This window comes from Lygodium microphyllum, chromosome 1 (assembly GCF_053477565.2).
Source record: "Lygodium microphyllum isolate KBCC chromosome 1, Lygodium_microphyllum_v1.1.10, whole genome shotgun sequence".
NCBI classification, from domain to species: Eukaryota; Viridiplantae; Streptophyta; class Polypodiopsida; order Schizaeales; family Lygodiaceae; genus Lygodium; species Lygodium microphyllum.
In genome coordinates this window covers 63,159,160-63,303,338 of record NC_141135.1, presented here as the reverse complement: position 1 = coordinate 63,303,338, position 144,179 = coordinate 63,159,160, and the positions used below count along the sequence as shown (strand labels likewise).

Sequence of the window (144,179 nt, the reverse complement as noted above, 5' to 3'; positions counted from 1 at the left end):
GCCACCTGAGCTATTCCTCGACAGTACATTCTTAGTAGCCCATCAAGAGATGTCCTAGGAAGCGTAGTCCAGAATTTTGATAAAACCCTTGGAGTATGCTTACTAGGCTCGCTTGAGTCAGGAAATCTATTACTAGTGACTAATTAATATTAGTAGATTTCTGGTCAAATCTATTACTAGTGACTAATTAATATTAGTAGATTCTAAAGTGATGTGAGTTAGCCTTTTTGTTTTCTAATGATCCATCAAGTGCGATTTTTATTTCCTCTTAGGAAAGCTCTTGGCTTATTGAGACCACCCAACCATGGGTTTGGATCTGTCGGGGCTCCATCCTCACACTTCCCTTGAGAGAGTAGTTTTAGTTATTTATTTACCTATCACTTTAGGTTCAACATATACAATTAACTTCCTTGAATGATCTCCTAATACAAATTTGTTACACGCCTTTAATTTACGACACAAAAACAAAGTAAAGCAATTCCTTCTTAATAGTTCATTTCAAAAAAATGACTTTTACAATATCTTCTGTTTGAAGTGTTATTCTCTCCAAGTTTCTGTTCCCCAACTAGTATTGAAATCCCCAGAACACAGTCTAGAAATCAAAGGGTAGTTTGGCAGTTTGTAAGAGCTTAAGGAGTTTATGACCAGAGGCCCCTAGTATCCTCACCTCCTTCTCTTGTCGACTAGAGTTCCCTATGACATGACCTTTTGCATTGTGATTTGTCTAAACTCACTAACGCAAAAAAAAAAGAAAAATAAAAACCCCTTGGAGTAGGTTTTATTCACGTTGGCCTTGGGAAAGTCTAGTGTCATCAAGAACATTGACTCAATCAGCTAATTGTGTTCACCAGAATACTGCCTCAGTCAGTGATCTTTACTCAGTCATCCATCTTTTAGTCTGATGATTTTAGGAAAGATCAGTACCTAGCTTATTACAATCACAAACATCTTATTTCCAATGCATTATACATAAACTCTTAACAAGTTTATTTCCATGACAAATCTTTTCTTTCCAAAAATAGTAACATCGAGGTAATTTAGCATAAGTGGCAAAATAACTATATGTGACAAAATAACTTCGATACAAATTAGCCTAAGTGGCAAAATAACTTCGAGACAAATCAGCATAAGAGGCAATACCTTCTAATAGTCTTCCTAGATTCCCTCTTCCTTGGGGATTAGTTTGGATTGAATTTAAGCAAGCATTTCATACTTGAGGATAACTCCCTTGGAGTTTTGTGGGTCTTTGCCTATAATAAAAGAAAATCTTAATTAGTTTAATTACAAACAATATCAATTGGTGATTGCATCTCAAGGTCTCTTATATACCGAGAGGATTAGCATTTGTGATTCGGAGATTTCATTTGATCAATACAAAAATAAGAAATATTAAATCTTTTAGGGACAGAATACCTTCCTTGTACTCGCATAGATTTATCTTGTACATATCCAAGTTAACCCTTGGAATTTGCAGTTAAGAATTTCTCAAAGAAATTATATGCATGAATCGAATAAAATCTTATTTTTCGCATGTAGCTTCTGTTGCCTATTCATGGGATAAAGGCTTGCTAGTTGCATTTATTTAAGAAAATTAGTATGTGAAGATTCGTGAGACAGGTGCTTGGTTGATTTATTCACGGCTTTGTTTGTAATCCATGTACTCGCCATTTCATTTGTAGTAATTGTGTCCATAACGTTATTGGCAGATCCTACATCTGCGACCTTCATAGCTTTCTTCTTTGGGGCCATGGTCTTTATTGCGAGATGGCAAAAAATGGGAATTTGGCGAAGGAGCTTCGGGGTAATTAGATTGAAAAAATTTTGATTGACAAGGGGGGAAAGCGATCACCAAAGATTTCGAGAAATCAAGAAGTCTTCATTCCATAGGAAGGAATAGGATAGAAAGAAGTGGAAGAATTGAAATTTAGAGCTCGTGGAATATCCTCCTTGTCTTCTTGATGAGAAGTTCCTGTGCTTGCGCTTCTGTTGCGTCACTCCCTCTTGTTCTATACTCCTAAGAAGAGTCTCTCCCCTCTTGCTTGGACTACTCTCAATGACTCCCCATGCCCTTATTTATAGCTAAATTATAGAGGAAGGGTTGTGGCTAAGAATAAGAGTTCTTTACGGAGGGGATATTGGCAAAATCAACAATTTGATGCTTAGATCACAAATCTGATGGTTCTATTGGATGTGAAAGGGGGATAAAACCCTAAGATAATTGATTAGAAATCTTCTAGATCAGTCCTTAATCTTTTCCCTGTTCTTCGAAGCGTTGTTTATTGCCTGTAAACTGCGATCGTGACATGCGTGAATTCGCTAATCTTTTTTTTTTGCATTAAATCTCCAAAATTGGCTGAAAAAAACCAGTTACTTAAAAAAAACACGACATCATGTTCTAGAAATTTTCATATATTTTTAGGATATTTACAATAAATAATATCTAAAATATCTAAAATATGATAGCCTTGTTCAAAAATCTAATATTTTTGGACTATCCATACTATACACATTGACACTAATGACTAATGTGGCTCATAACTCTCATTCATGTGGTAACTTCCATGATGGGTGGCTACATTGCTTGTCAATCCAAAAAATATTGTGTTACAGTCCTCGGGTCTTTTTGCTCGAGATTGTATTTATTTAATGATTTTAAAGCCCATTTTCTGAGAAGTTGGAAAATTTTTACATTAATGTTAGGATATCACATCCTCTTCCCCTTAGAGGAATCGAGATGTCCTCATCTTGAATGAAATTGGGGATATTGGTTACATAGCGATCCATGATCAATCTAAGTGGCATCCTCTTCAGGGTAGTCTTTCCATTCGACGATATATTCTCTAAGGGTATTGCTTCTTAGAGTCTTTTCTTGCATGTCTAGTATCTTTTCTAGTTGAAGTTCGAGGACTCCCTAACTTAGCATTACAATTTGTTGGTTATTAAGTACATGTTTTGGGTTAGGGACATATGCTTTCAATAGACTGACATGAAATACATTATGTACTTTCAAGTTGTTAGGAAGTTGCAGCTTGTAGGCATTTGGCCCTATACACTTTAGCACCTTATATGGCCCACAATACCTTGGACTTAGCTTCTTGAATTCCCCCAAAGATAAGGAACTTTTCTTTGGGTAAACTCGTAGAAAAACCATGTCACCTTCTTTGAAGATGTGTTCTTGCCTTTTTTGATCAGCATATGCCTTCTGTCGATCCTTGGCGGCTTGAATATATTGTCTTATAGCATTCACTTGTTGATCCATTTCTTCTAGCATTTTCCTAGATGCTTCTACCCGTAGGGTAGGATTTGAAAAAATTAATGGGGTAAGACAATCTTGCCCATATAGTGCTTGAAAAGGGGTCATTTGAATACTTTGATGGTATGATGCATTGTGGGCAAATTCAACTAAGGGTAGGTATTGGATCCACCATTTGGGTTCCCTATTACAATAAGCCCTCAGTATGTTCTCAATAACTTGGATGACCCGCTCTGTTTGACCATCGGTTTGGGGATGGTAAGCATTATCGAAGAAGAGCTGGTTTCCTAGAGCTTGAAATAAACTCTTCCAAAAGTTTGAGGTGAAGAGAGAATTGTGGTCGCTAATGATTCTTTGGGGTAATCCATGTAACCTAAAAATTTCCTTAATGAAAAGCCTGCTGGCGATATCAGAAGCTTTATAATTGGGTTTTATAGGAATAAGGTGTGCAACTTTTACTCCATATCAATGACTATCATTATGGAGTTATATCCTCCTTGTACCGGGGGTAATCCAACTATGAAGTTCATGTTGATATACTCCCATTTCATTTGAGGGATATCAAGTGGCTGGAAATTTCTTGGCATCTTGATACACTTGGCCTTAATTTGTTGGTAGTTTAGGCATTCAGTGACATACTTGAGTATATTACCCTTGAGTCTTTCCCAATAGAAGATTTTTGAGACTGTATTAAGAGTCTTAGCATAATCAGGATGGCTTGAAAATGGGGAATCATGAGCTTCCCAGAGTATTTTCGTTTTGAGTTCCTGACTTGCAGGAATACATAGTCTTGTCCTTAATAGGCAAGCTCCTCGTTTATGGAAAAATCTTGATATTTAGTCTTAAGTTTTGGATTTGAATCCTTGACAGAAATTTCTCATAACAAGTTCTGATAGCTTGGATCCTTCTTCGCCTCTTCTTTAGCCATTTCTACGAGAGGTTTCTGGGCATTGAAATCATTGTGGCAAGAGTTCCAACTCTAGAGGGTTCTTTTAGGATTAGAGCATTAAGGAATGATTTACGGCTTAGGGCATCTGCAATCACATTCTCCTTGCCTGGTCTATACTTGATTTCAAAGTCAAATTCTTAGAAGGTCTCAATCCATCAGCATTGTCTCATATTGAGATCTGATTGAGTAAAAATCCACTTTAGGCTCTTATGATCAGTGACTAGAGAAAACCTATTACCAAGCAGGTAATGTCTCCATAGTTTAAAGGCATGAATTAAAACAAGTAATTCTAGATCATATGTGGCATAGTTTCTTTCATGGATCTCTAATTTTCTTGAAGCATAGGTATTGGATGTCCTTCTTGCATAAGCAGACATCCCAAAGCAAGAGAGCTTGCATCGATTATAACTTCAAATTCTTTGCTGAGGTCAGGTAGCCTTAGGATAGGGGCAATTACTAAACTCTGCTTAAGCTTCTCAAAGCTAGATTGTTTGGCAGACATCCATGTAATGGAGACATGATTTTTGAGAAGGTTGGTGAGAATTTTGGCAATTGAGGCATAGTCTTTAATGAAGACTCTATACCAACCCGTTAGCCCCATAAAGCTTCACACTTCTTTGATAGTTGTTGGGGGTAGCTAGTCTTGTACATCTTGGACCTTGGCAGGATCCACTGAAATGCTATATGTTGATACTATCAATCTGCTTCTTGAAGAAATCACATTTCTTCTTTTTAGCATATAGTTTGTGGGCTCTCATTGTTTCAAGAACTGTTCGTAGTTGTGGTTCATGGTCTTCTTCATTCGTGGAATATGTTAAGATATCATCAAAGAAGACGAGAACAAAGTCATCAAGGTAGGGTTGGAAAATGTCTTGCGTCAACCTGAAGGTGGCAGGAGAATTTGTTAACTCAAACGATATCACAATAAACTCATAACGACCGTACCTTGTGTTAAAAACAATTTTAGGGATATTTTCCTCCCTAACTCTTATTTGATAATATCCTAATCTGAGATCGATCTTTGAAAATAACTTTTCTCCTTGGAGTCAGTCAAGCAACTCATCTATCCTGAGAATTGGATATTTGTTTTTCATTGTCACTTGGTTAAATCCATGGTAATCGATACAAAGGCGCAATGTTTTGTCTTTTATTTTCTAAAATAAAACCGGGGCTCCCCATGGTGAATTACTTGGCCAAATGTATCCCTAGTCTAATAGTTGCTTGAGTTTTTCTTTCAACTCAATGGCTTTAGGAATTCACATTCAGTAAGGTCATTGGGTGACGGGGGCAGTGCCTGGAATGAGTTGAATTTCATGATCTACTTCCCTTACGGGTTGGAGCTCTATCAGGTCTTTTGGAAAAACATCAGCACATTCTTTTAGCCAAGATGGTTAATCCTTGGCTTCACTATCCTACTCAGCCTTATTGAGTTTAATTAGATAGACGGGTAATTTGTTCTTCAATCCCTTTACTATTCGGGAGGCTTTAGCCAAACCTTAGGGTTTCCTACTTCTCTCTGAGTTGTTCTCCCTTTGAGTTCTGGAATGTAATTTGGCCCTTTTCACAATGGATATGGGCATTATTTAGAATTAGCCAATCCATTCCTAGAAAACACTCATACGCCCCGAGGTTCATAATTCAGAAGTTCATTTTGGAAGAATTACCACCCAAGCTAAATTCTACCCTGCTAGTTTGTTGTGTTGATAGAACTTCTTTGCCATTTACTAATTCCACAAGCATTCTAGGTGCAAGAATAGTGCTTATGCCTAGCCTTTTTGCACATTTTGGTGCTACGAAAGAGTGGGTACTTTCACAGTCAATTAAAATTTGAAAGGGTTTACATTGATAATCTATCGGTGTTTGAATTACTGAGAATTGATGATTTGGACCCTTCTTATTGAGAGTGGTGTGTACTCTGTCTCTTTCCATATCGGATTCCATTGTGGGGTCTTTATCATTACTATCCTCCTTTAGGTTTATTCCAGCAACCTTTCCCCTGTCATCTTGGCTTTGCTTGCGAAACTGACCTTGGCCAAGCTTCAGGCATTGTTTCTTGAAATGTCTTGGTTTGTTGCAATAGAAACACCTTGGAGTCTCATTGCTCCTTCCTGTGGGTATAAATCTTCCCACTGCATTTGATTTGGCCTTCTTCTTATTGTTTCGTTGGTACTGTCCTTGGGATCTTGTTGCATAACATTGGCAGTTGCCCTTATTCCGATTATTTCCATTTCAAATATTTGATCTAATATCTGCATCATCTAGTTTCTCCAGCTAAAGCTAGAGGAGTGCATTGCTGACATAAACATAACTTGGAAAATCAAGAATCGTTCCCAAGGTTTGTCTTTTTGCCACAAATCAAGAACATATATCAACAAGAGAAGATTTTACTACTTAAGATTTAAAAAATATATATATAACTAGTTTTATTTACTTGCATCTTCCTACATCAACATGCACTCTGATACCAACTGTAACGTGCTGCCCGAGCTATTCCTTGACGGTATGTTCTTAGTAGCCTATCAAGAGATATCCTAGGAAGTGTCGTCTGGGATTTTGATAAAACCCTTGAAGTTTGCTAACTAGGCTTGCTTGAGTCTACCCTGTAGTGGAAGTTCAAGCCACTTCCACAAGGATCGACCTGAGTTTTTCTGGTCAAATCTATTACTAGTGGCTAATTAATGTAAGTGCATTCTAAAGTGATATGAGTGAGTCTTTCTAATTTCAAATGATCCATTAAGTTTGATTTTTATTCCTTCTTTTAGGAAAGCTCTTAGCTTACCGAGACCACCCAGCCATAGATTTGGATCTGTCGGTCCATCCTCCCACTTCCCTCGAGAGAGTAGTTTTAGTTATTTAATTATTTACCACTTTAGGTTCAACATATAAAATCAGCTTTCTTGAATTATCTCCCGATACAAATTCATTACACACCTTTAATTTACGACACAAAAACAGAGTAAAGTAATTTCTTCTTTAATAGTTACTTTTAGAAAAATGACTTTTACAATGTCTTCTATTCGAAGTATTATTCTCTCCAAGTTCCGTTCCCCAACTAGTATTGGAACCCCCAAAACACAGTTTGGAAATCAAAGGGTAGTTGGCAGTTCGTAAGAGCCTAAGGAGTTTATGACTCGAGCCCCCTGGTATCCTCACCTCCTCCTCTTGCCAAAACTAGAGTTCCCTATGACAAGACCTTTCGAGTCATGATTTGTCTAAACTCACTAACGCAAAACAAAAAAAAAGAAAAACCCCTTGGATTAGCTTTTATTCACGTTGACCTTGGGGAGCTCTAGCGCCATCAAGAACACTACCTTAGTTGGCGTTTTGTGTTCACCAGAATACTGCCTTAGTCAGCGATCTTTACTCAGTCATCCATCTTTTAGCCTGATGATTTTAGGAAAGATCAGTACCTAGCTTACAATCACAAACATCTTATTTCCAATGCATTATACATAAACTCTTAACAAGTTTATTTCCAAGACAAATCTTTTCTTTCCAAAAATAATAACATCGAGGCAATTTAGCATAAGTGGCAAAATAACTATAAGTGACAAAATAACCTCGAGACAAATTAGCCTAAGTGGCAAAATAACTTTGAGGCAAATCAGCATAAGAGGCAATACCTTCTAATAGTCTTCCTGCATTCCCTCTTCCTTGGGGATTAGTTTGTATAGAATTTAAGCAAGAATTTCATACTTGAGGATAACTCCCTTGGAGTTTTGTGGGCCTTTGCCTGCAATAAAAGAAAATCTTGATTAGTTTAATTATGAACAATATCAATTGGCAATTGCATCTCAAGGTCTCTTATATAGCGAGAGGATTAGCATTTGCGATTCGAAGATTTCATTTGATCAACACAATAATAAAAAATATTAAATCTTTTAGGGATAGAATACCTTCCTTGTACTCGCATAGGTTTATCTTGTATAGACCCAAGTTAACCCTTGGAATTTGAAGTTAAGAATTCCTCAAAGAAATTATATGCATGAATCGAATAAAATCTTATTTTTCATATGCATCTTCTGTTGCCTATTCATGGAATAAAGGCTTGCTAGTTACATTTATTTAAGAAAATTAGTATGTGAAGATCCATGAGATAGGTGCTCGGTTGATGGTATTCGTGGCTTTGTTTGTAATCCCCGTACTTGCCATTCCGTTTGTAGTAATTGTGTTTACAGCATTATTGGCAAATCTTGCATATGCGACCTTCGTAGCTTTCTTCTTTGGGGCCATGCTCTTTATCGCAAGATGGAAAAAAATGGGAATTTGGCGAAGGAGCTTGGGGGTAATTAGATTGACAAAATTTTGATTGACAGGGGGGAAAGTGATCACCAAAGATTTCGAGAAATCAAGAAGAGTCTTGATTCCATAGGAAGGAATAGGATAGAAGGGGTGGAAGAATTGAATTTGAGATCTCACAAAATATCCTCCTTGTCTTCTTGACGAGAAATTCATTTGCTCACGCTTCTGTTGCCTCACTCCCTCTTGTTCTATAATCCTAAGAAGATCCTCTCCCCTTTTGCTTGGACTACTCTCAATGGCTCCCCATGCCTCTTATTTATAGCTAAATTAGAGAGGAAGGGTTGTGGCTAAGAATAAGAGTTCTTTATGGAGGGGATCTTGGCAAAATAAACAATTTGATGCTCAGATCACAAATCCGATGGTTCTGTTGACTCTGAAAGGGGGGATTAAACCCCAAGATACTTGATTAGAAATATTCTAGATCAGTCCTTATTCTTTTCCCTGTTCTTCGAAGTGTTGTTTGCTACCTATAAATTGAGATTGTGACGTGCGTGATTTCACCAATCTCTTTTTTTGCATTAAATCTCCAAAACTGGCTGAAAAAAAAACCACTTACTTTTTTTACATGACATCTCGTTGTAGGAATTTTTATATCTTCTTAGGATATTTACAATAAATAATATCTAAAATATGATAGCTTAACCCATTATATCTTATTGGCTTTAGCTACTTCTTGTGGACCAATACATGATAGATTTTCTCTTTCTAGTATGAAAAATGTCATACCATCAAGATTTTTTAGTACTGAACAATGCATTTTTTTAATGTGAATAAAAAAATGACGACAAAAATATGCCTACACACCAAATATCAAAGGTATGCGCAATTGTAAGCTAAAAGAGACTAAATGGTTGCAACACAAGAGTTTCACAAGGCAAAAAAATGGTTAAAAAGGATCAAGAGACTAAAACTGAGATAATGCATACCAATCAACCAAGATATGGTCAATTGTAAGGCCAAAAAGCTAGAAAATCACATGGTCACTACAATGGAAAGGTAATATCATAATAGCAAGTGAACTCTTCAATGCATATTTTACAATGTTTTTTTGAAATTTCTTGGTTATTAATATAAGGTAAAACAACCTCCAAAACACATATATCTTGTTTTTGTAGTATGAAACCTATTCTAACTCAATTGACCTTAATTCAAGTGTTGCAAAAAAGGGTTAATGAGATAAAATACATACCCTATAGCTTTCAAAACATGAAAAAATATGGAAAAATGACTTGAGCAATCCAACTCACCAAAATACATCAATGCAGTTGTTCTTATCATAAATAGCCTCCTAGAGCATCCAGATAAGTAAAAGAGCCCATACACATTGCGATCACAACTAATCATCAACTCTCCCTCTCTCTTTCCTTTTTTTTGTTTTATAAAGTAAAGTAGATCCCCTACTACCTAAAGGCCCTACTTAAATCCCTTGCTTAAGCCTTGTGCTTTCGGCTAGCAAGTCCCGTTCTTCCAAATGACAACTTTTCCCTTTGCTTAAGCAAGCCTTGTGCTTGCATACATCAAAAACCATGTACCAATATCTGTTTTTGTGCATCCAAAACCAAGTTTTTTTGCCTCAATCCCAAATGCTAAGGGCCTAAATCAATGCTAAAATTATCTATTGGAGCCTTGAGTTGAGCCTCAATGGCAAGCACCTATGTGACATAGATCTAGTTCCAAGTTATGGGAATAGATCATATCTCTATCAAGGTGTGGGTAGCAAGCTTCAAAATTGAAGAAGAAACTTGAATCCTCGTCGACCTTCATGAAAAATTGTGTCTCAATGGCTCAAGCATTTGCTTAACTTAGATCTAAATCTTTATGATTGATGAGAATAGCACCTTTATCAAGATGTGGACATCATGTATCAATGTTGAAGAAGAAGCTTGAATCCTTGACCTTTGCACCAAAGCTTCACTTTTCATACTCCTTGCTCCAAGCATGAACTCCCATAAATATTGAACACTACTTTGATACTAGTTGTTTGAGAGAGAAGCAATGGTGGGATGTGAGGTAGAAGCTATATATATATATATATATATATATATATATAGAGAGAGAGAGAGAGAGAGAGAGAGAGAGTTATATGGGCAAAAAATGAATGGTACCCTTGTTATTTGTTGTCTTTACATATATATGATTATACAATGTGTGCATATACAAGAGGTGCCCACCCAGCTTTGGCCATTGAGCTTTACCCTAACACATCTAATGACTCATAAATTGAGGTAATGAACTATTGTCTATTATCCTACATAATTCAATAGTATAATAAGGTAATTGCTTGACAACTAAGACATGAAAGTAAACTTGAAAGAAATTGTTATATAAACAACGATAACCCAAATAATCTTGTACCTTCAACCTATGGTAGAACCTTCAATAAGTAGTAATGATGTAAACATGCCTACATTTGTAAAGATCTAAATGTTTACTCTAACCATGAATCTTTTGGTAATACAAATAGAGCAAGGGGAAGAAATTGAAGTATGACTATAAGGTTTGGAGATCGTGGTAACCATCCCAATCACCTCCTACATCTCAACTAAGAACTAATAAAAGGCTTATGTTGCAACCTCCTAATTTTATGGTCTGATTAAGATATATTTATGAATATCATGGATACACTAGGGTCTATAATGTATATATACTATTATAAGTTAAGTTTGTTATACATAAATCAAAAACCTAACTGTAACTATATTATGACACAAAGTATGGTTTAATGTAAGAAATGCCATGCACTATGATATCACATATGATATTAAATAAAGAGATTCCCTTGTGGGGCACGTAATAGAAACTAAGTCTATATTTCATGTGAAGAGTACAATGTGGTAATGCATGTCAATGAAAGAATTGATGTGTTGTGATATGTGCCATATGACACCTCACTAGCATCTAAAGAACTAATGGTACATGAGATGCTAATCTACTCTTGCATGAGCCATGATAGGATGGTTTATAGAGAGTTGGGCTATGCTAAATATGTGATAAAGATGCTTGATAAGCTAGAGGGGACACATTGTGAAGAGTGAGTTGCACCAAATGGAAATACAAACACCCCTCTATTTTTAAAACCTATTCATGATATATATGCATGTGTCTTGTGGAAAATAAAAGGGAGAAAGTGGAGATTTCAACTAGTACACATGTTATTCATGTATATCCATGTGAAGGATGGTGAATTGAAGAATATGCTTGCGAATAGGCGCAATGTATACATGTGTGATGACTCCCCAAATTGTTTAGAAACTAAAAAGTCAATGTTTTTGGCTCGTCTCTCTAGTAAAAATCCTTTGTGTTTGTTTTGCAATTAGTGAGGAAAAAAATGTGATTTGAAAAACTAAAATGTAAATATATTTGTTAAAGAACATTAGGACCTACTAATTGCTAGTTGCTAGTAAAACTAGCAATAATTGCAAAAAGTAGCAATTGTTAGAGCTCAAAAGTGTGAAGGAATTTTCTAAGGGCACCAAAAATTACTAAAATATCATTTTCACACACTGTAATAAATAGCAATAGTCATAAATAGTAACTACTAAAGATAGTAAGTGATAGCTAACTAGAAATGGAAAGAAGGGATCAAGGTGAGGCTCAAAAATTATCAAATTAATTTTCAAAGACATTGAAGCTCTTGTTGTTTATTTAAATAATATTTTTTCTTAGTTTTCAATTCCAAAAATACTTAAAGTATGTGGAGAATATTTAGTTTAAAATCTAGATGTGCAAGCCTATTTGCATTAAAATACCCCATAGGCTTATCAAAATGATGCCATGAATGTACTGTAAAATTTGATGGGTAGCAACTACAAAGGGCAAATATGAAGACTAGACATTGTAAATAGACAAGAGAGGGACAAAAGGCTTACAAAAGGGTTGAGAATGCCTACCTAGGTTGCATTAATAGAAATATAGGAAATTTATGACTATTGTACAATGGCTTCCAAAACTTTAGGGTATAATATGAGGACACATTAGCAAATACAAGGGTTACTATATTGGATTAAGTAATCGATTAGTGGAAGAATTATTTCATATGAAAGAAAGATTCTTTAGTATGAAAGAATATTTCCCTATAAATTCTAGACATGCATCAAGGGTTGCTATGTTTGACTAGTCTATGATCTAAAGAACTATAAAGACATTTGATTAAAGTTGGAAATTTGATTAAGTGAATTGATTTTATAATAAGGTTTTAAAGATTAAAGTAGAGTAACCAAATATTTTATCAAATTGAAAAAATATTTTAAAAATATTTTACCATTTTATTTTCAAATTGGATATGTAGTTGTGTAGTATAAATATTTAGTGTTAGTTATTTGAATAAAAAAATGAGTCTTAAGTATTTAATTATTAGACATGCGATGTTTAAATTAAAATTTTTATTAAATTATTAATATAATTTAAAATTTAGTTGATTATAGCTAAATTTTTGTTTTGATTATGAAAACTTAAAATTTAGTTTAACATATATGTAAATTTCTTTAAACAAACAAGATAGTTCTTTGACAAATCAAAATAATCTAGAAAAGGGGTTATATTAATAGCTCTCTTTGATAAATTTATTTCTTCAAATAAAATTTACAAGGATGTGGAAAAGCTTGGCCAAAATATACAATTATGTATTTAACTTATAAATAGGTGAGACCCAAAGTAAAGGATACAATTAACTCATACATTATTGGAACATAAAGTACAAATCAACTTATACATGATTGAAATGCAATTAACTCATATACAAGTGAACTATAATTAGAATACAAAGCACACAATTACCACATACATGATTGGAATACAAAGTACACAATTGGAACACGATTAACTTGTACATGATTGGAATGCAAAGTACACAATCAAATCGTATGAAATTGGGTAGAGGGAACTAAGCTATTGGGCAGACCTAACAGGGTTGCCGGGGCTGGTTGAGAGATTATTTAAATCACACACACACACACACACACACACACACACACGTGTGTGTACATACATACACACATACACATATGCACATGTATGTGTGTGTGTGTGTGTGTGTGTGTGTGTGTGTGTGTGTGTGTGTGTGTGTGTGTGTGTGTGTGTGTGTGTGTGTGTGTGTGTGTGTGTGTGTGTGTGTGTGTGTGTGTGTGTGTGTGTGTGTGTGTGTGTGTGTGTGTGTGTGTGTGTGTGTGTGTGTGTGTGTGTGTGTGTGTGTGTGTGTGTGTGTGTGTGTGCATGCTTGCTATACAAAGCACCCAGTTGAGAAGTTACAAAAATTATATTGTACAAAAAAGGCTTTACTAATTGGTATTTGAAGATCCAACCTTGTTGATGTCTAAGGGGCCTACCAACTCATCTTGTACATTCTCTTTAGGGAAGCTCGGGGGGTTCTCCATGTGTGACTTACGAAATCATGTAGGTGGAGGGGAGGGGTTTTTTTTCAAAAGTTGTATAAGCGTATACATTAGGGGTAGGCCCCCATTAAATTTTCCCTCCCATTTAAAAGTAAAGGGGGGGAGGGTAGTGTTATAAAATAACACATTGAAGTTATTCTTATAAATAATACACAACGGAAGTGTTTGAAAGGATGAGAAGGAGTCGGAGTTGAGATTTTTAGACATGATAAGGTGTTGACACTAGGCTGCTGGAGGGGTAGATTACACCGTGAACATGGTGGATACATATCATACTTGAGAAGGAGTAGGAGTTGAGATTTTTAGACATGATAATGTGTTGACATTAGGCTGCTGGAGGGGTAGATTACACAGTGAACATGGTGGCTACATATCATACTTGAGATGGTGCACTTCTAAATACTATACAATAGTTTGAGTCCAACCCACAAGGAACGTTGGAGAAATTGGCCAAGACCTTTAAACACAATATGGAAGAGATAATCACCAGAGTGTATTCTAGATGGTGAGAAGATCCCCATAATGTCCTTAGGTTTAATGCTAAGGCTGTTCTTGTCTTCTTCATTGGTGTCCCATCGAGGCCCCATCAGGGTCCCACCTAGTTCAATGCTATTCTCAAAGGGAATGGATCATTGAACAAGGTTTCTTTGAAGTGGTATTTGATAATCAAGAGGCCACTTAGAAGACATTGGAAAAATGTATATATTTATGGGGTCTTAATCTTGTGTACATTATGACTTGGTAGCCCATTGAAGTGGGGAGAAATTCTCTCAAGTGGAAATTCTTGATTTGGATTAAAATTCTAAACTTACCATGGATATCCCTCAAAAGGTCTAAACACATGGAGTTTATGATTTGATAGCAATTTAGCATGATTCAACTTAGGCTAACATGTTAGCTATTTCGAAACCTTTCCACCTAAAATGCACAATTCACTTATAGAGCAATCAATGAAATTGAAGAACAAAGAGAAACTCATTTTTTACACAAAAATCATCTACAAAGCAATCAAGTAGATTTGTATATGAAGATAAACCAAGCTTCTACATTGATGGTTTTCAATTAAGTAGATTTGTATATGAAGATAAACCAAGTTTCTACATTGATGGTTTTCAATTAAGGAATTTGTTGCTTGAAGTGTCTATTCAAAATTGAGGTTCTATCTTTAGACCGAATTTAGTGTATAATTTCTAAAAAGTTAGGATAATCCTTGTATTAAGCCTTTAGATTACACATTAGAGCTTGATGAAGACATTTACCAAGTTGTTGAGTTGAGTTCAAATGTTTGATGGTTGAGTTTGAATGTTTGATTCTTCTTATCTGTTATCATTTTTACTCTTCTAATGCAATTTGGTTTATGTTGACTTGCAGAACACATATGTAGTTACTATGACTTGCAGAACACATATGTAGTTACTATGACTACTTTTTTTTTTGCATTGGACTATCTATAATAATTGGTTGCTTTTACGTGCTTTAAAGCTTGTCATTTTCTTTTGCACAATTGGAGTTTTTAAAAGCATTGAAGTTATTGTGCTAGATAATTGCATTTATTTTTGAAGTATTGTTTATTTTATTCTACTTTGATAGTTTAGAGTGGAACCTCTTAGCTGAGAATTTTAAATATATAATAATTTACTAAGAGCATGCAATACTTCCACACAATTAAAAGTTAGTTGGTTAGTTCGAAAGTTAGTTAGCCAAATTAATAAGTTAGTAAGGTTACTAACTAAAGTAAAAACTAAGTAACGTTAATAACTAATAATTTTTATTTAATTAAAAATAAAAAAACCAACAAGGATTGTAGCCACCCATAATGGAAGTTACAATGTGAATGAGAGTTATGAGCAATATTAGTCATTAGTGTCAATGTGTATATTAGTCATTATGTAGCCACCCCAAGAGGCTGTGAGAGAGAGGTAGAGAGAGGGAGGTAGAAGAATACACCTCCAAGAGGCTGAGAGAGAGAGAGAGAGAGAGAGAGAGAGAGAGAGAGAGAGAGAGAGAGAGAGAGAGAGAGAGAGAGAGGAGTTACCCTGAGAGACTGCGAGGGAGGGAGTTAGCTCAAATTTTCCCTATCTCGATCTTCGACTAAGCCATCTTCTCTTATGCTCTCCCATCTCAAATTTACTTTGCCTTCCCTATCTCTCGAACATGCTCGTGGAAAATAGCTCCAAAGCAACAAGATGGAATGACCACGGGAACCATCGCAATCAAGGGGAATTGTCAAAGATACGGGAGTGCTCAAGCTTGCCGGAGTTGCCACTACCAATGAAACATCGGGTGTGGCAAACACAAGTGCGAGTAAAGGTGAAATTTCCAATGTCGTCATGCCAAGCCAGGTTATTCATTACTAGGTTATTATTTTTCCAAATAAAATAATTACATAAAATATTAGCTTTGATATTTAGTTTCATCTAGAAAGCATACTAGTACACTCATAAACAATTAATCGCTATGATTTATAGTTAGATTAAGTGAGATTCTAAATCATGGAATAATGATGGAAAGAGTTACAAGAGGTTATTGCACATATGACTTTATGTACACTTGAGATTAGTAAAATAATTCGATATAGTTATTGTCAAACGTAACAACATTAAGTGTTGACTAACACTTAAAAGTGAAACTCTATTTAAAGGATTTGAAAGTCATCTCATTAAGTTATTGGCACAATATATTTCTTTAAGGAATTTCACTTATGTTGGGTAAGACATCCAAAACAAAAAATTCATGCATTGTTTAACATGGTATAAGAGATGTACTCAACACTTCTTTATGGGGAGGAGAATCCTCATTAGAATGTAAAGTTGCCTTAGGATAAGGTCTATCTTGGCTATGGAAGCTGTTGCACGATGGTGTGATTGTCATTGCATCATTTGATATACGTTTGAAAGGATTGTTTATGTTTGCTAGAATCTAGATCTCTAATTGAAAAGATTAACAAACTGGATAAAAGGAATGATCGTGCTAGGCTACCCCCAAGCTGGCACTGCGTGACCCTACTCCAAGGGGGTCATGGTTATTGCTTTGCGAGGCTTAGACCGGCTTTGTTAGTGAAAGGTTTGCCCATAGGGATAGTCTTTGGCAGTAGGAAATGTGGGTGCCAAGGGGGCCTCTAGTCATAAATCTTGCATTGTTCTGAGAATCTTATGAGCCCCTTTGTGACCTAGGATGGGATCCTCGAACCCTAAATACTAGTTACATGGATGGAATCTTGGTGGGCAGAATACCCTCGTGGAATTCTGTGTATCTTCTGCAGGGTCGAAAAGATGGAAATTGTAATAAGCTTCCAATATAATAAAGAAGTTTGTTTTATTCAAGGATTGTTTGAATTGTATGCGTGTCCGTGAGATAAATTACGTGAAGGAACATGTGATTTAATGGACTAATTAAGGAAGCTAGTTGTATATGTTCCAATAAGTGTGTTGTAAGTAATAAAAAAAACTAAAGATAATTCAGTTTCATCAAAGGAAAGTAGGTGGGCGTGACCCTTGACAGGTCCGTCCAATGGTAGGGTGGTCCCCCTAGTTAGTTGGGAGCTTTTCTAAATCATCAATAGAAAATAGGGAGACGATAAATTGACCAACTAGTCATTAGGTGGAACCGACTTGCATTGTTTGAGGAGGCCAGAATGGGATTTTTCCTTAGGCACAGGAAGGTTGACGTACCACACTCCCCTCCGCCTCCCATTCTCTTTGAGCTAAGTGCAATGGCAAGTCCGCTTCAGATTGAGTAATCCTGTAGAAGTGGGAACTCGAAATTATTGATGCTAGCTAGTTGTTAGGAGACTCATCTGATTTTAGGAACCCGAAAATTCAGGTCTTCGATCCTAGTGGGTTCGTCGGCTGGAATTCTCCTGTTGCAAAGTAGACTTAGTAGGGCTTAAGTGACAAACCCCATGATGTTCCAAGGGAGTGTCAGGCGGCATCATTTGTGGAAAACCTACTAATGGACTACTAAAAGGTGTGTCGTGGATTGAGATTGGCGGACACCTCACAGTTAGTATCAAAGCACATGTTAGTATAGAATACAATGTAAGCTTATGAAAAAAAAAATTGTGATGGTAAACATAGCCTAGGACATGTTTTCTTCTCTTTGTTAATCTATGTTTTTGAATTATGGCAGAGTAATGAATCTTGGAAACGATTCTTGATCTTCCGAGTAATGTTTATGTCAGCTATGCATTCATCAAGTTTTACTTGGAGAATTCAGATGATGCAGGTACTAGATCAGTTGTACAATCCATCGCCTCTATATAATGAAAGACGATGGATGATTAGCAGAGGATACTGCTATATCAATGCAAGCCATCTAGCTTATCTTCAGAATAATCTGAAAAGGGTAAAATGGATGGAAAATCTTAAAGTTGTTGAGATCTATCTATTTTATGAGGCCAATGTAAACTCAATCATATATACTTGAGGCGAGAAGATCAAACTAAACTAGTATAACTATGAGAAAGTTACGAATATCCTTCCATCTGATAGAATAAAAGTCATAGGTTGCTCTAGCCGCCCCAACTACAAAAAAGGACGGATTTCCTAAACTCCCTCAAAAATATAGATTCCTAGATATCTACTCTCCAAATCCAAGTTACTTCATAAAGGATGTATCAAAGTGTCATGCTTAGATTGTAATAGGGAATCCTTTTCTGGAAGAAAATAAGATGAGCCTATGAGCTATCTAAATAATGTATTTCTTTCCAGTTGATTACCTTGTACATCCATTATAATAAAGATTGATTGATACTTTATCAATCAGGGAAATAATGGAACCTTATTTTCCCTTGAAACCTCTGAAATTGCAGTTTAACTTTAGCAATGGGAAAAGAGTTTTAATTGAATTTTTAAAAATAAATTAAGCGAGAAATAATTTGAGTATCAGACTCTAATATTAATGCTATACAAATTTCCTAAAGTTTGACTTGGGAACTGCTGAAAATTTCCTAGTATTTTGAACCCATAATAATTCCCAACGGAGCTCAAGAGAAAATGAATATTTTGAAGCAAGTCAAACCTTTGGAATTTGACGAGAAAGGTGAGAAGGTGGAAGCCAATGCAAAAATTTGGATCAAATCCATGGAATATTATTTTATTGTTGTTGGAACTATCCTGGCCAACCAAGCCATGATAGCTAAGCTAAAATTAATTGGCGAAGCTCAACCCTGGTGGAAGTAGTGGTGCCGAGATCAAGATGTCCCTGAAAATACCATTACTTGGAATCTGCTGAAAGAAGCTGTAAGAGGAAGATATTTACCTCTAGCTTATTGCACCTAGAAAATGAATGAATTCTTTAATTTGAAGCAAATGGGACTGACCCTAGAAGCATATTACTCCAAGTTTGTTTCTCTTCTTAAATATGCACCCCCCATGGATACTGTTCAACAACTGTCCAAGTTTTGCAATGGACTAAATTCTCCTTTGAACACTCGTTTGGAATCAATGTGCCCAATAGACCTCCAAGATGCTTTGATTCGAGCAGCTCCTATTGTGCGAGAAGTACAATTAAAGCTTAACAATAATAAGTTATGGAGCTACAATAACCGGAACAAAGGAGGATTCAAAGGTCAAGCAAAAAGAACTTAAGGCCAATTTTACCAAGGTTAGAAGAAAAAGGAAAAATCTAATGCAGTTGGAAATTTTGTTCCTACCCATGGAAACAGGGATGGTCTTAGGTGCTTTCATTGTAATGAGCCATGACATTTCAAGAGAGATTGTCCAAAGCTTGGTGGAAACCATTGCCAAGGCCAATTTTGAGGTCAAGGCACAACTGCCCAAGGTCGTGGTCAAGTAGCTATGGAAAGAGGAAGAACATCAAATATTTCCCTAAAAGAGACTAATAGGAAGGAAGACCCTACTATGAAAGAAGATATTGAAAGAGCAACTATTCATGCTGCATTCCACAGGAAATGTCCAAATTATCAATATTCGGTAATACAGACTCTAGCTAGTCATTGAGGTGAATCGTTTAAAGTTTTGATTGACTGTGGAAGTATACACTCATTTATTTCACCCAAGTGTGCTAAGAAGTTAGGAATAGATACAGTAAATGCATCAAATTTGCTTGTGGAATTGGCAAATGGAAAGTACTTTCTACACAACAAACTGCCAAGGTAGAGTTTAACCTAGGAGAAAACCTTTTAAGTATGAGGTTCAGAGTAATGAACTTAGGAGCTTATGAATGTTTATTGGGAATGGATTGGCTGATTCCCAATGATGCTCATATCCATTGTGGAAAAGATCAAGTCACATTTCAGGATTTGAACGATGAAATAGTAACTACACAAGGTGAAACAAGGAAACCTAAAGTTAAATTAGAAAAAGCTTCTTGAATTGTGAATAGATTGAAGAAAGGATTACCCATTTAATTGATCAAGCTTAACAAGGTAAATCAAGATGGTTAGACAGAAGAAGAACCATCTTAGTTAAAAGAGTATGCCGATATATTTCCTGAAGAGCTATTTGAGTTACCTCTAGAAAAAGAAGTTGATTCATGAGATCAAACTTGTTCCAAGAGTCGCTCTAGTGGCAAAGAGACCTTACAAAATGTCTATTCCTGAAGCCATCGAACTAAAAGAGCAACTCAAACAATTGGTAGAACAAGGGTATATTAGGCCAAGCAGTTCACCATGGGGAGCCCTAGTATTATTCCAAAAGAAGAAAGATGGTACTCTCCATCTTTGTATTGACTATTGAGGGCTAAACCAGGTAAAAATAAAGAATAAGTACCCGATCTAGAGGATAGAAGAGCTTCTTTATCGTCTACAAGGAGCAAGGATCTTTTCTAAGATCGGTCTTTGGTAAGGATATTACTAGATCAGAGTCAAGGATGAAGATATTTCTAAAACTGATTTCAACACAAGATACAATCATTTCAAATTCATTGTGATGTCATTTGGGTTGACAAATGCTGCAACTACCTTGAACATGTAAATGCAAGACATTTTCAGACCTCATCTCGATGATTTTGTTCTTGTATTCTTTGATGACGTCCTAACTTATTCTAAGGAGGAAGAAGATCATGAACCACATCTTCGCATTGTCTTGGAGACAATCAGAACACACAAGTTGTATGCCAAGAAAAAGAAGTGTGTCTTCTTCAAAAGGAAGATTGAATACTTGGGATTCATAGTGTCTATTGAAGGTATATCAGTAGATCCCGCCAAGGTCAAAGATGTTCAAGATTGGCCACCCCCAACCACTATCAAGGACATGAGAAGTTTTTTAGGTCTAACATGATAGTATAGGATATTCATAAGAAACTATGCCCAAATTGAAGCACCTCTTGCAGACCTACTCAAAAAGCAAGTTGCCATTAACTAGACGTCAATTGAGCAGTCTAGCTTTGAGGAACTAAAGCATAGTTTGGTAATTTCTCCTATCTTAAGGCTACCTAACTTAAGCAAGGAATTTGAAGTTTTCATAGATGCCAACTCTCTTGCATGGGGATACGTACTAATGTAGGAAGGTCATCCTGTAGCTTACTCCTCGAGAAAGTTGAAAGCCCATGAAAAGAGATATGCTACTCATGACCTAGAGTTGTTAGCTGTGATTCATGCTCTCAAATTATGAAGACATTACTTGCTTGGAAATAAGTTTTCCTTAATCACAGATCATAAAATTCTTAAGAGGATTTTTACTCAACCTGATCTTAATATGAGGCAATGATTGTGGATTGAAATTCTTCATGAGTATGACTTTGAAATTAAGTTCAGACTTGGTAAAGAAAATGTAGTAGCAGATGCCCTTAGTCGTAAAGCCTTCCTTAATGCTTTTGTCGCTAAAGAACCATCTAGGGCAAAAACTCTAGCTACAATGGTATTAATGCCAACTAATCCTATCATTGAGTTGACTAAGGATGAAGCAAATAAGGACCCAGACTATCAACAATTGTTTTGGGAAGTTTAGAATAAGGAACAAGATCCCAAACTCAAGACTAAGTATCAAGAATTCTCTATAGATGAAGACAAATGACTTATTTATTTCAGAATGAGACTATGCATTCCTTCAAGTCAAACTGTCAAGAGAAGGATACTTTGGGAAGCACATGATTCTCCTTCTTTGAGACACCCGAGATATGCAAAAACTCTAAATATTGTAAGGAAAAGCTATTACTGGAAAAAACTTAAGGGTGATGTACTTAAGTATGCCACTGAATGTCTAAATTGCCAAAGAGTAAAATCTGAGCGTATCAAGTTACCAAGAAAACTCCAGCCACTTGACATTCCCTAGATGAAATGGGAATTTATTAGCATGGACTTTGTAGTTGGGTGTTATCTTTTGTGCAAGGAGGATATAACTCAATAATGGTAATAGTAGACATGCTAACAAAGGTCGCTCAACTTATTCCAACAAAAACCAATTACAAAACTTCACATATTGCAAGAATTTTTGTAAAATAGATTTTTAGGTTACATGAGTTACCTAAAAGGATCATCAGTGATCATGATTCTCTTTTCACATCACATTTCTGGAAGAGTTTATTTGAAGCCTTTAGAACCTCGATATTGCTTATCATCCACAAACTGATGGGTAGACATAATGAGTTAATAAAGTGATTAAGGATATTCTACGCGCATATTGCAGCAAGGAACCTAAAATGTGAATTCAGTATCTATCCTTAGTGAAATTTGCTTATAATGGCTCCTATCATCAAAGTATTCAAATGACTCCATTTCAGGCACTATATGGTCAAGATTTCTGTATGCCTCTAAATTTTTCCGATCCTACTCTAAGGGCAGAAGCTTATTAGACAAGATATTCAAGCTTCCAAGGACCGACAAAGGGTGTATGTTGATCTAAAAAGGCAAAAACAAATCTTCAAAGAAGGAGACACGGTCTTCATCTGTGTCCATCCAAAGAAGAGTTCTTTGTCCTTAGGAGAATTTAAGAAGCTAAGTCCAAGATATTGTCGACCCTATAAGGTTCTCAAGTGCTTAGGACCAAGCGTTTATAAGATACAACTCCCTGAGAATACAAAAATCCACAATGTGTTTCATGTTAGCTTATTGAAAGCATACGTAGCTAACCTAAACCATGTCCTTGATGATCAACAAGTTATAATACCTAACCAAGGAGTCCTTGAGCTACAACTTGATAGAGTAATTGATGCAAGGGAGAGAAAATTAAGGAGTGGAACCCTTAGAGAATACCTTAACTAGTGGAAAGGATTATCCTAAAGAAGATGCTACATGGATAGATGAGAATGCTCTTCATCAACAATACCCACGGTTTCTCTCAAGATGAGGATATCTCGATTTCTCTAAGTGGAGGAGGATGTAATACTTCCACGCAATTAAAAGTCAATTGGTTAGTTCAAAAGTTAGTTAGTCAATTAATAAGTTAGTAAGGTTACTAACTAAAGTAAAAACTAACTAACGTTAATAAATAAAATTTTTTATTTAATTAAAAATTAAAAAACCAAGAGTTGTAACCCAACATTTTTTCCAAATTGACAAGGATTATAATCACCCATCACGGAAGTTACAATGTGAATGAGAGTTATGAGCCATATTAGTCATTAGTGTCAATGTATATAGTTTGGATGGCCCAAAAATAATCAATTTTTGGACAAAACTAACATATTTTAGATATTTTAAATATTATCTATGTAAATATCCTAAAAAGATATGGAAATTTCTAGAACATGATGTCATGTAAAAAAATATATGTGGTTTTTTCAGCTACTTTTGGAGATTTAATGAAAAAAAAGAAGGATTGGCAAAATCGCCCATGTTGCGATCACAGTTTATAAGCAGAAAATAGCATTTCAAATAGGGAGAAGGAGTGATCAAGAAGATTTATAATCAAGTGCCTTGGCATTTTACCCCCCTTTTAGAGCCAATACAATTATCAGATTTGTGATTTGAGCATTAGATTGCATCTTAGAAGTTCAGATCGCTGGTTTTGCCAAGGTCCCCTCCACAAAGAGCTCTTCTTCTCAGCCACAACCCTTCTTCTCTTATTTAGATATAAATATGAGGCATGGGGAGCAGTTAGAGAAGCACAAGGAGATCCCAAGAGGCTATGAGAGAGAGGGAGGTAGAAGGATACCTCTCCAAGAAGCTGCAAGAAGGAGCTTGAGAGAGAGAGAGAGAGAGAGAGAGAGAGAGAGAGAGAGAGAGAGAGAGAGAGAGAGAGAGAGAGAGAGAGAGAGAGAGAGAGAGAGAGAGAGAGAGAGAGAGAGAGAGAGAGAGAGAGAGAGAGAGAGAGAGAGAGAGAGAGGAGTTACCTCGAGAGGCTAGGGGGAGAGAGTTAGGTCAATTCACCCCTATCTCGGTCTTTGACTAAGCCATCTTCTCTTATGCTCTCCCATCTCAAATTTCCTCTGCCTTCCCTATCTCTGAACACGCTCGCAAACGATGGCTCCAAAGCGACGAGGTGGAATGACCACGGGAACCACCGCAATTGGTTAAGGAACATGTATTGCCAGAGATACGGGAGTGCTCAAGGTTGCCAGAGTTGCCACTACCAACAATGAAACATTGGGTGTGGCAAACACAAGCACAAGCAAAGACGAAATTCCTAATGTTGTCGTGCCAAACCAAGTTATTCATTACTAGGTTATTATTTCGCCACATAAAATATTAGCTTCTATATTTTACAGTTACACGAATTGACAGCTTCATCTGAAAAGCATATTAGTACATGCATAAACAATTAATTGCTATGAATTTAGTTAGATTAAGTGAGATTCTAAATCATGGAATCATGATGGAAAGAGTTACAAGAGGTTATTGCACATATGACTTTATGAGCACTCAAGATTAGTAAAATAACTTGATATAATTATTGTCAAACGTGACAAGGTTAAGTGTTGACTTACACTTAAAAAGTAAAACTCTATTTAAAGGATCTGAAAGTCATCTCGTTAAGTTATTGGCACAATATATTTCTTTAAGGAATATCACTTATGTTGGGTAAGATAGCCCAAACAGGAAATTAATGCCTTGCTTAACATGTTGTAAGAGATGTACTCAACACTTCTTTATGGGGAGGAGAATCCTCATTAGAATGTAAGATTAGCTTAGGATAAGGTCTACCTTGGCTATGGAAACTATGAATTGCATGATGGTGTGATTGTCATTGCATCATTTGATATACGTTTGAAAGGATTGTTTGTGTTTGCTAGAAACTAGATCTCTAATTGAAAATATTAACAAATAGGATAAAAGGAAGGATCGTGCTAGGCTACCCCCAAGCTGGCACTACGAGACCCTACTCCAAGGGGGTCATGGTTATCGCTTCGCGAGGCTTAGACCGGCTCTGTTAGTGAAAGGTCTCTATCAGTAGGGATAGTCTCTAGTAGTAGGAAATGTGGGTGCCAAGGGGGGCTTTGGCTATAAATCTTGCATCGTTCCTAGAATCTGACGAGCCCCTTCATGACCCAGGATGGAATCCTAGAACCCTAAATACTAGTTACATGGGTGGAATCTTTGTGGGCAGAATACCCTCGTGGAATTCTGTGTATCTTCCATAGGGTTGGAAACATGGAAATTGTAATAAGCTTCCAATATAATAAAGAAGTTTGTTTTATTCAAGGATTGTTTGAATTGTATGTGTGCCCGTGAGATAAATTACATAAAGGAACATGTGATTTAATGGACTAATTAAGGAAGCTAGTTGTATATGTTCCAACAAATGTGTTGTACGCAATAAAAAAACTAAAGACGATTCTGGTATCAAAGGAAAGTGGGTGGGCGTGATCTTGAACAGGTCTATCCAATGGTAGGGTGATCCCCTGGTTAGCTGGGAGCTTTTCAAAATCGACAATAGAAAATAGGAAGATGATAAATTGACCAACTAGTCATTAGGTAGAACTGACTTGCATTGTTTTAGGGGGCTGGGATGGGATTTTTCCCTAGGGCAATGGTAAGTCTGCTTTAGAATGACTAATCCTGTAGAAGTGGGAACTCGAAATTACTAACGCTACTTGCTTTTAGGAGACTCGTCTGATTTTAGGAACCCAAAAATTCAAGTCGACGATCCTAGTGGGTTCGGTCGGAACTCTCCCATTGTGAAGTAGACTCAGTAGGGCGTAAGTGACAAACCTCATGACGTTCCAAGGGAGTGTCGGCGAGCGGCATCATTTTTGGAAAACCTATTGATGGACTACTAAAAGGTGTGCCATGGATTGAGACTAGCGGATATCTCACGTAGAAATGGCTTATAACCACTAACTTAAGTAATGTAGAGGTTTGGATCTAAACATCATAGAATTCCCCACTTAAAACAATATATGAAATAGTTTTAAAATTTGGTACATGTGTAAAAGTGCATATATACCTATAGGTATAGCTTGTGAATTCTAGACAATACTAAAATGTATTGAAACTCGGTATCAAAGCTACTAACATGAATGTCCCCTTTTTACCTTGTCTGGGTATCCCAAGCTTGCTTAGCACACAAAGACACAAGGCTTTCCCTATGCTTGCTCTAAGCATGGTGCCTAGGTTCCATGTCCTCATGACTTGGCATTGAAGGGACACCATGATTAGTGTGGTTGTACATATGACCTGACTGGTTTGTGGCTTGTGATTTTTTTCTTGTTTGAGTGTCCCAAACTTGCTTGGCACACAAAGACACAATGCTTTTCTTATGCATGCTCTAAGCATGGTATCTGGGTCCCACGTCCTCGTGACTTGGCATTGAAGGGATACCATGTTTAGTGTGATCATGCATCCGATCTGACTATTTTTCAACTTGAGAGAGAGAGAGAGAGAGAGAGAGAGAGAGAGAGAGAGAGAGAGAGAGAGAGAGAGAGAGAGAGAGAGAGAGAGAGAGAGAGAGAGAGAGAGAGAGAGAGAGAGAGAGAGAGAGAGAGAGAGAGAGAGAGAGAGAGAGAGAGAGAGAGAGAGAGAGAGAGAGAGAGAGAGAGAGTATAGAGGCTCCTTTTCACTTATTTACATTTATCAAACTTACGAGGGTATACATTTCATAGGGAAAACTAATGGAGCAAGAAAATATGAGTAAAATGGATAAGAAATTATTGTTGAGGCATGTAAATATGAATTATTTATTACTATTCTATCCATGGAAGATGATGAGATGAGGGATGCTTGTTGTTGGAACCTTGGGAAAATAGATATTTTGAGGTGCAAGGTGATTTTTGAAACTAAAAAGCATGTAGAAAAATATGGCCTTTAAGACTACTGAGAAAGATATATTTAAATATCATTGTGACTAGATGGATTTCCAGTATGATTGGAAATCTTATAAAAACTTGGAGCAAGATAAAATCTAGTTTTCAAGAAGAGTTTCCAAGGTGGAATGCATTTTATGTTGAAGCTCGAGTTGCTGAGTGCAAATTGGATAGAAGTGTTAATAAAGCTATATCTTGGCAAAAAAAGATGTGCTCTACATATGTGCAATCTTGCAAATACTTCAAATCCAAGATCCAAAGCACAAGATCTCCATAGTCATTGTGCTTATATGCCTAATGTGTACATGACCACTTATTTGAGTGAAAGTGAGATAGTTGTGAAAGAACAATTAGGAAAGGGTACATATGGCATAGTCTTCAAAGTGAAAAATAATAGGTGTTTTAGGGTTTGATCCCAACACAATTTATGCTAGAAAGTGCTACAAAGGAAATAATTATAGAAGACAAGTAGAGCAACACAAGGAGATCATAATGCAAATTAGACACCAAATCCTGGTGCATGTTATTGTTGCTACTGCTGAAGAGCCCCTATGGACCATTACTCCATATTTTAATGGTGGTAGTTTCTTTCACTTTATGACTCAACTTCCTTCATCATGTGGATGATTCATAAGATTTTTTCATCCTTGCAGTGGAAAGAGAAGATGTGATGATGTCAAACAATTAAAAAATGATCAAATATTGCAAATCATCACATTTTGCAAATGTGTCCCATTTGTTATGCATGCATTGATTATGGGAATGTGTCGGCTGCATCAAGCAAGATGGATGCACGTAGATCCACATCTTGGCAACATTGTTTTAGATTGTGTTGGTGATGTGTGTCGAATGGGGATGATAGACTAGGGTAGGGCTTGGATTTCTCAGAGCAAAGAAAGGCATTTACAAAGCCACCCAAGGAATGCCATGATAATGACGAAACATATATGGTTTTGATGAGATCTAGGCTCTAGTTGATGGGTAAGGAATGGAGAGTATTGTTATTACTAAGGGATAAAAAAGTCAATGAAAATCATGAAGAGAACCTCAATCTATTTTAATTAGTTTGGATCTTAAGATATTGATTCAATGGTGGATGAGATTCATTTACGAATAATCAATTAGGAGAGACTGCAATGCTGAATGAGGTTGCTAGACTTGAGGGTTGTCTTGCTTCCAAAATTTTGGTAGTGAGAGATTGGAAGAGAGATAAATAGAATTGTACCAGTATCTTAGGGCGACAGGAAGGAGAGCTAAGACTCCTTAGGTATGTCTTTCTCTTAATGTGCCTTGAGTTTATGTGGGAGAATAGGAGGTAGGGCTAGGGGGTTAGGAACAGAGTTGACCAATTGTGGCTAGCAAGCATACCAAACTTGAGGACCCCTAGATGCAGTGTTATATTCTAAGACCATAATTTTCTTTTTCTTTTATTTTCTTATAATATTTAGTACAAGAGGGTTTTCAACCTAAGATCATAAGGATAAGGAGGCTGAAGCTTTGTCCGCGAAGGAGGTTTGGTAGAAAAATTAACCATAGCTTGTTGAAGCGGTATTGATTTTGTAATCATTGGAAGCTTAGGCAATGCGTTTTTGAATATTAAAGCCTAGCCATTGAAGATCTAACTTCAAGGGGGAAGGTTTTATAGTTGATGAAGTTTTTCTTCTCATGGGATTAGGATATTCTCTATGAAAAAAGAGAGGGTAGCCAATAAATATGCTTGTTAATGCATTCTTGCTTGTGGAAGAATGTCAAGAATACTTTGGCTAAATATTGCATGTAGCTCCTCTTTCATAAGAATTATGTCAAGTAGGGGATATTCTAGGATCGATCTAGCCTATCTCGCATGGTTGTAATTAAGCGAAAGGAGGTAGGGGCTACATGCATGAGGTCTCTTTGAGACTGCCATATAGCTCACCATTCCTTTGAGATAATCATCAACTAGCCCCTGAGCTCAACCATTGAAGCTTGATTATTGTACCAACATTTCTTAAAGTCGCCTCATCTCTCTACTGCTTTTTGTTTTAGCTCTTCTATTATGAATATGTTTTATTGGTAGAGTACTTCATGAAATGTGAAAGTTAAGTGGCATTCTTCTGCTTCTTTCTTTGAGATGTGTTGCATAAGGTCATCTGGAAGCTCATCATAGTGTTCATTGAGATATTATTTCTCATTCCATGTTAGCAACCACACTAGGTATTCATCATGTCCCTTTGGCAATGTGCCTATGTTGGCATGGACATAAATAGGTGCAAGTAGTGTCATCCTAGTATTCAATTCCATAAGACACTCCTTGACATTTCTATTCTCATGGCAAGTTTGATTGGTTGCAATTTCTTCCAAAGTTCTAATTGTTGATTTGGAGACTTTAATTTGGTTGGAGGTTTAGGTCAAGATGAGCACAATTAGTCAAGTGCTAGATTGCTTGTACTTTTGAGGTTCTCATCCTTATCTTGATGCACTATAACTATTAAGGCTTTTTTCTCACAAGATATGATAGGTCTAATTGCAACCTATGATTGACACTATCTCAATTCCACTCTTAATTGAGCATTATGAGCTTTGTTGTTGGTGGATTGAACTATGTTACTAGTACATAAAGGTAATCATTGCTTCAAATCCTTGGATCCCTTGGAATTATCCTCAAGCTTATTATTCTTGGGAGAAGCGGGTAGGGAATTATTTGTAGATTGGCTTTGTGACAAGTTTGCCGACTTCTCACTTTTATACATGGACTCCATTTTGGTGGCTCCTATAGTGGCTTACAACTAATCTTCCTTTTAGGCAATGAACTCAAACTTAGGAGACTTGAAGCCCTCTATTATTTTAGTAGTTATATTGTTCAATTGGTTGCTATCATCATTTTCTTTTTCTTTCATCCCATCATGGGCTCCTCTAGGTCATATTGAGCAATGGTGTTAGGCTACAATGATTCAAGTATTTCTTGTTTTAGGGTTTCCACATTTTTAGTTTTCTCTCCTGCCAAACTCCATCAATTGTTGGTGTTGGCTATTGCTCTTACTTAGTTGCAAGCTTAGGGCTTTCTTTCAATAGACCAAAGGTTGTTTGTCCTTGGGATTTTCAATCAATGTTGCCACCCTCATTTTACCCATTTCTAGCCTAGTTCTCCATTTAGGTTTGGTTATTCCTCATTGAGGGGGTGCTTAGATTCTTATATGGTACGATGGGGATGGACTTTTAGGGTAGTTCAGGCAACTATAACCAATAATTTCCTATGTAGTACCCTTGAGCATCATGAGGGACTTTAGAATCCATTGATGTGTTATGCTAGCTCTTTTGCTAACATCTTGGTTTAAGCTTTGGATCTTTTTCTTCATTTTTTGTAAGTCCATTTTTTCTCTTTTTGGGTAGTTCTAGAGGTCCATCCCATTTCCTTATCAAAATTCAATATATTTCTTGCTTAGGGAATGGTCATGCCAAATGGGTTCCTTATGCTATTGTGCGATTGAAGCAACTCAAGCATTTCCTTGCTTTTCTTACTATGCATCTCTTTTGAGTTGGGGATTTTCTCCTTGCATCAATAGGTATGATAGAAACTACAACCATAGAAACTCAATCGATAGGGATCCTCACAACCATAGAAACTCAACCATAGGGATCCTCACAACCATAGAAACTCAACCATAGGGATCCTCACAACCATAGAAACTCAACCATAGGGATCCTCACAACCATGCTCTCTTCTAGGTAGATGTAGGATCCTCACAACCATAGAAACTCAATCACACAATCGATAGGGAAAGACCATGTTCTCTTCTAGGTAGATGTAGGATCCTCACAACCATAGAAAAAGGGTAACCTCATTGGTTGTGAGGATCCTACATCTACCTAGAAGAGAACATGGTTTTTCCCTATCGAGATTCATGGTTGCATCCATTGGCATAGGCTCTAGTTGACCAATCTTCATCCAAGCTTCATAGCTTAATATGCTGAAGTCCACTCCTTCATTTATGAGAGAATCAACAATACGCCCTGTTTTCACAATGAGTGTGATTATAAGATAGGTAGATGGCATCAATTCTTTGTCTCCTAGATCTAAGTCTTCAAATCCACCAACATTTTGAATGGGAACATTCAAGTCCCTAGTTGCATTGTTTGTTTTGGTCTATGCATTAGAATCATGGCTCATCCATGCAACACTATTGATAGAGAATTCAAGGTTAGGGTTGTTGCCTCTAGTCGTCTTTGTCTTCCTTGTATGAGACTGTTGTGTCTCGTTCAAACTATACATAAATTGAACAAGTTGTGCCCTCAATGGCTAGCGAGGCCCTTTAAATTTTCATGGTCTATTTTTATTTATTTGGGTGTGGGTTTCATGTGTTCTAAATGCCATTCATTTCCATGGTTGGATATAGCATGGTCTATTGAAAATTCTTGTGAATTAGTATAACTTCATCTTCCATTTCACATGTAGCTATAATTGTAAGCTCCTGGAACACTATTAACATTACTAGGATATCAAAACATGGAGCAATTTACCAAAATATCAAAACATTGAGAAACATTATGAGATATGTTGAAAGACTAGAAAAGAGAAGCTATTAAAAATATGAAGAATGGAAAATAAAATGTAGCTAAGAATAGAAGGCAACTACTAAAAATAGCACTTGCTAAAAATGATAGTTGAGCAGGAGTAAAAAATGGCTCACATAATATTTGATTATATTTTAGGCTTTTCTCTTATACAATGTAAAATATTTCCTAAATATTCAAAATTCTTCCAAAAAACTAGTGCACACAAATGTCTTTTGCATGTAAATGTTATGGCACACAATTATACATGTAAGAGTTGGACTCTCCCCCATGCACATTGAGAAAATCCATGTGCATGCTTGTGTAGGTCTAATGCATTGCTAGTAAAAAATAGGGTGAGTGGAAGGGTGGAAACTTGGAAACTAAGACCCTAGATATTTAAAGTCCAAGTGAGATGAAAAAGACTCACTTTTACATGTGCAACATTTGAGGGCTCTTCTCCTCGCTTATCCTCTTTGTTAAAACATGAGAGTTTGAGAGCTTGTGTGACACACTGAGATAGAGTGAGAGAGGGATCTTCTTTCATCTTTGAGCCCCTCTCTTTCCCTTTTCTCCTCTTCTCCTTCATGAAAGATTCATGAGAGAATTAAGAATTTTGAAGAAAATGAACACCATCAAAAGTTATACTCAAGTCAAAGTCATCTCTATGACAACATACACTACGATAATGGATGGAAGTGCATTAGTGAGCTTTCTATCATTATATTGAGTTTTCTTTACTTCTAGCTTATTAGCTATAAGGAAGAGAGAGATAGAGTGGGAGAAAAGCATTCTAGGTAAGAGGTAGGAGAACCATAGATAAACCAATACATCTTAAAGAGTCAAGTGTCCTTTAAATCCCCATTATGAAAGCTTATGTTGGAGCCCTCAACATTTTGTTTTCATTTCTAGGAAAAATGGAGCATTAACCATTTTTGGGAACTCTAATATCCCCCATTTTGGTTTCATAGGCTGCACTATCATTGTTAGCATCAATTTGGCCTTGTATTTTGCTTTATAGTTAAGAAGTGCACTCAAGTTCCAATACTACTAGTTAGGAATGGATAGATAAGTTGTGGATTCATTTATCAAGAAAAAAAGTAAAAAGTTTATTAGATTAGAAATGATCTCATTGTTTTTATATTATTGCTTGATTAGCACTTATCAATTGTATCACTAGTCATGTAGGATAGGCATAAATGTTTGTTTTTAGAATTTCTAGCAATTTGGAGCTCTGTATCTCACCTTGATCCCTAAAATCAAACTTCAACATCAAATTTAGGCGTACTCAAGCTAGAAATTTGATTTTCACATTTTTGATATCAAACACTCCCCCAATTGTGATGTGCCATTCTAACGGATCCTTGACAGCAAGATATTGATAGTCCAAACCTACGTGTAATGCCATCTAAAACTCCCTTGAAATATCCAAATCTTGTTTTCTAGGGTCACTTGTATTGAGATGTCAAGCTCTACATGAGCTAGCATCCACTATGTGCCTTGGTGATGTGGCTGGATATTATTCACTAGCATATTAGGTGACTGACGTGAGAATATGCCAATGATTCTATAGCTAGACTATACCCGTATAGTCCATCCTTGGTTATGGCACATTCATAGTGCTACCTCTTCTTTCCTTAGTGGATTCACACTTAGTGACCACGTGCATATATGTTGTGGTACTTTCATATTAGCCTTTTATCATGTTATAGACCTAGTTTTTTTGCGTGAAAGAAGTAGAAGAAAGAAGAAGAAGAAGATTTTCGCAATTATATGTCTTTGTGTTGTCAAGTCTCCATTGCTTTTGCGTGTGTGCTCTTGGGTTCTTCACTCTCTCCCCTCTTGTCTGTTTTCATTGCATCAAAGCTATCGCATGGTTGTATAGAGCTTGATTGAAGACTAAGGTAAAGGCATTGGAGCATGAAAGCAAGCAAGTAAGAAATGGGCAAGAAGCTCTTCCACCTTACTTGATTTGCCTCGGACTATAGTAGCTGGAGGCTTCCAAGACTGGCAGATCTATAGTCTCTGATTGCAATGAAACTTGGTGAGAAAGGAGAATAGTATATATACTGCATATTGACCCTTTAGAGCTTTTTTGTTGTGATTTTTGGCATCTAAGGTCATTTTAGCCACCGTATCGGACTTGTAAAAGTAGTCTTGGAAACAAGTTTTAGGCATATTATAGTTTCGACTATGTTGGTCGTTTATAGATGCACATTTTACATATTTCAAATCTATAAGGTTTCAAGTATTTTCTACATTATAGACACAGAAAGTATCCGCGCATAGGTTATAGATTGTAGTTTTTTTGTGCAATCTATGAAAAACGCACCATATTTAGTTGTGGTACACCTGGCATCGGCTTGCTTATAGATTGCAGTTTTTTTGCAAGTTATTTGTTTTGTAAAAATGTGTAATAACTCCAACTAGATTGTTAGTGAAAAGCTTGACAAGAAAATTTATCTTGCATGGAAAGTTAGGATGATAAATTTCTTGAAGGATAAAGGTGTTTGGAATTACATTGAAGGAAACATGGTGAGGGAGAGAATGAGCACTTGTGACCTCTACACAAATAGGATTAGTCTCTGCACATTAAGGGATACGAAAGGGGCATCACCTAGCCAAATTGAAAGTGGACTAGGGCACATTTACATACATAAGTAGAGAGATGATAATATAGAGGAAGAGAGGAGAAGGCGTGGTACAATATGAAGTAAATGATTAAAAAATGTTTAGGGTTACAGCTATTCTATCCCAATCCAAAATGGTGGGGGATATGCACACACAAGTCGAGGGATGATGATGATGTAGGAAGAGAAAGAGAAAGAAGGGGTGGAGAGGATGATGGTGTGGAGGGTTTTGGGATAGTGGAATGGAAATAAAGGAGATAATGGAGAGATGGAGAATGAGGGAGGATGAGGGCAAGAGTAGGAGGGGGTGAGGATATGATGAAGTGGGGGATAAGGAAGGTGATGAAGTTAGAAGATGGATGGGAGGTGAGGGAGAGGGAGATGGAGATGGTTTGTGTGATAAAGTGAAAAAGAAGGGTGGTGGAGTGGAGAGGGATGGGGTAGTAGTGAAGGAGAGGAAGAGAATAGAGGTAGTGAGAAAGATGGTAGAGTGGAGTATGTGTGTTCCCCCTTGAAGGCTCAAAGGGGTCTTTTTTTATATGTATTTGGTGGATTATATCATTTGCTAACCCTAATTAATCAAGTATAATCTTGATTTATTAGAGTCCCAAATTAGATGATGCACTAGGTAATGTAAGCCAGTTCATAATACATTTTTTAAATCTTGTGTGCATAAGTTTTCATAGTTGAGCTTTTCAAAATAATAAGAAAAGGAAAGGTAAACTACAAAGGTTGAAAAATGTGAGGGAGAGTTGTCCATATGCATTACTTATATAGTGTGATGCTTTACAATATGGGATGGATAGTTTTACAAGGTTGAGTGAAGAGAATGTAAAAATTTATATATACTTTTTACAGTATGTTCCATCCTCCAAAAGGAGATGAAGCTTGTTTTAAAGAGAGATCCATGGACAGAAACACTTTGAGTAATAATTGAGAAGAGTTTCAAACCTCCACCATTGTAGATGTGGTCTTTGTTATGACTCCTTTTTTGCACCAATATATTATTACATTTTCTTCTTTTGGTGGCCAAAGCTTTTTCCATGCATCCAATTCCTAAGCCAAGATGTATTGGAAGTTTTGAAACCAAGAGGTAGTGGAAGTTTTGAAATCAAGAGGTGTTTTGGAACTTATATTTATCATTTATCCCATTGAAAATTTTGGACTTGACAATAGCATTGAGAAACCACCAACCCATCATTTCGTTTTCACATACTAAAGATATTGATAACTCTTGATTATTCACATTTGAAACCTTGCCATCTTCATCTTCTCAAAGGTTTGCCGAATTCTCTTGAGTATTTGCATTTGAAACCTTGCCATCTTCAACTTCTTGAAGGTTTAGCACATTTGGAAAACATTGAATACAAGCCTAATTAGTATTGGTAAGAATCAAGCATGCTTTTTTTGTTAACTTGAGGTATTGACCATTGAACTTCGAACTTCGTTTTTGTATTATCTAAAAGCCAATCCATAACAAATTTGACACACATAAGAACTCTTAAGTAAGAGTTAGTGTTTGCCTTTCTTAATTAGTATTCCCTACTTGTCAAGACCACTAAGCCTCTAAGAGTTTGTAGCTCCATTCTCATTTATACATAAGCATTGGCCTTAGAGCATACATAAGCACCACTCCCCCTAGGTAGTTCCTCATGGAACTTTGACTAGGAGTCTCCATTTCTTAAGCCCACCATATGCATGCCTTATACACATATTGATGGGATATTTTCATTAACACATAGGCATAGGCATAGGCATAGGCAACTTCCTCACCTAAGGACATATAGGTTCTTAACCACATGCACAACCCTAGGCCCACATATGTAACCATATGCATGCCTTAGACACGTATTGATGGGATATTTTCATTAGCACATGGCATAGGCAACTTCCTCACCTAAGGACATATAGGTGCTTAACCACATGCACAACCCTAAGCCCACATATGTAACCATAACATTGGTTGGATCTCACATGACTATACCAGTGATTAGTATATCTCATTCTAGGCATCCATTCTCACTTGATAGACACTCCATCCATTTAGGTACACCATCACACCTAGACACTCAATCAGTACACCCTTTGTTTAGGTGCATTCCATATCTACACAACCTCTTTTGAGCATTTAGGCACAATCTAGTCACCATACATTATCCTAGCCACATACTCATACCTTAGAGCAACATCCACTAGGCTATCTCCATAGACACTTAGGTTAGGGATTCACCTTCTCTAGGTATAGCGTGGTGTATGATCACACCTTGGATAGTTTCCTTATACCAAACATAGGCCAAGAATCTAGCACATGAGTGTATATATTCACATTCACTTAGGGCATTTCATCTTTAACTTTCCCACATTCTAGCATACATAGGATAGATCAAACCTTAGGAATCCCTAGGATCATGCAAGAGTCAAAACATTAGTCAAGAGGCAGCAATGTGAGTGAGTACTTTCATTCCTTTAAGGGACATATGCCCAAGGCGGTGATGCCAAAGAAATACATGAGGAAGATCAATCTTCACGACCAAAACATGATCAATGAAGCTAGATACAAGTAAAGGATAGAGGTTGTCAACCTTGACACCTTAAGAAAAAATAGAACTACCACGAATAATCTTCCATGCAGAATTACCAAAAGAGACTTAATACTTGTCATCATCCAATTTTCTAGAGCAGAATAAGACTTTTAGTCAAAGATGGGACATTATGTACATTATGAAGCACGAATATAGCAATAGCACCAAACTACAATCTCACATCATCTATGCCAATAACATAAAATGCAGTATCATCTCCCAATCTAATTGTTCTTGTAATAGTATGGTAGGTATAAAGCCAATGACAATTTAGGGTAACATGAAATGAAGCCCCCAAATCAAGAAGCCAACACTGAGAGTAAGAAGATGGATCATTGGTCAACTGAGTAGCAGTAACTGATGGAGCACCAACTATGTAATCATTGTAGTTATATTTCAAGGCATTTATCTCTTCTATCTTAACACTAGACTTAGGAACAGCTATGATCATAATAAGATTTGGCACTATCCTCCACTTTTCCTTTACTTTTTTTGTACCTATCATAATGTATATTATGGCACTATGACCTTATTTGACCTTGCTATCCACAATAATGACAAGTAAGAGAGGACTTAGGGCCACATGAGTTACTACATGATTACTCATGGGACTAAGACTTGCCCCTGTTAGACTGTGAGTCTTACCACAAGTATTATTGCCATTACCACCTTGTCTACCTCTCACTATAGGTGCATGAGAAGTACCAGTTGCATCAACATTCTTCATGTTTACTTACTTTGTAAGAAAACTTGAGTTGAAAGCCATCTTTGTGAGGGTTTGCACTCATAATAGTGTGAAATATATCTCAAGACTTGGGCAGTGTAACAAGTGAGAAAAGAGACTTGAGATTCTCCTCAAACTTAAGACCTTGCAAAGTAAACTGACTAAAAATAGAATGAAACTTGTTTTAGCACCTATTGTAGTACAACTAGCCTCACTTAGATAGCTACAACCGTTGATGATGCAGTGGCCTAGGATCCATTTGTTATGCAAGATCATGATGTGCTCTTGGTGATAGAGTTGCAGAGGAGTTATGGTTTGGTAAACCTCCCTCATTTGCGTACTTGCATGTTTTTGAATGTGAGGCTTTCTTCCATACTCTCAAAGACACACAATAAGCTAGATCTAAAGTCCATCAAATGTATCTTTCTTGGATATGGTGATACATGTGAGATGGGCTATCACCTTTGGGATTTGCATGCTTTGAAGGTTATTTGTGTAGTCATGATGTCATATTCTATGAGTAAAAAGTGTATATAATACCAAAGTAGGTAGTTGAGATATATAGGCTAATCTTTTAGAAGGAGCCCCTCATTATAGTACAACTAGTCCTAGTTGGATAGCCTGCTATAGTGGCCCAAGATCTACTAGTTGTGTAGAATCATGATGTTGGATAGAGAGGACAAACCATATAGGTCCCATAGTGAGTCTTGAGTCACTCCACTAGGGCCTCATGAACTTCTGATAATTTTGATCCCTCTATGCATTATGTCATGGTGACAAATTCTAGTGAGCCCCTTACATATGAGGAGTCTATGCGGACAAAGTTGATAGTTATTCTTGGAGAGGGCCATGTAGTCTGAGTATGATTCACTAAAAAAAAATGTACATGGGATTTTATTTCTTTGCCGAATGGGAAACATACATTATTATGCAAGTGGATGTACAAGTTGAAGAGTACCCCTAATTTCCTTAAGCCATGATATAAGGCCAGATTGGTTGTGCTAAGGGTTTTAAGAAGAGGAAGGGAGTTGATTTTGATGAGATATTCTCTCCTGTGATCAAGATGACTATCATACACTTGGTATTGGCCTTGGTTGCACAAATGGATAGTGGGAATTGTGGCTTATTATATAGTGACACCTAGCACCACGTATTAACCCTCGAAAGACCAAGATGAAAAAAATCCAGAGAATTGAAAGTGGAAGACAGTCCCAAGGCAAGAGGAAGATGGAGGAAAAAGGCACACTCAAGAAAATCTGAATCGATGAAGCACATAAAAAATTTTAAATGTAAGAGGAAGCACACAAGAATAAGTGCACCTTAATACTTTAGCAAGAAGAGCACTAGGTTCATTGTAATTCATTTTGTAAAAGAGTACCAGGCTCTCTCCCATGCAAGTTATAAAGAATGAAGGGCATGGGCTAAGGCCATGCTTATAGGAAGGAGGAGGAAAAACAGTGGAGGAATGGGACCAAAAAGAGGGATGGTCGCCCAAGGAGGAGGTAGGGCATATATAAAAGTCAAAAAGTGAATGAAGAAGCTCATTCTTGGTGTGTGGCCAAACTTGCTCCCTTCTTGCTTCTTGCTCTTACTTCATCCTTATGTATGAGAGAGGGAGTGTGAGAGAGGGAGAGTGTGTGTGTGAGAGGGAGGGACCTTGGAGAATCTCTTCTTCTCCTCTCTTCATCTTCTTATCCTTGTCTTCTCCTTTCTTTCGCATGGCTATGGAGGTCAAAGCTTGGAGCTTGGAGATGGAACTTGCTTGAGAGCACACCTTGGATCATTGAGCTACTGGTGGATTCATGGGAGGAGACAACTTGATCAGATTCAAAGGTAATCTCACTACATTTGTGTGTGGGAGAGTGCACAACTATGTGAGAAGTAGTCATAGCTCTTGGCTTGAAATGCTTGAAGCAATAAGCGGTCATTAGGTCCTAGTGGTGTGCTCATGAGGGCAACGACATTTTGGTTCCATTATACTGGGACCAATAGATTCAAGATTGAGTGCTCCAAATCGAGTAATGGAGTAGGAGTTCATCTCGAAAATGGTGCTTGTTTTATGTAGGAAGCAAAGAAGTCAGAGGCAATTTGATCTCTCTTGTGGATTAGTTTAGGTTTAGAAAGCTTTGTGTGCATTGGTTAGAGTAGGAGAAGTGTATTTTGATCAAGTTTTGAGACATTAAGGTTTGGGAAATAAAAATAAAAGGAGGAAAAGATAAGTCTCTATATAACTAGAAAACAGGGGAATAGAGAAAGAAAGGAAAATACTTTTAATGCCTAGGAAGGAAAATAGAGAGTAAGGGACGAAAGAGGGAAAGAAAAACACATTTGGGTGCTCGAGGCATGCCTAAGTCTTCACTAATGTCTTCACTACAAGTTAGAACCCTGGGTGTAGTAGCAAGTAGTACATTGAATCCTTGGAATCAATTTTGTGCCATTTGGTGTTTTTCTTGTGCTGCTCGGACTGCAAGCACAGGCCTCAAACGGCTAAATTCCCATCGGGCTCAGATGTTCAAGTCACTTAAGTCCACTCAGACGTCGACTTGGATAAGCCACTCAGACTCAAACCATTTTTTCGGGCCTCGGATGGTTGGCTCGGACACTTTGGATGGGCACCCCTCATCGGAGTCCAAGTCTGACCGCTTGGATGATCATTTCTTTTAAGAGCTTGCTTGGACGATCAAATCTGGGACTCAGACGGTCAAGTCTGGCACTCGAATAGGTTGTCCAGAACACTATTTTTTCCCATTTTTACTACTCTAGGACTTGTTAAGGTCAACTTCTAGCTAACCAACACTCTAGGTTGAAACCTAGACCTGAAAACAACACCATAGAGCTGATTCTCACCAGAACTTTAACCTAACAGTCCAAGAGTGACTGAAGTTACCGACTACCACAGTAGAGACTTAATTTGACCGCCTAAGCTAATCACCCATCAAACCACCTATCAAAACCCACAAGGAACCCAAACTCAAGAGCTGGGAGTAATCACAATCTACGCAAAATAGTTGCAAGTGCATGAAACTGATTGGATGTGATTGACTTTATCTATCGGAGAGTGCACCCTACATCATAGACACTTAAGTGCATGTGAAAACTGGAAACCTTGATTTCACATAGCTCATATCGAGTTGCACCACTCAAGCGTGTAAGTGTATGTGCATTTGCAAATTGATTGGATTAATAAGGTACACATTAAGGGGGATTAAGCTAAGAAATGAACCCACTAGTAGGAGTGCAATCCTCCCTGAAACCAGATGAGTGACCCTAGCCATCTCAAGTAGAAATAGAATGGGAGGAAATGCCAATAGAGAGAGAGCCTTGAAAGAAAACCTTACAATGAGTGAGCTACTCACGAAGTGATTACTAGACAATAGTAATGCCGAGCAAAGTGGGGTAGTGTTGGCATGATCATTGCTAGCCGGTTGGGAGTCAGGAGCCACCCCAAATGCCAAAAGCCAAACAAAGGTGCCCATAGTTGCCAAGCAACTCAATAAATATTAAGCAAGCAATGACCCATACAACTTCGTAAAGTAGTTTGAGTAGGTGTGAGAGGCTAACAACCTCATGGACCTTGCTCAATGGACATAAGCATTCGGTCTTTGCTTAGGAGACAAGGGACAAACTTGGTTTACCACTCTAGATATCGTCTCGCGAATGCAATAATTTTAACCATCTAAAGGATCTCTTCATTAAGAGATTCTTGGAGATAGGATTTTCCGATAACCTCATGTCAAGCTTATGAATGTTACCCAAAAATACAAAGAGGAGATACAAGACTACATCACTCATGTGAGGAGTCTCTATAAGAGGATACCTGTAGTAGCTGAGCAGCCCAATGAGAGAGCAATCTCCACCGTATTCATCAATGGGATTTGCAAATGAAGAACTATATAAGGCCTTAGCAAGCAACTTGAACCTGCAAAGGGATGTGTTGGCAAGAGTCTTTGAGAAGGCTATACAAGTGGATGACTTGCTCAGACAGAGAGAAGCTCTAGGGTCATGTAGCAAAGCAAACAACATATTTAGAAATGTCAAGAGAGTCGCAACACTTAGAGAACAATCAGTCCCCCCTAGCGATCGAGATAAAGAGAAAAGAGTGTCAACTATGTTGGCATATCAAGCTCATACTATTCTCATGTTAGTATGTATGACTGACATTAGCCGTGTTCAGCTGTATCAGAAGTGTGGGACATTAAATAAGTCGGTGGTCTTAGACCCAGTGTGAATGGTCCTACGGACCTTAGTACTATTGTATACACTTACTCTATGTGTGTGGTTAAGTGAAAATGAATGAATGAAGACGAAGAGAGCATGCTTGCTCCTCACTCTGTCTCTGCCTCTCTCAATCTCAACATGGTATCAGAGCCATGCTAGGCGGGCTCTCTAGAGCAGGAGAAAGTCAAGAAGACTTGCAGGAGTTGAAGATCAGGACTTTTCAAGACCAAACAGGTTGCCATTGTTTCTCCAAGGTATGCATTTGTTCATGTGAGACTCTATGCTTCATGGCAGTAGTGAAGACTTGCTTGGGAGTCTTTGGGAGCATCCTTGAGCACATTTGAGTGCTCATCATCATCATTATCATCAACAGTAGCTGCTGGTCTAGGATTTGAAAACAGCGTGACTGCGCCTGTTTATGTTGATGCCTTCATGGTTTGCAAATCATGAACTCCATAATCCATAGACTGACACACAGCTTGTCTATGCTCTTTGGAAGGTAATTGAAGTTCTGGATATGTCAATACTTGATCGTGGACTCATTAATGAGCTTGAAGGACTATTCACAGATCTGGAATAAATAATGGACTGCTGTATACAAGTAACATACATCAGGTATGCATCTCTAACATGAGACAGGAGCATTCAAACATGCTCAAAAGCATCATTGAAGCACAAGTATATACCAAGAAGACATATAGACTTGATGTCATGCATTGGAGCTAGAATTATTTGAAATCTATGAGTTTATGAGACAGGCTGAAAACTATCATAAATTGTCATCAATATATACTCTTTGACCTTGAAAAAGTGCATGCTTTTGTTACCTACAGGGAGTTGTGTGGTACGGGATATGATTGTTGAATGCTATAAGCATTTATATGAGAATTGAAAGATCTAAAAACTAAAGTCTGAATCTGGAAACAAATGTATTCACAGGGTATTGGCTGGTCATAAATAGTGAATGCATTATATGACATTGCCTCTTACAGATAGAGTATCTGCGGATGCTTGTTTGGTCATGTATTGACCTGTACACACAGTGGCATATGTATAAAGTGGTTTGAGGATCTCTTGGGCTGAAATACATCTTGGTTTGACAGTTTATTGGCTGTATACAATCTGTGAGTAAATTTATGTCACTTGTACTTGTTGCTGGATATGCACTGTTGTGTACCTGTATGCTTATGACTGGATTGCCACATGTACCAGCAGATATTGTAGAGGGTTTGGAACATGTATGACATGTATACACATTGATTTTGGCCTTGAAATTGCTGCTGGTTACTCATAGTTTACAGTTTTCAGACTGTATGTATTTACCCTGGCAGTGAGGTTGCAAGAGTTTAAGCTGAAGAAACTCCATAGCATATGTATTGACTGTTATGCTTATGAGTTAGACCACTGGTTTGTGGACTATTTTGAGCTGTCATTGGGCTGAAATACCCTGGTTTTTTACTGCAATTAATTGCAAAAAACTGTCATTAACAGTTGAGGATTGAACTTGGTCAGTCATACTTGTTGGTTTGCAGGAAGTCAGGCAGTGACTAAATAGTGTCTGGTACAACATGGCTAATGCAGAGAGGACTAACAACATAACCCAGATAGTGGGGGAAAAGCTTGACAGTAACAACTATGCCATATGGAAGTTCCGCATGGAGAACTTCTTAATATGGAAAGGCTATTGGGAGTTGGTGACTGGAGCGGAAGCTAAACCTGAGCTCCCAGATCAACCTACGGCTGATCAGAGATGATTACACTGAGCTTGGACAAAAAGAGCTCATAGAGTCTTGTACTGGCTCTCTTTATGTATCTCAGATGCCATGGTAATGCGGATAATGAACTGCAGCTCTCCTAAGGATGCATGGGACATTTTGGTCAAGTATTATGGCCAAACCACAAGTGCCAGGAAGATAGAGTTGAAGCAAAAGTTCAACAACATGGAGAGGAAGAGCAAATCTATACAGGATTATGTCACGGAGGTTAAGACCATTGCGGATCAGTTGGCATTTGTTGGTTCACAAGTTGAAGATGAAGACATGGTTGCTGTGACTTTGAATGGCTTGGGGCCTGAGTATAAGTCTTTTGACACTTTTGTGTCTATGCGGGCTGAAATGCCAGATTTCAATGAGCTGGTTGCATTGCTTATCCATGAAGAGGTTAAGCTTGGCTTAGTTGAAGGATCTAGCAGTTCTAAAAACAAGGATGCAGTTTTCTATTCCAATCAACGCGGCCGTGGAAACCGTGGTAGAGGCTATGGATTTGGCAGAGGAGGCCAACAAAATGCATCATATGGCAATAACAACCAGCAGGTATCGAATGCAAGAAGTGGTGGAAACTTTAGAGGCAGGGGGAGATCTAGCCCTAGAGGTAGAGGCTCCTTGCAACAGTAGCGTCCATCTGACAGTCCGAACAAGGATAAGGATTGTCATTACTGCAGAAAGTATGGGCATATTGCCAAGGACTGCTGGAAGAAGAAAGGCAATCAGAAAGGCAAACAACATGGACATTTTGCTACATCTAGTCAGGTAGATGATACTTCAGGAGATAGATTATTTGCCATGTAGTATGTAAAAGACAGAGTTGCTGAAAAATCCACTAATGATGCAGTTTGGTATATTGATTCAAGGGCATCGAACCATATGACTCCTCATGGTGATTGGTTCATTGATATGTGGCTGAAAAAAACGGCTATGTCTGTACAGGTAATGACACGCAGCATAGCATTGAGCATAAAGGAAAAGTGCCTCTTGTGGTTCATGATGGCAAAAAGAAAAATTTGCATGATGTATTGCATGTTCCTTCGATTACGAAGAACCTACTGTCTGTTGGTCAGATGACGGAGCAGAACTTGTAGGTTAGATTCAACAAGCATGGTTGCTTTATTGAAGAGTTTGGTAATGGATGCAAGTTGATAGCTCGCGGTCACAGGAATGGCAGAATGTTTACTCTTAATGCTACCTTGCCAGAGCTGAATTCAGCCATGTTTGCCCATGGTTCTAGCACTATCAGAGACTTGGAAATTTGGCACAAGAGAGTGGGGCATGTGAATTTGCAAAGGCTGCAAATTATGCAGAAAAAACAGCTGGTTATAGGTTTACCCAAGTTCCAATATTCAGATATTGGTCATGTATGTGATGCTTTCCAGTTTGGTAAGCAGTCAAGGTTGCCATTTGTCAAGCATATAAGGCAGAGTACACGTCCGTTGCAGTTAGTCCACTCTGATGTTTGGGGGCCAGCCCATAATGCATCCATGGGAGGCTCGAAGTATTATGTGACATTCATTGATGATTACAGTCACTATACTTGGGTTTACATTCTGAAGACAAAGGATGAGGTGTTTACTTTTTTTCAGCAGTTTAAAAAGCAGGTTGAAAAGGAATTTGACTGTTATATCTCTTGCTTGAGATCAGATAGCGGTGGGGAGTACGTATCAAATGAGTTTGACAACTTTTTGGCTCAAAATGGCATACGCAGGCAGCTTACCTGCAGCTACACTCCTCAGCAGAATGGGGTAGCTGAAAGAAAGAACATGGTCTTGATGGAAGCTGCTCGTGCCATGATGAATGAGAAGAAGATGTCGCTCTATTATTGGGTTGAGGCTGTTATGACAGCCATGTATATCTTGAATCGGACTCCCACTGCAGGTATTCATGAGATGACACAGTTAGAGAAGCTATATGGCTATAAGCCGGATGTAAGCCACATGAAAGTCTTTCGCTGTCTTGCTTATGTGCATATTCCATATGAAAAAAGGAAGAAGCTGGATCCAAAAGCGCATAAGTGTGTTTTCATTGGATATTCGCAGGAGAAGAAGACATACAAATGCTATGATCCCTCTACCAGGGAGACCTTGGTGAGCAGGGATGTTATTTTTTATGAGATGGGTTCTTGGTATGTATCACCGGCTACAATTCCATCAGATATGCCTTCTACTCATGTATCCACAGTTGATATGCAGTAGAGCACTGCTATGACAGGACCTAGTAGTCAGATAGCATCCCCATGGACATGGAGATTGAGGAGCTCACCTTCCACTAACACCAGTATGTCAGTGAGGGGGAGATATGATGTTGTAGACAAAGAAAAAGAGAAAGTTACTGAGGATGTATCTGGGATGATGACAGCTGGTAGAATGACTTCTGGATATGAGTCTACTGATACTTTAGACAGTGAACTTGGTATTCCGACTATCTATACGCCTAGCACAAGGTAGAGCAGGTACATTCCGCCTCATGAGAGAGGGGAATCGAGTAGTGCACCACAGCTTAGATGCTCACAGAGGGTTAGATACCCTGTTGACAGGTTGACATATAGTGGCTACACTGCAAAGCATTATGCTTACATGACAAAAGTGATGGAGATCAAAGAACCAGGTACATATGCTGAAGTAGTGGAAAATGAGAATTGGTGTGCAGCCATGGATGAAGAATGAATGCATTGGCTGAAAATAAGACATGGGATCTTGTGCCATTGCCTGAAGGAAAAAAGACCATTGACTGTAAATGGGTCTACAAAATCAAATGCAAGTCGGATGGCAGTGTGAAAAGGTATAAAGCCAGGCTGGTTACTAAGGGGTATGCCCAATAGTATGGACTTGATTATGAGGAAACATTCAGCCTTGTTACCAAGATGGCAACCATACGCACTATGATTTCCTTGGCTGCTGCTAGAGGCTAAAAATTACAGCATATGGATGTTAAGAATGCATTTCTTAATGGTGACTTAGCAGAGGATGTCTATATGGTTTTGCCAGAAGGGTATGTTCACCCTGATTTTCAACATTATGTATGCAAGCTGAAAAAGACACTGTATGGGCTGAAGCAGGCTCTGAGAGCTTGGCATGCTAGGATTAGTAACTACTTGCAGAGGTTGGGATTTACTGTTGGTAGGGCTGATCACAGTCTATTTACAAAGAAGACTTGGTAGTGCTGGTCATATATGTTGATGATTTGATAATCACTGGTAATGATGACTTGGTCATACAACATGTAATGAAGATGATGAAATCTGAATTTGACATGAAAGATCTCGGTGAGTTGAAGTATTTTTTGGGTATTGAGGTAATCAAGGCTAAAAATGGTTTATGGCTGATGCAGAAACATTATGCCATGGAAATGCTGAAGAAGTATGGCATGGCTAAATGCAAACCATTGGATACACCCCTTGATCAGAATTTCAAGTTGGACATTAGCACTGAAGCTGAAATTCAGGATGTGACTATGTACAGGCAAATGGTTGGAAGTCTAATCTACTTTACCATCACCAGGCGAGATTTGAGTTATGCAATTGGGCTCATAAGTCAGTTTATGCAAAAACCCAGGAAGCCACATTTGGATGCTGTTAGGCAAATTATGAGATATGTTAAGTCCACTATAGATTATGGGTTGTTGTATATGAGAGATAAGCCCTTGAAACTAGTTGGATACACAGATGCGGATTGGGCAGGATGCTCATATGATTGCAGATCTACGAGTGGTTATGATTTTGGTCTTCGAAGTGGCATGATTAGCTGGAGCAAAAAGAAGCAACCAACGGTTGCATTGTCTAGTGCTGAGACAGAGTATAGGGGTGCTGCATTGGCAGCATGTGAGATTTCATGGCTGCTCAAGCTTATGGCTGATTTGGATATTCAAGTGGATGCTCCAGTGACCTTATTGTGTGACAATCTCAGTAGTGTACTCCTGGCAACGAATCCAGCATACCATGTCAGGACAAAACACATAGAGGTACACTACCATTTTATCATAGAGATGGTTCTTGCAGGGAGAGTAGATCTTATGCATGTGAAGATTGATGAACAGGTTGCAAATATCTTTACCAAGTCTTTGGGTAAATATAAATTTAGTAGTTTTAGACAACTACTTGGAATTCATCAAATGATTTGAGCTTGAGGGGGAGTGTTAGCATATCAAGCTCATACTATTCTCCTCTTAGTATGTATGACTGACATTAGCCGTGTCCAACTGTATCAGTGGTCCTACGGACCTTAGTACTATTGTATACACTTACTCTATGTGTGTGGTTAAGTGAGAATGAATGAATGAAGAAAAAGAAAGCATGCTTGCTTCTCACTTTATCTCTGCCTCTCTCAATCTCAACAAACTAGACCCAAGCGATAGCTAATCTAAAGTCAAAAGCTAACTAGACTACAATAGTCATTGCGAAGGCCAGTGCAACCTCATGTGCAGTGTGTGCATTGTGGAGGGAAATCTGAGTGCTTCGATCCTAGATCCTAACCTTCTGTCAACTGCAAAAGATTTGGGCATGATGCTACGCACTGCAAATTTTCAAGATGATTGTCATACCAGCAACCCTATGCTCAACCATACTATCAAGGAGTTAGGCAACCTTACTTTGGAAGGGGAGCCCCTTTGGCTCTACCTGCACGTAATGATCCAAAGCCAGTTTCTCCAAAGATCGACATCAACCCAATAGGAATACCTAGACCACAAGGACATGTAGTAACCCATCCACCAAGTGAGGCTCTAGTGCACTTTGATAGAGGAACCACTAGAAGAAGACTCATACGTGAACCCTTATGTCTCTTATGACGAGGAGGGTAATCCCATATTGATGGACTTTAGGTCTATGTTGATCATAGCTTTAGGCAGAGGGAGAGGTAGAGGCTTAGGAGGAGGTCAAATCCATGAGCCCATAGCATGTTGACCATGTGGTCATCCAGGGTATATCTCATCCTACTACCCTAAAAAGGAGCAATCAAATAGAGAGAAGGCCAACTTTGAGATGTCCTGAATGCAGAGTCACACACTTATTCGGGTGATTGCCCTAGGTGAAAACCCTCCATGAGTTTGGCAATCATACTATATGTGTCTCTCGGACTCTTTTGTGCTGAGTCACCAAACAACAATGCCACACCCATTTCCATAAATGTCATGACACAAGCCCAAATGAAGTAGGCTATCATTTCATAACCTAGACCTAGCAACCTTGATGCAGCCTCTATAGGGAAGAAGAGTCAGTGAAGGAGAAGAAAGAGGATTGAGGCAAAAATAACACTCAAGATAGAGAGTGAGACCACATTAACAAAGGAAAGCAGTTTACTAACGAAAAAGCATAAATATATGCTCTTAAGACAAGGGAGAAGGGAAGTACTAAGGTTGGAGAGTACCCTAACCCCAACCAACAACTAAAGGCTATGGATGAGGTCAAAGAATGGATAAAAGAAGTACAATATCACTTGTAAGACATTGAACCTATTATTAAGAACGAGATTAACGAACTCTCAACCATGAGCCCACCGGCCTCTCCCATGTACTTGAGAGCAAGAGAGGTAACATCACCACATGCACAATCGCATAGGAAGAATATGGATGCTATGAATAGATGACCTGCCCAAGAGTAGTGGCGGGAAGTTCATGAAGCATATGAGGGAAACATGGTTGGTAATTTTCTCATAGAAAAACCCTGCAACACTGTGTAAGTGTTGAAGCAATAGGTAGAACGAATCGATAGACATGAAACGCAAGACTTGCCCAGCCATGATGCTGTGACGCACATACCAACCCTAACGTTGAATCCAATGTCTAAGTCTCCACAAGTGAATGCCTTTTGGGAAGGCATTGAGATACACATAGTCTTACCTGTCATTGCCCTTAGGAGATACAATGCAGAAGGGATTAGTAGACACAAGAGCAGGAGTTATGTACTTAGTCATGTAGTCCTCTTGCAAGCTTGGGAAAACCCACTAGTGAAAACTGCATGGTTAAATGTCACTCTAGCAAATGGGATGAATGTTAGACCCTTCGGAGTCTTGAAGGATTGGCCTTTAAAGATAGAATTCTCTGTGAGCTCATAGTCATGAAGAGGGTGGATTATGATATCTTGCTAGCCAGACCTTAGATGAGGAATGCCCGAGTGATAGAGGATTGGGATAATGGCTTGATATTATTAGGCAATAGATCAAAAGTAGTCTAAGTAGAGATGTACACTTAGAAAACCTCACTAGTGGACCTAGATGGCTTCTTTACCATGTTAAAGGGTAACTCAAAGGCTAGAAGTGATTATGGACCTCTAACTAAGTACATTCCTTGTCTTGAGGATGATCACGGCTGGATGCATGTATTTGCAATCATTGATCTACCATTATCAAATGATGAAGATGAATATAGGCAAGTTGTAGACTTAGCTAGCAAACCCAACAAAGCCACAACTTCTAACCTACCCACAATGCCCCTATGCATGATGGCCAAGATTTCCATCACTCAAAACCAATCACTTATCATGTCCCAACTAAAAAATTGGAACTCCATAGAATGCTCGAGTACTTGTTGTGTGCTAGCTACTAATCTAGCTGTAAACCTAAAGACAAACCTAAAGACCCCCAAGGACCTCACAGAAAGCAAGGACTGGCAATGGACTAAGGTGCATGACTTAAACCTGTCATACAACTAGCCTCTCATTGCAAGTAAGAAAAAACTTGAGAACAGGAACCCTAAAAACAACACACAATTTGAGTATGAGGATTTCGATGATGAGTACAAAACACAATATTAGTGAGTTTGGGAATCTCCCAATTCCCCATTTTTGAATACTAAAAAGGTGGCACCCGGATAACATGCACATAAGTTTCTCAAAACCATATGATGTGGCCTATCATTGGAAAGCGCTTGAAAAATGGAATCTATTGAGCTATAGAGTGCTTGATTTGGAGTTATACTGTTCAAGTTATGACAAATCCAAAGATTTGACCACGTGTCCCAAACTTATGAGAAATTCCCATATTTCCCAATATGGTGTTACAAAGAATGTGGTTCCAATAGTGAGGAAAGCGAAGATGAAGTGGAGACCATAGAATATGACATGAACAAAAGAGTATTCGAGAAAATCAAAGAAAATTTAAACACCCTGAGAGATCAACACGTTTAGAGTGAACAAGGGAGTTGCCAAGGTAGATTGCGATTGAACTTGCTTAGAATGCCTAGAGGTAGTAGATTATGAGCAAGCGAGATTAGTCTAGCCTAGTGCCACATCATTATTTGTCATGAAGTCAACCTCCAAACTATGACCGCCAGGGGAGACAGCCTCTTCCAATGAGGATTGTGAGTACTCCTCTGAGTTAGAGGTAAGCTCTAATAGTAATCCTGAAATGCCTTGACCACCTAGGACCAAATGCACCAAGGGGGACCTCCCAGTCCACCTAAGGTGCAAGAGGCTAAAGGATAAAAGAAGGAAATAATCAATGTTTGCAGAAGTTGATCGATAAAAGAAACCCTAGGATTGGGCCCAAGTGCTTCACGAAGTTTAAGAAGGGTGATCAAATAGTAGTGTTAGTAGGAGCCAAGTAGAAAGGGCAGGCAAGTGAAACCATCAAAGGACCAACCAAAGTTAAGGAATTCAACTTGGCAAGGGAAGGGAACAAGCCTCAACCCATGTACATAACTAATGGCCTAACTAAGGGGGAAGAGACTAATCTCATACACTAAGCACATGCTAGAGAGAGTGGAAGGAAAGGAAGCCTACCATTTTCTGGATGGTTTGTCAGGTTATAACCAAGTGCAAGTCCATCTGGATGACAAGCACAAAACGACATTTTCCACCAAATGGGGGGTGTTTGCCTACATAATCATGCCATTTGGACTAACCAATGCCCTTGTCATCTTCCAGTGCCTCATATGTGCCATCTTCAAGGACATGCTCAGAAAATGGTTGGAGGTACCTGTTGATGACACATCAACTAGGAAGAGTATTTAGAAAAGCTACGAATAGTCTTTAAACAGTGTAGGCAATACGATCTCTCACTAAATCCCTTAAAGTGCCAGTTTTGGCTAAATCATGGTTGTATTTTAAGGCATATTGTGACAAGGAATAGCATAGCCACAAACTCCTTAAAAGTCAGGGTAATTGTAGGCCTTCCCTCTCTTACCAACTTCAAGAGAGTTCAATGCTTCTTAGGCTATACAAGGTACTATCAATAGTTTGTATTGAACTATGCATTGATTGCTAGACCTTTGTATAAGCTATTGATAGTATTCGAGTGGACCAAAGAATGTCAGCAAGCCTATGAAAGGCTTAAAAGGCCTCTCACTCCAGCTCCTATCTTAAGAGCCCCAGATTGGGTCCATTGCCTTCCATGTGCACATTGATGCATCAAAGTTTGATGTGGGGGAAGTGTTGTGTCAACTTGGTGATTATAACCTTGATTATCCAGTGAGTTTTGCTAGTAGATAGCTCACTAATACCATAATGAACTATTCCACAATAGATAATGAAGGGTTATCCATGGTGTTTGTTGTAAAGAAGTTTGGCTACTATCTTCTAGCAACACTATTTACCTTCTTTGTCGATCATCAAGCATTGCTCTATCTTGTGAACAAACCCTATACAACGTGGCTCATTGCTCAATGGTTACTTTTTCTTTTGGAATTTGACTTCTCTATGGTAGTATGCAAGGGCAAACAACACTATATGGTAGATCATATGTCATGCATACCCACAAGTGAAGCAGCTAAATAGGGCATCATTGATTACCTACCAGATGCACATCTTTTGAGAATGTCTAGCAAACAAGATTTGTTTAGAGTAGACCTGATGTTGTATTGGGAAGATGATATCGTCTACATCCTGAACACCAATTGCAACCAACCAATACAAAACTTAGTTCATTTGGAGGGTAATCCTATCCACTCGGGGGGAAATGCAAACTAACGGTTTATATCGAGACTGAGAGCCTATCCATCATCTTTTATGTGCTACCTAACAAACAAAGTGTTGGCAAGGAATCACGGTTGGGTCACGTGTTCAAAAAATAAGTTCACTATAATGCTAACTACGACTTGCAACACATCCACCTTGCCATAGGCAATGTTAGAATAGTAATAGCTTTTAGCAAGGGAAACATAGCCATCCAAGAGCCTATAGTTCCACTAGTAGCTAAACCTAGTGTCAACCCTAAGGAGGGGGGTGGTACACCACAACATACACCCATTGTGAAGCCCCACCACCATCTAGAAACCACAGCCATAGTTATGGACCAAACACTCAAGTGGATATCCAGGCATAGACCACACTGTCACAAAGGTCGAGCATTTAGAACTCATAGTTTACATGCCCTGCACTCTAGACCTAAATGGAGGAGTTGGCACTCCTATGGTCACAGGTGACTAGGTCATGCTAGGTTCCAAAAGCCCTATTGTGTGCCCATGGCTACTATGAAGGTAATACCTTGGTGTGGCTGCCCAAGCTCGCAAGTGGTATGTATGATCCTTGATCTCATGCTCTAAAAAATAAGGCTTAGAAACGTAAATCAAAAAAGGATAGGAGAAAAACCAAGAGGAAGGGTGCTCAATCTATGAGTGCTTGTAATATTTCCATGCAATAAAAGTTAGTTGGTTAGTTCTAAAGTTAGTTAGTCAATTAATAAGCTGGTAAGATTACTAACTAAAGACTAACTAAGGTAAAAACTAACTAATATTAATAACTAACCATTTTATTTAATTAAAAAATATTTTATTGAGAGTCGTAAATCTGATATTTTTCTCAAATTGACAAGGACTGTAGCCACACTTCACGGAAGTTACAACGTGAACGAGACTTATGAGCTATATTAATCACGAGTATTAATGTGTATAGTTTGGATGGTCCAAAAATATAAGATTTTGGGCAAAACTAGTATATTTTAGATATTTTAGATATTATCCTAAAAAGATATGGAGATTTCTAGAACTAGATGTCACTTAAAAGAAAAGACAAGTGATGTTTTAGTTAGTTTTGGAGATTTTATAAAAAGAAAAAAAAATAGAGAGATTTGTGAAATCGCGTGTGCCGTGATCGCAGACTACAAACAGAAAACAACACTTCGAATAAAGAAAAGAAGGAGTGAACTAAGAGCTTTCTAAAAGTGTGTTGGAGTTTTACCCCCCTTTCAGAGCCAATGGAACCATCAGATTTATGATCTGAGCATCAGATCACTGATATTTTCAAGATCCCCCTCCATAAAGAGTTCCACTTCTCAACCACAAGCCCTCTTCCCTAATCCACTATAAATATGAGGCATGGGGAGACATAGGAGATATAAGGAGACCCCGAGAGGTTGCGAGAGAGAGGTAGAGAAAGATAGGTAGAAGGATACCCCTTTAAGAGGCTATGAGAAGAAGCTTGAGAGAGAGAGAGAGAGAGAGAGAGAGAGAGAGAGAGAGAGAGAGAGAGAGAGAGAGAGAGAGAGAGAGAGAGAGAGAGAGAAAGAGAGTTAGCTCAATTCCCTTGTCTTGATCTTCAACTAAGCCATATTCTCTTACGCTCTCTCATCTCGAATCTATTCCACCTTCCCCATCTCTCGAACCACTCATGGATGATGGCTCCCAAGTGACGAAGTGGAAAAACCATGGGGACCAACTCAACCGGTCAAGGAATGGGTATTGCCAATGATACAGGAGTGCCCAAGGTTCCCAGCGTTGCCACTACCAAAGGAACATCGGGTATGGCTAATGCAAGCATGAGTAAAGATGGAATTCCTAATGTCATCATGGTGCCAAACCAGGTTATTTATTACTAGATTATTATTTTGCTATATAAAATAATTACATAAGATATTAGCTTTCATATTCTTCACTTACACGAATTGATAGCTCATTTAGAAAACATATTAGTATAAGCATAAATAATTAATTGCTATGATTTGCAGCTAGATTAATTGAGATTCTAAGTCATAGAATCATTTAGAATTAATTGCCATAGGTTATTATACATATATCTTTATGCGCATTCGATATAGTTATGGTCAAATGCAATAAGGTTAAGAATTGACTAGAGATGGTTATAGAAATTGATTGTCTATTTAAGAGTCCTATAAGTCATCTCGTTGAGTTATTGGCACAATATATTTCTTTAAAGAATTTCTCTTATGTTGGGTAAGGTAGCTCAAATGGGAAATGTATGCCTTGCTTAACATGTTATAAGAGATATACTCAACACTTCTTTATGGGGAACAGTATCCTCATTAGAGTGTAAGGTTACCTTAGGATAAGATCTACCTTGGCTATGTGAAGCTGTGAATTGCATAATGGTGTGATTGTCGTTGCATCATCTGATATAAATTTGAAAGAACTATTTGTGTTTGCTAGAATCTAGATATCTGATTGAAATTATTGTCAAACAGAATAAAAGAAAGGATCGCGCTAGGCTACCCCCAAGCTAGCGGTGAGACCCTACTCCAAGGGGGTCATGATTATCGCTATGAGAGGCTTGGACCAGCCCCATAGGTGAAAGGCCTGTCAGTAGGAATAGTCTCATGCTATAGGAAATGTAGGTGCCAAAGGGAGCTCTGGCTATAAATCCTGCATTGTTCCTAGAATCTCACGAGCCTCTTCATGACCCAGGATGGGATCCTGGAACCCTAAATACTAGTTACAAGGGTGGAATCTTGGTGGGCAGATTTCCTCGTGGAATTCTGTGTATCTTCTGTTGGGTCGGAAAGATATGAAATTTGTGGTGCCATGTGATTTGGACCAATTACTTCTGTAGGGTAGGAGGGATACTTCTGTTGGACAGAAGGGATACAGAATCTCTCCTGTATGGGTAGGAGACAAAGATTAACTTGAAGATAAGTTAAGAAACTTGTTTTTCAATAGATTTCTTGCTCTATTTTCGTGTTTGTGCTATAAGTCATGCTAACAAACCCTATTCCCTAAAAGGCTTAATTAATGAAGCTGACTTTAAGTGTCACAAATAAATGTGCTAGGACCTAATTAGAAAACTAAAGCTATTAAGGGAAGTGGGTGGGCGGAACCCTCGAAGGGTCCGTCCTACGGCAAGGTGGTCCCAGAGACTGGGAGGATTCTTACAAGGTTTTACCATCTTTTACCTTAGAAATTATTAGGATAGAATCCCAATTCATGCCGTTTTAGGGGACCGGAATGGGACTATGCCCTACGGGCAGAGAGGTCGAGCAGCGCATCCCTCTCATTTCCCATTCTCTTTGAACCAAGTGTGGCATGGGTCTGCTTCAGCTTGGGCATCTCTGCGTAAAGTAGGATGTGCAGGATCCGACGCTAGAATGCTGTTAAGAGACCTTGGCCACTAGGAGCCCAAATTTCAGGTCGATCCTAGTGGGTTCGACCATGAATGTTCCGTTGCAAGGCGGATTCGGGAAACCCTAGACAAAAAAAACTTGAAACATTCCATGGGAGTGCTGGGTAGTGATGCTTAGATTCGTTTCTTGATAGACTGCTAAAAGAGTGCCTGGACAGTCGATGGGCGGGAACCTTACAGTGCTCCAATGGTCTATCGACTAAAAGCTCAACCAAGCGTCAATGAGCAAAAAATCATTAATGAGCTCCTACCTAATAATTCTGATGTGATTACCACTACAAAATCCAATGGCAAAGCATCAAACGAACTCCAAAACTAATCAACTAATTAAACCATACTCACCAAACCCAATGAGAATCCCAAAGTGGAAATATCACGTACCAACTTGTCTAGTCCAACTAAACCAAAGCCACTAGTAGGCCTTAAGCCATCGCAACAATGACAATCCATTCTTGAAGTGGCTTCCAACAACATGGCCATGGACACAAGGGATGACTTAGTAATGTGTATCCGATGATTAGACTCAACTTTCACATTGTTTGCTAGAAGTTATGAATGCTTTGACCTAGGCCTACTTGAGGAATACATATTAAACTAGATACACTCATTGCCGTGTTCTTGAGAAGAATACAAATTCATCTTCATTAAGGCATCCACCATTGTAGAAGAGATGATTGCCAATGAAATCCCATAGAAACGGGCCTTAAGCCAACAATTAATCACATCCTTCAAGAAAAGAAAAATTCCCATGCCATTTCAAGAACTTGCTGAGCTCCAACGATTAGTTAAGTCTGAGTCCAATTTCTTACACAAGTGGTATACTCTATGCATTTCATGGGCTCAATAGGGTTATAAAATCATCAGACCAATGTGGAACAAGGATATGCCATTAAGTCTTCCGAGTATGACTAGAAATATGTGTCCCCAACTTCATTTAGGGTATCAGCCATGATAAGAAATCAGTCATTAGATGACAATATCGTAGTACATCCATACTTGGATAGGATCCTAACGGAAGAGGAACTCCACATTGCAAGCCAAATCAACTCAGGTGACTTATTGATCGACGTATTGACTTATATCACGAAAGTGGGCATTCGTCCATATGATATGGATTGTCATGCGATATTAGAATATAATCCAAATTTCTACGATTGGCTCTTGAAATAGTATAGCACACCAAGGACACACCCTTACATCTTTACTTCCACAATCCTAGGAAGGATTCTCATCATTTCCAAGGGAGAGGGGGTAAATGGAAGGTGAATAAAATATCGAAATAGGAATTGAGCCTCAAAAGATAGAATGAATTGAATTTTCTTCTTCTTTTAGTAAATATGCTCCATGAAGTTCTTGTGTGAAATGTATGGATCAATTTATGTTGAAATTCTCATTATACATTCCATCATATGATAGTGTTCTTTCTAGTCACTTCACCTTCTATGCAAGAAATATCCTTTAAAGAGAACTTATTTTGGGTGGTTTTGTGGGGACAGGAATCCAAATGGCAAGGTAGCAAGTTAAAACCAACAAGCTCCCATTCTTAGAGGAGGAACACAGAAAATATGGCTTAGCCATGGAGATACGTGCCTTCAACCAGTTGAAATACTGCCACATCCAGAACTTGGGGGAGTTGATGACATCAAAAAATGTAGTCAAGCGGGTAATAGAACAACGCAATCTTGACAAGTACCTGGAGAAGGTGGGCTAGGACATAGAACATGGCAAATGCACCGAGTTCTTGAAGACCTTTGATGCCCAAAGGAACAAGGGCATAGTAACAATCAGACATGGAGATGCCACTAGAAGGGTGAAAGTTGAACTTAGCCTGAAAATCGTGGAGAGGGTGGGCTAATGGACAATTCGGAGAAGAGGCTAAAGAGAGATGTCTATAAGATGATGGGAATAGACAAGAAAACTGCAAGCAAAGATGGACCACACCCTCTTCTCAAGACAAAGATATAACACCATCATGAACAGAATAGGAGTGTCGTTTGCTAAAAAGTCTTGCAGCAAATGCACTAGATGAGGTGAACCGGAATGCCTACATTTGAAAAACAATCTAGGCATCAACTGTAGGGTTCAGAGGGGTGTTGATGACCATAATCTAGGAAGCCTTAGGGGAGGTGGAAAGAGAAGAGGTAGTGGAGAAAACCCCTAAACAATCACCGATCCAAGAGGAGCATTGTTCCCCTACTCCAATGAGCCCTCCTGCTTCATTCTCACCAAGAAATTTGGGGGAGGAAGAATCCAACAAAGATCAATAGGAGAAAGCAAAACAAGCTACTAAGGAGAAAGAAGCCGACTGCCCCACCTCTCCGGCAAGGAATCTCAAAAAGTGAAAGGACAGTCAACGAATAATAGGGCCAATAAGAAGGACTGCATTGAAAATCCCTGTCAGGAGAACTAGGTCCACCGTAGAAGAAAATAAAGAATTGCGGGGTGGAAGAAAATAAAGAATTGCAAGGTGGAAGAGGAATCTAGGAAACTTGATAAGGAGCACAAAAAGAGACAAGAGGAAGAGGAAGAAAGATTAACACAAGAGGAGGAGCAGATAGCCTTGGCCATTGGAAGATCACTAGAGCAACCCTCCCAATCTCAGAAGTTAGCTATGATGAGCCCCACATGGGAGGACATGCCAAGCACAAGTACTACCGTAAAAGAGGCGGGACAAAGACTAGTGATTGCGGAAGGCAAGGGAAAGGCTCCTCTATATGCAATCCTACTAGTCATGGCCTTGGTGCAATTAATGAAAGCAATGTCATGGCTTGGGTGTAGTACCTCGTGAGCAAAGTGCAACAACTTGCAGCTGCACCAAGCGAAGGAGCCCCACTTGTGAAACTAAAAGGCCAATAGCACAACTCATGTTGAATCATGCCAAGGGCCAAAGGTACCCCACTTGGAAGTATCAACTACTTTGGTGCCCTCAACCATGTGCAACACAGAAGAGTTCGACGAGCTAGTAAAAGAACTAAAAGCCAACTTGACAAGATGATTGAAGAAAAATATGCCACACTCATCGAGCTGGAAGAAGAAAAGAATGCCTTCGCAACCTACCGTTTAGAAAAAATAAGGCAAATGACCATAGTAACTAGGGAGGTGTATGGTAGGTATGAATTTCCTAAGATCTATAATGTAAATGCAATGTCTCTTAAAGAATGCTTAATCTTCATTGAGAGGGACCTCTGCCCTTCCATAGCAAGCTTCCTCAGAGAATTCCCCTCCTACCCAGACCCTGCTTTCATTACCACCTGTAATTATCTCCGCCTTTTGTGAGTACTACTAAAACAAAAGCCTACTGCAGAGGAAGAGCGGTTATCGCCCCTCTTTTTTTATATTAATGTAGGAAAAGATAGCTGTGCAATGGCCCACCTCATGATGAGAGCCACCCTCTTACTAGCATTTTGTATGGGCTTATTAGAAGATATGAGCAATAGTAGGTTCACTGGGTGCAACCACCCATTTTTATCCACCACGCCCCTCAATGTAAGAGTTAACTTGAAGGACTATATGCAAATAGGGCATTCTTATGCAAATCCCTTAAGCCTCCCCATAGCTTGGCCCTTGCCCATGAATGGGATGCCACTTAATGTGCTCTTGTAATCCAAAAAAAAAGGAATGGAAAAAGAAAAAAAGAAAATAAAGAAGTTGAAAAGAAAAGGAAACAATAATGAAATCCATCCATTTGCACTCTATGAGCATCACAATCATTGCATCTAGGGACCATTCTAGCCCTCCCCCACTTCATAGCTTAGGGCACACTAAGGGCAGGATATTTTGATAGACCTATCTCCCTAAGTCACTCAACAAAGCACCTTACTGTACATGAACTGAGTCCTCAAGTGTGAGACAACATCTTAGGGTGCTTATGGTCAAACCCATCTTCTAGTTCCACCATCACTTGCACAATGCATTGCACAATAGTGTAGACACACACCCCCAAGAAGTGCACTCTTCTTCTTTTCAAGTACATTGGGCAGTGGCATGGTAAGCCAACAACTGCAGAGGTCTTCTTCAATCACCCATCTATCTTCAACATCGGCAACCTTCAAAACTTGCTTCACAGTGTGTCTCCAACATGGCCTACCTCTCCAAAGGCCCCAATAACCATTCCACACTAACCCTCAAAATTTTCAGCCCATACCATCAAGTGCCATAAGACTGGCAATCAGCTAAGAGAGGGATAATGTTAACCCTCGAGAAACCAAGATGGAAAAAATCCGAAAAATCAAAAGTGGAGGCAGTCCCAAGGCAAGAGGAAGATGGAGGACAAAGGTGCACTCAGGAAAATCTAAAGAGACGAAACAAAAAAGAAGTATGAGGAAGTGCACAAGAATAAGTACACCTTAATATTTTAGCAAGAAGAGTGCCAGGCTCATTGTAATTCTTTTTGTAAAAGAGTGTCGAGCTCTCTCCCATGCAAGTTATAAAGAATGAAAGGCATGGGCTAAGGTCATGCCTATAGGGAGGAGGAGGAAAAAGTGTGGAGGAATGGACCAAAAAGAAGGATGGTCGCCCAAAGAGGAGACAGGGCATGTATAAAAGTCAAAAAGTGAATGGAGAAGCTCATTCTTGGTGTGTGGCCAAACTTGCTCCCTTCTTACTTTTTACTCTTACTTCATTCTTATGTATGAGAGAGGGAGTGTGTGTGTGTGTGTGTGTGTGTGTGTGTGAGGGACCTTGGAGAAGCTCTTCTTCCCCTCTCTTCATCTTCTTATTTTTCTCTTCTCTTTTCTCACTCACATGGCTATGGAGGTCGAAGCTTGGAGCTTGGTGGAGCTTTCTTGAGAGTACACCTTGGATCATGGAGCTAATGGTGGATTCATGGGTGGAGACAACTCAATCGGATTCAAAGGTAAGCTCACTACATTTGTGTGTGGGAGAGTGTGCACGGCTATGTGAGAGGTAGTCATAGCTCTTGGCTTGAAACGCTTGAAGCAATAAGCAGTTCGTGAGTCTTGGCGGTGTGCTCGATAGCATGCGACCTTAGGACATCATAAAGGATAGCATGAGATACGTTAAGGGTACTACAAATATGTCCATTTGTATGGTGACCAAGATATTGGGGTCATGGACTATATGGACTCTAATTATGCAAGATATGCATATAGTAATAAGTCCCACCTCTGGCTATCTCTTCACTTTTGTTAGAGGTGTTGTTTCTTGGATATCTAGGGTGCAGAAATGCATGGCCTTGTCTACTACCGAGACTGAGTTCATTACATCCCATTGAGTCTTGCAAGAAGGCCCTACGATTAGGCCGTCTAATAGTAGACCTTGCTACATTGCATTCGAACTTTATGAGTTCCATTTAGTTGGCATGCAATCCGATCTTTCATGCGAAGACCAAGCACATTGAGGTCCATTATCACTTCAATAAAGAGGTGATTGAGGACAAACAAATAGAACTTGTCAAGATCTTGACTAACAAAAATCTTGCAGATATGCTCACTAAAAGTCTCCCAATGGAACATTATGCCTTCCTTAGGAAGATAACGAGCATAGGATGAGATGACTCCTATTCGTCATGTTGTTGTACTTATATGTACACATTATACTTTCACTTTTTTGTAATTTTTTCTGCACTTAGGCACATTCACATTTAAGTTAAAGGTTATTGGGGGGTTTAAGACCACATGTGCCTAGTCACCTACATTTCCTTGTACTTACCACTAGCACATTGTACACTATAGGTGGCAACCACTTGTTACTATCACTTTATTATTTATTCTTTACATGAAAATAGAATAAGGAACGGTAGGTCACACATTGTGACTGTTGGAGTTTCCACACACCAGTCTCTCTCCTTTGCTTGAACCTCCATAGCTCTTACTTCTGTCTTGCTTCTATTTGTGCTTCCACTCCTACTCCACCTTTCAGCACAAGTAGATTGGACCAAGGAAGCATGGTACTTGATACCTTCTAATACTTATCACTACTATGATACATAAGTTACCTCAACTTCTTGACACCTATGCTACATATGAATACAATCCCAATTTCATGTTTGACAGCAAAAAGTTGTGAGAATTATAACATGACAATTCTATATGGTTGCTTATAGAAAATACCAAAAGACCATTCAAAATGATTTGTTATCACAACACAATTTTGCACAATTCAATTCTAGAATTTTACATGATTCAATTTGAAACAATATTGCCCAATTCATCATAGTTTTCCCCTCTTTAATCGAGGATGAACAACTTCCTAGATGTATGCAAGCTCTTTGATATATGTATGTGCTTTATTTCAATTCTGTTTTGTATTTTTTTTTTACTTTCTTAAAATAAATAAAATAAGTATAAAGTATGAGTTGGTATATACACAAGGTGTGTTTAAGAAGTATCATTTAACATGGTGGTTGGAGGAAGCTACCAATTGAAGAATTTGGGATTGAATTGGAGTTTGGCAAGTGCATCTTAATCGAATAGTTAGCATGGTAGTTTACGAAGGTAGGTCACTAAGTCAATAAGTAGATTTGGGCCTTCCGATTGGGTTGCCACATGGAGCTCTTCTTCAAGCAGTATTTTGTCAAACAAGGGTGTTGCTCCAGTTAGGCACATCTCGAGCGATGAGAATGGCACAAAGTAAAATTACATTCCAATGCATGGGGTTATGTTCATGGTTTTTATCAATCATCATTGTTCTACATTGGTCATTAAGCAATTACCCTTATTAGTAATATCAAGGTGGTGATTGTACTAGATCCTAAGGAATGAATGTTGTGATTCACATTTTTGTTGAATTTCAATCACTTCAACAAGGTTATTTGCCTTTGTGATTGTAGCCCAACTTGAGATGAGATGCATGGTTTTAGTGCTCATCTCTAAAAGTATTGTGAGAATGATTCTCAGAATTGCTTCTCTCTTACAAAAGATGTGTTTGATGTCTTTCCAAGTAGTCTTCCAACATGAGACCAAGCCTATCAACTACTTGTCGACAATTCCTAGGTCAATCATTTCATATGCTTGAGCAACTGTTTCGAATGTTTTGTCAAGTTGAGTGAAACAATCCACTACTAGAAGATTGATTTTATTGGCCAAGTCTGTAGCCATTTGAAAAATCGATTGGCGAGTGGAAGATGGTTTTGATCCAACTAGCAGTGGTGGTCTAATGACACTTATTAAGGGCATGAATGTAGCAATCAATGATTTGGTTGAGCAAGTGTTTTGATCGTGCCTCTTACATCCTTATGGTGTGGCTTAAGGGTGATTTCCCTTTGCATAGTTACATTTCAAGTACCATCTTTTCGAGTGTAGGGGATGAAGTTGTAGCTATGATTTAAGAAGCCCTAGGTTTGTATAGCCAAATAGTTCCTTTAGGTATAGTCTTGGCGTAATAGCTTTTAGGCTCACGAACTATTTGGTTGCATTACACACTTTGGGGGTTTGTTGACCGATGTTGGTGAGTTTGAGGCACTCATTTGGGGATCTAGATAATGATTACCCTTGTAATAGCCTTGCACATATGTTAGCCTCTTAGATACCTAGGTGGAATTGATATAGGAATTATATTAGATCTATTGGCAAAACTTCCATGGCTTACTACGAGTTTTAAGACTAATTTATAAGGGTTGCCATAAGATTGTACAATTTTTGAACTGTTAATTGACCGGAGCTGTTTATCTTGGACCTAAGAAAGTTCCTTCAATAGACCTTCCATTTGTTCTGTAGGCATCACTAGGGCTGACTTGATTCAATAGGACACGATAGTTTATCAACTAAGTCTCCCTTTGCTAACCTTTGCTAAAGGTAGAGATAATTTTGGTTTCATGGAAATTAAGGTTGCTCAACAAAATCCAACTGATATTGTGTTTTGAACTTGAATGGACATCCTAGCAAGGTTTTCCATTTCACATTTTCTCAATTTAGGAGAACAAAGGAAAAAAAAAAGTTTTCAGTTTTGATGGTCACCATTAATTTGTAGTTGCCTAAGACTAAATATGGCAAGCCTCCATATGGATTCAATTTTGCATCGGATGGTATCAATAAGGCTTGTCCAAATTGCTACCATAATCCATAATGCAAGATATTAAAGTCTGCTCATAAGGCTTGTCCAAATTGCTACCATAATCCATAATGCAAGATATTAAAGTCTGCTCATTTGTCAATGAGAGCATCGATGCAGATCTCTTTTAAGGTGGTCAACTTGAGACGCAAATATGTTGGTGGTATAATCACTTCCTCTTCCTCATCCAAGTTAGGGATTGAGATTGGTCGAATGTGGAGAGTTTGGCACATGGTTGTGTTTTGTTTGGGCTCTATCATTGTGTGTTGAGTTTTTGCCCAATGCATGGGTGTCCTAGGCTTCTCATGTTGAGGATGTTCAAGGGGTAGTATATATTGATTTGGTTTCCATTGAAATGACCAATCCCTTCTCCATCAAGTATTTCAAGCTCTACATTACTGGTTCGGCTCTGACAGCTTGATGATTTCACCTTAACATTCCCAACCCAAAATTGTTGATAATGAAGAAAGCACTCAATCGTTTCCAAAACCGTTCAATGTAACCATCCTTGAGTGCAGGTTGTGAGTTTTTAAACGGCATAGGAATGAGCTCTGAAGTGAAATATGAAAGCAATGCTTCTTCAAGCTTTCATGGAGGAAAAGGGATCTTGAGTTGGTGAAACCTCGGTGCATCACAATTTTCATGTAAGTCCATATACACACTGCATTCTCAAGGCTGACTTTTGCAGCCTCTTTCTTTTTAGTTAGAGAAAAGGTTTTGTAGCCTTTTTCTCCACTAAAATGAGCCAATCAGGGTCGAAATCAAAGTTCTTTAAAGCTGAATCCTATGATGCTAGTTTCTGCATGAAGGAAAGAGCCACACTGTTAAAGAATAGTAACAACCACTCTCATTTTCAGACACATGATCAATATACTACTAAAAATGACCATGACTAGCTAAAACTAGTTGCTGCTCCCCCAGCATCCAATATACTGGCCCTGATTAGGTGATTCTTAAGCTGGAACTCTGTGAATGCTAAAAACCAGTGTCATTCTGAATTTTGTCTCTGAAAATGGAAAACTTGTACAATTCCACCAAGCACAGTCAAACGTCTCAAAATGCAACTGATCTACCAAACGTTTGACTGTGAAAATAAAAGCAAAAGTGATGCTGAATATGATATTTCCATAAAGAAAGACCACATGAACCAAACAAGCAAAGGTATCACGACACTTCATGAGGTCAACTCTTAAGAAGGTCAAACTCCTCATGGATCTTATGGAGGCCAATACGATAGTAAAGTTTGTAAATTCACCTCCAGACATGGTGATGGAAGCTGGATTTACCTGAGTAATGTTCAATTATAAATGTACATAAGTAAACAATTAGAGATTGTCCCTTAAGTTTGTAAACTCACCTCCAAACATGCTGATGAAAGCTGGATATCCCCAAGTGATGTTCAAGTATAAATATGCACAAGTAAATGATAAGAAATTAAATGTCCCGTTTTTTAGGAAGTCTAGGAACAGCTACCTTACATAATGAAATGAAGTAACCCCACAATTACTGCCTCATCATATTCGATCAACTGTGTTACACCAAAGAACCAACTTTGGTAAGGGAATTGGCATGTAAAATCCATGGATCACTTCTAAAGTTTGTGAAATAAATGTATCATTTGTTTGTGAGAGAAGCTTGATCTACAAGACATGTTCCTCTAAATCCAATGATGGCTCTAATCACTTCATGTGAAGCAATTTGATATAGCACAATATAATGGCTCTAATAACTTATTGTGTAATGGAATTACTATCCACATGATTAGTGTGATCGCCAACCACATGAACATGGCCTTTCCTTGTAGTTAAAGAAACACTGTACAGACATCATCACTAGTGCTATCTTGGCTGGCCACATGATTAGTGTGATCGCCAACCGCATGAACATGGCATTTCCTTTGTAGTTAAAGAAACACTGTACAGACATCATCACTAGTGCTATCTTGGCTGGCCATGTATGTGGCTTGCACAATCAGGACTATTTAGCAACCAGAAGAAACACAACCACTGTGCATGGTGATCCCCCAATTAATGACAGCAGGATACTCCATGAGAAACCGGCCAGGTCTGCATATGGCTATGATGGCTCTGCAATGCTCCATTGTATACACAGCAATGGTTGAAGTGGCATGCTGATGCCAATGACATAAGACAACTTCTTGTCCATATATCCCAGTCAGCCTGGCGATGAACAGTTAAAGAGTTGAACTGATGCCACATGGCATAAGACAACTGCCTGTCCATGTATCCCAGTCAGTCAGCCTGGTGATGAGTTTCAATTCAGAGAAGGCGGCCTTGCAGCATGGATATCTGTAAAATGAGGTGCCTGAATGAAATTGCTCCTATAGGCTAAGACTTTGCCCATAACATCATCAAAGCCATTGTTCATAACCCATGCCATTGCAGCCCAGGTAATGGTGCCAGTAGGATGCAGTTTTTCCAAAAATGAAGCCCAAAATATCAGCATGTGGGCAGTCCCATGGAACTGGATCGGTGTCCCCAAGGAACCTTGACACAGTTGACATGCTCGAAGTGTCATGTCCTAATGTGCCCAGTGACAATCATGCAACTGATTAAAAGATAGAAACTTTGCACTACAACAATGTCTGCAAAGTCCCTCAGAGTCATAAAAGTCACCTTGAATTTGCCAGTGATATCAGATAGACGGAATAGTCTGGCCACCTGAGTAGTTATGTACTTGGAAAAGGGGAAATCTGGGTCCTCACAGGGACACATGGGACCCCCATCAACATTTACATCCTTTTTAGTCAGGAGTAAGTTCTGTGAAAAAGGTTGAAGTTAATAAAACCATGTAACAGTGCAGTATCATTACAAATTGCACATTATGAAGCATGTGATCAGGCTGGGATGAATTGGTGACAAAGCGCCTTTGAGTTTGTGCCCTACTCAAAAATTGCTGCTCATCAACAATGTAAAATAAGATTTGCTATGGTGATTCAACTAAGAAGCACAAAACTTTATGAAATGTAACGTATCTTTGATAACCATAGTATCCTTCATAAGCCTCACAACTGGCAAAAGGATTGCGACTACAGTTCTCCCACTTATTGGGAAACTGCTGCCTTTAGTTTCAATGAGTAGGGAAATTACTACGACCCCAATATACACCACAGAAGATTGGTACAAAAGTCATTTGGATACTCTTCCAGCATCCACTTGGGGATACTCTCATAATATTTAAGTTCGAAGGGTTCAGGTTAAGGCTTACAGATGCTACAGTAGTCACTTCACAAATTTCCAAAGATTAAGGTATGACCATTATCCAGTATGGTGCACCTTGTATGTTCTCAGTCAGTGTATGTGGAAGCCTCCTTTTTATTAGCTCACTATTCAGAATGAGAACTGATTTCTCTTGATCTTTCTTCAAAGAGGCTTGAATTTCTTATCTTGCATAGCATTCCTGCTTTTCTTACTGAGATATACAGCTTATGTAGCTGTCTTTTCTGTCCCAGGAGCTAAGCTGACTGCTACCATGCAGCGGCCGACTATCTTCAGAGAAAACCTGACAAAAAACGTTGCCAACTTCTTCAAGCCCTGTAAAACACTCTTTTGGATACAAACATGATCTTATCTCTGTCTGGTTCAATAAAATTGAAGCCAGAAGTTACAATCAGGAAACTCTTTGAAGCTATAGCATTCTCTGTCACACTAAGGGATGTGTCAATGCAGTTTAGTGGCAGTTTGTCAACTGATATAGCAAAGATAATCTTGACTGGTCAGAACCTTCAGACATCCAAGACGTTGTCTATGGTTAATTAATCTCCTTGCTCAGTTTGAATCATATGTCTGGTTTCTCTGCCAAGCAACATTTTTGCAGATCCACATTGAGAACTCTGAAATCATAAACAAGGCAGTCTAGAGGTGTAGTTAATCAGGGAAAGTGCACCTGAGATCCAGCACCATGACTTGATTCAGTATGAAAGCTTATCCACAGGTCCATGCTGCTTCAAAATGTCACCACAAAGTCCCAACTGTCTAGCCAACATGAAGCCTGCATGTAATCCATCAACTGCTGCACTGACTATGCCACCAGCATATCCAGCTCCTTCACCAATCGGGTAAAGACCAGGTAATGTCAAACACTCACATGTTTCCTGATTTCTTTCAATTCGTACAGGGGAGCTTGTCCTTGTCTGCAGAGGACACCTTTAAAAGTCAGGAATTACTCTAATCTCAGAGAGACTTGTACCTGTTTCACGTAGCAGCAAGTTATGTGATATTGGAAAAAGAGAGCACCTCAACTGCATGGAGAAGAGCACATTTATCAATAAACCCAGGAAGCTGCAAGGGAAAAACCAAAATCCAACGCTGTCAATGGAACAATCAGAGATTTTGAATCTAAAATAAACATTAGTGGAAAAGGAACAGAATCTAAATTTGTAAAAGTCATGAAAGAAAAGAAGGAAAAGAATGCAGTCTGGAAAAGTTTCAACAGTTGTGTAGAACCGACTCTAGCACATAATTTTGCCTCTTGCACTGCTCACTGCAGGAGAGGTATGATGTATGATCATTTAGTCATTTATTCTGGAATTCTCTAGGCTCAAAATTTGCTCTTGAAGGCTGCCTATTTTCTTTCTGCACTTTCAGAAGATAGCGTATGAATGCTCAATTAATGTCCAGTAGACAAACATAGTCCACTACTTTCATTACCATGAAATTTACTGAGAACTGCACTCCTTCAATCTTGACGAGAGTCCAACACGTTCTCTATGCACATGCCGCGAGAGAGAGAGAGAGAGAGAGAGAGAGAGAGAGAGAGAGGACGACGTGATGGCGGATCTGGCTTCCCCGTAACCTGGTGACGTGCCTCCTGCGCGCTGTGGGCGATCTCTCCCTGGACCTGCGTGGAGTTCGTTCTGCCCTGACGTCCACGTCACGCCTTGCCCTCGACATCTCGCCTGCTGAGCCTACGGATGGAACGAGCCGTTAGTCACCTGACAGTCGCCTGGACCTGCGCCTTCAGACAATCTCCTGCTGCGCCACGCTGCAGACGCCCACCAATTTCACACGCCCTGCTGGTCTGTGGTTCACCTGCTCGAGCTCGTCCTGTTCTGCACAGGCGCCACGTTGCAGGAAACCCTAATCTTGACCGTCAATGAAAGGAAGCGTCATTTCAGCTCAACGAACCAGATTCTGATCCTGCCCATTTACTACTGTACTCTGTGCACTCTATGTGACTTTGCAGGCCGTCCTGTTGCTGCAGCCCTGCTGTTACCTAGATTTGCAGTTGTGCGGAATCTGCACAGAGAGAGAGAGAGAGAGAGAGACCTGGGGGAGAGAGAGAGAGAGAGAGAGAGAGAGAGAGGCCTGCGTTCGTTTCTACCGCCCGTGAGCTCCTGGCTTGGCATCTGACCTGCACAAGTGGTGATACAACATGGCTGGTCTGGATATGGCTTTTATCGACCAAACGGTGGCAGCCCTTGGTCCCGGATTCTGATACAGAGGAACCAAAGGATACGGTTCCTTGCACAGAGGAGATGCCTCTTGGTCCTGACTTCCAACCTGCGGGCAAACGCACCAAGCATACTTCGGAAGAGACAATGGATCATCAGGAATGTTCTTATGCTCAGGTTGCCTCTAATTCTATGGATTCTCAGGATGTTGACTGGGAGCATTTGCTGGAGTTTTCCAACACTCTGCTTGGCAATTATGTCCAACATAATCATGACGCTTTTTCTGACTCTGGAACTGAAGATGTTCCGGAAGCCACAGTGGACCCGAAAAATGTCTTGCGCTCATTTTCGGTGTTTTATGACCGTGTTGTTATACTCTTCTTCACTGGCAGGATCCCAGTGCTTTCCCATATTCGCCAGTGGCTGCACAATCTACTACAAGGGGAGTGTATTGAGGAGATTTTTGTTGGGCCCTGAGGCTTCTATGAGGTGTTGTTGAAATCTGAGAAGCACCGTGCTGATCTCATGTCTAAACTGCCATTGTTCTTTGATCGCCATTTGGTCCATGTTGTGCCATGGCGCCCAATGGCAGATTTTCAGGGTCTCCTTCAACGTGAATGCCCGATGTGGGTTGAAGTGGAAAATTGACCGGCTATCTATTGGCCATTGTTAAAGGATGCCATGGCCGTTGTGGGCACTGTTCTGGTCCCCCCGAGCCTAAGGGCCATGAATCATAACCGTATGTGTATGTTATGGGACACTGCTAGGAAAAGGCCTGCTTGGTTACGTCTTAATTGCTCTGGCATGCATCCGTTGCACTTTCGTCTGAAATGGAGCAACTTTGTAGGGCATTGCTTTTCGTGTGGAAAATTGGGGCATTTTATGGCCAGATGCCCAGAGAAGCAACAAACTTCAGAGGCTGAGCATATTGTGCTGCCCATGGAAGATATGGTGCTTGATGCTCCGTCGCAGGATGCAACCCAGCCACCTAAAGTTTTGGATAAAGGTAAACAACATGTTTCGGGTTTGGATTCCCGTGGCAATGACTGGGTAGATGTGCGTGCAAAAAAAGATAAAAGGTTTGATGTTGGCCTGGCGGATACTAGGCCTAATGCTTCACAAGATTCCATGCGCACTTATATGCGCAGGAAAGAAATGTTGTCTTCAGAGCACATTGCTCATACTATGGTTTCTTCTACTCCCCATAATCAGTCTACTAGGAAAGTATATACGGACGGTCCAAAGGGCCCACCTGCTAAGTTGGCTTTTGATATATACCCAGTGTTATTCAACAGCAAAATAATGGAGCAGTTTTACACGTTGAGGGATTTGGGGACTATCAAGTTGAATAGCATCTTGCAGGTGATTTAAAAACATTGAAGTGTATGTTTGGTTTGTCAAATGCAGCAAATGCAAAATTTCCGTGCATATACTGCATGCAAACTAGGAAGAAAGGGAAAGATGGAAAGAAAGAATGGCTTGCCAAGGCAGGACAATAGGGTGCTCCGACACGTGATCAGAAAGTCATGAGAAATGGAATACTAATTCCAGTGGATCCAAACTGGCGCCCTATTTTGGAAATACCACTAACAAGGGTTCACTTTTGCACATTGCATTGTTTGGTTAGAATAATTGAGAAGCTAGTATATGAATATATATGCTTTGCATACAAGATGCAGCCCGGTAATGTGATTACCCCATGGGATCGTCGTTATCCCCGTTCCATCCCCAAGACAGTGGATATTCCATCTACCTCTAAAGCTGGCCGTCAGAACTCTTTTGCCGTATTAGCTGATTTTTTGGATGAGGAAGTCCTTGACATTCTAGCAAAAAAGGTTAAATCAAGGCAAGTTGTGCCTCGTTCCTGATTTTCTTTTTGAATACACATGAAGATAGCCACGTGGAATGTGCGAGGCATTTGTTCTCGCCATAAGCAACATGCCATGTGGACTGTATTGCATGAGAATCAGTGGGATGTCTTGTGTGCTATTGAGCACAAGAGTCACGGTGAAGCAGAAAATGTTGTGGATTGCCATGGGTTTCGCTTATTTTATGCAGGGACACATGCCATGCATTATTCTGGTGTGCTTATGATTGTACATGGAAATATCAGCCTGTTCTTATTAAAAATGATGTACATGGCCGTTTTGTGGTGATTGAAGTTTTATTTGAAGGAGAGATCTTATGGTTGCTAGGCCTCTATGCTCCGAATGACCCTTTATCTCGCTGGGATCTTTGGAATACTTTGCAGACCTCCTTGTCACTTGGCAGATGGGGTTTTTTTATCGGGGATTTTAATATGTGTGTTGATTCTTCACAGTCCACATCAGAGCATTCGGTGATGGACGCTCCGGAAAGTCGCGTGTGGAATGCGTTTGCTCTTGCTGTACTTAAGCAAGATCTCTGGTCTTGGTTACACCCTTCTTCTACAGGGTTTACTTTCCATTCTGCGCAGTATGCAACTACATGGTCGCGGTTGGACCGCATGTACATAATGCAGGATGATGATTTTCTTCCTGAGATGCTGGAATTGAAAGTGTTGCAGCAATATGCCTTGTCGGACCATTTCCCTCTACAGCTTGAGATACTTACACAACCCATTACACCTTTTAAGCAATTTATGGATAGACTCCCTTTGCATTTCAACTCGTCTTATTTGAAGCATTCAATCTTTCAGGACTATATGCAGCAATTGATTGATAGAATTTTTATTGGACTTCGCCTCTGAGGGCAATGCTTCTTTTGAACGATTGCTCTCTAATGTGCAGCGGGTTGCTCAGCAGTATGGGATCCATCATGCCTCTCTTTATCGGCGGCGTCGACAATCAGCGGAGGACTTACTGGCTTTGGTTCGTTCTCTGCTGGTGGACACTCCAAATGATGTATTTCTACTATCACTGGCGATGCGTTTGACTGATCTTATTAAAGAGTTTCAGTTGAAATCTTATCAGCAGGCCAAATTGCAAAATTTGACTGAGAATTTGCAAGATAGTGCTTGTCAGACTCAAGTTCTTTCGAGCTCTACATGCATCTCCTGCTCGTGAAAATATGACTAGACTCCAGGATCCAGAAGGTCGAATGGTCATTGATCCTCAGACTATTGTGAATATGTGCAGGAATTATTTTCTAGACCTTCTTGGTTCTTCTCCTTCACCTTCTGACCAAGTTACTCATGCACATTCAATTTTCTATGATCTGGTCCGCAATCAGGTTCCACTTGATATGCAAGCTACTTTGGAGACAGATATTTGTGAGACGGAGGTTATGGATGTTTTGTTACACCTGCCCAAGGATAAAAGTCCCGGTTGGGATGGTCTCACCAATGAATTCTTTGAGATTTCTGCTACCCAACTGGTGAAACCATTGACCACTATGTTTCAGCAGGTTTGGGAAACGGGGTTCATGCCTTCCTCATGGAAAGAAGGTCTTATCAAACTGCTTCCAAAAGTTCCTTTGCCATCAATGTTGAAACATTGGAGACCAATTTCTTTGATGGGTTCGATGTATAAAATCTTTTCCAAAGTGATGGCGAATTGGCTCCACAAGCATCTTCTGGCCATTGTGCATCCTCTTCAATATGGTTTCATTAAGGGCCGAAACATTCTGCATAATATCTTAAATGTGCAAATGGCTATTGACTATGCAAGGCACTCTAATTAGCAAGTGGTATTGATTCAATTGGATCTGGAAAAGGCTTTTGATTATTTAGACTGGCCTTTCATTGCAGAACTTAGGTCTTCTATGGGCTTTGGTACTCAGATGTCCCGCTTGATCTACACCATTAGTGCTGCGGCTTCTTCGCGAGTTATGCTAAATGGTGGTGTTACCGAGCCATTTGTCCTTGCACGCTCTGTGAGACAGGGTTGCCCTTTGAGTCCTCTCTTCTTTGCCCATGCGACTCATCCGGTTCTTTCGATGTTATCTTCTATGGCAGCTTCTACTCAGTTGGATGGATTGTCTCTTCCTTTTGGACAGCACTTCATTACTCAATCTTTGGCTGATGACAGCTTTATGATTTTGCGTGCAAACAAGGACAATCTTCGCAAAGCATTAGATGTTTGGACGCTCTTTGGTCATGCTTCTGGTCTTCATATCAATGCTTTCAAATCAGCCATTCTCAGTTGCACGGAGTCCGATTTACAGTCATTGGGCTGACAGGGACAGGTTGTTCCCCGTGGTTCCATTGTCAGGCATCTTGGATACCCTTTGGGTGTTGATGTTCGGCCAAAGCAACTACTAGAGTGGATTTCACAGAAACTGGCAGCTAAGTTTCTGTATTGGAAGTCGCAGGCTTGGCCCTTCCATGTTTGCCTCAAAGTGGCTCAAACAATTATGTTGCCAATGCTCGCATATTTCTTGCCATTGCTGCCTTCGACCACTACTATTTTGAATGCTCTTACTCAGCACATTCATTTCATGTTATGGAAGAAGGATTATTTGCATGCATGTATTTCATGGATTTCTTGGTCGCATACATGTACTCCCAAACGCATGGGTGGTGGGGCTATTTTGGATGCCGAAACTCATATGTTGGCACTTCGTTGGTCTCTTTTTCGTGCCATGTGTGTGGATCATCACCCGTGGGTCGTTATAGCCCGTTATTTTCTTGAGGATCACGGGCTTGTGCATGGTAATACGCAAATTCGGAGCTCCTGGTGGCATGTTCTTAATGCAGACTCTCGGTTTTCTAGTCCTTCCTCATCACTGCTCGTTCATTTGGTCTACTCTTGGAAATTGGTTCTCTAGAAGACACGTTGGCATCCAGCGGAGGACCGCTTACATACTAACTCTTTTCAACTAGAATTGTTGGCAGCCTCGCACTTACTTTCGTGGGAAGGCAAACATGAGCTCAAACCAAAATTTAACCGCATGGCACATTTGGGCTTGACTTCAGTTGCAGATGCCACCCTTGCCAGTCGTAATGTCTTGATATCGTTTCGTACAGCCAGGAGGCTTTTCACAATCCCTCGTGGATACCGTGATTTATGGGAACAGCTTTTGTTAGTGCTCCAGAGTAGGCAACCCTTCCCTGCCCTTGCTTTGGATCGACCTTGGCAAGACTGGGACCTTGCAAGTCGGTTGAATTTGGAAAAGGCCTCAGCTAACCAGGTGTATCATCTTCTGATTAAAGATCATCAATGGCTGGTTACTAAAGCTAATACTGTATGGGGATTGCGGAAATCTCAGTCATGGTGGAAGGCAACTGTGATGGAGGGCCGGTTGAACAAGACACCTTTCAAATGCAAGGTCTTTCTTTGGAGGGTGATGATTAGTGGTCTTCCTCTTGCTTCAGCCCTTTCCAAGCGTCGAATCTCTAACGGCAATTATTTCTTTTGCACCACTACTGTGGAATCGGCCCGTCATCAATTTATTTCTTGCCCTCTCGCTAAGAAGATCTGGTCACTCTTGTCAGCGGTTTGGCAAGCAGTGGTTGGTTTCTCGCTAAGCCCTTTTGATTGGGTTTTTGTACGGCCAAAATACCCCACACCGGCACAGTCGCATATGAAAATCTTGTTTCACTTTCTTAGATACTGGGGCTGCTGGCACAATTGGACCACTCGGAATGCCTTTCTTTTTTATTCGGCCTCTAATGTTCCGGGGCATATTGCGAGGCTTAAAGGTCTCTTGCATTGGCAGATAGATCTCATTCGGCACTCTGACTTACTCCCTCGGGAGGACTTACTTCCCTGGCATATGGCAATTTCCTCTGCGTCTTTGCCATGATTTTTGTAACTCTATTGTTGTTTAGTACTGAGATTTTACACACAAAGGCTTAGAGCCATCGTGTATCTTGTAATCATGTAAACTTGTACCTTTCGGCCTCTAATGTTCCGGGGCATATTGCGAGGCTTAAAGGTCTCTTGCATTGGCAGATAGATCTCATTCGGCACTCTGACTCCCTCCCTCGGGAGGACTTACTTCCCTGGCATATGGCAATTTCCTCTGCGTCTTTGCCATGATTTTTGTAACTCTATTGTTGTTTAGTACTGAGATTTTACACACAAAGGCTTAGAGCCATCGTGTATCTTGTAATCATGTAAACTTGTACCTTTTTTTCGTAATTAATACAATTACCTTTTACGAAAAAGAGAGAGAGAGAGAGAGAGAGAGAGAGATTGGCGCAGAGAGAGAGAGAGAGAGAGAGAGAGAGTTTACGAAAAGGAAAAGAGAGAGAGAGAGAGAGAGAGAGAGAGAGAGAGAAGAGATGGTCGCGGAGCGAGAGAGGCGAGAGCGGGCGATGGCGGATCTGGTGTCCCCCTGATCTCGCGACGCGTTTCTGGTGTTGTGGATCTCGCGACGCGTTTCTGGTGTTGTGGGAGCCTTCTGACCTGCGCGCGATCCAGTCTGCTTCGTCGTCTACATCGTCCCCGTCATCTTTTGACCTGCTGCCCCGTCTGCAGGCGCCGCCTGTTGTCCCGTACCTTTCCGCCTGTCCTTCACGAGCAGTGGGGCACAGCGCAGGGAGCGACGAACTGTCCCGTTGACAGAGCGGACGGGGTTCCCACAACAGTCTGACAGGCCTCGGCGTTTGCAGCAACAGCCTGTGTCTCGCGCCCTCTGCCGCTGTCCTGATCAGCGCCAGCCTGTGTATCGTGCCCCTTGCCGTCGCCCGGATCTTTGTCAGATCCGCCGCGGGTCGGCTGCTCTGCGTCAGCGTGGCAGCCGGTTGCAACCGCCTTGAAGCCTCACTGGTGTCTGCCCTGTTCCCGTGCGCCGCGGTTCATCTGCGTGTATCTGTCCTGCTCTCCACAGGAGCCCCGTTGCAGTCCTGTTGCTGCAGCCGGGTGGTCCCCTGATTTTGCAGGACTGCGGGACTTGCACAGAGAGAGAAAGAGAGAGAGTGCGGGAGCGAGCGAAAGCAAGAAGACAGCAGTATGGCTGGCCTGGATATGGATTTTCTTGACCGGACGGTGGCCGCCCTTGGCCCTGACTCCGATACAGAGGAGCCGGAGGATATGGTGCCATGCACGGAGGAGCCGCCTCCGGGTTCTGAACTGCCGCCTGCAGGCAAACGCTCCAAGCATACTTCAGACGAGCCAATGGGTCCTCAGGAACGTTCCTATGCGCAGGTTGCCTCTGAACCTGTGGATTCGCAGGAAATTGACTGGGAGCATTTGCTGGACTTTGCCAATACACTGCTTGGCGATTATGTCCAGCATAACAATGAAACTTTCTCTGCTGCGGCTGTGGATGATGTGCTGGAAGCCACGATGGACCCAAAATCAGTCTTGCGGTCCTTCTCGATGTTTTATGACCGTGCAGTTATACTTTTTTTCACCGGCAGGATCCCAGTGCTCTCACATATTCGCCAGTGGATGCACCATTTATTGCAAGGGGAGTGTGTTGAGGAGATCTTCCTTGGACCTCGCGGCTTTTATGAGGTGCTGTTGAAATCGGAATCGCATCGCGCTGAGCTCCTGTCCAGGTTGCTGCTATTCTTTGATCGCCGCTTGGTCCATGTGGTACCATGGCGCCCTATGGCTGACTTCCAGCGTCTGCTTCAACACGAATGCCCGGTGTGGGTGGAAGTGGAAAATTGTCCAGCGGTATATTGGCCATTGTTGAAGGACGCGATGGCGGTTGTGGGCACAGTGCTGGTTCCCCCCAGCCTCAGGGCTATGAACCGAAACCGTTTATGCATGTTATGGGATACGGCCAGGAAAAAACCTGCGTGGCTTCGCCTCAATTGTTCTGGCATGCATCCTTTGTATTTCCGCCTGAAATGGGGCAATTTTGCCGGACACTGCTTTTCATGTGGTAAGTTAGGGCATTTTATGGCCGAATGCCCGGAACGGCAACCGTCTTCGGAGGAGGCCCAGGTTGTGCAGCCCAAGGATGACATGGTGCTTGATGCTCCGACACAGGCGACCCTGCAGCCACCTACTGTCATGGATAAAGGCAAACAACAGGTCCGGGGTTTGGATTTCCCTAGCACTGACTGGATTGAGGCACGACAAAAAAAAGGTAAAAAGCTGGATGCAGGCCTGGCCGATCCTGGGCCTAATGCTTCCCCGGATTCCGTGCGCACATACACGTGCAGGAAAGACATGGTCACCCCACAGCAGGCTGCGCGTACTATGGCCCCGTCTGCCCCCCGTAATCCGGCTTCAAGGAAAGTTTATTCGGAGGGCCCCAAGGGCCCACCTGCTAAGCTGGCGTTTGATGCCAAAGGCAATGTGATTACGCCTTGGGATAGGCGTTATCCCCGCCCTACTCCCAAGGCAGTGGATTTCCCTTCTACCTCCAAAGCAGGTCGCCCGAATTCGTTTGCAGTATTGGCTAACTTTCTGGATGAGGGTGTCCTCGATGCTCTCGCGGAAAAGGTGCAATCGAGGCAACAGCCGCCTCGTTCCTGACTTCCTTTTTTGAAAATATATGAAGATTGCCACGTGGAATGTGCGAGGCATTTGCTCTCGCCATAAGCAAGATACCATGTGGACTGTCTTGCATGAGAACCAGTGGGATGTATTGTGTGCAGTGGAGCACAAAAGTCACGGTGAGGCAGGAAAAGTTGTGGATTGTCATGGATTCCGTCTGTTTTATGCAGGGACACATGCTAAGCACTATTCGGGCGTGCTGATGATTGTCCATGAGAAATACCAGCCTGTTCTTGTTAAAAACAATGTGCAGGGCCGCTTTCTGGTAATCGAAGTCTTATTTGAAGGAGAGATTTTATGGTTGCTGGGACTCTATGCTCCAAATGATCCCGCATCCCGACGGGATCTATGGTCGACTTTGCAGGGCTCCATGTCACTTGGCCGCAGGGGGTTCTTGATGGGAGATTTCAATATGTGTGTTGACTCTTCTCAATCCACCTCAGAGCATTCGGTTATGGATATGCCGGAAAGCCGGGTGTGGAACTCCTTTGCTTTGCACGTACTTAAGCAAGATCTTTGGTCGTGGCTTCACCCTTCTGTTTCTGGTTTTACTTTTCATTCAGCACAATATGCCACTACTTGGTCGCGGTTGGACAGAATGTATATCATGCAAGGGGGATGATTTTCTTCCCGAGATGCTGGAAATGAAGGTCTTGCAGCAATATGCGTTGTCGGATCATTTCCCCCTCCAGCTTGAGATGCGGGCACAATCTATTGCACCTTTTATGCAATTGCTGGATAAGCTCCCTTTACGCTTCAACTCCTCTTATTTGAAGCATCCAATTTTTCAGGGTTATATGCAGCAATTGCTTGAGAGGTTCCTGTTGGACTTCGCCTCTGAGGGCTTGCCTTCGATTGCACGCCTGCTCTCTAATGTGCAGCGGGTTGCTCGGCAGTATGGGATTCATAATGCCTCCCTTTGTCGCCGACGTCGACATGCAGCAGAGGACTTATTGGCCTTGGTCCGTTCCTTGCTCCTGGACTCCCCAGATGATGATTTTCTGCTGTCACTGGAGCGGCGTTTGGCCCATCTCATTGAAGTATTTAGCTTGAAATCTTACCAGCAGGCCAAGCTGCATACCTTGACTGACACCTTGCAAGATAACGCCTGCCAGTCTCACAAGTTCTTTCGCGCCTTGCATGCTTCTCCGGCTCGAGAAAATATGACTCGGCTCGAGGATTCAGAAGGTCGCATGGTCACTGATCCGCAGACCATTATCAATATGTGCAGAAATTATTTTATGGATCTTTTTGCTTCTTCTCCCTTGCCTTCTAGCCAGGTTAGGCATGCCCGCTCGGTCTTCTATCATCTGGTCCGCCAGCAGGTTCCATTTGATATGCAAGCCACTTTGGAGGCGGATATTTGCGAAGAGGAGGTTATGGATGTTTTGTTGCACCTGCCTAAGGATAAAAGTCCTGGTTGGGATGGTCTCACTAATGAATTTTTTGAGCACTCGGCCACGCAGTCGGTTAAGCCATTGGTGGTCATGTTTCAGCAGGTTTGGGAAACAGGGGTCATGCCTTCTTCATGGAAAGAAGGCCTTATCAAACTGATTCCTAAGGTCCCTTCGCCGTCAAAGTTGCAACACTGGAGACCAATTTCGTTGATGGGCGCAATGTATAAAATCTTTTCCAAGGTGCTGGCAAATCAGCTTCACAAGCACCTTCCAGCTATTGTGCACCCTCTCCAATATGGTTTCATTAAGGGCCGCAACATTTTGTATAATATCTTAAATGTGCAAATGGCTATTGACTATGCGCGGCACTCCAATCAGCAAGTGGTCTTGATTCAATTGGACCTGGAAAAGGCGTTTGACTGTGTGGACTGGTCTTTCCTTGCAGATCTTATGTCAACTATGGGCTTTGGTACCCGGATGTCCCGATTGATCTACACCATTAGTACTGAGGCTTCTTCAAGAGTTATGCTTAATGGTGGGGTTACAGAGCCATTTGTCCTTGCACGCTCGGTCCGACAGGGTTGCCCTTTGAGTCCTCTCTTCTTTGCCTTGGCGACTCACCCGGTCCTTTCAATGTTATCCTCCATGGCGGCTTCTGCCCAGCTGGCAGGGTTATCTCTTCCTTTGGGGCAGCACTTCATTAGCCAATCTTTGGCTGATGACTCCTTTATGATTTTGCAGGCGGACAGGGATAACATTCGCAAGGCATTAGATGTTTGGACGCTCTTTGGTCAAGCCTCTGGTCTTCGCATCAATGCCTTTAAGTCAGCCATTCTCAGTTGCACGAGGCCTGATTTACAGTCATTAGGCTGGCAGGGCCAGGTGGTTTCCCCTGGCTCCATTGCCAGGTATCTTGGATACCCATTGGGGGTGGATGTACGGCCAAAGGTCCTACTGGAGTGGATTTCGCAAAAACTGGCCGCTAAGTTTATGTATTGGAAGTCGCAAGCCTGGCCGTTCCATGTCCGCCTCAAAGTGGCTCAGACAATTATGCTACCAATGCTGACGTATTTCCTGCCATTATTGCCATGGACGCCCACTACTTTGAAGGCTCTTACTCATCCCATTCGTTTCATGCTATGGAAGAAAGATTCACTGCAGGCAGGCATTTCCTGGATTTCATGGTCACATGCATGTACCCCTAAGCGCATGGGTGGTGGAGCTATTTTGGATGCAGAAACTCATATGCTGGCTCTTCGTTGGTCTCTTTTTCGTGCCATGTGTGTGGATCATCACCCGTGGACCATCATAGCCCGTTATTTTCTTGAGGACAGCGGCCTCCGCCAGGGTAACACACGGCTTCGGGCCTCATGGTGGCATGTCCTTAATGCTGACTCTCGATTTTCTAGTCCCTCGTCCTCTTTGTTACTGCACTTGGTTGGCTCTTGGAAAGTGGTGCTCCAAAAGGCCCGTTGGCATCCTGTAGGGGACCGCTTGCAGACTAATTCTTTTCAACTGGAATTGTTGGCAGTATCCAGATTACTCTCATGGGAGGATAAACATCAGCTCAGACCAAGATTTAACCGCATGGCCCGTTTGGGTGTGACTTCGATTGCGGATGCTACCCTTGCTACTCGCAATGTCCTCGCATCGTTTCGGATTGCGAGGAGACTTTTCAGGATCCCGCGCGGATACCGTGATTTATGGGGGAAGCTTTCGTCGGAACTTCAGGGTAGGCAACCCTTTCCTGCCCTGGCTATGGATCGCCCTTGGCAGGACTGGGACCTTGCAGGCCGGTTGAGTCTGGAAAAGGCCTCTACTAATCAGGTGTATCATCTTCTCATTAAAGATCACCAATGGCTGGGTGTGAAAGCTAATACTGTTTGGGGCCTGCGGAAATCACTGTCATGGTGGCAGGCAACGCTGATGGCGGGGCGGGATGGCAGAATAAGGCACCTTTCAAATGCAAGGTCTTTCTGTGGCGGGTGATGATTGGTGGTCTTCCTCTTGCCTCGGCCCTTTCCAAGCGTCGAATCTCGAATGGTAATTGTTTCTTCTGTACCACTGCGGTGGAATCGGCCCGACATCGTTTTCTTTCTTGCCCGCTCGCCAAGAATATCTGGACACTCTTGTCGCAAATCTGGCGCGCAGTGGTGGGGTCCTCACTGACTCCTTTCGATTGGGTTTTTGTGCGCCCAAACTATCCCACACCGCCACCGTTACATATACAGATCTTATTTCACTTTTTCAGATACTGGGGATGCTGGCACATCTGGACCACCCGAAATGCTTTTCTCTTTGATTCGGCCTCTAATGTACCGCGACATATTGCAAGGCTTAAAGGGCTCTTGCATTGGCAACTAGATCTCATCAGGCACTCTGACTTGCTCCCTCGGGAGGATTTGCATTCCTGGCATTTGGCAATTGCCTCTGGGTCCTTGCCATGATTGGTGTAACCTTTTTAGTATACTAGTCCGGGGATTTCCCACACGTTGGCCTCGGGCCCTCGTGTCTCTTGTACTCATGTAACAATGTAATCTTGTACTTTTTTCGTAATTAATACAATTACCTTTTACGAAAAAAAAAGAGAGTCTCTCATGGTTTATGGAGGTTGCTTATTGGGGAAGACTTTGTGGATGTGTCGCATGCTTGCAAGATCTCCCATGGTCACTGTGTATTTTGCACTACATGCGATGAGACATTGCTTCATCTCTTCGTCTCTTGCCTTGTTTCTTGACGCATTTGGAGTTTTGTTTCCCGTGTGTGGTCCTTATGGACTCAGTAGTAGATATCGACTCGCTCGTGGATTATGGGAAGGATGCCTTCTATGTCCACCTTGCAATCAAATCATTCTTGCCTTTTTCGTTTCCTTAGTTGGACAGCTCTATGACATATTTGGCGTACTCTCAATGTCTATTTGCATGATGTCCATCCTAATTACATGGTTCAACTCACTCTGAGTAAGCCACATGGTGGATATATTATTGGAATGGTAGTGGGCATCAATTTGGAAGCCATGGTCTTTAAGTCACACACTAGTCTATGCAAACCAACATCCTATGTCTCCTCCTATTGCAAGTTGTTATAAGGAGGGTAGTGCCAACTAGGGATACCTGTTTGAAATCGACTCTTGTAGTTTATGTATGCAACTATCTAGAAGAGGGTGTGTTCTTTTAGCGAGCTCCGTAAGGTAAGCATTTCAACTATGTGCCTAGTTATGCAAGCTTTTAGGGCATATTCAATAAACATTGATGTATAAATGTGTTTAGAAAATATGTTTGGCCATGTGTAATGGGGTGTGTGTATTGTGACAAACAATGAATGCATGAAAACAGCCCTTCATCATGAAATTAGGACCCCATCTTGCTTTTCTTTCTAGGCACAAAGAAACGGCCCCCATAACTTTTCAAACCCCCACAAAATTTTTGGGCCTACATCTCTTAGGCTTATGGGAATAAAAATAGTCCTTTCCAAAAATGAATTTTAAGAGGCTTTGCAAAAATGATCGCCGTGCCCCCTAAATGTTTTGACTTCAGGTCATCACCTCATAGCTTCATGAGAAAAGCCACCCCACAATAGGCATTGTAAGCTTCAAGAAGGGTGGTTTGTCCTTCACATGTTTCAAGCTCTAGTGTTGTCTATGCCAGCACAAACCACACCAGAGCTTGTTCCCCCTAAACTTTTTAACTTCAGGTCCTCATGCCATAGCTTCATGAGAACAGCCACCCTGCACCAAGCATTGCAAGCTTTGAAAAGTGTGACTTGTCCTATACATTTTCAATCTCTGGGGAGGTCTGTGCTAGTGCAGAGCACACCAAAGCTTCAAAATGTGAAGGACACACCATACTTCTTGAAGTGTATGGTGATACCTATTTGGCAATTAAACACCAAAATGCGCATGTTGAATGACTTTTAGGAAGAGAACAAATGCATATTTGGAAAAGTAGGAATATTTTTTCTTATGTGTGTGCACAGGGGCACTCACATAGACACACGCATGGGCTTGAAATACTACTATCTCAAGACTACTTCAAAAAATTAGATCCGTACAAAGAATAAATGAGTGCAAATTTTGGTGATTTTTCTTTTCAAAGAAAAGTAAAAATTCTGTTCACACACCTCAGAGCAAAGTGACCCCAAATTTGAGCTTAGAAGTCCTAAAAGACCTTAAGATTGTAAACATAACCTATTTTAGCTCTGGATAAAGTTTAAAGGATGCAATCTTTTGAACCCTAGGATGGTCTACAGTAGTGCAGATTATACTAGAGCTTGAAAAAGTGTGAAAGAAAAATCACATTTTTCAAGCTTATGCTAATACCTATTTAGCTATTAAACGCCAAAACACACATGTTGGGGTATGCTTTTAGGGGGAGAAGAAATGTCAATTTAGACAAGAAAACATTTTTTTATTTTATTATTATTATTATTATTATGGGTTGGGTTCGCATTTTTGATACGCTTTTCAAGCTGTAGTTTGGTCTGCACTAGCATAAACAATCCCAAGGCTGAAATAGCCACATCTCTAAGACTTATTTAGACCTAAAATAGACCATGTTTATAGTCATTTTAAGGGTTTTTGGGCCTTTTGAGCTCAATTTTGGGACCAAAATCACCAAATTTTACACTCATGCATTTTTCATATGGATCCTATCTTTAAATTATTTTTGAGATCCTAGTGATTTCATGTTATGTTCCCTAACATTGGCATTTGATTTTGTTGCAAAGCAATCAATGAAAAAAAAGATATTGTGAGGCCCAAGAATCCTCACATGCATAAGCACTAATAAATACACTTGTTCTACCACCATTGAAGTAGTAATGATCCCAAAACCAAGAAGTCCTAATTGCAAATGTTATAAACTGAATGGTGTTGAGCTAAAACACACTTTACAGGTGATTTGCATTTTTTAACAGCCCCAAAACATGCTTAATTAATGAAAAATGCAAGTTTGGTACGCGCTTCGAGACAGTTTCAGTGGTCCCCCAAAACCCTAATTTTTTGGGGCACCCTTCAACATCTATAAATAGACAGGCTACCCACCATTAAACCTCATACTTTTGTGCAGGTTTCTCACTCTACTGTGTAGATTTTAGCCATCGGCCACCTACCATCTCTTGTCCAGCCATCACTAACTATAGCCCATCACTATCCACAATCCTAGGCGGCCTGTTTTCAGCCATTGCCCTGCTATTTGGAGGTCTCCATCTACTGCGTCATCATAGCACTTGATCGGTTTGCGTTTACAACATCTAGTACCAGGCGACAGGCTGCTACCATCTCTCCCACCGAGCAATTGCTACAGTACCTGCGTTTTTGCTATCCAGCAATCCATCTACATCGACAAACACCTCTCCTATTGTTGCAAAACAATTCTCTACCTCAGGTGATCGGTTTTTAGCCTTCCTCTAGTGATACATCGTTGTGTTTACTGCCTCCGACTACTGTGTTTTGGTGACCAGCCTACTGCCCTTCATTATTCAGCACCCTCTCATCTCTGACTCGTGGTTACTACACTTGGGATCCGTCTTCGGTTGGGATCCATCTCCAGTAGACATCACTCTCCAACATTGCATTGCTCTACCCTTGGGCATTCTATACACTCTTACATTCATTTACAACATTCATTAACTTCAGAGTTTCTTCTCTCTGTTTTTGTCTTTGTGTTTGAGTTTTGTGGTTTGTGTTTTGCATTTTGCGTTTTGCATTTAGGGTTTGAGTTTTGCTTGTCTCTGTTTGAGTCTTTCTGTTTCAATCTTGGTCATACATCTTGTGTTTCCTCAGTGCAAACCCTAGCATATCTTCACATGGTATTAGAGCCGGTGCTCTTCTAAAGAGTATCTTGCAGTGATTGTCGAGGCTAGTCTTTGTGCAAGACTCATAGATGACTCAATTCTGACTCATAATGTCTCGGTCACCTTCTTCTAGGGATCCTATGATGCCCTATCAAGGTTCTCCATCATTGGAGGCTCTAAGAAGGTATTATGGTCTTGAGGAGGAGAAAGACACACCTTTACCTTTACCATCTTCTTCTTCTTGTTTTGGTTACCTTACAGATGAAGACTTTAAGGAGTAGTTACGCATCACGTACGGTTCCGTTTACACTCCTCCGACAGATACTACTACTCTGTTTGCACTGATTGGTGAGATTGGCCATCTCCTTGATCTTTGAGGAACCACGACATTCGACTCACCACTATCTTCTCCACATTTTGATCTACTCACATCTTCATTCCAAAATCTTCGATTACATTTCAATCCCGCTCAAAGCACACAAGGGGTTGCATCTTCCATCTCAACTCCTAGTACCTTCTTTTTCACCATTCCACAATCTACCTACTCTCCATTCACTCCACCTTTTGATGCATCGTTAGGGGGAATACCACCCTTTAACACTATACCTTCCACATACCCCCACTTTACCACATCCTTTCACTTTGGGACAACTACGATGGGTATCCCCTCACTACCCCCAAACACTCACAAATCCCATATACGACCTTTTAGATGCAAGGAGAAATCCTCAACTTATGGACTGTTGTCACACATCCGTTGGGTCACTCCTACATAGGGATTTTCATCCTCTGCTTTTTGTGTCCCTATCTCTCCACCTTGGGCTCCACAAGTGGTTACCATGCCCATACCTAGTCCACCCTTGCACACATATGGAACCACTATGCACACTTCTCGCATGCATGGTGGGCACTCTAGGATTCCTTCCCAAGTATACTCCACTCCCCCACCCTATCCACCCTATCTCCATTATACACCTTGTCTACCTCCTAGCACTACCACTCCTATTGCAATGGCCAAGAATGCCTTCACAGATAAGACTTGTGTTAACACGTCAAATTTCACCACTTAGTCAAACTTCATGCAACAAGTGCTTGAATCTCAAGGACTTTGCAGTCTCGTCATTGGTACTGATCCTCAATTAGCTCACCCTAATCACATCCGTCAATGGAGAGTCTACGATACCACAACGAATGTTGAGTTAATGCAAGGATTGCTTCCTGAACTCCACTCTCAATTATAGCATTTTCCCCTTGCATCTAAGCATTGGAGTCATCTCATTGACTGCTATGCAACTCGAGATTACACTCAACATATCAATCTAAATTTTGAGCTTTAAGAGTTTTCCATTAAGAAAGGGGATGATCTGAAAGTTAAGTTAGCCAAAAATCGGCAGTTACTCACCGAGTTTGCAAGTACTGGCTCCCCGAAGTCAAACAACGATCAGGTTACATCCTTGTTGAACAAGTTGCCCGACAAATACTTCTATTTTATCCAGCATATTATCTCTCCCTAGATTGCCAATCTTCTACGAGTTTGAGTGTCAGTCCTTGCCTTACATGAGGCTGTACGATCAAGTCCACAAGAAGTCCTCCACACACGTCCATTCAGAGGGGCAAGGATTGGTTGCCTCTTCATCGGGCGGGAAAATTAATAGTGGCAAGAACTCAAAAGATGTGAAGGCAAGCCAAAACAAGGGTGGCACCTCTTCCTTCGATGGAACCAAAGAATCACAACCCCTTTGGCATCAGATTCCTAAGAAAAATAGATTTTTCACACACTACCAGAAGTCGGGCTATGTGGACGAGGAGTATTGTACCAAGATCCAAGGTCTTCCTCCAAGAAAACCATCATAGACTATTGCGACTACCTCCACTTTGGTTGGCCAGTCCAGTGGGGCTATGTCTACCACTACTGCACCATCTGCTCCATCTGTCCCACTGGCTACTGGATATGTGGTATACAGGCAATCTCTGTCATGAGCACATGAAATTTTATTACTTTGCATAGCATTTGATTAAAAGCTAATCAAATGTGCTAATGTGACCTGCACATGTGAGATGCAAGAATTATTTCACAGTGTGGGACCCAGGACCTTGAGATATCAATTGGTACCAAAGACAAAAGTTGTAATAAGTTATATCTAACATGTACTAGGTGGTACTCGGTGTTAGATTTTGGCCTAGACCAATTTATTGGCCACTAATGTCAGTGGTGGTGACATTAGAGACTAGGCATTATTTAATTAATTAATGCAAGTCTAAGGGTCAACGAGGACCACTCTAGGTTGCAAATGGCCTAGCCAATTTAATAATGGATGGGCACATTTAATATTGGACAAGGTCAAAAGAGCTAAAATTAATTTTCAAGATTATTTAATTTTAAAGATAAATTAAATGACTGGATAGTACTAAAAAATGGATTTAGAAGACTACCACTTAGAGAAAATACCCATGCAAACTGAGATAAAGTTTTTGGGGATTGAGTCTCAGCCATTCACTTAGCTTACAGCCTGGGAGATAGAGAGAGAGAGAGAGCTGCTAGTCCATTTTCTGATCAGAGAACAACAATTTACTGCAGGAAGACAAACATTTGGGAGCCTCAGCAAGCAAGGGACACCACAAAGACACCTTTCAAAGGCTCGCAATAGCATTGTTGATTAGGTGACATCATTTTGAAGTTGCCTAGTAGGTGACTGCATTAAATGTAGGTTCGAGCAAGCAGCAGGCAAATTTTAGGGCTTTTCGCAAAGAAAATCCGATTTCTCTCTCATCTCAACTTTCTCTTACCTTCTCTAGTAATTTCTCAAAAGATGGAACAGATCTCAGTCATATTTGGTGGATAGCAAATTTATGCAAAAATTAGGGCTTGACAGCCACCTCGGGACCGTGCCAATAAGAGAAGGCATTGTACATTGAATTCAACACTTGAAATTTGTGTAATTGTTAGGGAATTCATATATCAGCCCATTCATTGTAAATTGGGGCAACATTTGGCTAGTTTGTAGTTTCAATTATGCAAGTCCTGGGTAAAAAGTCAAGGGGCAAATGGTCCGAATTGCTTACTGATTGTTGTTACAGTAAGGGGCTCTTGAAACACCAAAGGAGATTGTGGAATCTCAGCTTGTACTCATTCCATTAGCAATCAAAGTTAAAGAAATACCGCAAGGAGCACCAATTTTGGGGCCAACAAGGTGTACAATGTCCAAGGTTGAAGTGGCAAATTGTGCATTTTTCAGTTTACGTGAATTTTATGCTTGTTATAATTAGTGCTTAATCAAGTTATTTACCACCCTATCGGAGGAGTAAGGCTGGTTCCAAGGTTCCATTGCTAGGATATCATCGATTCCCTCGAATTGGTGGGCCCGAGGTACCTGACTGAAGGTCAGATGCTTTGCTCTAGTGCTGAGATTATATTCAACTAAGCATTACAGCAAGAATATCTTCAGATAGTGAGATAGGATCAAGCAAGGGTGATGCCTCTCAATCTGAAAATTTACAAAGTGTTGGGGAAAATGCAATGCATGATCTTGAACAAGGCACAGAGCATGAGCAACAAGCTAAGAATGAGGGAATTGGACAAGAGGTGGGTCCTTCTAGATCTCTTGAAGCTAATGATTAGTAGGAGGAAGAGAAATTTGATGACCAGTGTAAAAATCAACTGAGGACAGCTATTGAAATGTTAATGCAATCGGCAAATGATCCTTAGTTCATACACTTTTTGAATTCCTTAAAGGAAGGCAACAAAGGCAAGAAGAGAAAATTGTCTTCGAGAGCTTTGAGATAGCAAGATACGCCAAGGAAGAGCCAATATAAGAGCATAATGTTACAAATGTGGGTAATGAGCATAAGCAAATGATGCTAATAGGATAACTAATGCATATGCAATGCCAACTTGGAAGTGCCAATCCAATGCTTTTTGGACAGCAGAGCATGCATGCAATGATGGGGCAGCCATGATACTTTGTGGTAATACTAGTTTCTATGTTATGGTGGGTTAGGGACCACATATGGGGATGTATGACACAACTTATCATATGCAGTAACCAATGCGTGGTGTGCAAGGCCCAATGTATCCAAGTATGGCTAGTAATATGCATAACCCCATGTATAACAATGTTGACATGATGCCAAGGCACAAAGTGGCAAGTTTGGCAATGCATATATGCAGCCCATTTTGTTCGAACTCATGGTATTAATGCTGGTCATGCAAATGTCCCATATAGTGTTGCTCATGAGGAAAAATGTAGCTAGTAATGCATGTAATGTATGGGAAGATGTATCTTGGTATAGCTGATAATATGCAAATTCGCATGCATAATCACATTGCAATGGTCCAAAGTATGCAAACCCGAATGTTTTCTTATGCATTTGGTGCTCCTAGCATGTCAAGTGTATATGAGGGGCTAGTCAACTAGATGCAATGTTGCTGTCACAACTCTATAGAAACAGAATTTATATCCTTTTTCATTAATTTATCTATATAATGATTTATTAAATTTATTTCCTTTGCACTAATTAGATATAAAGAAAAGTGCATTGGAGCTGGCCACTGATGAGTGGTCACAGGTTATGGTGGACCCACACGGTGGGTTAGAGAAAAGATAGTTCACACTTCCACCTATATGACCCGATTAGGCGCCTGTGACTAGAACTCACGCGTATCAGGGTTAGACTCGCACACAGAAAGGATTGATGCCTTGAAGTGTGGGCTAGATCCACCAGAACAGACAGTTACAATCAACAAGATGGCATGATCATGAAATGCTTGTATAATGTGCATGTGTGGGCTGAAAGCTTGAAATGCACATTTCTTTGCATAGGAAAGTCACATGAAGATTCGGATACCATTTTTGCGATGTACACGGAAAAAGCTTTTATATGATACCCATATTGGGGGGGTCCCTAAATTCTAGGAGATCCCTAAATTTTAGGAGGTCCCTAAATTTTAGGAGCCTCGAATTAGCCTAAAAATGCTAGTCCTAAAAAATAGGGATGTCATTCTAAAAATAGTAAGTTCTGTACTCTGACTGTGCTTACTAAATTTGGTTGTTTCTATTCTTGACAGTATTCAACCCAAAAAGGAAGGCCATAAAGAAGAGACAAGTGTCAAGACACTTGTCACACAAGTTTCCAAGTGTCCCACCACTTGTCACATCTCATGACATGTGGCTGAACACTTGTCTTGTGCTACTCCACTTTCCCCTTTTGTACTAGCTCTCCCCTCTCCTATAAATAAGAGCTCGTTTTTCTTCATTGAGCATCATTTTTCTTTGCTGTAAACTCATGTACAGCACCCACAGATAGCCAGAAACTGGCCCCATCCATCCCCATCATCATCCCCCACTTCTCCATTATCAAATTCCTCCATATTCCCTCTTCTATCACTGCTGTTTTACAAGACAGCAAGCCTGTAAATTCATTACAGCACCTCCTTCTTGAGCTCTTTCTTCCATTTTAGCTACAAGAAGCAAGCTCTATCCCTGTACTGCTGATCAACGATGGAGAAAGGCTGAATTCCCCTTTTTCTTCTCTCATACTGTAAAGAAATCAGTTCTTATCATTGCATAATAGATAATGCATGTGTATTTGTACATCTTTACATGATCTTGTGAGAGTGAGAATTACTTCTTCTCACTCTCAGGTTGATTGTAACTGAGCTCTTCCCTAAGGGACTTGGGTTGAGCAGAAATACATTCCTTCGGGGGGGGGGGTTGCCCATCTTCAACCCTCAATCTTGTCTCCATTACTTTTACATTTTTATGGCTGTAATTTTGTGAGTAATTTTCATTTTCAGCTTTAAGTGTTCATTCTCTTTTCTATTAAATCTCGAAAACAAGCAAATATCATAATTGTTAAGCATACTACGTTGTTCGGGGCATTTACAATGGTATCAGAGCTTTGGCTCGGTCCTCACCCCCAACACTGGTAGTGCTTACAACTATAAGTTTGTTTGTTTTCAGCCCTTGCATTGAGTACGTGAGCATATTTTTTTTTCTTTAGTCTCAATGGATCAATCGAGTGCTATCCTTCAAGCCATTCAAAGTCTTGGAGAGGAGAATCAGCAAATTCGTGAGCAACTTCTCAAACTAGAAAAAGTTGAGAATCCCAAAGAATTCAAGGAAAGAAGCCCATCTACTTCAAGGAGACAAAGCCATACCAATGAAAGGAGCCGATCAAGAAGTCCAACTACTTCTAAGAGGCAGTCCCATTCTACTTCAAGACAAAGAAAGAGATCGCGTCGAAGCTCATCCTCTTCTTCAAAGTCATCTGGCGCCTATTCTGATGGATCCTCTTCTAGTAATGAAGAGTCACACCCTTCTCGTGGAAGACCTCATCATCGTCAAAGGCGTCGACATTCTTCACCCTCGTCTCCATCTTCATTCCCATCAAGCACTTCATCATCTTCAACCTCAATATCCGAGCATGGACGAAGGCATAAGAAGAAGAAGAAGACTAAGTCACTATCTCAACTTGAAAAGAAGATCAAGTTCAGTATGTATGATGGTTCCCGAAATCCTGATCTTCTTCTGAAGTTTATTCGTCAATTTCAAATTTTGTATGGTCGTGACAAGTATAAAGAAAAAGAAAAGATTAAGTTTGCAGCTTTAAATTTAACCGACTTAGCCCATACTTGGTGGACGGGGTTGGAATATGATCATGCTGCCCCAAAATCATGGCGGTCCTTTGTTCGCCTGATACAAAGCCAATTTCTTCCTATTCATTTCAAAAGAGATGTAAAAATGGAATGGGATCGGCTTTGGCAAAGGAAAAATGAGTCACTTGGTGACTATACCAAGAGATTTTGGGAGCTACTTTTGAAGGTCCAACATTTCAAGAAGATCAGCAGTTCGAAAAAGCTTAGGAAGTTTCAAGGAGGTTTGTATTTTAAACTTCGTACTGCTCTTAATCATTATCATTGTTCTAGTCTCAGGGAACTCATTGACCATGCTGAGACATGGGAAATGGAGCACAATGGCAACAAATCATTCCAAAAGAATGATAAGAAGAGAGTAGCTGATGATGAGGAGTATTCAGCCCCAAATGAAGGACAAAAACAGTGGCAAAAGCAGCCATCAAATCAAAAGAAGATGAAGCCCTATGCACCTCCTAATGCTCCTCAATTTCTCTCCAATCTATACCCACAAGCAAAGCAATTTTCCGAAGAAGAAAAGCAACGCTTCATGAAAGAAGGGAAGTGCTTTAAATGTGGACAAACAGGCCACATAGCGAAGCAATGTCCAAACAAGGGACAAAGCAAGGTTTCTGACAACAAGCCTAAGTCGCCAGTGAAAATCAATGCTATCAGTGATGTAGTTGCAAACACAACTCACACTCCAGAGACGCGCAAATTATTAAAAGCTTGGGGACAGTTGCAAGGTAAGCAAGCACTATTCTTGATAGATCTTGGGGCGAATGAAAATTCATTTCCTTGCAATTAGCTAAAGAGCTTGGATTAAAGAATGAAGAGATGGACACTCCAGCAGAAGTTCGCCAAGCTTTAAATGCTGATGAAGGTGACACAGTGAAGACTGTGATACCCTACATTGGCAAGCTCAAGTTTCAAATTCAAGGCTACAGTGACGAAGAGACCTTCTGTATCGGAGACCTTGATGGTTGCGATGTGATTCTTGGCATGCCCTGGAATCATAGAATAGATTCAACCATCTTCTCTCAGAAAAAGAAGGTAGAACTCACCAACAAAGGCAAGAAGTACGAGATCCAAGCTGGAGTTTCTGGAGACACCATACCTATGGTAAGCCATATACAAGTCTCTAGAGCAATTAAGGATTGTGTTCAATGTTGTCTGCTTTATGTCACTGATGTAAAAGAAATCAGAAAGCAAGTCGAAGACCTACTCAACCGTGGGCTAATTAGGCCAAGTAGCTCACCATTTTGTTCACCGGTTCTTCTTGTTCAAAAGAAAGATAGCACATTCAGGATGTGCATTGATTATCGAGCCCTCAACAAAATCACCGTGAAGAATCGGTTTCCTATTCCCAGAATTGACGACATTTTGGATCGTCTAGGAGGCTCAAAGGTTTTCAGCCGCATTGGTTTATAGAGTGGTTATCATCAAATTAGGGTAATACCACAAGATGTACACAAAACTGTTTTCCGCACTTCATACGGTCTTTATGAATTCTTGGTGGTTCCTTTCGGATTAACCAATGCACCAGCCACCTTTAATCGAATGATGGAGCGCATCTTTAGAGAGCATCGACAATATGTCGGTACTTTCTTTGATGATATTCTTGTCGTTAGCAAGAATGAAGAGAAGCATCATCAACACTTGGAAATTGTTCTACAATTACTACAACAAAATCAACTCTTGGTAAATGGTAAAAAGAGTGAATTTTTCATGCATAAAATAAATTACCTTGGGCATGTCATCTCTTCTGAAGGGATTCAGATGGATCCTGAAAAGATCAGGATAATCCAAGAATGGCCTCATCTTCGTGATGTACATGAGGTGCGATCGTTTCTTGGCTTATGTTCTTATTACCGCCGCTTCATCAAGCATTTTGCACATATGGCTTCTCCACTTCATGACCTTACAAAGAAGAAGATCTCTTTCCAATGGAAGGAAAAAGAGAAGGCAGCCTTCACAAGGCTGAAAACAGCTCTTACTTCTGGACCTGTTCTTATCATTCCAGATCTGGTAAAACCATTTGTGGTGGAAGCAGATGCTTGCAGTGATTGTATTGGTGCAGTGCTAAATCAAGAAGGCCATGCCGTAGCCTTTGAAAGCCGCCGTCTAAATGATGTGGAGAAAAGGTATGACATTTATGAAAAGGAGCTCTTAGCAGTGGTTCATGCTTTAAAGATATGGAAACATTATCTTTTAGGCAATGAATTCCTTATTAAAACCGATCATCAAAGCTTGAAGTATTTCAAGACTCAAAAGCATTTGCAGGAGAAACATGCAAGATGGGAAAATTTCTTGTCTATGTTTCATTTTCAAATTATGTACACTCCAGGGAAACAAAATGTAGTTGCCGATGCACTTTCTAGAGTGCCTCGCATTGCAACTATTACAGTGGCTCATCATGAAGATTTTCAAACGATGAAGAATACTTAAGATGAAGATACTGATTTTGCAGCAATTTGGTCAAATTTACAGCAAGGAGGTTCTCATCCAGATTATTCCATCAAAGATGGTTACCTTCTCATGAACAATCGCCTTTGTGTCACTCTTCCTGTTCGACAAAAGGTGCTTAAAGAAAGTCATGAACCCCCTTATGCAGGGCATAGAGGGAGGGCAGCCACTCTAAGTGCAATTGAGCGCTACTTTTATTGGCCAACATTACGAAAAGATACACATAACTTCATTGAGGCTTGTCTGGTATGCCAAAAATCCAAATATGATAGGCAGAAGATTCCAGGATTGTTGCAACCTCTTCCAGTGCCCAAAGATCTATGGGAATCTATCACAATGGATTTCATCTCAGGTATTCCAAGAACACCTCAAGGTCATGATATGATTTGGGTCATAATTGATAGATTCAGCAAACAATCACATTTTATTCCATGTCATAAAACATTGAAATCCGCACAAGCTGCAAGACTTTTCATTCAACATATCTTCAGATTACATGGTATGCCTTCTGAGATCATTTCAGATAGAGACTCCAAATTCACAAGTAACTTTTGGCGTGCTTTATTTGAGAATTTGGGAACCACTTTAAAGTTCTCCTCAGCTTTTCATCCTCAAACTGACGGCCAAACAGAGGTGATGAATCTCACTCTTTTGGATATGTTGAAAGCTTATGTTAGTGAACATAAGTCACAATGGGAGAAATATCTTCCATTATTGGAGTTTGCTTATAACAATACATTGCACTCATCCACAGGGAAAGCTCCAAATGAAATAGTACAGGGTAAAGTGATTCCTCCTCCAATTATTCGCACTAAAGATAAGATTTTTGCTGCTGATGAGTTTGCTTCAGATTTAAAAACAACAATGGATCAAGTTCGAGCCACTATCAAAGTTGCGCAAGAGCGACAAAAGAAGCAAGCAGATAAAGGAAGAAGACCTTTGGCTTTTGAAAAAGGTCAATATGTCTTGCTAAAGTTTGATAAAAGCAGGCTCAAACAAGGTTCTGGTCAAAATTCATCTTTTCCAAAGCTCTCCAGTAGATACTTTGGACCCTTCAAAGTGATTGAGAAAATAAATGAAGTTTCTTATCGACTTGAGCTTCCTACTCATTGGAAAATACACAATGCTTTTCATGTAAGTTTGCTAAAACCTTACATAGGACCAGAACCAAAGGAACCCATTACTGAAGATCCCCCAGAAGTTGAAGAAACAGAGCAACTCTTGGAACCTGAAAAGATTTTGTTTCTCAAGGATCGAACCACGAGAAGTGGCCTTGTGACACGAAAATTCTTGCTAAAATTCAAGAATCTACCCACCACAGATGCACAGTGGGTAGATGAAAATTTCATGAAGGATTACCCAAATATTCTACAACAATATCAAGAAGATTTTCAGCTGAGGACAGCTGAATAAAAGCCAGAGGGCTGTCACAACTCTATAGAAACAGAATTTGTATCCTTTTTCATTAATTTATCTATATAATGATTTATTAAATTTATTTCCTTTGCACTAATTAGATATAAAGAAAAGTGCATTGGAGCTGGCCACTGATGAGTGGTCACAGGTTATGGTGGACCCACACGGTGGGTTAGAGAAAAGATAGTTCACACTTCCACCTATATGACCCGATTGGGCGCCTGTGACTAGAACTCACGCATATCAGGGTTAGACTCGCACACAGAAAGGATTGATGCCTTGAAGTGTGGGCTAGATCCACCAGAACAGACAGTTACAATCAACAAGATGGCATGATCATGAAATGCTTGTATAATGTGCATGTGTGGGCTGAAAGCTTGAAATGCATATTTCTTTGCATAGGAAAGTCACATGAAGATTCGGATACCATTTTTGCGATGTACACGGAAAAAGCTTTCATATGATACCCATATTGGGGGGGTCCCTAAATTCTAGGAGATCCCTAAATTTTAGGAGGTCCCTAAATTTTAGGAGCCTCGAATTAGCCTAAAAATGCTAGTCCTAAAAAATAGGGATGTCATTCTAAAAATAGTAAGTTCTGTACTCTGACTGTGCTTACTAAATTTGGTTGTTTCTATTCTTGACAGTATTCAACCCAAAAAGGAAGGCCATAAAGAAGAGACAAGTGTCAAGACACTTGTCACACAAGTTTCCAAGTGTCCCACCACTTGTCACATCTCATGACATGTGGCTGGACACTTGTCTTGTGCTACTCCACTTTCCCCTTTTGTACTAGCTCTCCCCTCTCCTATAAATAAGAGCTCGTTTTTCTTCATTAAGCATCATTTTTCTTTGCTGTAAACTCATGTACAGCACCCACAGATAGCCAGAAACTGGCCCCATCCATCCCCATCATCATCCCCCACTTCTCCATTATCAAATTCCTCCATATTCCCTCTTCTATCACTGCTGTTTTACAAGACAGCAAGCCTGTAAATTCATTACAGCACCTCCTTCTTGAGCTCTTTCTTCCATTTTAGCTACAAGAAGCAAGCTCTATCCCTGTACTGCTGATCAACGATGGAGAAAGGCTGAATTCCCCTTTTTCTTCTCTCATACTGTAAAGAAATCAGTTCTTATCATTGCATAATAGATAATGCATGTGTGTTTGTACATCTTTGCATGATCTTGTGAGAGTGAGAATTACTTCTTCTCACTCTCAGGTTGATTGTAACTGAGCTCTTCCCTAAGGGACTTGGGTTGAGCAGAAATACATTCCTTCGGGGGGGGGTTGCCCATCTTCAACCCTCAATCTTGTCTCCATTACTTTTACATTTTTATGGCTGTAATTTTGTAAGTAATTTTCATTTTCAGCTTTAAGTGTTCATTCTCTTTTCTATTAAATCTCGAAAACAAGCAAATATCATAATTGTTAAGCATACTACGTTGTTCGGGGCGTTTACAGTTGCATATAGTTAGGTTGGAATTTCAACAATGTGAAAGTATAAAGCATCACAATGCTTAAGGGGAGGAAAGGCCTACAACCTAGTGGAGGTTCCAAGGCAAGTTAAGTTTCCATATGCTTCTCGGTGAAGCTTTAACATTGTTTCATCAATAGATGCGAAGTGGATGGAAGAGGACGACTCGGCAAACTATCCTCAGTTGTTGCAACTTTTCCTAGATGTCTTTCAATCAGATTTAGCAGAGCAAGAATCCGAACTATTACCTAACTTCAATTCAAACTCAGTCAGATTCAGCAAAGCAAGGATCCAAAGTATTACTTGATGCTCAAGGGGGAGGTAGCACTTCCTGTAACGTGTCCGCTCGTCCGCTTGTGGGACACGTCTTAGCAACCCATCGGGAGGAGGGTCTAGAAGGCTCCGCCTGGTACTCGCAAGGAATCACACAGGGTTTGCGATCTAGGTCTTCCCGAGTCTGCCCCTAGTGGAAGTGTCCCGCCGTTTCCACTTGGGATTCACCTGAGGTCAGGGTTCCTTTCCTATCAACAAAGTCTTTAGGAAGAAGCTAGCGTCGAGCTCCAGATGTATCACTTTGCGTAGGAACAACAGAGTCGAAGCGGATTCACACTGTACTTGGTTCATGGAGAATGGGAAACGAGAGGAATGCGAAGCTCAACCTCTCTGCCATATGGCATAGTCCCATTCCTTTCCCCTAAAACAGAATAAATCGGGATTCTACATCTACTGACACTAGGTCTTCATAGTCTTGTTATCTCATTATTTGAGAGAAGTTCCCAGCTAACCGAGACCACCCTTCCGTAGAACGGACCTAAGTTACGTCCACCGCACTTTCCTCAGTTTGCTTTAGTTATCTAATTACCTACCACATTACGTTTGACATGCAAAATCGACTTCCTTAATTAATCAAATTAATCACGGGTTCCTTCACGTAACTTAAGCACTGACACAAAAACAATGTCAAGCAAGTTCCTTTTTCTTTAATATCTGCTATTTATTTATCATAATCCTGGAGTACATCCAATATCATGCCCGAAGGCTATCCTAGCAATCTACACGATTGCTGCTCCAAGTTCCGTCCATTGACTAGTACACGGGCCTCGAGATCCCATCTCGAGTCACATCGGCCTCTTGTGCGGGATGCGGAGGCAAGGGATTAACAGCCAGAGCCTCCCCTGGCACCCAAACCTCCTCCCGCTCCAAGAAACACCCACGGAGAGACCTCTCGCGGCGGGTTAGGTCCATATACCCGGCGCGGCTAACAAACCCCTTGGATAGGGCTAGGCAGACAGTCGGAGGTAACTGTTCTTGCCTCTCCCTCCAAGCTTTGAACCTGAAGTATTAAGTGTTTAAAAGCTATCATTTCATGCATATAAACTTATGCGAACTCCATACTCTTACCATTTCGCGCATACAACCTAGAGCTTAGAGTAAACAAAAATCCTACAACTCGACCTTGTTCCATGCACGTAGCTAACCTCTTCATTTCTTCCACGAGAAATAATACATAATTAATTATAAAGCTTAAAGAACCTGGGTTTGATTCGTAATCATGGGGGCATTCGTTACGTTGGTCATTGCGCTTGCCTCTCCCGCATTACCAGTACCAACGGTAGCTTTGACACCTACACTTCCCGCGATTTTCTTCTTGGGAGCCATTTCTACTCGGGATTGGGATAGTCCGGGCCTTAGCGGCCTTCAAGATGACCGGTTCGGGAGGGAAAGGTCGCGGGAAGGGGATCCTTTGCCGATGAGGGGGTGGCTTGAGTGTGGCTCCTCGAACCGTCTTCACTCTCCAACTCTCTTCCTCTCTCTTTCTCCTTCTCTCTCTCTCCCTCTCTTCTTCCTCTTCTCTTCTTCTTTCTCTCTCTTCTTCCTCTTCTTCTTCTTTTTCTACTTCTCTCTTCTCTCCTTCTACCTCTTCTACTTCTTATTCACTTCTTCTCCTTCTCTCTCTCTCCTCTTTCTCTCCTCTTATTCTCTTCTCTCTCTCCTTCTCTTCTTCCTTTCCTTCTTCTTTTCCTTCTTTTCCTCCTCTTCTCCTTCCTTCTCTCTCCTTCTCTTCTTCTCTCTCTCTCCTCTCCTTCTTTTCCTCCTCTTCTCCTTCCCTCTCTCTCTCTCTCCTTCCCTTCTTCTCTCCCTCTTTTCTTCCTCTCCTTCTCTCCCTCTCCTCTTCCTCTTCTCTCTCTCCTTCTCTTATTCTCTCCTTCTCCTCTTCCTCTTCTTTCTCTCCTCTTCTTCTCTCCTTCTCCTCTTTCTCTTCTCTCTCCCCTTCTCTTTTTCTTTCCCTCTCCTCTCTTCTACCTCTTTTTCTCCTCACGGACCCGCAGCTGACTAGCGATCAGGTGGGGGGGTGGCTTGAGTCATAAGCCCCAGGGGGCGCTGTTGTAGTAGGCCGGAAGGGGGGGGGAGAAAACTCAATCGGAAGGCCCAGGGGGCGGGCGTTGCGCTCGGTCTTTCTGTAGATGAGGGAGGGGAGGAGTCTCCCCTTTTATAGGAGGGGGAGGAGGTGGGTGGCATGGCCACCCCTCCCACCTGGGGGGCTGCATGCCCCCCATTACCAACCCCATCACTCCCTCTCTCTCTCTTCCCGACGTGCCGTCGACAGGGAGAGAGAGAGGGAAAAAAATTTTGCATTAATAATAACTTTTTTTTTCCCATTAAAAGAGGGGGGGAGTTCCTATGCGGGGGGGGAAGAAAGACACGGGCATATTACACTTCCACTCCTCCAGTTGTGGACAACTCTCATATGTAGTGGATCTTGGATATATTTAGCATACATCCAAGGTACTATGCTGACAATATGTCTGCCATGGGTCCACTACTCAATGTACTAGTCATTGTGAGATGTATGCAAATGAGTACGGTGTTTACCACAGCTCTGAAACTATACTTTTGCATTAGTTTGGGATTAGTTCATGATCAATTGGGCATGAGCTTTTGCCTGAGTTTTGAGATCAATTTCTAATCAGTTTCAGCTCAATTTTTTATCAATTTGAGAACACTTTTGGGATCAGTTTTTGCATTAGTTACTGATCACTTTTTGCAATCAGTTTGTGATCAATTTGGGGTCACATTTGTAGCAATTTGGTTCTCAGATCAGCAAATGATCAGTTTATGATCAAATTATGCTCAGTTTTCAATGGTTTACAGCTGGTTATATGGACAGGAGCATGTTAATAAAGCCATTGATAGTTTCAACCATGGTTTATGCTGAGAATATGCTTTACTATGATTCTAAAGTTAGAACAATTGAGAAACATGAGTTATGGATGCATCCAATGCGTTTCTAGCAACACTTCTGGACTAATTTTTAGTTTTATGTTATGTATATGCTGGTTGGAAATTTTCAGCATTAGAGACTAGGCATTAATTGATAATTAATGCGGTTCTAAGGGCTAATAACTGCTCATGAATACTTAGAAGACAAATTGGTCTAACCAGTTTAATTATTGACTAATTGAATTAATTTTCTAAGCATTAGAATAATTATTAAATTAATTTTCATAATTAATATTCCAAAAATTCATTTAACAAGCTGGATAATGCTGGAAAATGGGATTAGAAGGTTACCACTTCGCACTTGCCTATGCAAGTGGAAAAAACGTTTTTAGGGTTGTTGGAAGCCTATTCCAGTCATTGTGAGAGAGTAAGAGGGTGTTAGAGAGTAAGAAGAGGCTATTGATGTGATTAGCAACCACGATGGACCAATCCTACAGCAAGTTACAACAATTTGGAGCCCTCAAGGAGCAAGTGGCAACAGCCCAAGGTCCTTCTGGAACAAATAACAACATATAGAATGGGGCACTAGTCTTTTTGGTGGTCCTAAGCTATGGGTGATAGCTTCCATGGCTGTTTGAATAGGGTAGCAATAGTTTTTCAACATTTCTCGCAATGCAACTCTGAAATTTCTCTCTATAGCATTCTCTGTCATCCCCCAGCCATCTCTCAAGTTATCTTAGCATTTTCTAGCAATTTGAGCCATCAAAGGAAGAGATTTCAATCAATCTCTACTATAAACCCTAATTTACAACAGAAATTAGGGTTTTGACAGCCGCCTCGAGATACGTGCTCAAAACTGAGGACCTAGGGCTTGAATTTCAACAACTAAAATTAAGGAATTTCATGGAGATTCAAAAGGCTAGTCAACCAATATCAAATTTGGGGCTAAATTTGTCTTTCAAATAGTAGGGTGAAAGCCAATCCCCAAGTAAACCAAGGGGCAAATTGGTTTGGAGGCTTACTGGTCAGTTTTGACAACAAGAGGCACTTGGATTAGCGGAGGAGATTAAATGATCTTAGTTGTACTCCTTCAATTTGCAGTATAAGATAAAGAAATACTGCAAGGTGTGAGGATGGAGGATCGAGGTGCAGCTCAGAGTGCAGTAGACAGTGTGAGAGTGAAAGAGACAGAGTGAAACACAACACCCAATCCAATAGACTGAAAGAGTGTAACTAGAAAGTACAAAGTACAACCCTTAAACCTTAGGGTTGTAGGAGGTGTTCACACCCGACACACACTAAGTGCCCATAAGTGTGTAACATAAGCACATAGGACAATAAGACTATAAGTCTGGGGGAAAAAACCTCTCCTACGGAGAGTAAAAAGTGCCCCAGTGTCCTACTGATCACCGATACTCCCATATGAGCGTAGGCGTAAGTGAGCCGTGAGTCAAATACCCAACAAACCCCCCTGGAGTGAAGAGTGATCAAGAGTATAAGGATCATCCGCCACCAAAGGATATCAAATTTAAAGCATTGCGAAATGCTTCAAATTTGTCAAGAGGAAAAGCTTTGGTGAAGATGTCTGCCACATTACTGGTGGTAGGACAATAGACAAGGCTGATATCACCTGCATGTAGCCTCTCTCTGACAAAGTGATAATGGATCTCAATGTGTTTCATGCGGGCATGAAACACTGGGTTCCGTGCCACTGCAATGGCACTCTGACTGTCAGTGAACAAAGGAGTAGGCTCCATAACAGATACATCCAGATCAGCTAGCAAGCGTCTAAGCCATACGCATTCAACTGTGGTAGTGAAAGCTGCCTTGTATTCAGCTTCACATGACGATGTGGCAACAGTGGATTGTTTCTTGCTAAACCAAGAAATGCAAGAAGAGCCAAGAAAGAAACAATTGCCACTAGTGGAGTAACGTATATCATAATCACCAGCCAAATCAAAATCACTGTAAGCATGTAATTGCAGTGGTCCCCCCTTGGCATAAAGCAACCCAAGAGATCGAGTACCCTGCAAGTAACGAAAAACACGCTTGATAGCTTGCCAATGTGACATACGTGGCTGATGCATATACCTACTCAAAGCTGAAACTACAAACTGTATGTCCGGCCTAGTGTTGCATAGGTAGATAAGACATCCAACTGCAGGAGCATATATATGAATATCAAACAAATCACTGTCATCATGTAAAGATAGTTTCAGTCCAGGTTCCATGGGGGTAGAAACTGGCTTGCAATCCTGTAAGCCAAACTTCTCAAGAAGTTGCCCAATATACCTTGACTGTGATAGCCTAATACCTCGAGCATCATGTATGAACTGGATGCCCAAGTAGTAATGCAAAACTCCCAAGTCCGACATGTCAAAAGTTTGCTGCAAATTTTGTTTGAATGCTGAAATCTGATCAGCATGTGTTCCAGTGAGCAAAAGGTCATCAACATAAAGACATATGATCAACATAGATCCCCCTTCTTTACATACGTAAAGGGTAGACTCAAATGAGCTGTTTAGAAACCCCTGACCACGCAAGAAAGCATCTATTTTTGCATACCAAGCACTAGGAGCTTGTTTCAAACCATATAGTGCCTTTTTGAGCTTGCATACCAAATGTTCTGAGCCTTCAATTGCAAAACCAATGGGCTGCTGTACATAAACTTCCTCTTGAAGTTCCCCATGTAAAAATGCAGTCTTGATATCTAGCTGATGCACTGTCCAACCATAATGTGCAGCCAAAGCAATCATAGACCTGATGGTCATCATACAGGAAGTAGGAGCAAATGTCTCCTCATAGTCAATGACCCTTTTTCTGTGCGTAGCCTTTAGCTACAAGCCGTGCCTTGTATTTATCGATGGATCCATCTGCTTTCCTTTTCAGTTTGTAGACCCATTTCGTTTCAATAGCTTTCTTCCCAAATGGCAAGGACACCAAATCCCAAGTTTGATTCTTAGTAATAGAATCTAATTCAGCTTGCATTGCTGCCATCCAATGCACACTGTGTTGTGCATCCTCAAAACATTCAGGCTCTTCATTATCAAAAGTACTTGCTGCCATAACAAACTCCATGGTATGTGCTGAATCATGCAAACGAGTTTGCCTTCTAGTACGACCAGCCATGGGTGCATCCAAAGGACTATCTTGCATAGTCTGCAAATACCATCTAGGTAACTGTCTAGCTTCCTAACTGTGTGCAAGCTCTTGCTGAATTTCAGTTTCAGCATTATGCTGAATATTCCAATCAGCCAATGGCTGAATTTCTGCACTTTCCATAGGAGCAGCTGGCTGAACATTAGGTTCATTTTCTGAAGCTCCAGCTGAATCACCAAAAGTAATGGGCAGCAGCCCTTCAAAAACATCACGGGCAACCTGATATGTGTCCAAACCAGCCAAGGATAATTCTGATTTTTCATCAAAAACAACATCCTTGCTGACAAAAACCTTCTTTGTAACGGGATCATAGAGTCTGTAGCCTTTGCTCTCATTGCTATATCCCATAAAAATGCACTTAACAGCCTTGTTGTCCAACTTTTTTCTAAGTACCTGTGGAATATGGGCATAGGCAAGACACCCAAAGGTACGAAAGTGACCAACAGAAGGTTTATGGCTGTTCCAAGCCTCAAAAGGTGTGATGGTCTTCAAGGCTTTGGTAGGGCATCTGTTCAAAATATGGCAAGCACACATGACTGCTTCCATCCAAAAACTATGAGGCAAGCTCTTTGCCTTTAGCATACATCTGGCCATCTCCATGAGTGACTGATTCTTCCTCTCTGCTACCCCATTCTGCTGTGGAGTATAGGCAGTAGTGTACTGATGGACTATGCCTTTCTGCTTCAAAAAAGAATTCAGCATAGAGGACATGTATTCCCCCCCTCGGTCCGAACGGAGAGTCTTAATTTTGCATCCAGATTGATTTTCAACAAGTGCACTGAAAGCCAAAAATGCATCATACACTGCTGACTTCTTTTTCAAACAGTAGACCCAGCAAAAACATGTAAAGTCATCGATGAATGTCACAAAATAATAACAACAGCCCAATGACATTGTTTGCATAGGCCCACAAACATCTGAATGCACCAACTGCAATCTGGTTGTTGCTCTAAAAGCAACATCACGGGGAAATGAGAAACGATGCATTTTCCCCAAAATGCATCCCTTGCATAAGTGCTCAGGAGGTCTCTGCCATCCAGCATCTTAGTACGCTGCAAAAGCATCAAGCTGCCAAAGTTTACATGCCCCAAACGAGCATGCCATAACTCCGCATGTATCATAGCAGAAGTAAGAGTGGATGTCAAGTATGCCGTCTGATCTATTCAAAGAGTATCCAACTCATATAAACCATGACACAAAGATCCTGTCAAGACCAAAGTCATGCGTTCTTTATCTCTAACCATGCAACGGTCATCATCAAATGTGACCTGCAACCCACAACGTGCCAAAGAAGAAATAGAAAGCAAATTCTTCTTGATTCCAGGCACGAACAAAGCATCCTGTAGGCGGAGAATAGAGCCATCAATGGCTGTGAGCTGAATCTCCCCAATACCACGAACAGGGTATGATGCATTATTGGCACACTGTACAGATTTCCCAACGGGAGGTGCACTAGCTGAAGCAAACAGATCTCTGCAAGATGTAATATGTCTAGAAGCACCACTGTCAAAGTACCAAGTGTCAGCATCCTCTGTTGAGCTAAGTGCTCCATCGGCCCAAGAGATATCATAACTGCAAGTGTAAAAACAATAGTCCCTGTCCACAACAAAGGACGCGGACTCACTAACAGTGGAAGGAGTAGTAGAAACAGACATTTATGACTCCTTCTCTTTGGCAATGCGCTTCCTGCACTCAGTGATATAGTGGCCTGGCTTCTTACAATAATGAGATTTTCCTTTTTTAGCTTGCGTCCCCTCTTGTGTTTGATTCTGCGATGTGCCCGAAGTGCCAGAACTCTGTGGAGCATTTTTCACCTTGCTGTTTTTGCCTTTCTGTCTTGCCACAAAAGCCTGCTCAGAGACTATAGCATCCACACCACTATTTTTCCTTGTTTGCTCCTCCTCTAGAAGCAAACTAACCTACTGAATAAAAGTGAGTGGGTGCTCGGTAATCCTCATGGTGAGGTTCAATGCAGTATGAAAAGACAAGTATGAAGGAGGTAGGGAATTCAAGGTGGTGGATATCAACTGTGCATCCGAAAAGTACTCATCTACATTCATGAGCTGCTCCCTCAAGTCCTGAATCTTATTTAGGTGATCCTGCATAGAATCGCCCTCATTCATCTTCAAAGTCTCTAACTCTTTCTTCAAGAAAGAGATCCGAGTCTCATTCTTTCCTGCAAACATATGCTCCAAAGTCAACCATGCATCTCGTGAAGAAGATGCTAAACGAATGTGAGGAATGATGGACCGCTGAACTGTCAAAGAAATCAGCGACAAGGCCTGTGCATCACGTGTATCCCAAGCTTTTTGAGCTGCAATTCTTGGAGGAAGTGGCTGAGGTGAAGCAGGCTGAGGTCCCCGTTGTCCACGTGCCCCTTTAGGAGGAGGAGTAACGGGAGCTACAACTCCCGGTCGAGTTTCCTCTCCACTGACATAATCCCATAAATCCTTAGCTACTAATACATTCTTCATCATGAATGACCATAGTAAATAATTGTTTCCGTCCAATCTGTCTTCTTTGGATACATACGTAAATACATCACCTCCCTGATTTGCCATGATGACAAATTTCCAAAGACAAATGAGCAATGTCAAAGCAGTAAGGACTGAAAATCTGCAAATTTTCAAAAATTGCAGCAAGCACACTTCTGCAATTAATGTGCAAGGGCGTACTCTGTCAAAAACTGTCTTTTAATGCACGTTGTCCAAGGTGCAAACAGTGCTCAGCAACACCGTAATATCAAAATCCCCAAAATTTTTGCCAAAAAAATTGTTCAAAACAGTCTTTCTGTGGCTGTAACAGCAGTTCATATGCAACTGTCCTCAAAATACACAAAAGCCCCAAAATTTCTGATGGACAAGTCCAGAAATTTGCATCAAATTTAGCCCACACTTGTATCCTGTTTGCGGTGCCTGCAGCGTATGAACCTCCTCTGCCAGAAATTTATTCTGGAATAAAGTTTTTTTTTTTTTTGTTAAAAAAAATACCTGACTTGGTCAGGGCCGTAGTCGCTGGCCTTTGGAGCAGTCGGGCGGGTAGCGTGGCTGACATGGACTGGGCTGACGGTGAAACGGCAAGTCGCAGTCTGACGGGGCAGTCGGGCGGCCGTTTGGAGCTGACGAACAGGACGGCGCAGCAGTTGTGAGGCGTCACCCAGGTCTGGTGGCGACTGCGCCTGCAGCTGGCGTACGTGCAGGAGGCAGGAGTGCCTCAGGCAGGCGGCGCTGGAGACAAACGTTTGCAGGCAAGCGTGCTGGGGGCAGGAGGCGGCGTCTGGATCTGCGCGCTGGCGGACGAACAGGCGCAGGGGCACTTTGGCCACAAGCAGGCAAGTGGAGCTGACAGAGCTGACGAGCAGGATCAGGCAGTGTTGGCGGACAGACGAGCTGCAGGTCGAGCTGTTGAACTCTGCAGACTGGTGGCGATTGGGCAGAGCTGGCGGGGACTGCAGACAGCAGACAGAAGACTGCTCTGATACCAAATGTGAGGATGGAGGATCGAGGTGCAGCTCAAAGTGCAATAGACAGTGTGAGAGTGAGAGAGACAGAGTGAAGCACGACACCCAATCCAATAGACTGAAAGAGTGTAACTAGAAAGTACAAAGTACAACCCTTAAACCTTAGGGTTGTAGGGGGTGTTCACACCCGACACACACTAAGTGCCCATAAGTGTGTAACATAAGCACATAAGCACATACGACAATAAGACTATAAGTCTGGGGGAAAAAACCTCTCCTACCGAGAGTAAAAAGTGCCCCAATGTCCTACTGATCACCGACACTCCCATATGAGCATAGGCGTAAGTGAGGCGTGAGTCAAATACCCAACACAAGGGGTGCCAATTTTGAGGCCAACAAGGTGTCCAATGTCCAAGATCAAAGTGGTATAGTGTGCATTTCTCAGTTTACGTGAATTTTATGCTTGTTGTAATTAGTGCTTAATCAAGTTATTTACCACCCTATCCGAGGAGGAAGGCTAGTTTAAGTCTCAGTACTCTATCTTCTTCACTACTTCTAAAGGATTAGTTGGTTTGCTAATCTCTCGACTATTGTACTTAAAGCATCCATTCCTACGGCATCCATTATACCTTCTAGGCCCCCTTCCCCACCTCACCATACGCGATGGTGGCACCACACGTAACCTTTCCCTTTTTAGACTTCTGCTGCATACTTACATACTCATTGCATTGCACTTAGCTTTGCTTTCTTTCATTTTCAATTTTGTTTCTTGAAGCATCACACTGCTCACCTCTGTGCTTGCAAATTTTGATCTTTTTTGCAAGGTTTTGTATTTCAATGTAGGGCTAATATACACACTTGTACCGGTCCTTCCTAAGCTAGAGACAGGTGATGCGCGCCATTCTTTTCATGGTTCCATCTACTTCAAGTTTTACTCTTCTACCAACATGGAGGCTTCCCCTCCTGCGGTAGATCGTGCAGCATCTCTCTTGATACTATCATGGCAGTGTTTTCTATCCTTGCTCTTCTAGTTAGGATACTTCATCATATTCATCTACATGGTTCTCACACCACACGAAGACCGACATCCTCAGGCTTCTCTTTCTTCTTCAACATCGATATCCAGGTTGAAAGGGGATTCCTACCCTTCTTGGTATTTTATAGGTTTCGGCACTTGTCTTCAATATCGGCCTTGCCCGTTGTACCTTCTCCTATACATTGCATGATTTCATTATCTATGTACTAGGGCGCTTGGACAAGTGAACAATTTTCCCATGAGGGATACTGTTCAAGTGGCACTTACTACATGAGCATTCTTTAGCATGTAGCATAACATGCATCCCATTGTGTAGAGCACTACTGGATGGATCCTAAGCTGTTTCCACTGGCGGATTATAACACCATCGTTCTTCACATGATACTTCATCACCTTTTCCTCATCATAGACATCCTCAAGTGGTTTGGTAAGCTTCAACTGTTTTGTGATGTGTTGAGTGTACCATCCCTACTCCCGTTTTTTTTTTTTGTTTTTTTTTTTTTTAAATAAAGAAAACACACACACACAAGTTCAATGTGGTTTCATCTGCCTTTGTAGAGCTTGGTAGGCCATTGGGCAATCAACGAGCACCCTTTATCCAATGCCCTGTCCTCTCTAGGACGACTACTTGGACTCTCTTGGTAAGATAACCACTGCCTTTGTAGTCTCGGTAGGTCACTCGGCAATCGACGTGCACCCTTTGTCCGATGCCCTTGGCTGCTTTGGGGTGGGACACCTTGGGGTAAACATTGCGGGTCTTCCATTTTAGGCTTAGTTTTGAGCTTGAGAGAGGGGGTGTTGAGCTAAAACACACTTTATGTTAAAATTTGCCAATTCTATGGGCAATGCCCAATATTTTAGTCTTTACTTTTTTTTTAGTTCTTAGTATGAACACAACTAAAGTTATAAGTTGTGTCACTACTCTTAGAGTTTTTTCCTCTGTCGGCTGGTTCACAGCCTAGAAATACCACCTAGCCATTCCTAACTGTGGATCTATTGGCTGCCAGAAGGTCCTCACAGCTGTCTACACCTGCATTTTCCAGCTCAGCAGGCAGCGGCCAGCCCTGCTGTTTGCTAGTTATCAGGAGCATTCTCAGGCTGATGGTCATCATTCTGTCTAGCCATATCTGCATTTTGCTGGTTGTTACCACATCATCACTATTCGGAGGTGCTGCCAGCAGCTTTGTGTGATTGCTGGGAGCCATCTTGACCTGGTCTGCTGCTGTTTTTAAGGCTCCTCTACCTTGTTGCAGTCGCCACAACCTGGTTGACAGCCCTATCTCCATCACCAGACAGCAAGTGACATCATATTCAGCACTTGCAACCCGTTCTACAGCCAGGTGGCCTGATTCTGCCTTGTGTTTCGCACGTGAGCTGCTGCATTTTTCATCTTCCACACCAGCCTGAACTACGTTTTGCATCTACAACAGCTCCAGTCAGCTTCATCTACTCCAGCTTTGGTGGTATTGCTGCACTTGGGAACCATACACAAAGGATGACACTTTCCCTCAGCCTAGTCTCATGAGAACCAGTGTTGGACATTTCTGCTCCTTGAGCATCTACATTTGTATCATCTTCTTCACTCATTCATCAAAATCTGTTATTCTCCCATAATGGGTAATCTACCACTAACGCCATCTCAAGGGCTTCAAAGGATATAATATATAGTTCTCTAGTCATAGGCTCTGTAATCCCTCTCCACATCTATACAATGTTGCACCTGAATCTGAGTGATTTCTACTTGATATGCACATGGTGATCCATGTCCAAGCGTCTGGGTCTCTCCAACCAGCCCTTGTTTCGAAGGTTCTCCATATTGTGAGTACCCTGAAGGATTTGGGACAATGGTGGGCCCACAGAAGCTGGTGATTTGTGATTGGTATCTCTAGTTCTACATGTGTTCTAGGCCCTAACTAGCCATCTATGTTGCTCTGCTTACCTTAAACTCAAGGGTCTGTGATGATACTCTAATCTGACCAATAGAAGCTCACATAGCATGGGATATATGCACATCCATGTGTCTGGTCATTTGGTAAACCCATCATTCATGAAACTGAGAAAGTGATGTCTACAGTGCTGTGTAGGGGACCCTACCAAGTCTCTCAAGTATGCATTTGTGTTAGATCCTGTCTCAAATCTCTCTCCTCTCAGGAGAGTCTAAAGTATGTTGAGTCCTCATCATATTGGAAGGGTGTCCAGCCCATGACCATAGAGCCAATCAAGTATTGCACCATACCATAATCTGACACATCTAGTGTGGTTGATGATCTAGAAAAGAGCCTCCACTAGCATGGCTGATGCTACAAGTTTTGCTCTAGTAATTTCAAGTGGCACTGAGGGTCTATACGAATCATCCTAGTCAAAAGCAATCACTCCATCTATGCAGGTGTAGCATACCCTCCTGGAAGTCTATCCTGTGATGCTTGTCCCATGAAAAACAGCTCTTTTTACTAGTGAAGGTGATGCTCAAATATGCATATGAGTCGGCCCCAGGGTGCTCCAGGGAAATTAACAAAGCAACAATACAATGCGTGGCACTATGCCTTTGCCTACTCAATCAAGCACCTCAATTTGAAGATATGATCCAGTGTGCAAAAACTACTATGAAACAACAGCTTGTCTAGAGGCTAGAAGACCCTTTCTTTTTGCTGAGTCTCATTGAGCTTTGTCTCAAGTGATGGTCCATACATCTTGGCTAAAACATGTCCAACCTTGATGGTCTTGTGATTCCTTGGGTCCATACGGTTAGCAAATTTATGAATGGGGGTGATGGCATATAGTTCAGGGCGATAGAGAAGCAGTGGTCAGTGGCAAGTCAAGTTTGGCAAAGTAAAATTGTGAGAGGGTGAGTGTTAAAAAGGAGAGGTGAAGAGGCTAACTAGATAGTCGAAACTTTTTATTCAAAGAAAATGATATTTCTGTCAATAAGTCCCCTTGAGACAAAGTATCCCAAGTCAAAGTACAAAGTAGCCTTGTAAGGGACTTCCAGAGCAAGAGTATACAACAAAGGGGAAGACAATTGCAAGGCTAAGTGAAAAACCAATCAGGAGGTCTATAGTATCAAACCATGTGTGGCTGACAGTGAAAGAAAGTACCAATATTCCTAGGCCCTAAGAAAAGTATCTCTCCTCATATTTTCTGAGCTGCCATGCATCCTCTCCCATCTCCCATGGAGACAACCTTTGTCCAAAATTTATAGAGAGTATCTACAGTAGATATGTCTGATAGAACGATAGCATGGATACATCTCCCTGTCCAAAAATACAAAGCAACAATGCTAACTATGAGCTCCCATCTTGTGTAGTTCATGGCAATTTTGCTCAAAATCTGACTTGAGATTAGATAGGCACAATCCCCTTGTGTATCCTCATAATCACAAGATGGGCCCATGACCCATGCAATCATTCCCCATGTCACAATCATAGACTCTGTTATGTTGTGAACACCATCCTTAGGGGTCTCCTCTATACCTCTTGAGCCCTAGGGAAATCCCATATACGATGTCTCTATGTCTCTTGTGGCTCCCCATATCTAACACAAGCAATAGGATCTCTACCATAACCAAGCCAAGTGCCTACTTCTCTGCCCCTATGCGCTAACAACCACAGAAAGAGTGAGATCTTTTTGAGTCTAAAGCTATCCTCCAATCTCCTCTAGAATTCAACAAGGAATGGTGGCATGGTAACTACTATAGACCAATGCTAAGTTGCCACTGGCATCACTCTAATCCTACTCATCTGTATCCTCCCCGATCTAGTGGTGTATCCAAAGAAGGAAGCATCCCTCAATGCCTTTGCAAAAATATCAGTCCAATCCCACTCCTCAATGTCCCACTGTAAACTCTAGAGAGACATCCTCCCATTACTCTAGCAATTCTTAATACATGTCGCAATGTCCAAGTCTAGATACCCAGTCCTATCACAATGAGTCACAAACCTAATCCTCTGCCGGGAGCATCCTCCTGGGACCTGCAAACTTTAGCTGATCCAGATCTTCTCTCGTGTTTGTCATCCTCATGTACTTTCAAGGTAAACACTCTCTCTTCACCAGTAGAGTCAACACTGCAAGAAGAACGTTCCCTCTAGTAAAGATCCAAATTCATGTCTGAGAGGTACCCATATCAGTCCTCTCTGAGAAACCACCTCCCTAATGTGGTACTCCCCCTACTGTAGATGCAATCCATGCAAAGAACCTCCCCAAGATAAGTGTGCCCTCTTGTCAATGGCGTGGCCTCTCTCTATCCTCAATAACTGGTTGAAGAGAAGAAGCTGCCTCATCTCTCTTCAACAGTTGTTGAAGCAATCTGGTGAAGTCCTACAGACACTTTATCTCCAAGCCCGGATCAGATAGTCAAAACTGACAGGGATGTTCGGCAACGAAGAAAGAGATGTACAAAAGGTGATGCAGCAGCCAGCCTATGATGGTGAGTTGGCAAAAATATTCGTATACACTCGCTTGTGTATTTGTACTCTTGTTTGGAATATAGAAATAGCAATCTCTAGAGTGTGCCCATCTTGTGTCCAGTATCTTTTGTCATTGAACTTTTGGCATGTTTTAAATATCCTTGTGCATAGTCTTGAGTCCTGATCACACCTGCATTAGGATTATGCATCATTAATGTGTGTTATCTCAACCCCAATTTCTTAGTATACTCTCAAAGTCAAACCCAATTTCTTATTATGCTATCAAAGTAAAGCTCAATTTCTTATTATGCTATCATAGGTTAGGTTAGGTAAGCCTACAAATGTTTTCTATTAATTTCTCTGTATTGTTATCATGATTTTTGTATAGAGAAAGAAAATGGCACACTCATTATCCCTTGGCAGCTACATCAATGGAGACATTTAGAGTTTTCTGAGAAGAAAGAGATCCCCACCTGCTTATCAAAATCTATCAAAGCCTTTTTGATTATGTCTGTTAGATGTTCAGGAAAAAGTGTGTGCAAAGCAGCTTCTTTCACACCGAGCCTGTAGCTGGATGAAGGGAGGGTGCCACCTGTAAAACTATTGTTAACTTAGAGGGTACACATCATCTTATCGTCCTGTTATTCTAGTAACAAAATCTTCAAAATGGGACAGATGGTATCTACCTGACTTGCGATTGTCAAGAAAATCAGGGATGATCTGGACAGGGACAACCATGTTACCACCCCCCATCAATGCAGCCTTTTTCTCCAGCAATTGCTGAACAGTGACATACCATACAGGAATTTTCTCATTGCATGATCATAACTTGTTATGTATCTGCTACATAGAGTTCTAAACATGTAACTCCTTGCCATAATTTGCTAGCACAAATGCCTATTCATATATCAGTAAGTGCTATTTACATAACTGTAAGTATGAGCTACATAGCATTGCAAACTAGCAATATATGTGAATACAAATTGCCTCTAGAGATGATGAGCAAACAAGCAACTGAACAAATTTCCAAGTTTTCATCATAATTTCTCACATTCACTCTTCTTAGCTGCCATTCAAATTAGAGGCTCTCACACAAGTGCAAAATTGAATGGCTAATGTAAGCGAATGACTCAGAAATGTTAAAATATGAGCTGTTTGTTCTTTTTTTTTTTTGTTCCTTTTTGGGGATGGGGAAACAGCTTGATGTAAAGGAAACACTGAAAAAGTAAAGAAATTTTTTCTCTTAAGTATGATCCTGGCTGTTGCTTTGCCACAGGACCCATTTTCTGTTACCTCAAGCATACAGCTAATGCAAAGAATAATGAAACTCTCTACAGCTACACTTCAACTTCCCAAATTTGTGCATGCACAAGAGGAGACTGTGCATGATTATGAAAGGAAATGGATTGTTCTGAGACATTTGAAGCAAGCGGCTACCCCTGTTCTAAACACCATGCCATAGAATGATATCCTGATAAGCTTTAACCACTATTACCTGGAAGGCTACCCCTGCCAGAGGTCCATGTTCAGCAGTAAAAGGTTCCAGCTCTTGAGAAGAGACAGTGAGCACAATGGCTGAATTTGCCCATTTTGAGGAGCGCTTTGAAAAGGACATCCCGTTTATGCATAATTCAGAAGGATTTGTGCTAGTTGGCACAATCTGCATATGGGGAAACACTTAAACAGATCACATTGTACTCCACCGGTCAAATATATTATGTAAAATCCTTACAAATAAAGAGCAGTTACTTTATTCATGTTAAAGAAAACTTTTGAATCCTGCAAAGTTAGTGAGCATACCTGGCCCCCTGGGCACATGCAAAATGAATAGCAGCCATACTGCTTAGGCGCTCCATTATGATTACACTTGTGACCTTCTATGATTGTTGACACTCTATAATCAGCTACAGGGATTTTCCCACTGCCTCTTTGTACCTCCAATGCCCACTTCTTGTACTGTCATTGACTCAATAATTACAAGAAAATACACAAGAGCCATCAGTGATATTGAGCAGGATTTGAAAGATGCTTGTGTAATTTTTCTTCATGCAGTATGCAAAAGACAATATCGACTAGAGAAAAACCTGAATCTCATTGATAAGTTCTTGTGGATGCTCAACACGAAAACCAACCTGAAGGCAGCAGGAAGAGGTACACAATTATTCAGTGTTGTTCTCTCAGTTACATTTAAGGACATGAAAGTAGAGTAGACTTTACGAGATCAATCAGATTAGACCCTTGGACTGATAAGAGGAATCTATTTATGCCAAACGAACAATGCTATACAGCAAAATCATCATGGCAAGCTACAATACTAGCAGATTTGAGCATGAAGAAAGCCCTTGCTCCCCAAAGGGTTTTAAAAGCTCACATGCTGATTAAAAAACGGTCTATCTTTTTAGGTCAGACAAGATAATTGCTCTTGGACACAGTCTAAATTACAATTTGCACATGAATGTACTCAGCACAGCACAGATGTATTTTCTGCGCCACCTTTCTCCAACATCTCACATTCTTGTGCTTATTTGATTCTGAATATTGTATCAACACTTGTTGATGCTACAGAAGCTAGCAAGTTTGAGGAACCTCATTAATATTGAGTTGGATGAATACTTTGAAAGCCTTGGACACATGGGAATCTTCAAGCTGCAATGGTTGAAAATTGAATACATATTGGAATGGTTTGAAAGATATATTGTTGAATCTTGAACATGATTAGTTATGTTTCCACTACAGTGGAGACATGGTTTGTTCAAATTGAACTCCAAAGAGGCAATTATATGAAAATTCAATGAGTAGCAGCGAAGCCCACATAGTTCAAAAAGGATATTGGCGTTCCATGTCAAGGCTTTATAATGCATGTAGTAGACTAAGAGCAATAAGAAAGCTTTTAGAATTTAATTTTTTAAGAATGCGTGCACACCTAAAATGCATGGAGGACTAAATACCTTGAATATTCAGTAGCAGATTAGCAGACAAAGCCACCATATCATTGACTTTCCTTCAGAAAACACTCCCCTTGATAATTATGCTAATTGATAGATGGTAACCATGAAGACTAAATCATTTGGTCATTGGTCTGTACATGACTCTTGAGGCTACTTGGGATATGTGAAGAAAGGATTGAGAACTGCACATTCTCTACAAGGTTGATTTAGCATTCGCAGCAATTACCAAAGTACCTTCAATGATCAGGTAGATGTTCATATAGTCACTCTTTTAGAGCTCGAAGCCTTCATGGAAGCAGGCCTCTTCCTTATTTTTGGCAATTTTGCATCCAAGAAAAACATACTTCTTGATCACCTGGATATTAGATATGTGACCAATGTGCTTTCTGTTCCCACAAGCAAGACAAAGACTGGGTCTTAAGCTACATCATTCACTCATTTGGAGAGAGATTAAGTTCAAACCCTTGTAGAGGAAGGCAGGCTTCATGACTGGGGCATACATGCCTTTACTTTTTATTGATCATATTGAATGGTGTTCGGAGTTCGACTCTTGTGATTGTACCCTAACATGAGACTTGACATCTACCTGATGCCCTCACTAATCAAGTGACTTAGGAGATCCAAAAGCTCAAAGCTAATGGAATGCTATTTGAAGTTAATCATGAAAAATAGTATTACCTCTTGTGATTGTGCTCACAAGATCCAAGCCTATTTGAACCAATAAGAACTATACCCAAACCCAGCAAGAAACTTTAAGAGATCCCCCGTTTACAATCAAGTATCTTAACAATCTAAAATCAGGCATGAATAAAATGTTCCACTGAAAAATCAAGCAGTCTAGGAAAGTATAACTCTCTACAGCTATAGCTTCCTCCCTGAGGACCTCTCTTTGATTTTCTTATGCTGCAGCACAAACCAAAAAGCACCATGATTCTGCTGGTGAATTCTTTTATTTTCAAATGTTAAGGATCTGCGCTGTCATCATGGCCATGGCTCTAGCATCCTTGTCGATGCTTGAAAATTCTTCACACAAATTGTAAATCATTCATTGCTTGAGTACAATAAGAGGAACATTTGAAAATTGAAAATCCAAAGACATTTCAAGATCTTCTACTCTAAACATGTGCTAACATGTTACATAATAATGACAAGTGACATCGATAAAAGAACTTTTTGGCTTACAGCAAAGTCTTTTGGTGTCAGAATAACATTGTGTTCCAGAAGTTTACTGTATATGTCCCGAGCTGAATGGCCCACTGCAAGTACTACTGCATCTGAGGGAAGCTTTTTGATTCCCAGCTCTGAAAAGTTGCTCACATTAGTTACTTTTATACCTGATACTTGGTTTCCACTCATTAAGAAACCAATCATCTTGCTGCCAAACATCATCTCAACCTGACCAAAGAAGTAGCTCTTATCAAAATGATTCTCTTGACAAAACCGTATCCACAATGAAAGTCTTCTTTTTATAAAAAAATGGGTAGTGGCAGTACTCCCAAGGACTGCAAATGGGATCTGAATTTACGCAGAATGTGAATCAGCTTGTCAGTTCCAATATGTGGCTTGCCATCGATAAGTATCTGCGGTGGTGCTCCAAATTTCACGAGTGTTGCCAGCACCTACTTAAATGAAGTCCGTTAGTTATACTGCATCAATTTTTCCTGTGAAGAAGTAAAAGTGCCCATCTTACAACAGAGAAAAGCTCACCGTCTGCACAGCTTCACTGTTTCTCCCTATTCCCGTTGTAAGTTTCCCATCACTCCAAGTGCCAGCACCACCCTGAAGAAATCAAGTGTTGGCAGTTAGAACTCATGCACAAATGTGGCTTCAACATTAGCTAGACATGCACTCAAAATTCTATTCAATATTTTAGGACCTTGAAATTTGTTGATGCTCTCAAATAAATGCACAGACCTCCCCGAAGCAGAAGTTACTATCAGGCTGAAGCAAACGGCGAATCATCAATCCTCCAATATCACGACCTCTGCGCTCCACTGGTTGTCCCCTTTCCACCAAGATTACTTTTGCACCACTTTCTGCTAGCACAAGAGCAGCAAATAGACCAGCTGGACCACTTCCCACCACACAAACTTTGGATGGAATGTGGGATTTCACTGCAACATCATGTGTTTGAGGTTTCACTGCAGCAGTTTTACCACCTAATTCTTCAGGAAGAGTGACAGTTGTCATTGGCAGTTGTCCAACAGTAGCTTTTGATCGATTCACAAGTGCAGTTAAATCCACTGGCTTCTCATCCAAAGATAGCAACTCTATTCTCCCAGGTTTGTTGCACATATGGGCAATGCTGCTCCTAAATTCCATTGAAAGAACCAAAATATTCTCCACAGAAAGATCCACAACATACACAAATTTGGGATCCCTTGAACGCTACACAAAAAAATCTAATGAATAATAACCAAAAGTGGCAGCTCAATTTGTTGCAAGCAAACTATGTAAGAAAAGGAAATACATCCAGCAAGCAGATAGATAATGTTACCACACAGCTGGGATGTAAGGTATGCTTGGGTTTCTTGACAGAAAATATAATGTATAAAAGATAAATCTGAAAGTCAAAGGTTCTGATCAAAGGGAAAATGTTAGCTTTCAAGCACTATTAAAGAGCTAAACTAGCTCCCCAAATACTGTGTTTGGGACCTACCTCTCACGTGGCTCGTCAACCTTTCAAGAAAACTTTGTATGTTACGGTAACTGTCACAGTAGACAAGGAACACTCTCTACAGTTGTGTTCCCTCTAAGACAAAGCAAATCTTTCATACTTGTGAAAAATTTCAACTTTCACCTCGATATTTTTACACACTTAAATCCCATGAGACTCATTAGCAAGGTTCTCCTTTTTTTTGGTGGCAATTCAGCTCATATTCCCTAGCATGATCATCTTTCACATTCTAAGCAAAAAGACAATAAAGATATGTAGTTTATTAGAGATGGCCAAAAGTAGCTAATCTACCTGAAGTAGAGACTTTGCGGATATTTTTTTATTAGTAAAGATGATATGCCTGGCAATAATTTGTAGATATGCCAAAGATGTGGTTGCCTAAATCTAAAAACGATTCTAATGTGATTGTACACATTAGAATCATTTTAGATCAATTCATAAGCCAAAGGTTCATTTTTGGTACTTGTAAGTAGCATCTAATAAGCAAAACTACTCTCTCCCTTATGTTTTCAGATGGCTACTTAAGACTTGGCAACTTCCTTAAAACAGCAACCAGTCTGCCTGATTATGAAAACAAACCTTACGTGCATCAAATGACTTGCGAACCACTGAAAAGAAAGCCTTCGGTGGCAGACAGTGAATCTGAACAAGAAAAAAAGAAATTGTTATAATGCAAGTTATTCAGAAGTAAGTATGCTTACAGTATGTTAAGAATATTATTGATGGAAAAGTGACTGAGCTAATGACAAATTCTTTCCTCAATAGAGTTGCCAGACAGGTAATAGTACAAGCTAAGGCTTTCATCAGCTTATGCAGTAGCAAATATCCAAAGTGAAAGATGTAGAGATTATTCACACACTTTTAAGCACAGAAATTGATCCTTGAAAACAATATCTACCATGATTTTTCAATGCAAAAGAGGAAATGAAGGGTAAATCGATATTGTCTCTACAAAACTTGAATGAAGCTCGTGATCTTCAAGAGGCCAAAATGACTCGAACCATGGATGATCCTCCCCAAGGGATACATAATAGAAATACAATAAGAGTGGAATGCTATATTGGTATCAAATGGAGTCATCAAGAGGCCAAAATGACTCATGTCGTGGATGATCCTCGACAAGGGATATGTAGTAGAAATTCAACAAGGGTGGAATGCTATACATAGAGGATAAGGTAAAAGAGTCAAAGTGGCATGGCGGTGGACTTATTGTAATGATGGCCTCGATCCTACTATGGTATCTTGATATTAGTCAAGGGTGTTGAGTTTGGAGATGTCTAGCTCCATATCAAGTCTTCTAATCAACCTTCTTTCTTCAAGAAAAGAAAATTCTATTCATAACACCTCGAGGAAGTCCCTCAAATGTAAAAATACAAGGTACAAGGAACTTTGTAAAGAGTGTCTAAGTATATCATAGATGCAACAGTTGTGTGAACAACCAAACTGGTGGGCTATAATGCCAAACTATTTTGAGGGCCCATTTTGTGGTTGCATTTCTGATCATTTCCCTTTTTTGCAAGGTTGGCCACATTTATGGCCCCCGCACAATAGTTTCAACTAGTTTTTCCATTTGTGTCTATATTTAGGCAGCATCCTCACTCTCATACCTCTACTCATTTGGCATTTTAGCATGGGGTCCTTGGCTTCAGTTCTTTATATCTCCATCATCATCGAGTTCATATTCCTGCTTGTTGAGCTAAAATAAGCATTACATGCTGAATTAGCCACTTAAACAGCCCAAAAAATGTTTAATTAATGGAAGCCCTAAAATGGTGTGTGGTTCAAGAGAGTTTTAAAACGGTGTGTGGTACAAGGTCCCAAAATTTCTATAAATAGGTAGGCTTCCCTCCAATCAGTCCAATCTCGTCTTGCAAGTTTCAGGCCCCCTAGCTTCATTGCCCACAACCCGTTCGCGAAGGACATCTCAGTTGAAGTTAGCCATTGTTGTCTACATCCATCAAGTGCCTATTTCCAGCCTCCATCTCGCAATCTACATCGATCTCTACTACATTTGTTGATCAACCACATCGTCTACAACTGACAACCTACTAAATTGCTCTGGTTACTGTTCAGACTACCACATCATCATACCTGCGTTTTTACTGCCATCAGCTTGCCACATTATCATACCTACATTTTTGCTGCCATCAGCCTACTAGGTCATCATCAGCTTGCTACATTTGCAGTAATTTCTCTCCTCTACCTATCTGACATTGATCCTAGCACCACACACTGTTGTGTTTGCTATTGTCCAACATCTCGAGGCTGCCTTGCTACGTTTCGGAATCCGTCAAGAGTATGACAAACTCTCCCGCTCAGCACCTCTACCTCATTCCTCGAGACACAAGAGTTCCAAGGTACAATTTTCATTCCTACATGGCTTGTTTGCTGCATGAGTATTGTATATTCAACATTCAATCATTAATTCAGATTTTCACTATGTTCATTGTCTCTGAGTTACCTAACCCTAACTATATTCTTTTGAGATTATGCTTCGTCGTACACTTTCATTTATGTTTCTACATTTGGATATTTCTTCACATGGTATCAGAGCAAGGTTCTCTTCCACGAAAACTTAGCCTTTGATCTAAAAGTTCTTTGCAAGAAACATGAACAATGGGAGGGCAAGATGACTTCGAACACATCTTCACCACATCATCATGATGCCAGCCTAGCACATCAAGACACGAGACAATGTGGGCTTCACAGCTTGCTCCTCCTTCAGACATGGCCGGAGAGTCTTCGGACTACCATGGAGTCCATAAACCATACGAGATCTCAAAGCCGAATACCACCTCATTCTCATGTATCGCGCTCAACAGTAGATTGAAGGTAAAATTGAGTTTTTCCCTTTAGATTCAGTGCACCAGTCTAATGATTTGCAAGGAGGACAGAAGTTCCACATCGAATTGGCCATTCTGATATGGAGATTAGCATGGCGTACAAACCATTTTCCTCTCTACCACCATCATCTACATCCTTACCTTCTTCATCTTTTCCACACACTTCTCCACCTTCATTCACTACTATGTTAGGTACACATGTTGCTACTTCTCAATCTTTTGATATTCCTTTTTCTTTTCTGCAAGATATTGGTGATGCTCATGATGAAGGAGCTCTTCAAAATAGGTATTGGTTTATTAGCCCCAAAGAGGGCAATTTTATCTTTTTTGAACTCCAAAAAAGGTAAACAAAAATTACAAGAATCTAAAGTGACTGCTTCTTCCTCTTTTCATTTTGGTGATTCATCTTTTGCATTATTTGCATTTAATGGACAAAAGAAACCTAACGCATCTCCCACATCTACACAAATGACAACTCCATTTAATCTCCCACCCACTAGTTCCGCTACACTGTCGCTCCATTAAGTGCACCTTACATGTCTTCACACATCACACTGGGGGCTTCTTCACCCTTAGGCATACCTTTCAAGACCTCATCTTTTTCTCCGCTAGGTGGTATCTCCATGATGGAGATTCATCCTTCCATCCCCACACTTTCAAGTTTTTCATGGCTTGGGAATGCCACCCAACCCTCACTGAGTGTGGATCAATTGGTACCATAGTTTGTCTCCATGGCATTACCTAGTGGGCCTTTTGGTCATTTTGTGGGGCATATAGGGAAACTCAATCTTATGTGGAATTGGGGTGTATAGATATATATGGAATATGTACAACATTTACAAATTGATAGTGTATGAGTTTAGCCACTAATTCTTGAGTGTTAGGTCTAACAAACAATGGACACCATGCTGTCCAAAACAGGCCTACTAGAGAAAACTGGTCATAGCTTTCTATAGTAGCTCTAATTGAGACATGTGACATGTCAAAACAAAGCTCATGAAATGTACTTTCAGCCCATATAGGTTTCACATGACTATCAATGGGATAGGGTAAAAACTATTCTAAAATAGATTGGAACTCTGTCCTAACCTTAATTTAATATAAGTGCACTCTAAACTCATAAACGTCCATTAATTTAAATATATATTTTGCGGAATCACCCGCTATGGTATCACCCACGTGTACATTAAATTAATATGACGCCCGAGAAGAACCATCCCCGTCAACTTCTCGCACAAGGAATCCACCTTGTGTACGAGCCCCGGCAAATAAATATAGTTTTACGGAATCCACAGCAAAACCTCATGGAATCCACCGTGGAAAAAAAAACTCACAGAATCTACCGTGGTCTCACAGAATCCACCGTGGAATATGCCTCCTGGCATCAGAGGCGATAAGCCAAGTTGCCCACTCTTGACTATCTTGTAAGGCTAGTAATAGCAGTGTGCCAACTTGTTGCTAGAGCCATCCTTTAGTGTGGAGTATTGGAACTTGGGTACATTTAAGAGAACCAACTCACCTTCTTGAAACTCAAGGGAGAGCCTTTTTTCATCGTCATAGAGCTTCATGTGTTCTTTGGCCTTGCTAAGATTCAACTTACATTGCTGAAGTAGAACTTGCATGCAATCTAATTTTTCTCTTCCATGAGGGTTCCACTTCTCACTAAATATGACCATAGAAAGGAGCACCTTGCACCCATACATGGCCTTAAAACGGGATACTTCAATGCTAGCATGAGTAGAATTATTATAAGAAAACTTAGACAAATGGAGCCACAAATCCCATACATGTTGTACATCATGGCAAAATGCCTCAAGTATGTCTCAAGTCACTTGTTTACCCTCTCAGTTTGGCCATCCATCTAGGGGCGGTATGTTGTAGATGGAACTAAATTTTTCCCCATGAAGCTAAAAACTATTTGTCAAAAATGGCTCATGAATTTGGCATCTTTGTAATGAACAATGACTTGTGGAAGCCCATGCAACTTAAAGACATGCTCCATAAATTGGTTGGCTACTTGAGATGCAGTATACCATGTCTTGGTGGGGATAAAGAGGGCTGATTTGGTGAGCTGGTCCACTACCACATAAATGCTATTCCAACCTTCTTGGTCGTGGGCAAGCCAATGATGAAATCCATCATAGTATGTGTTAATTTCCCCTCAAAGATAGGCAATGACAGCAATACAACCCCTGGCTTGAGAGTGTTGTCCTTGTTTTATTAGCATGGCACACACCTAGAGACAAAGTCCTTAACAGCCTTCCATAGGCCTTTCCAATGAAAACTCTTTGAAATTCTATTATGTCTTAAAGATGCCCAAATGACCAGAAATAAGCGAAGAATGCATCTCTTCTATTATCTTCTACATGAAAGGAAATGTATGAGGGATTACAATCTTGCCATGTGACTAAATGAGTCCATTTTTTAGTTGATACTCGGAGTTCTCTTCCATGATACCTTGCTGTAATTTCTGAAAGATAGGGCTGAAGTCATCACTAAGTAAGTAGGCCTCTTGAAGCTCCTCTATTCAATCACCGTGAAGCTCAGAAATGGATGATACTTTGCACATCCACATACGAGAGAGGGAATCAACCACAACATTATCCTTTTCTCTAGTATGAGTGATCTCAAAATCATAATTCTGTAAGGTTGCCACCCACCTTTGCTAAGGAGTCAAGTTTGGTTGCCATAGAAAGTACTTAAGCACACGATGATTACTTTTTACTCTAACCGGCTACCATAGAGATAGTGATGCCACTTTTTGATAGCATGAAGGATGGCCAACATTTCTTGGTCATAGATATGCATTTCCCTCTCTACTTCATCTACTTTGGGACTCTCAAATGCTTACAACAAGACAGCACCTATATCCCTTCCACTAACATTACAATGGACAGTGAATTTTTTAGAGAAATCTTGGCAAACAAGTATGGGAACTAAAGTAAGCAATTCCTTCAATGCAAGGTCTATTACCTGAATTTCATTCACAACTTCAGATTTTAACTTAGCATCCGAGTGTTAGGCACACTTGACTGACCGCTATGTAGCTCCAGCTAGGATCCGTCTCTTCAAGTTGAATCATGAGTTCCAAAACTTAAAATCACTAACTAGGATGACTTGAAAGTCAAGTTGACTGAGTATCAACGCCTTCTTGTCAAGTTCTCTACCATTGGGGATTCTAAGTCCCGGACAATCAAGTCATATTGTTTCGAAACAAGCAGCCTAGAAAATATTTCCATTTTGTGCAGCAGGTGATCTCACAGCTCATTATGCCCACATTATATAAATTTGAGTATCAGCTATATTGCGTTACGCTCAATTATTTGATCAGTTTCATAGTTTGATCTCTACAGAGGGGGCTCTTGTTGCTTATTCTCAAAAGGGGTAGCAAGGGAAGGGTAAAAAAATTCACACTTTCGATCAAATTCGAAAACAGACTCAAAATCAAAATTAAAATCAATCTAGTGAGACCTAAGGAAACTCCTAGTCATCTCTAAAACCAAAGTGGCAGAATATAACAAAGAAAAATCGGTATTGTTAACATTGTCAAAAGGCTAGCCACTTTGACGATGAGTGTCAATCAAAGGCAAGAGGCACGGCACCAAAACCTAAAATTCCGACCCTCACCCCTCAATTGAGCAATCCCCAACAAGGAAGGTAGGGTAGTGGCAATCCTCAACAAGGGTAGTGGCAAGGTCAGCAAATCCACGCTTGCCACCAATCAGCCATCACAGTCAACAATGTTCTCAATGCTAGAGAGCTTGTCTAACTGGTCTACAAAGGCTCATATCGTCTCCATAGAGACATTTGAGGATATGAGTCTCGTCCATATCTGTAAGTTGCCTCTTGATGAGATGACTACAAAGGCCCACTCATCACAATCAAGTACTTCAACCACTCCTTGGAGTGGGATAGTGGAGCTACCCATCATATGACCCCCATCATGGATATTTTTATTTCCTGAGCCCTTGCAGCCGGACAAGTCCAAGTTGGGAACAACTACTTGGTCAAGAATTAGGCTCATAGTCGCATCAATTTTGCCACTAACTAGGGCCTAAATCACACTACGCTAGATGTAGACTATGTCTTCCAGCTTGGGGTGAACTTGTTATCCGTTCAACAGCTTTGCCAGTTGAGTCAATCAGTCTTCTTCACAGTGACCACAGTCGAGATCCTTGACTCTCAGACTCGTTTAGTGATTGCTCAAGGTGAGGCACAATCTAGTAGCCTGTACCACATGATACAATCTCTTTCCGAGCCAACAACCGAGGGCTCTGAGTTTCACCGCTTCCAGGCTTTAGCCACTACATTGGATCCTACAAGCATTGAGTGTCTTTGGCATTTTCGCTTAAGACATCTTGGATATACAACTCTCTTTATGAGTTGTTGCATCAACAAATGCTTGATGGCCTTCCCTGCCTAAAGCTATAGTGAGACGTTTGTAAAACTTGTCAGCTCAAGAATAGCACCATACCCCATTCCCTTATCAGTCTACACATAGAGCCGAGACATCTCTTAGATTGATTCATGTTAATCTTTGTGGGCCAATATCCACCGCCGCCTTGAACAGCACACTGTACTTTTTTTTTATTGTGAATGATCATTCTATTTATATGTGGTTGTACTTTCTCAAGCATATGTCCAATGCCTTCGCATTTTTTTTTGCTTGGGTGTTGTTGGTGCATAACCAGACTCGTCACCGTACAGAATGCATGAGGAGTAATAGTGGAGGCCACTTCACCTCCCATGAGTTTTCCAAGTTTCTACAGAAGCATGACATTTCACACTGAGACCAGTCTTTCTTCTTGAAGAAAGTGGTGAAACCTAATTAAGTACTTAATTACAGCAATTAAAAATTTCACAAAACTGAAAATGCATACTTTACCACTTAATCTTGGAATTAGATGCCCTGTTGAACCCAAAAATGGTGTCTCTTTCGGTATTTCTTTAACTTATATTACAAATGAATGAAGTACAATTGAGATCCTTTGGCCTCCACTAATCCAAGTGCCTCTTACTGTCAAAACTGACCAACAAGCTTCCAAACCAATTTGTCCCTTGGTTTGCTTAGGAATTGGCCTTCACCTTGCTTCTTGAAAGACAAATTCAACCCCAAATTTTATATTGGCTAACTAGCCTCTTGAATCTCCTTGAAATTCCTCAATTTCAGCTATTGGAATTCAAGTCCTAGGCCCTCAATTCTGAGCACACATCTCGAAGCAACTATTAAAACCCTAATTTTTGCTGTAAATTAGGATTTACACAGCAAAGATTGACTGAAATTTCTTCCTTTAATGGCTCAGATTGCTGGAAAATACTAAGATAACTTGAGAAATGGCTAGGGAATGAGAGAAATTGATGTAGAGAGAGAAATTTCAAATTTTCATCACGAGAAACGCTGAAAAGCTACTATCGCCCTGCTCAAACAACCATGGAAGCTATCACCTACAACTTAGGGCTATCAGACAGACTACTATCCCCTCCTATATGCTGCCATTTGTACCATCAGGACCTTGGGCTGCTGTCAACTCCTAGAGGGCTCCAAATTATTATCACATGCTGTAGGACCAATCCCTAGTGGCTGCAAATCACATCAATAACCTCTCCTTGCTCTCTAACAACCTTCTTCTCTCTCATAATGGCTGAAATAGACTCCACTAAACCCTAAAAAATATTTTTTTCAATTGCATGGGCAAGTTTTGCCAAGTGCCAACCTTTTAATCTCATTTTTCAACATTATCCAGCTTATTAAATTATTTTTTAAAAATATTAATTCTGAAAATTACTTTAATAACTATTGTAGTACTTTTAAAAATCAATTCCATCAATCAATAATTAAATTAGCTAGTCAATTTGTCTTCCAAGTATACCTAAGCAGTTATTAACCATTAAACCGGTATTAACAGGGTTGTCTTTCTACATAGTACGGATTGATCCATACGGTACGGTATGAAGCGTATCCATACAATTTAGTACGAAAAATGGACACTTTTTGGCCACTCTCCTTTAAGTCTACAACTTTCTTTTTTTCTTTCTCATTTCTTTTTTTTTCTTATTTCTCCCCCAAGCCTCTCTCTCTCTGTCTCAATCTTCTCACACTCTTTTTCTCTCAAGCCTCTCTCTCTTTCTCTCTCTCTCTCTCTCTCTCTAGTTGCACTAGTACCACGTACGAAAGGTTTGATACTATACCATACTTTAGGTACCGTACCTTACGTATTAGTACCATAAGATACCAACTTAATGGATACATCTTTCCCATTCGAACTGCACTCTGGAACGAGCTAAATGCTCCTTATATTAATATGATTCTCCCATGAGATTAGGTTATTTGAGATTCAAACAATTTCTCTCAAGCCCACACTTCTCTTATTTGTATGATTATGCATGTATGATGTATCCACTCCCATCTATGTAGTTATAAGTTGTAGGTAGCAGTAGCGCATATTGCGCATGCAGCATTAGGTTTTGGCATGTTACCTTGAATCCTCAAGTACTCAACTTATATACTCTAATAGCATTGCTATTTAGACTTGAAATATCTATTCTATTATCTTTAGTCCAAAATATCGAGTTATTTTTTTTCATACTAATATCGTACCGTACCTTATAAAATCTTAAGGTACCATTTAGTACCATATTTTGTCGTATCGTACCTTTCGAACCTGACAACTATGGGTATTGATTAATTAATTAATGCCTAGTCTCTAATGTCACCACCGACATTAGCGGCCAATAAATTGGTCTAGGCCAAAATTTGACACTAGATGCCGCCTAGTACCTGTTAGGCATAACTTATTACAACTTTTTCCTTTAGCATCAACTATATCCTCGGGGCTCTTGGCCTATTACCATGAAATAACTGCCATGTGCATCACATGTACTAAACAACCTTGCATATTTGATTAATAACTTAATCAAATGTTATCGGCAAAATTAAAGCATCTCAAAGTTTCACATCCTTGTGACACATGCCAACTTATTTGTACAAACTCCCCTTCAAAGAATGGAGTCGTACAGCGTAGAAACCGAACCATCATGAGCATGGCACACTCTATGTTGTTCGCAATAGCAAAGCTCCCTGGCACCTTTGGATCGAGGCTGTTAACACTTCGGTATATATCCTCAACCCATGTCCGAATGTGGCTATCCCTCAAAGAACTCCGTATGAGGAATTTTTTGGCTCTCGGCCTATAGTTTCTCACTTTAGAGTCTTTGGGAGTCGTGCCTGCATGCACACCCTTAATGATAAGATGGACAAGCTCATTACCCGAGTCAATCTCCTAATTTTTGTAGGATACTCCTCCAAAGTGAAAGCCTATCATCTGTTCGATCCTCGGACAAACAAGGTGATCGTTTAGGAGAGATGTAATGTTTAATGAGAGGGACATTGTGCAATCGCCTGCACCAGATTCTGAGCCCTTTTCTCACATTATTCCTCTCGAGATAGTGCCTTCTCAGTTCAGTCTACTACCCACTCTCGGTCCACCTACAAATTCTTCAATTCCCACGTCTTCTCTACGAGACCCGTTACCTCACTAGTACCAACAAACCATGCAGGATTTGAAGACAACAGCGCCAATGGCGAGAGGCCACGGAAAAGGAGCTAGCGAGTATTGACCAAAATGAGACTTCGACCTTGATGGATCGTCCAAGCCACAAGAAAGTCATTGGAATGAAGTGGATTTTAGGACTAAAGCTCAAGGTTGATAGGACTTTAGACAAGTACAAGGCTCACCTTGTGGTGCAAGGATTTTGACAGAAGCAAAATATTGACTATAAAGAGATCTCTGCTTCTACTGTGCAGTTAACATCCTTTCATTTGTCGGTTGCACTAGCAGCTTACTACAGTTGGCCAATCTATCAAATGCATGTCAAAATGCCTTTCTAAACAGTTATCTGGAGAAAGAAGTCTATGTGGAGTAGCCTCTCAGATTTTCTTCTGCTAATCACAAAGATAAGGTCTTTTGCTTGCAAAAAACTCATTATGAGCTAAAGCAAGCACCGTAGTCTTGGTTCCAAAGGATGGATGAGTTTCTTAGAACTCATGGATACCATTCTATCCCTTATGACCCGAACTTATATATTCGTACTACTTCAAAGGGGGTCCGTTATATCCTATTGTATGTAGATGATTTACTTATCACTAGCTCAAATTTTGCTACCATAGTAGAAACTAAGGCCAACCTTCTACTTTTGAGATGACAGACCTTGGTTTCTCCTCCTAATTTTTGGGGATGAAGGTAGTTCAATTTGGGGGCAGTATTTTTGTGTCAGCAAAAGTACGCTCTTCAGTTTTAGTGAACCAATATTGCACAAATCAGAAACGGCTTGTAGCCACACCTCTTGATTCCACTGTCCATCGTTCTAAGGATGCCTGATGTCACTGAGCATACTTATAGATCTGTGGTAGGAAAACTTCTTTGGTCGATTCATACTAGACCAGATTTAGCTTATTCAATTAGTTTACTTAGTCAATATTTCATTGCACCTAGGATGTCACATTGGCTTGCATGTCTTCGTATTTTGAGATATTTGCGGTGTATCTATTCTTATGGCTCGACTTATGATTCTAGTTTATGTTTGCAAGGGTACACTAACTCTAATTAAGCAGGAAATCCTAAGACCCGTGTTTCCGTGGCAACTACCTCTTTACCTTGGGCATAGCACCCATCTCTTGGGCCAGCAATAAGCAAGAGGTGGTGGTGGCTTCCATAACCAAGGCTGAGTACAAAGCTCTTTTTATAGTATCACACAGGATCGGCTTAGGTACACCCTCCTCTACCTCTTCAAATTGACAGGGAGAGGGTAATTTCCTCCATCTTTCCATTCCAGTTTAAAAGAGCGCAGCTTTCTTCTCTTGGTGGTGACAGGATGTTGTTTATAGTTTCTTTCTCAAACATTATATATATTGTACTTTACATCTTCATCCACATCACCAGGATGATGTGATTGTAAAAGGACATTTGGGCAAGTGAACAATTTTTCTACAAAGGCACTGTCTAAGCGGCACCATTGCATAGCATTTTACACGAGCATGATTACACCTACATTGCCTTTTGCATCACTCAAGTGCATTGGCATTTTGTTCTTATAAACATGTATCAATGTGCATTTGTCCCTATGGAGTGATCGACTTTGGATACATCATATTCGTGGCATTGCACATGGTAGTCTCCCTTACTTAGCTTGCTTTCCACACATTTTTTAGCCTCTCCACATACTCACCATATTTGCTTCACACAGCCTTAGCCTCTTCCTTCATCATCGACACCCAGTAGTGGTAGGGATAGCTTACTTTTGTGAAAGTCTTTGGGTTTCACTACTAGTCTCCCGTCCATTACTTAATCAACCGTCAACTCTACTTTTTGAAACACACTTATTACGACCAACAAAAAAAAGGATCATTGTGGTTCTATCTACCTTTACAGGACTCAGTAGACCACTGGGCAATCAATGTGGACCCTTTGTCCGATGCCCTTGCCTCTCTGTGGTGACCACTTGGACTCCCTTGGTAAGATAAACATCGCCTCTATAGTCTTGGTAGGCCACTAGGCAGCCACCATGCACCCTTTATACAATGCCCTAGTTGCTTTGGGTTGGGACGTCGTGGTGCGCAGATCGGTCGCAGTATGCTTACGTAGTGAATCCCGGAAGGTCTCCAAGAACAATGAACTCTACCTTTTTGCACAAAAAACAATGTAAAAGCATGAACGACAAGAAGCAAGAGACCAATTGGGTTCAATCTCCCCCCATGCCTTGTGTGAGCGCTTCACAAAGCATGTATTTTTTTGTATATTTCCATCTTCATGCTCAATAATAGCCCAATTTACAAAAATATGACAAGCTTTTAGCTTTTGAGTTTGCTTTCTATAAAAATAGAAAATAAAGCTAATGGACGGTGCCCATAGAGTCTGGCACGCCCAACACAATGTCCAAATAGAAATAACATATCCGTGCGCATAGGCGCATACAAAATAATAATAAATAATCGATGCCTCAATAGACATAACAAAATATAGGTGTGGCGCCTATCAAAATATAATCCATAGGTCAAATACTCGCTAGACTCCAATGCTTTCCTCTGCCACTACTGCTATCTCTACACATCAACTTAAGCATTCACAATGGTTAGTAAAATAATACAATTAAACCGACAAAAGTGAATACCTAGCAGTCTTCAACTACATAAATAAATCAACTGGTTAGAAATAAATCCTAACCTTAATTTATTACGAGTGCGCACTCTAAACTCATAAACGTTTATTAATTTAATATGTATTTCGCGGAATCACCCGCTATGGAATCACCCATGTACACACTAAATTAATGAAACGCCCAAAAAGGACAGGCGTCCCCATCAACTTTTCGCACAAATAATCCACTTTGTGTATGAGCCCCGGTCATCTAAGTTTACAGAATCCACCGTAAAACCTCACGGAATCCACCGTGGCACGGAATCCACCGTGGAATATGTCTCCTGGCATCATACCCCCGGGGTGGGATAGCAATTGACCTCGATTGCTATTAGCTCAATGTGGAGCTAACAGAGTGGGGAAAGCATTTAAGTCTCTAGCGTGCATCCATTATGCTTCCTCTACAGGATGGTTCTTAAATTTAACTAGATATCTAGAATACCTTCGACCAGTTCTAGTGGTCATAAAATCAGTGTCTATGATAGCTTCTGGTTCAAGTATTTCATTTCAGTCTCTTCCTCTAATAAAGGTGGGTTTTCATAAACAGGGTGGATAGGTAATTGGCCTCTAAATGGTCTCAATAAACTAATGTGAAATGTATTGTGAATTTTCCAATGAGATGGTAATTCTAACTTGAATGCATTATCATTAATTTTATGAATGATTCTAAATGGTCCATAGAATCTAGGAGCTAATTTGACAACTGAATGTCTATCTACACTTTACAGTCTACGTTTTTCTATTCTCAATCAAACATAATCATCAATTTTGAAATTCATGGCTTGTCTTTTCTTGTTGCTTGTTTAGTATATGATTGTTGGGCTTTAGCAATCATATCCTTAACCTCATCAAAAATACTGTTATGCATACTAGCAATATCATCAGTACTCTGAATTCTATTAGACAAAGATGCAACAGGTGTAGATAATCTATATCCATAAATGACTTCAAAATGTGCTTTCTTTGTAGATGTATGCGGTGTATTGTTATATGCAAACTGTAATAAATGCAAATGAGTGTCCCATATCTGAGGTTTAGATATAGTATATGCACGTAAAAGATCTAAAATGGTGCTGTTTATGGCTTCTGTTTGTCCATTAGTTTCTGGATGAAATACAGATGAGAAATCAATCTTTGTGCCTAGATTAGCAAACAGTGTAATCCAAAAATTGTTACAAAATCTAGAATCACGATCTGAAATGATAACTTTGGGCAATCCATGGTTAGTAAAAACAGTTTTCAAAAATAACTGTGCTGCTTGTGATGCTGTTAAAGTTTTCTTACATGGAATGAAATATGCTTGCTTACTAAATCTATCTACAACTGTCCAAATCATATCATGGTTAGATTTAGTATTTGGTAAACCAGTAATGAAATCCATAGAAATGTGTTCCCAAGGTTTAGATGGAATAGACAAAGGCATTAGTAATCCATACTGTTTACCATGATGTCTCTTTACTCTTTGACAAATCAAACATTCAGAAACAAAATTAGATACATCTGCATCCATATGCGGCCAATAAAAATCTTCAGTTAACATACGTAATGTAGATATGATACCTCTATGACCTTGATATAGGAGACAATGAATTTCATTTAAAACAAAAGATCGGAATGCAATAGTAACACACAGTCTCTTTTCATAAAACATAAATCTATCATTATATGACAATGAATCAACAGGAATGAAATTATTTTGAACTAGTTTATGCCAATCAGAATGAAAAGTAATATCCTGGTGATATGTATCTTTCATAGCAATCAAAGAATCAAAAGATATGACAGAAATATTATGAATTGCAGGTCTTCTACTCAATGCATCAGCAACTACATTTTCTTTTCCAGGTTGGTATTGAATGATAGGATGAAAACTTTGAATAAAGGAAGCCCATTTGATATGACGGTCAGAGATTTGAGGTTGGCTAAGTAAATATCTAATGCTTTGCTGATCGGTCTTTATCATGAATTTTGAACCCATTAAGTAGTGTTTCCACTGTCTTAATGCTTGTACAACTGCTAATAGTTCTTTGTCATAAGTAAAATATTTCAGCTCAGAGGGTTTCAGCTTACAACTAGAATATGCTATAGGATGATTGTCTTGCATTAGTACGGCTCCTATTCCTGATCCGCTAGCATCGGTCACAACTAGAAAGAATGGTCTATTAAAGTCAGGCAACTGTAGAACAGGGGCATTGGTTAATGCACGTTTCAGTAAGTCAAAGGATTTCTGCTGATTTTCGATTCATTGATAAACAATTCCTTTCTTCAAAAGTTTGGTTAATGGTAAAGCAAGTAATGAAAAATTACATACAAACTTCCTATAGAAACTAGCAAGACCAAGGAATGAGCGTAACTCATGCACGTTTTTAGGAACAGGCCAATTCAATATTGCATCAATTTTCTTAGGATCGACTTTAATTCCTTCAGATGATATAATATGACCTAAATACTCAATTTCCGTCTTAAAGAATTCACTCTTTTCAAGATTTGCAAACAATTGATTTTCTTTCAATAATTGAAAAACTAATGACAAATGCTCATAATGCTCTTTCTCATTTTGACTAAACACCAAAATATCATCAAAGAAAACAATCACACAGTACTGATATTTCAAAAAAATACGGTTCATCATTCTACTAAAGGTGGCAGGTGCATTAGTCAATCCGAATGGCATGACTAAGAATTCGTAATGGCCAAACTATGTTCTGAATACAGTCTTAAATATATCACATTTATCTAGCCTCACCTGATGATATCCAGACTTAAGGTCAATTTTACTAAATATAGAAGATCCTTGCAGTTTGTCCATAAGGTCATCAACTCTAGGTATAGGATACCTATTCTTTACAGTGATCTTATTTAAAGCTCGGTAGTCAATACACATACGATAGGTATTATCCTTTTTCTTGACTAAGAGTACAGATGCACCGAATGGAGAACTGCTAGGTCGAATTAAACCTCTATTTAGTAATTCTTCAACTTGACTCTGGATTTCTTTTTGCTCTATCTGATTGTGCCTATATGGTGCTTTGCAAGGTGATTGTGTGCCAGGGATCAAATCAATCTTATGGCCTTCTGGACGTGAAGGAGGTAAACCTGGTGGTGGTAGGTCTTCTGTAAAACAGTCCTTAAAATATGCAAGAAATTCCTTATGCCTAGGGTGCATATGATTTTCCTTTGCTTGCAATTCATTCACCCAAATGAGATATGATTTACTACTCTTGCGTAATGCACATTTTGCTTGAGTATGCGAAAGCAGTGGAAAAACATTAGATGCATGCATACCATATAATGTAATAGATTTTCCTTGAAAATTAATATTCATTGTGTGTGTGGAATAATCTATATTTGGATTATGCTGGTGTCGCCAAGGCATTCCTAAAATAATGTCACTCGACTGTAATGGAACAACTAAGAAATTTCTTCTTTCAATGTATGAACCAATTTGAATTTCTAAATCTTGTATTTCTTGTGTACCATTATACCTAGTACCTAAAAATACAGCTTTTATGCGATAATGCGTAGGTACAGTCTGTAATTTCAATTCCTTTACTAAATTTGCTGAAATAAAGTCATGAGTACTACCGTCATCATGCAAGATAGTCTTTTTCTTTCCATGCACCAAACATTTCATAGTCAATAATGAATGTGGAGTAGGCATACCTGGTAAAGTGTCGGAAGTAGTAGTAGTGTCATCCTCATCTTCAGTGAAATCAGGCATATCCTCATATTCGTCTTCGTCCATGGCTCCAAGATAGTTGATATGAGCTGGTGGCTTCTTTGAATGACAATTTGCTGCGAGATGTCCAGGCTGGTGACATTTATAGCATACTATTGGCTTGGCTTTGGTTACATTATTTGCAATGGCTGGAAGTCTGGGTATATTTGGATTTGCTTGTGGAATAGGCTTAGGATTTGGATTGATATTGGATGGTAATGCAGGTGGTTTAGCCCAATTCTTGCGAAAAGATGGTGAAGAGAAACGACCTGGATTAAACCTTCTAAAATTGGAATTGAATTGTTTAATCCATAATTACCATTGGCTTGGAATTGTTGTGGTCGTTTGTCTCTACCGCGTAACTTATCTTCAGTGTCGTGAGCTAGTGAGATGGCGTCTTCAAGGGTAGCAGGCTTGAACATGTTCACTTCAGCGTAGTAATGTCCAAGAAGTCCAGACATATACTTCCGCTTATGTGTCGTCTCTGGTACGTCTTCAAGCATGCGTAGCTGTAGGAGTGCATTCCAAAAATGCTCTGTATACTGAGGAATAGGCTCACGATCCCGTTGTTGAAGTAGATCCCATTGCTTAATAGCCTTCTCATGAAATTGCGGTGGAAGGAAATTCTGCATGAACTTCTTCTTGAAATCTTCCCAAGTAGCAGGACATTCTATGCTCTTGCGTACTACAGTCCACCAAAGTGATGCTCTGTCTACCAAATGATTAGTAATACACTTGATTTTATCTTTTTCTGGATAGGTTTCCTCATGGAAATAGTCATCAAACTGGCTAATGAATGATAAAACAGTCTTTCCTTTTTGTATGCCATTGAAAGTGCGAAATTTGAAACTTCATTTACTTATCTTTGATTCCTTGCGAATGGTTTGAGCTTCAAGAGTGGCGTCGATGGTACGTCGAATCAAATCTTCAGCTTGAGGTTCTTCTTTGTCGGTAGACGCTCTTTGTAATTTTGTCAATTGCGCTTGCAATGCTTGCCTAGCTCTTCGTTCTTCCTCCAATTGCATCATGATTAGGTCCAGCTTTTGTTCCATGGTAGGCTCAGGTAGGTCGTCTTCAGCCGTAGGATCATCCATATGTGGTGTCGTCATCCTGTAAAACTCAAAAGACCTTTCTCACTCAAAATCAGGTTAGCGGAATGAGCGTAGCTCAAATTCGGGGTTACAAGGCTATGTGTTTTTGGGTATTTCTTTTACAATTTTCAGAAAATCTGCAATATTTCCTTCTTCGTATGCTGAAAATACTTCAGCGGACCTATGGATGGGTAGAATACTTTGCCACGAACAACTTTGCAGTTCAGAGTTTCTGCGTAGGAACAGCCCTTCTAGGAGTTTTGAGCACAAGTCAGTTCTGACTCCAGTTGACTAGTCTGACTTGCAGAGTTGCAGACTTGCAAAACTTGATTACAGACGACTTGCAGGACTTGACTTTGGAAGTGCAGGACCCGGAGTTTGTTAACTTGATTGTCTTGTCTGACTTGCAGAAAGCTTAGTGTCTTAAGCTTAATAGCTTAAGCTTAAGAAAGAAGCTTAATAGGAGCAGCACGGCGCAAATCGTGGGGGGGGGGGGAGGGGCTGTTTTTTCCGCCACCGGAAAAATCGGAGGTCCTCTGAGACATCACGATTCAGAAATTTGAAGCTATAAGCTTCTTTTAAGCTTATAAGCTTAACAATTAAGCTTTTAAAAAGTTGATTTATGGAGTTTGCTCACTAGTTTTTTTACGACTTATCTATGAGGATGTAGGAGTGGTCCTCCGCCTGTACAGACTGGTCCTTCGCGATCTAAGAGTAGAAACAGGGGTTCTTGATCGCCAGAAGTCTGCCTGTATCAATGGTTCGCGACGAGATTGACTGTAGAGCCCGATCGTTCCAGGAGCTCCGCCTTTGCACGAGATGGGTAGCGATTGGAAGCTCTTGATCTCAGCTCCGCTCTGATACCACTGGTGCGCAGATCGGTCGCAGTATGCTCACGTAGTGAATCTCGGAAGGTCCCCAAGAACAATGAACTCTACCTTTTTGCACAAAAAACAATGTAAAAGCATGAACGACAAGAAGCAAGAGACCAATTGGGTTCAATCTCCCCCCATGCCTTGTGTGAGCGCTTCACAAAGCATGTATTTTTTTGTATATTTCCATCTTCATGCTCAATAATAGCCCAATTTGCAAAAATATGACAAGCTTTTAGCTTTTGAGTTTGCTTTCTACAAAAATAGGAAATAAAGCTAATGGACGGTGCCCATAGAGTCTGGCACGCCCAACACAATGTCTAAATAGAAATAACATATCCGTGCGCATAGGCGCATACAAAATAATAATAAATAATCGATGCCTCAATAGACATAACAAAATATAAGCGTGGCGCCTATCAAAATATAATCCATAGGTCGAATACTCGCTAGACTCCAATGCTTTCCTCCGCCACTACTGCTATCTCTACACATCAACTTAAGCATTCACAATCGTTAGTAAAATAATACAATTAAACCGACAAAAGTGAATACCTAGCAGTCTTCAGCTACATAAACAAATCAACTGGTTAGAAATAAATCCTAACCTTAATTTATTACGAGTGCGCACTCTAAACTCATAAACGTTTATTAATTTAATATGTATTTTGCGGAATCACCCGCTATGGAATCACCCATGTACACACTAAATTAATGAAACGCCCGAAAAGGATAGGCGTCCCCATCAACTTCTCGCACAAATAATCCACTTTGTGTATGAGCCCCGGTCATCTAAGTTTACGGAATCCACTGTAAAACCTCACGGAATCCACCGTGGCACGGAATCCACCGTGGAATATGCCTCCTGGCATCACGTTGTGGGATAAAAACACAAACAAAAACTAAAACACACAAAACTTTGGGTTGGCCTTCCTTTCTAGCTCTGTTTTTGGACTTGAGAGGAGGTATTGAGCTAAAATAAGAATTATATGCCGAATTAGCCTCTTAAATAGACCCAAATATGCTTGCTTAATGAAAACCCTAAAATGGTGTGCGGTTCGAGGGAGTTTTAAAATGGTACGCGGTACAAGGTCCCAAAACTTTCTATAAATAGGTAGACTGCCCTCCTTTCAATCCAATCTCGTTTTTGCAAGTTTCAGGTCCTCTAGCTTCGTTTCCCACACCCTGTTGGCGGACGACATCTCTACCGAAGCTGTCTGTTGTTACTGTCCATCCATCACGCGTCTGTTTCCAGCCTCCTACACAAGTTTTTTGCCCTATTTGCTGTCACCACCTGTCAACTCTCCTCCACGAAGACTACATTCAGCCTAGCCGCCTATTCACTAGCTGCATTTGGTGTCTCTGTCTCCAGGCTGGCTGCAATTGGCCTTCTAGCTGCTGCCTACACTCAAACGTCATCATGCTACTCCATTTGGTCTTCCCAACTGCTGCCTAACAATTCACGTCATCAACAAATCCACATTTTGTTGTTTTCTCACTCCATTGCCAGTCTGATCTGGCACCATAGTCTGCTGCGTTTGCTACTGTCCAACATCTTGGAGGGTGACTTGTTGGGTTTCAAGATTCATCGCAAATACAATACACTCTCCCAATCATTACCTCTGCCTCGGTCCTCCAAACACCAAAGTTTGGGGTACAGTTTTCATTCCCTACACAGTTTGCTTGCTACATGAGATTTGTATATTTAGTATTCATTCATTCATTCAGATTTCCACTATGTTCATTGTCTCTGAGTTACCCTAACCCTAACTATGTTCACTTGAGTTTATGCTTTGTCGTACACTTTCATTTATGTTTTTGCATTGGGATATTTATTCACAGTACCAACTTTTCCCATGGGTCCCATCTCATCCTCTCTGATGCCTAGACGGGCTGCCATATCTGTAGACATAAAATTGGCTCATGCTCCATTATCAAAGAAAATCAAAGCATGCTGATCTCTAATTTTGCCCCATGCTTTGCAGAACTCAGTAGCATCATCATTGGGCTGATCACTAACAACATCCGGTATCAATCCAATTGATGTTTTGGGCTTCTTACCCTTGGGATCTCCTTGATTTTCTATTTGCTGCCTATCAGGACAGTCCTTAGCCAACTTGGCTTTGCCAAGGTTCTAATTTCTTGCTCCAAATGCCTTTGAGAGTGCCCAAAAACTCAGTAGGTTTGGACCAATTGCTTCAGGGTATTGGCTAGTGGCTATGAGAATATCCTGGGGGGCATCTTCCCTTTGTCATTTCAAATCATGAGCAAAGGTCAATTCAAACTCTAACTACAAAAAGCTAGCAATACCGGTTGCCTTTTGGTGAGGATGATTTCTTCATGGATGATTTGGTTGTACCTCTCAAAACATTGAGGCTACAATCTGCACTAAGATAGTTCTATCAATAAATTGATTGCTCTCCAATTGTGCGCTTAGCGGCACATGCTAGGCCCAATGGTATGACGAAAAAATGTCACCTCTCTCCAAGCCACATGTCATTAGGGAAGAGCTAAAAAGGCATTTGATTACAAGTGACAAGAGAATTTGTTTTGTGAAATATTCTTAGTGTTGCGAATTCCTCGACTTGCTAGTACCTAAGGACACCTAAGCGCTGTCCTTAGCGCTTCTTGATGTCAGCCCATTCAGTACTTTAGGACTCCTGGATTACACCTCTAGCTAGACTATTGAATACATGCACTTCGTTGTAAAACTCTTTTGAGTCATATAGTTAACCACACCTCCAAGTTGCCCCCCCCCCCCCCAAAAAGAAAAAAGAAACTACAAATTTAAAAGCCCAAAAAGAACGCACACCTGAAAACAACATAGGAAACTCCTTCGAATTTCCATTCAGTGCTTCAGAGAACGTGAGCTAATATGTCACACAGAAATCACGTGAAAAACTCCTTTATTCCATTCAATGCTTGTAGCAGAGCATCTGAGCTGAAATCGCATGGAAGGAAAAAACAAAGTGAAGCGTGAGAATTGTACCGGGCAGTCGAGAGCAGACGCAATGGCTTCAAGGAGCGGCTCCGAAATGGAGAAATGGTCTTTGCCGGGATCTTTGTGCGCAGGGACCTCCACATTGAAGAGCCTCCAGGTGCCTGTCTGGGTGATAGGGAGAGGGGGGGAAGGAGGAGGACAAGACCGCTTGTGGCTGCGGTCTTGAGGGCGCCGGTGTCCAGCTGCGACGACCGCGAGAGAACGAGGAGGACATGGTTGCAGAGGAGGAGGAAACTGAAGACGAAGATGGAGATGGAGATGGAGATGAAGATGAAGATGGAGAGGAGGTGGTGGGACTAGAGAAGCTAACGGTGGAGGTGCCTCAATGCTGCCAAGCTGCATGGCTGGCTGGCAATGCTTGCATCCGGTAGAGGGGCTAAATAGGCCTATTTTCTATATAGCGTTTCTTGACTCGTTGCCTATTTGGTATAAGGCCCACGCCACATGATTAATTAGTGGTCCTGCCCCAAGGACAAGGAGCAGGACAAGGAGCATAGTTTTCACAATCATGGTTCAACATTTGTGAACAAAAGTGAGTGTGAGAACTTTGAAAATCTGGGACTGGCAATAAATGTTAGAAAACGTATGAAATCTCACATGGAGGTGCCTCTAGGTATGTTGGCGGTCTCATCTGCATTTGGAGCGTCTGCAAGGAATCTACATACCACTATGCCGCAAGTTGGATCTGTCTCGTCACTCTTCATGCACCAAACTCATCCAACCACCTTCCTACACAAGACAAGTATGGCTAGCTCCCTGCAAAGGTTGTATGGTTAAATTGTGGGGGACCCCCTCTTTAATGGTCTCCCATCACAGTATCTGAATAATGGAGTGCATAACCTTTGGAATCGCGGAGAAGCCAGCAACCATGGTGGTGGAGGTTGGGGCCTTGGGTGGTGGTGCAGCACCCCGGGGAAGAATTGGGGAACTTCTGGGAGCTAGCAGAGGGGGCAGCATCAATTCACCAGAGTGCCCTCATGAGCCTGGAGGTGCTACTGACAAGACAAATATTTTTCTATAGCAAACCCGCACTGTTCAATTCAATAAACCAGCAGCTGGTGAAGGCGTCAATGGAGGACATGAAGACTTTGGACTTCCCTCAAAGGGTACTCAAGGAGCAAGTCATCAAGGTAACCCATCTTCAAGCATCCCAAGTAACAAGGTTCCTCTCTCAGCCCCAGCTATGGAATTGAAGAAATTTAATTGCACGTATCAATCAAGAGCACTGATAGGTCTTTGTCATTGTGCTCGCCCATCGATTGACTTTCTAAGAAATTAGGTTAGAAATAATTGGGAATCAATTGGGTGCAAATCTATTAGCACGCAATACCTACCAAATAACGATTTCTTTTTTCTATTTGAGTCTGAACAAGTGGCCTTAACTCTGTTGAGCTATGGCCAATGGATGTTACGTAACTCGCCTCTGTCTTTACTAAAATGGACTCTAGAATTTGACCCGGCAGGACCAAAATGAACATGATGTGTTCCTATTTGGGTAGAATTCCCAAATTTGCCTTTGAATCTCTATCCATTTCTGAAAATTTTGGCTACCCCCATAGGAAGATTACTTGGCCAAAGGCCAAATATGAATATAAACCCAAGATCGCATCCTCAGTTGCTCATTGAAGTAGATGTCAGTAAGAAATTGATAGAGTCTTTGATAATCTCAGATACAAATGGGTTATTTATTAAGGACCAACCGGTTATCTATAAGAATCTACCTAATGTCTGTTTTAAGTGCCTCAAAATAGGTCATTTTATCAGGAACCGTCCTGAATGGAACACACATGAAACTGCTAATAATAAGCAAGATGATACCCCCCCTAAAACTGACAAAAACCAAGGTGATGATTTTTACTAGATTAATAGGAAGGGGAACAATAAAAATAAGGGTTAGACAAGTCAGAAAACTAATGTTAATCACAAAGGTAAAAATAACAATAGATATGTTGCACTATTAATGAATTTGGATAATTAAAATAATGGGGCTTCCAAGCTGGGTGCAACCAGCCATACTAAACGCCGGAACAATGCAGATTCAGATAATGATGAGGTTATTGTTGAGGAAACTCAACCAAAACAACAAGTTGAGGGGGGTACTCCAGTAGACAATTCAAACTTTGATCTGAATGTACAAAATGAAGATGTGGACTTTACCCAGGTTGAGGAGGAGGAACTACCTAGTGGGGGTTACATCCTTAATAGTCCACCCCCCTTGGAAAGCCCAAAAAAGGGTGGAAACAACACATAACAAACAAAAAGAAGATTTTCCAAGGTAGGTCAAGTGCTAGTAACCCCTTTGGATAGGGTAAGGACTCTCAAAAGAAAGGTAAGCCTAAAAAAAACTAATCAATAATGAGTAAATTCTAACCTTAGGAAAGCTAAGTCGGACAGGTTTTATATTTCAACTAGTCTTCTGGCTAAATTCTTTAATGCTAAGTGTAAAATGCTTAAAAACATTGTTATTTCATATCATTTCCCCATTCAATTAAATATGTCTAATGACTCCCAAATTGTAAAATCTAGACTTTTCCACACTAATCCACGATCATTTAAACTAAAAGAGGTTAGGAACTCTATCAAGGATATATGGGAATGTCCAGTCCAATCCTTCATCTCCCCAACTTAGGGGTATCCAAGATACTCAAGAATTTCTTAAACAGATTAAGGCTAAGAGGGTAATGGAGACTAGGGCTGAAAGAGCAAGAAAGTATTCCCTTAGTAAGTCTCTGGAAGTCCAAATTGAATCACGGTAGGTACGCTTACAAATAGATCTTCTCAAGGTCAAGGAAGATTTGAGACTTTTAGAAGATAAAGAAGCATCAAGCATTCAACTTTTCACTAGACAATGGTGGGTTGGGAAAGCTGATAAACCAACCACAGAAATGTTCAACATTCTAAAGAAAAAAAGGAGAAGGATATTGTCCTCTCTTAACTAAGGTCGATGGTACCAAAGCTAAAGACAATATTGAAAATTTGGTAATTGCTAAAGAATTCTTTTCTAATATATTTAGCTCTCCTAGAATCAGTAATCTAGAGGATACCAATGCAAAAGCCAAAATTACCCTGGTTAGGAAGAAGGTGGTCCCATCTTACATAGCCTCCCTACTTGATGGTGGCCTTACTACAATAGAACTAGAAGACACCATAGATGCTCTAGCTAAAGGAAAGAGCCCAAGGATAGATGGTCTCCCTAATGAGTTTTTTAAAGAGTTTAAAGAATTCTTGATTACCCCGTGCTAAAAGTATGGAAGGAATTTTTGAGATATGGAGCCCTACCTCACATAATCAATGAAGGGGTGGTAAAGCTTATACACAAGAGAGGCAAGAAATGGCCTATAAAGTGTTAGCTAAGGCTTTGGCCAGAAGGCTTTCTCCACCCCTAAATGCTTGGATAAGGAAGGGATATAAGGGGTTTATTAAGGGAAGGTATATCCTAGATTCTATCATTGCTCTTTGGGAAGGGATTTAATATGCTCAAAAGAAGAATCAAGACTTTGTTTTTTTCAAAATAGATTTTGACAAAGCCTATGATAATTTGGAGTGGGACTTCATCCTTCAATCTTTATGTTGGGGGTAAAGGCGCCTCCGCCTAGTTGCCGGTGTATGACTACACTGACAATACCCGCCACTGCACACTACAGGTACCGGGCACCCATCACGGTCACTTATTATTTATTCTTTTAGTGACAGTTTGAATAAAGGAAGGCCTGACCACACATTGTGGTTGTTGGAGTTCCCACTTTTGAGTCTCTCTCTCTCTTGGCTCTTGCTCTCCATCCGCCATAGCTCTCACCACCAACCTTCTTCCTCTTGGGTTCCACTTCCCTTTCAATTAGTATCAGAGCAAAGACATTGGAGCTTGCTCGGCATTCTCTTCAGCTCAGATTTGAAGAGCTTCAACTCAAGCTTCAATGGCAACCATGCCACCTTCATTTGCAGGTATGTTTTGATCTCCTACCTCCTCCTCGAGCTTCCGGACCTTCATCGGCTTCTTCCCGGGCTGCATTGGAGCCCCCTTGACATTGCCAAGTGCCCCTGAGGATTGTTGAATATCCCCAAGCCCCCTAGGAACAACCATCGCAATTTTTGGCGCATTTTTTGGGGGCTGGGCTGACCTACTCCTAGCACTTTCCTGCTCTTCCTCGACTTCCTGGCACTCTTGACAACCTTCCCGATCATTGTTGGACTCCCTGGCATTAGTGCTTGGCTCCTGGTGATCGATTCGAGTACTTCCCTCTTCAGCCCTTGCTGTATACACAGTCCCAGGACTATCAAAACAGGGCAGCACTTGACATTTACTGTTTGATGCTTCTTGGCATTTCCCGTTTAATGCATATTGATGCTTGGTGATGCCTGGATGTTATGGGATGCTATGTCTATGCTTTGGGACTGATTTGGAGAAGATTTGAGTGACCGTTTGAGCTTCATTTATTAGTAAATTGTTGCTGTAATACAGTGGCCTAAAGCTCATTTACTTGGTATATGCATTTGTTCTTGGATATGGGGTGCTTACTGGAGGTTTGAATGATCATACCGATGTATTTGGAGATTTTAAATGCTTCATTTTGGTTCTAGAATGCTTTTGAGCTTGGATTAGGCTCCGACTTGGTCATCCTTCACTGGCATTTGACTTCAGTTGGCATGCTTTGGACCGGTTTATGCCTACTATCATTGCTTGACATTTAGGCTTCTTGCATTTATGCTTTGGTCAAATAGGGATGCCACTTGGTTTTCCCATGCTTGATAGTTACTTGGAGCTTCATCTTCAAATGTATTTGAGCATTTTGGACCTACTGGGCAT

At 40.4% G+C, this 144,179-nt stretch overlaps 1 protein-coding gene across 13 annotated transcripts; it reads right to left on the bottom strand.

Annotated features, from left to right (window-relative positions):
• Positions 1-66,756: 66,756 nt before the first annotated feature.
• Positions 66,757-139,857, bottom strand: PDE327 (FAD/NAD(P)-binding oxidoreductase family protein). Of its 13 annotated transcripts, none has more exons than XR_015690854.1 (15): positions 139,364-139,851; positions 118,237-118,299; positions 116,895-117,368; positions 116,688-116,759; positions 116,474-116,599; positions 116,163-116,375; positions 114,117-114,164; positions 113,833-113,988; positions 113,528-113,692; positions 112,719-112,812; positions 112,506-112,624; positions 68,037-68,081; positions 67,687-67,933; positions 67,524-67,595; positions 66,757-67,302 (listed from the first exon to the last, which is right to left on the bottom strand). XR_015690854.1 is itself a non-coding variant. In XM_087677656.1 (15 exons), exons 1-14 carry the CDS (start codon positions 139,715-139,717, stop codon positions 67,712-67,714), a joined length of 2,055 nt encoding a protein of 684 aa, XP_087533782.1. In that variant the 5' UTR covers positions 139,718-139,855; the 3' UTR covers positions 66,757-67,595; positions 67,687-67,711. The 13 variants fall into 13 exon arrangements, 10 of the variants coding, with proteins under 10 accessions (XP_087533782.1, XP_087533772.1, XP_087533823.1 ...); XM_087677656.1 differs by having other exon boundaries at positions 66,757-67,595; positions 67,687-67,791; positions 67,888-67,933; positions 139,364-139,855; XM_087677646.1 differs by having other exon boundaries at positions 66,757-67,595; positions 116,163-116,236; positions 116,315-116,375; positions 139,364-139,852.
• Between the last annotated feature and the right edge of the window lie 4,322 nt (positions 139,858-144,179).

Bases quoted from the DNA above. Each gene is read 5' to 3' on its own strand.
- PDE327 (XM_087677637.1), bottom strand. From the start codon at position 139,717: ATGCAGCTTGGCAGCATTGAGGCACCTCCACCGTTAGCTTCTCTAGTC. The intron at 118,300-139,363 runs GTACAATTCTCA...TTTCTTGTTCAG, and splicing joins CGTCTGCTCTCGACTGCCCG to ATTCACTGTCTGCCACCGAA. The intron at 68,082-112,505 runs GTGGGGATCTCT...TTTCCCTTGCAG, and splicing joins TGATAGATTTTGATAAGCAG to CTTCCTGGGTTTATTGATAA.